This window comes from Artemia sp. Qi Xiang Cuo, chromosome 9, assembly GCF_049724085.1.
Source record: "Artemia sp. Qi Xiang Cuo chromosome 9, ASM4972408v1, whole genome shotgun sequence".
NCBI lineage: Eukaryota > Metazoa > Arthropoda > Branchiopoda > Anostraca > Artemiidae > Artemia > Artemia sp. Qi Xiang Cuo.
This window is the reverse complement of record NC_142802.1, coordinates 70,257,137-70,379,755: the sequence shown is the minus strand read 5'-3', so window position 1 is coordinate 70,379,755 and position 122,619 is coordinate 70,257,137. Positions and strand designations below refer to the sequence as shown.

The 122,619-nt window shown below is 36.5% G+C and overlaps 1 protein-coding gene across 1 annotated transcript; it reads left to right on the top strand.

Moving 5' to 3' along the window:
• The first annotated feature begins 13,475 nt into the window (after positions 1–13,475).
• Positions 13,476–66,814, top strand: LOC148948987 (uncharacterized). Its single transcript, XM_089094165.1, has 5 exons — positions 13,476–13,531; positions 20,801–20,957; positions 47,737–47,820; positions 60,843–60,894; positions 66,723–66,814. The coding sequence occupies exons 2-5, from the start codon at positions 20,803–20,805 to the stop codon at positions 66,747–66,749; spliced, it is 318 nt and encodes a 105-aa protein (XP_088950291.1). The 5' UTR covers positions 13,476–13,531; positions 20,801–20,802; the 3' UTR covers positions 66,750–66,814.
• Positions 66,815–122,619: the final 55,805 nt, after the last annotated feature.

The window sequence follows — 122,619 nt, the reverse complement described above, 5'->3', positions numbered from 1 at the left end:
TGAAATGGTCTTTGAAAAGTATTCCTTTGTGTTGATGTATACAAAATTCTTTTAAATCTTTGTAGGGGTTTAAAAGTTTAGTAATTACAGGTTAAAATTTGTGTTTAGTAGGTATAGACAGAAATAAACGTTATCTGAAATTGAATTTAAATATTATTTATGTTAGTTGATTTAAAATAATAGCTCTCAATTATATTTTTTTTTGAAATATATACGGAATCATTTTTGTAAAATGGGTGTAGGTGTGATATTAAGAAAGTATATGAATCTTAATTGGTATATGAAAAGTCGATATTGTGATTTAGTAATCCATTATGGTTTAAAGTTTAGTTTTGGGTGAAAGAGATAATTACTATAAATTGGAAAATGGGGTTAGAAGTGACCTTAATATAGAAACGTGATCTGAAATAGGCTTTAAAAAGTATTTATTGGAGTTTAGGTATCCAAAAAGCTGTAATGTATTGTTGTGGGTGAAAAAGATAACTAGTTCTAGTTGAAATTTGGGTTTAGGAGCGACGTTAGAATAGTAACGTTCTCTGAAAAGGTCTTTAAAAAGTATTTCCGGGTGATTATGTATACAAATTTCTGTCATAAATATTGGCTGTTGACAGTCTTCATTAAATCCATTTTTAATAGTTGTTGATGATTGACAATAATAAATTAAAGTTATAATTTATTGTATTTTTAAATTTTGTATTTTATATTTTTTAACCTAACGTTTGTGAAGATTTTGTATGTTTGAAAATGATAACTTTGCTTCTTTGTTTAATGGTTGTTTTAGTTAACGTTATACCTAAACATGCTCCGTTATGGACTTATAATAGAATTTATATAGGTTGAGGTATCCAAAAGATGTCCAGTATATCGTAGGTATAAAAAGATAAGGCCTGTATGTTTAATTATGTATTCATTAGTGACTATAAGACAGAAACGAGCTATGACATTTACAATTAAAAGAATTAATTGGAGATTATATAAACACACAGATGTCATGTAAAGTGTATGGTTACCATCAGCCGTAATTACCGTGGGAAAATGGGTGTAGGAAGGACATATAGTACGCAAGTTACTATTAAATTTTCTTTGAACATTAATTCTTTTTTTTTAGGTATCCAAAAAGATTTAATATATAGTTGTGGGTATCAAAGATATGAACTAAAAGTTTGACAATTGGGCGATGATTTATATAAATAAAGTATCTGTATCTGATAGTGTATTTTAAAAGTATTTTTTGTTGTTTTGATGTAAACCATTATGAAAACTCGCGCTTAGTGTGTACTTCAACCTAAGTTAATGTTGAAAACTGGTTGCTGGAGGTATATTATGACTTTATATTGCTCCGAAATGGTGTTTGTAAAGTATTTCTAGGTGATGAGTTAATCAAAAAGTTGTAAAGTACAGTTGTGCGGGAAAAAAGTAATTACTTCATGGCGAAAAATGGATTTATAAGGGACATAAAGAAAGGAACTTGCTCTGGTATATACATTGAAAAAAATTTAGAGTATCTGAGACATCCAAAAAGCTGTAAAGTATAGTTGTGGGTGAAAAAGATAAGTACTTCAAGTTGGAAAATGGGTTTAGGATGGACATTAAGACAGTAAATGGCTCTGAAATGGTCTTTGAAAAGTATTTCTTGGTGTTGAGGCATCCAAAAATCTGTAAAGTATAGTTGTGGGTGAAAAAGATAAGTACTTCAAGTTGGAAAATGGGTTTAGGAGGAACATTAAGAAAGTAACTTGCTCTGAAATGGTCTTTGAAAAGTATTTCTTGGTGTTGAGGTATCCAAAAAGCTGTAAAGTATAGTTGTGGGTGAATAAGATAAGTACTTCAAGTTGGAAACTGGGTTTAGGAGGGACATTAAGAAAGAAACTTGCTCTGAAATGGTCTTTGAAAAGTATTTCTTGGTGTTGAGGTTTCCAAAAAGCTGTAAAGTATAGTTGTGGGTGAAAAAGATAAGTACTTCAAGTTGGAAAATCGGTTTAGGATGGACATTAAGAAAGGAATTTTCTCTGAAATGGTCTTTGAAAAGTATTTCTTGGTGTTGAGGCATTCTAAAAGCTGTAAAGTATAGTTTTGGGTGAAAAAGATAAGTACTTCATGTTGGAAAATGGGTTTATGAGGTACATTAAGAAAGTAACTTGCTCTGAAATGGTCTTTGAAAAGTATTTCTTGGTGTTGAGGTGTCCAAAAAGCTGTAAAGTATTGTTGTGGGTGAAAAAGATAAGTACTTCAAGTTTGAAAATGGGTTTAGGAGGGACATTAAGAAAGTAACTTGCTCTGAAATGGTCTTTGAAAAGTATTTCTTGGTGTTGAGGTATCCAAAAAGCTGTAAAGTATAGTTTTGGGAGAAAAAGATAAGTACTTCAAGTTGGAAAATGGGTTTAGGAGGGACATTAAGAAAGTAACTTGCTCTGAAATGGTCTTTGAAAAGTATTTCTTGGTGTTGAGGTTTCCAAAAAGCTGTCAAGTATAGTTGTGGGTGAAAAAGATAAGTACTTCAAGTTGGAAAATGGGTGTAGGAGGGACATTAAGAAAGTAACTTGCTCTGAAATGGTCTTTGAAAAGTATTTCTTGGTGTTGAGGTTTCCAAAAAGCTGTAAAGTATAGCTGTGGGTGAAAAAGATAAGTACTTAAAGTTGGAAAATGGGTTTAGGATGGACAGTAAGAAAGTAGCTTGCTCTGAAATGGTCTTTGAAAAGTATTTCTTGGTGTTGAGGTATCCAAAAAGCTGTAAAGTATAGTAGTGGATGAAAAAGATAAGTACTTCAAGTCGGAAAATGGGTTTAGGAGGGACATTAAGACAGTAGCTTGCTCTGAAATGGTCTTTGAAAAGTATTTCTTGGTGTTGAGGTATCCAAAAAGCTGTAAAGTATAGTTGTGGGTGAAAAAGATAAGTACTCCAAGTTGGAAAATGGGTTTAGGAGGGACATTAAGAAAGTAACTTGCTCTGAAATGGTCTTTGAACAGTATTTCTTGGTGTTGAGGTATCCAAAAAGCTGTAAAGTATAGTTGTGGGTGAAAAAGATAAGTACTTCAAGTTGGAAAATGGGTTTAGAAGGGACATTAAGGAAGTAACTTGCTCTGAAATGGTCTTTGAAAAGTATTTCTTGGTGTTGAGGTATCCAAAAATCTGTAAAGTATAGTTGTGGGTGAAAAAGATAAGTAGTTCAAGTTGGAAAATTGGTTTAGGAGCGACATTGAGTAAGTAACTTGCTCTTAACTGGTCTTTGAAAAGTATTTCTTGGTGTTGAGGTATCCAAAAAGCTGTAAAGTATAGTTGTGCGTGAAAAAGATCAGTACTTCAAGTTGGAAAATGGGTTTAGGAGGGACATTAAGAAAGTAACTTGCTCTGAAATGGTCTTTGAAAAGTATTTCTTGGTGTTGAGGTATCCAAAAAGCTGTAAAGTATAGTTGTGGGTGAAAAAGATAAGTACTTCAAGTTGGAACATGAGTTTAGGAGGGACATTAAGAAAGTAACTAGCTCTGAAATGGTCTTTGAAAAGTATTTCTTGGTGTTGAGGTATCCCAAAAGCTGTAAAGTATTGTTGTGGGTGAAAAAGATAAGTACTGCAAGTTGGAAAATGGGTTTAGGAGGGACATTAAGAAAGTAACTTGCTCTGAAATGGTCTTTGAACAGTATTTCTTGGTGTTGAGGTTTCCAAAAAGCTGTAAAGTATAGTTGTGGGTGAAAAAGATAAGTACTTCGAGTTGGAAAATGGGTTTAGGAGGGACATTAAGAAAGTAACTTTCTCTGAAATGGTCTTTGAAAAGTATTTCTTGGTGTTGAGGTATCAATAAAGATGTAAAGTATAGTTGTGGATGAAAAAGATTAGTACTACATGTTGGAAAATGGGTTTAGGAGGGACATTAATAAAGTAACTTGCTCTGAAATGGTCTTAGAAAAGTATTTCTTGGTGTTGAGGTATCCAAAAAGCTGTAAAGTATAGCTGTGGGTGAAAAAGATCAGTAGTTCATTTTGGAAAATTGGTTTAGGAGGGACATTAAGAAAGTAACTTGCTCTTAAATGGTCTTTGAAAAGTATTTCTTGGTGTTGAGGTATCCAAAAAGCTGTTAAGAATAGTTGTGGGTGAAAAAGATAAGAACTTCAAGTTGGAGAATTGGTTTAGGAGGGACAGTAAGAAAGTAACTTGCTCTGAAATGGTCTTTGAAAAGTATTTCTTGGTGTTGAGGTATCCAAAAAGCTGTAAAGTATAGTTGTGGGTGAAAAAGATAAGTACTTCATGTTGGACTAGGGGTGTAGGAGGGACATTAAGAAAGTAACTTGCTCTGAAATGGTCTTTGAAAAGTATTTCTTGGTGTTGAGGTATCCAAAAAGCTGTAAAGTATAGTTGTGGGTGACAAAGATAAGTACTTCAAGTTGGAAAATGGGTTTAGGATGGACATTGAGAAAGTAACTTTCTCTGAAATGGTCTTTGAAAAGTATTTATTAGTGTTGAGGTATCCGAAAAGCTGTAGAGTATAGTTGTGGGTGAAAAAGATAAGTACTTCAAGTTGGAAAATGGGTTTAGTAGGGACATTAAGAAAGTAACTTGCTCTGAAATGGTCTTTGAAAAGTATTTCTTGGTGTTGAGGTATCCAAAAAGCTGTAAAGTATAGCTGTGGGTGAAAAAGATAAGTACTTCAAGTTGGAAAATGGGTTTAGGAGGGATATTAAGAAAGTAACTTGCTCTGAAATGGTCTTTGAAAAGTATTTCTTGGTGTTGAGGTATCCAAAAAGCTGTAAAGTATAGTTGTGGGTGAAAAAGATAAGTACTTCAAGTTGGAAAATGGGTTTAGGAGGGACATTAAGAAAGTAACTTGCTCTGAAATGGTCTATGAAAAGTATTTCTTGGTGTTGAGGTATCAAAAAAGGTCTAAAGTATAGTTGTGGGTGAAAAAGATAAGTACTTCAAGTTGGAAAATGAGTTTATGAGAGATAATAAGACTATAAATCGCTCTTTAATGGTCTTTGAAAAGTATTTCTTGGTTTTGAGGTATCCAAAAAGCTGTGATGAATAGTTGTGGGTGAAAAAGGTAAGTACTTCAAGTTGGAAAATGGGTTTAGGAGGGATATTAAGAAAGTAACTTGCTCTGAGATGTTAAATTAGAAGCATGTCTTTGTGAGGATGTATCAAATAATCATTCTTTTCGCTTTTATTTTGTACTAGAAAAGTACTTAAAGTTTAAAATTTGGTGGTGGTGTTACCATTAGAAATGAAGATGCTAAGAAAAGGCCTTTTATAATTATTTCTTGGGGTTGAGATATCCACAACGATGTATAGTACAGTTTTTGGTGAAAAAGATAAGTATTTCAAGTTTGAAAATGGGTTTAGGAGTGACAGTAAGAAATTAGCGTGCTCTGTAATTGCCTTTGAAATGTATCCCTTTGTGTTGAGGTATACAAAATGCTTTACAATATAGTTATGTATGAAAAAGGTTTTCAATCCAAGTTGGATAGTTGGGTTTAATTGGTCAATACGGAATGTAGGTTGCTCTGACAGATTATTTGAATGGTATTTATTGTTTTTGAGGGATCAAAAAAGATGTAAAGAATAGTTGTGGGTGAAAAAGATAAGTAGTTCCAATTGGAAAATGGGTTTAGGAGGGACATTAAGAAAGTAACTTGCTCTGAAATGGTCTTTGAAAAGTATTTCTTGGTGTTGAGGTATCCAAAAATCTTAACTGTATATTGTTTTGTTTAAACGTTAAGTACTTCCTGTTGTAAAATGGGCGGTGATTAGTCTTTGGTTTTGTTACGAGCACTGAAAATTTCTGTGAAAGTGTTTATTGATTTAGAGGTACCCTAAATTCTGAAAAGTCTAGTTGTGGTTTTAATTGATCTTTACTACATGTTGGAAAATAGATGTATGATTGTCCGAAATTCATTCAATTTCTCTGAAAGGGTCTTTGAAAAGTATTTCTTGGTGTTGAGGTATCCAAAAAGCTGTAATGTATAGCTGTGGCAGAAAGAAATAACTACTCCATGTCGGATAATTAGGTGGTGACATAAATAAAGTTTTTGGCTCAGACCTGTTCTTTGAAAACAGTGTCGTTGCGTTAATGTATCAAGAAAATGTCTCAGTAGGGTTGTGATCTACTAAGATTTGTTCTCCAAGTTGGAAATTTTGTGGGGGAGGGACATTCGGTATTTAGCTTGCTACGAAATGCTCTTTCAAGAGTATTTCTGGATGTTAAGGTATCCAAAAAGATGTCAAGTATAGTTGAGGGTCGAAAAAGATATGTACTCAATGTTTTAAAATGTGTGCATGATATACTGTTATATAGTAACTTTATCATATTGTGTCTTTTAATTTTAGTCAGGTTATATTAGGCGAATTTTAAACTGTTAACAAGAGTGTTTGTGTTAAAAGTTATTTAATTCACGGTTGAAAAATTTGGTAGGAACTACAATCAAAACGTTTCTTGCTCTTAAATGTTCTATGAAAAGTATTTCTTGGTGTTTAAGTATCCAAAAAGCTGAAAAGTATAGTTGAGAGTGAAAAAGATAAGGACTTCAAGCTGGAAAATTGGTGTAGGAGGGACATTAAGAAAGTAACTTGCTCTGACATGGTCTTTGAAAAGTATTTCTTGGTTTTCAGATATCCAAAAAGCTGTAAAGTATAGTTTTGAATGAAAAAGATACGTAATTCATATTGAAAAATGGGTTGAGTAGGGACAGTAAGAAAGTAACATGATCTGACATGGTCTTTGAAAAGTATTTCTTGGTGATGAGGTATCCAAAAAGCTTTAAAGTATAGTTGTGGGTGAAAAAGATAAGTACTTCAAGTTGGAGAATGGGTTTAGGAGGGATATTAAGAAAGTAACTTGCTCTGAAATGGTCTTTGAATAGAATTTATTGGTGTTAAGGTATCAAAAAAGCTGTGAAGTAGAGGCTTGTGGTAAAGAGGTGAGTAATTCAATTTGGAAAATGGTTTTGGGTGGGTCATTAAGAATGTATCTTAATCTGTAATGGTCTTTGAAAAATTTCTTGGTGTCGTGGTAACCAAAAAGCTGTATAGTATAGTTTTGGGTGAAAAAGATAAGTACTTCAAGTTGTAAAATTTGATTATGAGGGACGTTAAAAGAGTAACTTGCTCTAAAATGGTTTATGAATATTATTTATTGGTGTTCAGGTATCAAAAAAGCTGTAAAATATTGTTTTGTGTGAAAACGAATAGTAAATAAAGTTCGAAAATTGGTGTAGGAGGGACATTAAGAACGTAACATGTTCTGAAATGGTCATTTATTACTATTTCTTTGTGTTGATGTTAACAAAATGCTTTAATGTATAGTGTTGGGTGTAAGAGGTATGTAATTCAAGTTGAATATGGGTTATATGGTGGTCATTAGGAATGTTACTTTCTCATAAATAGACTTTGTTAAGTGTTACTTTGTGATGAAGCAACCAAAATTCTGTAGAGTATAGTTTTGGGTATAAAAGATAAGAAATTCAAGTTTGAAAATGGGTTGAGCAAGCCCATAATTACAGTATAGAACGCTTACATGGTCCTTGAAAAGTATTTCTTGGTGTTGAGGTATCCAAAAAGCTGTAAAGTATAGTTGTGGGTGAAAAAGATAAGTACTTCAAGTTGGAAAATGGGTTTAGTAGGGACATTAAGAATGTAACTTGCTCTGAAAAGGTCCTTGAAAAGCATTTCTTGGTGTTGAGGTATCCAAAAAGCGGTACAGTATAGGAGTGTGTTACATTGGTATCTAAGTCAAGGTTGTCCCGTGTTGACGAATTGACATGTATTCTTGAACTGTCACTGCACTGATAATCGGAAGGAATGTCAGTATTCTAGGGTAATAACTCCTGTGTGGGCACGATCTTTGGAAGTAACAGATCAGCACTTTAATACGGAAAATGCGCTTAGGAGGGACATTGTGAAAGTAACTTAATCTGAAATGGTCTTTGAAAAGTATATCTAGGTGTTGAGGTTTCCAAAAAGCAGTAAAGTATAGTTGTGGGTGAAAAAGATAAGTGCTTCAAGTTGGAAAATGGGTTTAGGAGGGACATTAAGAACGTAACTTGCTCTGAAATGGTCTTTGAAAAGTATTTATTTGTGTTGAGGTATCCAACAAGCTGTAAAGTATGGTGGTGGGTGAAAAAGATAAGTACTTCAAGTTGGAAAATGGGATTAGGAGGGAACATTAAGAAAGTAACTTTCTCTAAAATGGTCTTATAAAAGTATTTCTTGGGGTTGAGGTATCCAAAAAGCTGTAAAGTATGGTTGTGGGTGAAAAAGATAAGTACTTCAAGTTGGAAATGGGTTTAGGAGGGACAATAAGAAAGTAACTTGCTCTGAAATGATCTTTAAAAAATATTTCTTGGTGCTGAGGTATCGAAAATGCTGTAAAGTATAGTTGTGGGTGAAAAAGATAAGTACTTCAAGTTGGAAAATGGGTTTAGGAGGGACATTAAGAAAATAAATTTTTCTGAAAAGATATAATAATGCCTTAAAAAAGTATTAAAAAATGGAGAGGGGACTATTTTGGGGCCATAGGGGGAGGCATTAGGGGGTCCGGGGGGCCCTCGGGGGCCGTTTGGTCCTTTGGAGACCCAGGAGGGCCTTGGGGGGGGGGGGGGCGGGTGGTCCTTTGGGTGCCCGGGGGACCTTTGGGGACCGGTGGCTTCCTTCGGGGTTGGGTTAGGGAGATCGGAGCCCTTTGGGGTTGGGGTATTCTCTTCTAAAACATCTTCTAAAATCATCTTTTAAAATGTCTCTAACTGTTTCGCCGAAATAATTCCCTATAATGTCCAAAACGATTTCACCCAAATAACCCCTAAACGTAATTTCTGCGTGTTCCTTTTGTTTTTGGCATCCCTGCGCTGTCACATTTGAAATTACTAGGAAACTCTTTCCCGCGTTAATCTCTTCATCTTACAAACAATTCTCCTTTCATGAATCAATAATTGCCCTTAGAACAACAAATTAATTCCCCTTTCGTGACAAATCAATCATCCTTGACATCACCCGTCAGACATTAAAAAACTTCACCCAGAAACAATTTTCCTGGACGAAAATCAAAGACATTAATATACTTCATCCCAGAAACAATTCTGCTGGACGAACTCCAAGGTCGAACTCCAAAGATATTAATAAACTTCGCCCCGGAGACAATTCTCCTTGGAAACAATAAATTAATTCCCCTTTCGTGAATCAATAATTCCCCTTAGAAACAACAAATTAATTCCCCTTTCGTGTCAAATCAATCAACCGTGGCATCATCTGTCACGTGTGATTGATCGACCTTGGAAAAAGAGGTCATTGACCCCATTAGACTCGATCAATAATCCTTGAATAAATTATGTAAAAAGTTGTAGGTGGCAGCAGGGGTGTCGTCCCAGACCTCCTGAGGCCTTTCTACTCTCATTATTTTGTGAATGACTCGAAAAACTATTTATTTTTATCTATAAAAATGCTAGTTTCAATTATATTATTTTAGTAATACTACTGATGGCGGTCGCTGTATATGTGATCGAATATCTGGAGTTTTGTACCTGTTTTTTTTCACTTTATAAATAAATGGATTTATCCCCATTTGAAAATGTATTTGTTCGACGTAGAACAGCAGTGTGGTCCAAGAAAAGAATACCTAGTTTAAGGTGTTACGTCGAAAATAGTTAATAAGTGGCAGCAAGAGTCACAGCAACTCAAAAACAAAAATGATGAAAAAAAATTTCTGCGGTTACAAGACATGTGACAATGAGGATCAGAACGAATCAAAATGAAAATGAAGAGCAGAAAAATGTGTGGCTAGAAGATATACGACCGAGAGAACAAAGAATATGCTGTTAGAAGCTAATCAGCAGTGAGAATTACAAGCAATAGTAAGAATCACAACGTGTCAAAGATGAGAATGAAGAACAAAGAATTGTACAATTAGCAGAAACGCTAAAGCGAGTATCAGAAAGTGTCAAAAATGACAGTGAAGGAACAAGAACTGGGTTGTTAAAGGACAGCGAGAATGAGAACGAGTCAAAAATGAAAGTGCCGAAGAAAAAAAAAATTATGTTAGAAGAACAGCACCATCACAATCTTCGATGCCAATAAATTGCAAATAACACGCAAGTGTTATTTACAAGTCATTGGGATCATTTAACTCCGAATGTATTCACTGTGGAGTCCTTTTCTCGTATATATATATATATATATATATATATATATATATATATATATATATATATATATATATATATATATATATATATATATATATATATATATATATATATATATATATATATATATATATATATATATATATATATATATATATATATATATATATATATATATATATTTATTATATATATATATATATATATATATATATATATATATATATATATATATATATATATATATATATATATATATATATATATATATATATATATATATATATATATATATATATATATATATATATATATATATATATATATATATATATAATTTTAATTTTACTTAAAAATTTAATGCATAGAGGGGGCCCCGGAAAACAAATTTCAATCGGGCCCCGCACCTAGTTGGTCCGGCTGTGGTTATTTGATATACTGATTTCGATGGTCTTATTTCATTAAGATTGTTTGACTATATTGGGATGTTTCTCCCCTTTTTCGAAAATTTGGCAAATTTTCTCTGGCTCGTAGCTTTTGATGGGTAGCATTACACTTAATGAATTTTTATATTTAGAATCAGCATAAAGAGACAAATTTTTCGAAATATTAACTGTTATAAAAATTATTTTATTAGAGGTTCAGCTACTATTAGGCCGAGTGATTCCTTACTTACAGTTCGTTACCACTAAGTGTTTGAAAATACACTTCTTTTTTTTATGCTGATTGTCAATAGCTGAAAGACTCTATTCTGAGAATTGTACAACTGCTAATGATGATGACGCAATGGGTGGGGGAGGACAATTGTTGTGATTTGGCGGGTGTATCGTATCCAGGTAATGCAAATCATCGTGTAATATAACTAGGTGCTGTACAGTATGTTTCTCGGTCTTACCTGAAAAATTGAAGTAAAAGGAATTGGCTTTTATAGTTAGCTGCGTTTCGGATTTTGTACAGTTGAGTAATTAATGAGAGAATGTTTTGTTTAAAAAGGGAATTTTAGGACAAAAGACAACAAGGCTTAAAACACATATTTAGACTAATCCGCTGGCAGTGCTAGTGGTCGTCAAAGGTAAATTTATGGAAACACTTTACTAGTTTTAATGAAGTGACTGAAGACCCTTACTGATATTCCAGGGGAAGAAAGAATGGGGAATTCCTTTTTTGTAGAATTTAGGTTATTATTGGGCCGAGTCACTCCTTACTTACAGTTCGTTACCACGAACTGTTTGATTCAAAATACGCAAAAATCATTAAATTAAAAATCAGAAATCAAAATTTATGGGCCTGACATCCCCTGTAAAAAAGTTTTGTTCGAAAAGCTCCCTTAGAAAATCGTAAAAAAAATTAATCAATAATTCCTTTTGATAATTCAGACCACCTCCCTTTGAGGAGTATTTAAAGGAGTGCACCTTTTCAGGGAGGATTATCATTCAAGAGTAATCGAAGTGTTTTTATGTGAATGTTAACCTTTAAATTTAAAAACATGGGTCAAGGGGGTGCCTCGCCCATTAATAGCTTACTAATTATAGCTTATTGCTTATTATTAAGGGTATACCCCCCCCCATTTCTTTACAAAGGGTGTCTTAGAACCAAAGCTTGGTTCTGGCAGGTGGGGATATTCGATTCTTTTCTGTAGTTTTCAGTTTTATTTGTCTGAATATTTCCTGTTTGCGTGGATTCGAAAGAATTCAAAGAAACGTTTAAGATTACAAAAGCCATGGCGATTTAGAAAATACACAATTTTAAAATGCAAATGCACAAATGCAAATGAACATATTTTAAAGCGCAAAACCCTTAGACAGGGTTTAAAATCCTGTCTAAGGGATTTTTTCTATCTTTGAAAAGTCTCCCAAACCACTATTTGGAGCTTTTGTTTTCCGGAAAAAGTACAGTACTTTCTAGTTGTTGTTTTTGTCTTCTTTTTTTATCCAGTTTTCTTTCTCAGTTCTATATTACTTAACTGGTTGTTATTCAGCTTTTACTTTGTATTTTTACTTTGATCAGATTTCATTATGCAGGCCATATTCAGATTTCACATTGACACAATGTTTTTTTTTTCTTAATGTGATGCTCATTTATGGTCTGCGTTTGTCTGAAAAGTCCAAAAATAATCCCTGGAAATATATAAGATTGTAAAAAGCGTGGGAATTAAACAGATTTGCTGTCTAGGAGAATAAAAAAAAAAAAAAAAAAAAAAAAAAAAATAAATAAAAAAAAAAAAATTGGCAAAAAAAACAAGCTGGAGTAATGATTTTATAGACGCACTAAAGATGAAAGATGATATTTTGCCAAAGATTGCCAGAATAAAAGCAAGTTGTCCCTGAATGGAGTGGAAAGAGGTCATAATGAAGGATTTAAAGGAAAATTGGACTTCTTCGGAGGGGTTAAAAAGTGAACATTTGAATATATCCTGGTTGAAGATGAGCTTCTGCAGCTTTGAAAATACACTTCTTTTTCATTTAAGGATAAACGTGCTACCGCGGGGTAGCATGACCTCTGAAACTAGGAGGCTATGTATGTAGCGTTTAATGGTTTTAAACTGCTTGGCTGCCCCAAAAATTTCGTTCGACAGCATGTTCAGCCTAGTTTGACCACATTAATTCTTTTGTGGCACAAAATGGTAGACATTGGCAATTTTTCTGGCAGGATCTGAAACTGGCAGGCTATGTATTTTCTTTCTGATAGTTTCAGACTGATTGGGTATTTTAGAATTTTCCCTTAATAACATGCTATCCCTAGACGGACAAAATTATCAGGTTGCAGCACAAGATGGCACAATTCAGTACTCTCTGGTGAAAAGATCTGTTATATTTTTAAGATTAATAGGAACAAAGACAAAATAAGCATAATTTATTTAAGACAGTTTTTGTGAAAAATAAAAGGAATCACCTATCACTACTAGTAAAACAATTTTTTGAAGGTGAAAGCATTATTTTAAAACACCAATCAAATAAACTAAAAAGAAACTAAAATGCAAAGACTGATCCCAAATGAACAAATAATTCTAAAAAAGAAAAGCTAGCATATGTATTAATCAACAAATGCTTTTTGTTAATAGTCTTCGGTGGTACCATTAGCACCCCCCTTTAATTGGTGAAAGATTATCCAATCCATCAACCCACTACATGACGAATTGGTGTTTATAATGAGTTACAAAAATAACAGAACTAATTTTCTGTTACACGATACAAGATGGAAATGTCTAAGATAATCTCTTAGTCTTTCATATTTGTAGACAGAGATACTCTTATTGGTGGAAACATTCTTAAGCGGATGGGTAGCTGCGCCGAAGGTGAATGTAGGTTGACTTGAGGAATAAAAATGGACCTGAGACCTTCATTGCCTTGCAGTACCTACCAAGAATTCTTTGTTTACAGAAGGATTTAGTAAGCATAAGCTACTGAAGTAAGTTTAACAAATCATTTTTTTGGCGATACTTGGCGGAACAGAATTTCTCATACCTCATTTTTTATGAAATGTTCTTTTTTTTTATAAGAATACATCCTAAGCTAGGAGGGGCTAAATACAACTATTCATGGTAAAATAGTCAAAACCGAGTTGGAATAGTGGTGTTGCCGACTCTCCGCCAACTTATTTAGAAGTTGTAAGCGCCCTTTCTTCCATCTTGCCCTCCACGCTTCCGCCACGGTAAGCCATTTCCTCTCACGTGCGGCGCACACTTAACGTCAAACTAGGCAAACTTCTGGCACGCGTAGTTCGTGGCACCTGTTGCACACAAAATGGGCAACCTCTAGCTTGGGGCGTAGAAAATAAAAATCATTGGCCAATTACATACTTGTGCCCTATGGCAGAGAAATGACTACAGCGGTGGCAATTCACGAAAATGTAGGGGATGGGTGAGGATTTATTTCAATTTTTTAATAAAGATACAAAAAAAATTTTATTTTTCAAAACCAAGGGGGGATTTTTGTTTTAGATTTTTCTAATTAAGATACTAAAAAGGTATCTCAAATGGTAAACTGTAGGAAAAATGTGGTTCAATCTTGCTTTTTAAGGCTATTAAATTAAAAAAAACAAGTTTTTTAAACTGAAAGTAAGGAGCAACATTAAAACTTAAAACGAAAAGAAATTATTCCGTATAAGGAAGGGGCTGTCCCCTCCTCAGCGCCTCGCTCTTTACGCTAAAGTTTTTATTGTTTTAGAAAATAAAGTTGTGAGGCAAAGTCAAACTTTAGCGTAAAGAGAGAGGCGCTGAGGATGGGACAGCCCCTTACATATACGGAATAATTACTGTTTGTTTTAAGTTTTAATGTCGCTCCTTACTTTCAGTTAAAAAAACTTGTTTTTTTTAATTTAATTTTTGAACGTTTTTGAATTAATGGAGTTTTTGATTTTGGCTCATCGTAGATCAATAATTAAAACAAAATTTGCATATTAATTTTATTTTTATTTGTTTAAATGGCTTTCTCGAAAGTTATTAAATTTTATTTATGAACATGTTATTTTTGTTTTTATTAGTAATAAATATAACTAACTTACGAATTAGCTTGCGTAAAGAACTTCTATATTCATATATTTTTAATATGTATATTAGGGGTTCGCCCCCTAGTTAATACATCGCTCTTTGCGCTAAATTTCAAATTTTGTTCCAATTGTTTAAAAATGACCCCTTAATCACAAAGGCCGTTAATTAGAATAAATAGCTCTTATGAAAGTACAAAAAAAATCTCTGGCTTAAAGAACAAGTTATTGACTAGGGGGCGAACCCAATCATATACGTAATATTTCTGTTCATTTTAAGTTTTTATGTTGCTCCTGACTTTCGGTAGAAAACCTTGTTTTTTTAATTTAATTTCTGATCGTTTTTAAATAATGATGGGAAATCCAGTGCCCCCTTCATGGCAATGTCCCTTCCCCCAGTGAAAACTTTCCTCGTGGAAAGATCCTCCCACATAACCCCAGACCCCCTACTACCAGAAAAAATCCCCCTGAAAATGTCTGTAGACTTCCCAATAACCAATACTATATGTAAACATTGGGTAAAGCTCATAACTTTCAGCCCTCCCCCCAGGGGCTTTGGTGGATCAAGTCATCCTAAAAGACATATTTATCATATTTTTGACCATGCTGAACAAAATGGCTATCTCAAAATTTTGATCGGGTGACTTTGGGGAAAAAATGAGCGTGGGAGGGGGCCTAGTTGCCCTCCATTTTTTGGTGACTTAAAAAGGGCACTAGAAATTTTAATTTCCGTTCTAATGCGCCCTCCCACGATATTCTAGGACCACTGGGTTGATACGATCCTCCCTGAAAAAAAAAAAAACAAACAAAAAACAAATAAACTCGCTTCCGTGATCTTTTTTCTAGCCAAAAATTTAACATTCCACATTATAGCAGATAACAGCTTTAAGTTTCTACAATTGGGTTCTCTGATACCCTGAATCTGACGATGTGGTTTTCATTAAGGTTATTTGGTTCTTAGGGGTGTTTCCCCCTTTTTTCAAAAATCAGGAAAATTTTCTCAGACACGTAACTTTTGATGAGTAAAACTAAACTTGATGAAACTTATATATTTGAAATCATCATTAAAATTTGATTCTTTTGATGTATCTATTGGTATCAAAATTCCGTTTTTTAGTTTCGGTTACAAAATAGAGTTCTTTAGAGAGCCGGGTCGCTCCTTACTTACAGTTCGTTACCACGAACTATTTGATAATGAGAGAAAGGATGAGTTGGCTAGGACTCGTTGTGCGGATGAAGGATGCCAAAATGCCAAAGATTGTCCTTGTCGGCCAACTGTCTGGGGCCAAACAAAAAGCGGGTCGTACCCGAACGGGGTTGGAAGATGTCGGAAGAAATATTTAAAGGAAACGGGAACTTCTCGGGAGGTTGTAAAGAGGGAGGCTTTGATAAGATTTGGACGGAGTAGAAGCGTGCGTAGCTGTGTTGGCCTCAGGTGACTTAGCATCACAATTAGTTGTTAGTAGTAGCAGTAGTAGTAGTATTGTTTCAAAATCTAGCGGTCGTTTGCCCCACCCCCTCTCAATTGGTGCCACTGAATGAATATATATTTTTATTCGAAACCTTGTAGAGATGTCTAAAAATTACATTAAAGTTAAAATAATTTACTATACAACAAAAAGGATATGGGGAGTGCACTTCGGCACTACTAAATTGCGTCTCTCAAAAATTTTCACTGAATTTGAATTAATTTTTGGGTTTTTCATTTCAAGAATCAAATGAACCATTAAAAATTCAATTGGACTATGTTCATTTTTTTTTTCTTAGTGTTTAGTGTCACGCCCCTTAATTGACTATTAACTTTTTCCTTTGATTAAGGCATTTCCAAAACAAAGATTAAGGATTAAAAAAAAATAAAAAAAAACGAAGCCAAAGTATAAAGTGACTATATTGATTTTCTTAGTTATAAGAGCAGAGACATGCACAAGATTAATTTTCTTGCAGGGGTACAAATTTGAAAGAAAACTTCAACAGCGGGATAATCGCATACGAACAAAGACATACGCAGGAAGAAATAGGGACCTCGGTCCCTCAAGCTCATAAATTTTTCCAAATTTGCTGGCACTTATTAATCAAATCATCAATGAGTTTGTTTTTTTGGGGTTTTCCTTTGACTGGACAGATTTTTGTTTTCTTTCTTTTGACACATAATGTCGGCGAAAATATAGACATAGACCTATTGTAAAAAAAAAAACAACATAGACCTATTGTAAAATACCTTAGAATGGGATGAACTGTAATAATAAAAGCCATCCGGAATCTTTTTGAAACACATTTCAAAGACGGTCGGTTAATAGCGTCGCTATATAGCCAACAAATCCAACAGTTCGTGGTAACGAACTGTAAATAAGGAGTGATGGGGCTCAATAATAACGGAAACTCTAAAAAACGGAATATTGATACCAATAGATATATCAAAAGAATTTACTTATTATGCTGATTCCAAAAATATAAGTTTCATTGATTTTAGTGTTACCCGTCATGGGCTACGTGCCTGAAAAAATTTACCCTATTTTGGGAAAAAGGGAGAAACACCCCTTAAAAGTCAAAGAATCTTAATGAAAATCACACCACCGAATTCAGTGTATCAGAGAACTCTACTGTAGAGGTTTCAAGTTACTATCTGCAAAAATGTTGAATTTTGTATTTTTTTGCCAGAAGAAAGATCACGGATGCCCTTTTTTTGCTTTCCCCAGGGGTAATCGTATCAGCCCAGTGCTAGAATATCGAGAGAGGGATCATTAGAACGGAAATTATAAGGGATTTTAGGTGACCAAAAAGATTGGAGGGCAACTATTTTCCCTGCCACGCACCTTTTTTCAAAAATCGTCCGATCGACATTTTGAGATAGCCATTTTGTTCAAAATAGTTCACTGATCCAAAAACTATACCGTTGGAGATAACACAACCCACCACAGCCCCTAGGGAAAAGTCTATAAGTTATAAAATTTGGCCATTGCTTACGTATAGCATTTGTTAGTGGAAGTCTGGAAGTATGCAAAACAAATTTTTTTTTTGGGGAGGGGTGAGTTTTATGCTGGAGGGATTTTCCACGGGGAGAATTTTCCATGGAGAGGGAGGTGTCCAGAGGGTGAACTTTTTAGGGGAAATTTCTTTGCTGGGGGAATTTGCCAGAATTCCTATACGATTTTTTTTTTATTATTATTTTTTTTATAAAAATAGACTATAATATTGAAAAAATACAAAATCATTTTCTAATGCATATTTTAAGTTCTTCTTCTTTTCTTTCTTTTACCCAGCGGTATTTGGTTCTCCTTTCTGCGTTTCCCCTTCTTTTTCGTTTTCTCAATAATAAGTGGTGATACATCACGTAATGGATAGAATCAAACCGGGTATTGTTTCCTTTTCTTACTCCTGAAAGAAAAAAAAATCAATCCTGTTTCTTCCTTCTTTTTTTTTATCTAAGACTCTTTGCTTATTTGTAATCTAATTTATCCCTGTTTCTCTATTATTTCCTTCACTTTACTACCTATCTATCTTACCTCTTACTCGACGTTCCATAGCTTTCCACTTTTATAATTCCTCACATACATAATTTTTTTCTCCTAGTACATTTTATCTACCTTACAATTTCAAAATTCTCATCCTAGCTACCCACGGCGGCAAGGGGCTGCTCCCATTCATTAGGCCTATAACATATAACATTAAAATACAAATTTACAATGGATATACGTTTTTGTACTTTAAAATACATTCACTTGTCTTATAACACTTTAAAACACTTTTCACTATATTTGCATAAATAAAAGATAAAATTAAAAATATAACACCGAATTTTTTTCAATTTTAAGCGTGGAGATGTTAAGGGTAATTGTCCGGGGTAAATTTCACAAAGATTGAATTGTCTAGCGGATATTTTCATGGGGAGGAGGTATTTTTCCATGGAGGTGGAGCCAGATTTCTTGACATTATTAAAAAAAACGATCAGAAATTAAATTAAAAAACAAGTTTTTACAACTGAAAGTAAGGAATAACATTAAAACTTAAAACGTACAGAAATTATTACGTATATGAGGGAGGGTGCTCCCTCCTCAATACCTTGCTCTTTACGGTAAAGTTTGAATTTTGTCCCAATTCTTTAAGAACGATTCCTGATACACATGGGTCGTTTCATTAGAACAATAAGACATTTTTTTCAAAAATTACTTAAAAAAACTAGTGTAAAGAGCGAGATTTTGAGGAGGGAGTAAACTCCTTCACATATAAAATAATTTCTGTTCGTTTTAAGTTTTAACATTTCTCCTTGCTTTCAGTCGAAAAACTTGTTTTTTTTAATTCACTAGCCAAGATTTATCATAAACGATTAGCTTAAAGTATTTCGAACATATTTTTATCCCCAAGATGAACAGCGGCATAGTTCTACGAAACAGTCCCCAAGGACTGTTTGAGACTAAGACCCAGGAAAGACTACAGTAAAATGCCAAGGACCCAGACGAGACTACGGATATTGTATTTGCTTTATAAATTTGACTATTGAGTAGTCAAACTAATGAGCAGTTTGACTAAGTATATATGACTTGGATTGGCTTACCTCGGTGGGGGGTGGTTCAACTTATACACCCCCTCAACAAAATGAGAAGAATCTTCTCAGAACAGATTTCATAGAATTTACCTGCCTAGAAATTTTTTCATATAGAGCTATTTGAACCGTTCTGACCAAAAAAATTTTGGAAGTCAAACTTATCAACTAGAACTCAGACCAATTCCGAGAAAATTCTATATTTTTTTTTTAAATCTAAAAATATATCACGTAGTTTCAGCCCGAAAAAATTATTTCCAGTGGGAAGGACAAGGATAAAAGATTTTTTTTGGGGGGGGGGGGGCATTTGATAAACAGAGAGTTTTTGCAGGTAAAGTGTCGCATTTCACTAGATGAGAAGTAGGCTTATACATTTCTTTTATTTGATTTTACTAATCTTTTCTTGAACTATGAGCCCGGAATTATTATCAGTAAGGTATCGCCGGAAATATAAAGTAGCAGAATATCATCCTTTGCCCCCAAACATCTTTAAAGCGAAAAAGCTTGCCGCTACATAGGAATCCTTGGATGATTTGCCCCAAACCACGCGTTGCCCTCTTGGCTGAAAGCAGAGAATAAGAAGATCAGTTCCTGCGCTACGCAGACCATTGGTCAGCATGCGGAAAAAAAGATTACACGCTACAAGAACTTTTCAGTGACGTTAAGATGACTAGTTTAACTGGATACATCACTGTAAAAAAGAGAATTAAATAAACAAAAAGCTGACCATAAAACATTTATAGACAGACAAATTCACTGGAGGGGAGAAATTCTCAGCTCTATTTGATATACTACTCATCATTCATTTTATTGTTTTTATTCATAGCCAGGAGCGTAATTCGCTATGGGGTTGGGGGCAATTGCACCCCCCCCCCCAGTGGAAATTTAGCGGCTTCAAAACGTGACGTTTTGCCTTTTGTTGTTGTATCTTTTTGCTAAATTAGGTTGGATTTAATTTCATATGACATTAATTTTTTGATCAATAATATCTTGCTAGCTGGTTGGTGGACATTCAGAACCCTGCATTTGATTTTTTGTGAACCAAATTAATTTTTATCAAACAAAACCTTACTTTTCTTAAACAGCTTCGCTAAGTCGAAGTTTGTTATTGAAGTCCATTTCAATCCACCACCTTTTCAAGGGGTTTCAAGGTCTTTTTTGAATTACCGTAAAAAAAAAAAAATTTTGCCTCCTGGACCCAGTTAGGATTATTCAAACGTTAAAAACGCAATTTTCTAAGATTTTTTTCTGGAGTCTTTTCAGTGTTGCCAAGTTGAGCCGCAAAAATAAATAACCAAAAATAACTATCTGAATTTGACAAAGTTTATCGTCCATAAAAATTTAAAATTTAATAATCTATCGATCTCCAAGGATGACAACACCTTCAAAGAAAAGCGACACTTTCTTAGGCAGTTTGGTGAATTTGTTTTTGGCCAATTTTTGCTGAATTTTTACTCGCACTCCTATTGTTTTTTTTTATTTGGTGCTCATTACTACCAAAACTGATTTACTGTATGCTGAATTCGTTTTAATCAAAAATTTATTCGAGATTTTTGCTAATTTGTCAAGGAATATATGGTTGTGCAAGTTCAGACAATCAGATTTCATGTTCAATGTCCTTGGTATTTTATTTAAGTGTATTGTATTTTCAGATATGTCAGTATACATCAATAAGGGCTTATTGGTGATTGTCCTTGCAGTTATTTGCATGTGTTTCTTCGTCCAAACAGCTGTTTCTGATGAAGATCCTGCTTTGACAAAATATCTGCATGAGTTGGACAGGATTTTTGGCTCCAATGCCAGACCAAGGTAATAAACTCCACAATTATTAAACTGACTATTTTAATTTATAGAGTATTTAAAGAATTATGCTTAAAACAAAATATTGATGTGCTTACAAAAAACATTACAAAAAAAAAATTAAATTGGCAATAGAATCATTAAAAAGAAATGATAGTGGAAATTGACGAACTTGAATTTGGGACTCCAGCTGCCCACAGAAGAATTAGGTAAGCACAAATCGTTTTAATACTACTACTAACAACTCACCGCAGCACCAAGACGCCTGATGCTAACACAGCTACGAACGCTCCTCCTCCATCCCAATCTATTCAAAGCCTCCCTTTTACACCCTCCTACGAGGTTCCCATTTCCTTTAAATCTTTCTTTATGACGTCCTCCCACGCCAGACGAGGACGACCTGCATTCCGTTTAGCCCTAGACAGTTGGCCGAAAAAATAATTTCGGCAATCTGTCATCCTTCATCCGCACAGCGTGCCCTAGCCACCTCAACCTTTCTTTCATTATAGACCTAGACAGCGGTATTGAACCACATTTTTCGTACAGCCTATTGTTTGAAATACGGTCAGTCAACCGGGTACCCGTACCCAGGTACCCATTTCTCTGGAAAACATCTAGCAAATCTTCATCCGCTTTTCGGAGTGCCCATGCTTCAGAGCCATATTTGACCACTGTTATCACTGTAGCTTCTAATATTCTAATTTTGGTTTGCAGACTTATCTTCCTATTCTTCCAAACTTTTTTTAACTGTCAAAAAACACCCTGAGCCTTGGCTATTCTACTTTTAACATCTTCACTGCTCCCACCATCTTTACTGATAATACTACCAAGGTAAGTGAAGCTGCCCACCTGATCAATCTTTTCATTACCCAGCGTCACCTCTTTATCTTCATTTATTCCTAGGCTTAGGGACTTAGTCTTCTTAACATTAAATTTTCAAACCCATTCTATCACGCTGAACTCGCAAAACCTCTAGGATGCTTAAATCATCAGCATAATCTAAGTCCAGGAGACTTTTCCCTCCCCATTTGATTCACAATTGTTCCTTCTAATTCTTTCATTTCCATTTTAATTTTTAAGTTCTTTTTCATTATTTTATTCCTGTTTACCACTAAATGTCGTTTGAAAAGTTTAGATACTAAATTTCTGATTTTTTAATGATTTTTTTTTTGTAATGCCTCACAGAGAATTACAAGAGAATGTGGATTCTAAGAAGGAGAATTAAGTTTTTGAATCTAATAGATTTCACCACTGTTACTACAGAATGATTTCAGATATTATCATATACCTGACCATTTTAACCCCCGCCTCCTTTTCAACACTTTTTAAGCGCAAAAACATGGCCATTTTGTATTATTCAGGGAAATATAACATTTTTCTGCCAAAAGACTTTTTTTTTAATCGCAAGAATCACTCCGATGCATTCGTAAAGACATGAATGGTCCGACTTGTGTAGAACTCTACTTGAAAAATTTAGAATCATTTAGGACGTTCGCGACGAGTAAGTTAACATAACTTGAATACATCTAGCGCAACTATTTACGTATTTCTCTAGTATAGTTTCTTTTTTTGAAAGCTTAAATGAGGTCAGTGTTCAAGGAAGTTCAGCAAACCTTAATTCTTGCTTCGTTTCTTTGCCTAAGGATGTCGATTTTATTTCTGATATTGTTGCAAGAGTAGCTGTAACCCAGTAAAGAATGAACCATGTCCCAGCGGTTAGAGTAACAAAAATTAGACAATACGGCAATTTTGTATTATTAAGGAAAATCTGACACTTTTCTGCCAAAAGACTTTTTTTATTCGTAAGAATAACTCCGAGGCATTCGAAATATGTTGGACATCCTTGATGGTAAAATTCCTTGAGTAAAGACATGATTGATCGACTTGAGTATAAATCGCTACTTGAATGATTTGGAATGTTAAAAGTTTAATGAGACGTGGAAGTTAACGTTAAGTAATGGTGAACCTTACTTGCAGACACAGCTAGCACAGTTTTCTTCAACCACTTGTGTATCTATAACAAGGCCGTATCCCGGGTGGGGGGGGTTTGATCCCCCCCCCGCCCCCCCGCAAAAGTTTTGTCCGATCGATCAGTCAATCAATCAATTGGGTTTATTTTAAAAGGAAAACGAAATAAAATAAAATAAAAGACACTGCTATGTCACACATTCAACGTTGAGACCCATAAATATAAATATTCATCACTATAATGCAGAACTGCTCTCACATCACTCCCAAGACAACCACACGCCTCCTCCACAATTACTTGTTATTACCTTAACTATCCGGTTTCTTTCTCCCTCCCCGGAAGCACAATCACCTCACCTAATTAACTATAGAGCAACAAAAATAATCTTAAATACTAAACTTATTTTAATCCAAATTAACTTCTAATTATTTGACCTTTCACTAAGTAATTCTTTAAATTATTTTTTTAAGGATCCGAGTGAGCTCTTACATCTCAGATCTTGCGGCAGCATGTTCTACTCTATAGCGCAAGTCACATCTTGGGGAAAATCCGAGGGCACCGTTAGTGTTCCTCTTACCCGGCTGTCAAAAGCAGATCGGGTGTTTTGATTATGTTGTTCAGTTGTCAACCTAAAGAGATTGTGGAAAGAAGGTGGAAGTGACCCGGAAAAGAACCTAAAAAAACAAACTGAGCATGACAGACGGTAGAATGAACCAAGAGAGAGACAGTCATCTATGCTTACAATTATTTTCAGTGCATGCCTATGGATTGAATCAAGTCTCTTCAAGTGGGATTTGAACATTGACTGCCAAATTTCTGCACAACATTAGAGATGACGTTTCAGAAGTCCGTTGTAAAGTAGACGAAGGGATTTTTGTGGAAATGTGTGCTTCAGTTTTCTAATAATGCCTAGATTGCGGGAGAGCTTCAGTTCCAGAGCCTGGAAGCGGCATAAAAAGTAGAGGTTTTCGTTTAAAAGTACAGCTAGATACCTGGTAAAACCTGTTTCTGGTCGCTGAATCGTTCCTCGAGAAGTCGTAATTCCAGTTATTTCTGGATGAACAGTTCCGATACTTGAAAAGGAGAGGACACACGTATTTTCAGCATTGAATACAAGTCGATTTACATCCATCCATGTGTAAGTTTCCTCCAAGATGACTTGTAGTTCACTCTGGAGTGCTGACATGCTAGTATCACAGGAGCCCATTGTAGTTTCATCTGCGACTGCCACCATTTCATCAAAGTCACTGTCGTCTTTGGAAGTGTCTTCACCACAGCACAGTTTGCAGCACCTTGAAATCGTGAAATTTGGGTTTAGGACGCGACTTAGGTTATTTACATCAACTAGAAATAACAGTGGACCCAGGATTGATCCCTGCGGCACTCCGACGTTTACCACAATATTATTCAAAGGATCTTCTCCTATGTAAATGCACCGGTACCTAAGGTAGGACTGGAATAATTCCAGAGCCTCTTCTCTAACTCTGATGTAATTTAATTTACTTAGTAGAATTCGATGATCCATATTGTCAAACACTTTTTTAATGTCAAGCAAGATAGCAGCTGGCACAAGTCCCAGGTCAAGTCCTTTGTTCACAAATAAGCTCAGTGACGTCAGCGTATATTCTGTGAAATGTCCTTGTCTGAATCTGAATTGCTGTTGGTTTAAGAATCCCTTTACTTCGAGAAACGAATAAAGTTGATTCTTCATAGGCTTATCAAAGACTACGGGTAACACTCAGAGAATTGAGACGGGTCAAAAGTTGGACGGCTTATCTTGAAGGCCTACTTTATGGAATGGGACAATTCGTGTTTTTTTCAGGAGGGATGGAAATTCCCCCGTCTGTAAAGAGATGTTTATCAGGTGTGTTAACGGTTTCAACATGAATGGAAACACTGTCTTCAACACTTTCATGTGAATGCAGTCATAACCAGATGCAAATATACCTTTCCAAGTTTTGATAATCATTGAGACATCCATGGAATTTACAGGAAGGACGGCCATTGACTTGACAAACACTGGGCCCAGAAAATCTTTGTGGGATTTGGCTAGGGTTGTTGCAGTCTTCACTGTTTTCTCTCCAATCCTGCTGAAGAAGGTACAAAATGCTTTTGCAGCTTCCAGTGGTTCAGTCAGGGTTTTCCCATAAACGGTAATTGTTGTTGGAAAATCAGGTTTCTTGTCTTTGGGTCGCAGCACTGTATTGATGGTCATCGGCACTTTCCTTTCATCTTTACCACTTTCAACTAGTTTTTTTTATTAAAGTAGTCTCTTTTGGCTTTTCTTAAAATTGACTGTAGGCACTTCTTGTAAGATTCATAAATTTCCAGGCTAGACTTCTTGTAAGATTCATAGACTCGGCACGTTACGCTATTGGGTCCATAGATTTTGCTTGTTGTTGATACATCTCAGTAAACTTTCAGTAGCCTACGGGTTTATCGGTGCATTTTTCCACTCTTAGCTGGTTTTTCTTAAAACAATGTGCCTTGTATAGAATTGTAAATATATTATGGAATTCTTCGCAACCTTCATTCACGTCTTCATTTCCCATAACACCATCCCATTTCGTTTTCTCCAGTTCATCATTTAATTACCTTAGATTTTCTTAAAATAGGTTAAAAATTGGCACATTCTCTCTAATTTTCAAAAATGACATTGCTGCCTTTGCTGTCTGGAAAACGGTGCATAGGGGGAAATGATCCGACATATCACTGACCATGACTGAAGCTGAGAGTAGTGATAAAGTTTGGAAAATATTTTTTATTAAAGATTGAGGGCATGGCGTTATTAGTAAGAGGATGGCCCAGGTTGATATTGAAATCACCCATAATGATCACATCGTGATTCTGTTTTTCTAGCTGCTGGAGTGTTGCCGATAATATATCCATGCAAAAAGAAACAGAACCTGATGGGGATCGTCAAATTTCTCCAATGATAACCTTTCTTTGTGAAGGGAAAGACACTTCGATAAAAAGGGATTCAAACACACCCTCTATGTTCCTAGTCAGTTGGGTATTTACGAAAACTGGGTATCCGCTCTTTGTATAGATTGCCAACCCTCCAAGTCTTGTATCTTTTCTGTGCATTTCGAAGTGTATCCAGGGATATCCAATAAGCTATCGGTTCTACTGGTCAGGAACGTTTGGCATAGTCCAATAACATCGGGCTGAATTTGCCACCACATGGTCGTTATATCTGTCAGTGACGAACATAATCCTTGACAGTTAGGCTGAATTACATTGAGCTGAGATTCAGAGCATCTTTGGGCCTTACTAATTATTTGAGTTTATTTACTTTGAGGAAACCTACTGCTACTAAACAAAGAATAGTCTGTTTGATTACTTATTAAACGATCAAATTTTTTTCCAGATTCAAAAAAAGATTTTTTTTTTAACTGTTGTAACCTATTTTGGGCTATCGGCAAAGTATTGTATCCCGGGACAAACAGAAGGAACTCAAAACTTACCTAAATCTAGTAGAGAAGCGCGGTGGCGTCCTTAAACGAAGCGATTGAAAACTGGATTGAAATCGATTGAAAGCGATTAAAACGAAGATAATTGAAAACTAGAGCAAACAAACATGAATATATACAAAGCACAAGAAAAATATTAAAATGAAAAATGTTTGGAAAACACAACACTCAATTAGGCAAGCGTAAATAACTTAGTGACCACAATAATATTCTTACCCATTTCCACTGTTATAGCTGTAAAATCTATCATAAATTAATCATACTTTCACACCTTAATTTAAATTTACCCAATCGACCATAAAAGCAGAATAATCAACGAGAAAAAGAAAAAAAAATCAATTCTTGAGCACACGTAAATCGCTAAGAACCAGAATCAGCGTAGGCATATTGTATCGACAGTTTAAGCGGATCAAAGCAGTCATCTGAAAACTTGGTCCGCTGTGAATCTCGAGAATTTTTTCGCTGGATCACACGTGTCTCTGCGAGCTTTTCAGCTGGTGATTTTGATGTTTTCAGTTTGTAACCGAGCGCTAGCAATTCCTTTCTTCTCCTACCGAGCTCAGCTGAAAAGTCTATTGACACACTAGAACCCGTCTTTTTAAGCCTTCCACACTCTTCCATAATGATTGGGTGATCCGTGGTGTCAAGGCTAACAAAAATTGGCTCATCAAATTTTTGTTTTGACGTAGTTCGCCGTAGAGTCGAGCCGGTTCCTGACTGGGAGGGAGCTGTTTTCTTAGATCGGCTCAGGAAATTTTTGTTTTTGCGTAGTTCGCCGCAGAGTCGAGCCGGTTCCTGACTGGGAAGGACCTGTTTTCTTAGATTGTCTCAGCGAATTTTTGTTTTTGCGTAGTTCGACGAAGACTCGAGCCGGCTCCTGACTGGGAGGGAGATATTTTCTTAGAAACACGATACATGGTACCCATACGTAGCTGGTCCGAATCATTAATTCTGAGTTTAAACTGGAGGAAAGTTACTGCAGTATCTCGCAAATTTTCATTTCATTCCGTAGCCTCATTACCATGTACTAGAATAAAGTTTCGTCTGACATACATTTCCGACCGCAGAACCGTAGGTCAGTTTTCATCAGTTTATATTCAGTTTTCAATACTTTATTCTCTGTCTGGAGTTTCAAAATTAACTGCTGCAGCTCGTCCATACGGCGGTCGAAGTGTTCTTTTGTCACTGATATATTAATAACAATTAATACCAACATGCTTATTCAGTAAAGCTAAAAAGCCATAGAGTGAAACTTGTACGCAAGCGCCCGTATTTGTAATAAAACCAGGTCCCTTATTTGTTAAATACAGCTTCTAAAAAAAAACAGCTTCCCTTAATCGTTTTAACCCTTGAAAGGTCACTATAGGACCACATACTAGGAAAAATCTCCAACGCCTCCTATGCAATCTCTAGGTCAGACTATTGACAAAAAAAATATTTTTGCACTATTTATTCAAAATTTTCAATATTAGACTATGTTGTAAAAATACGACATTAGCCTCTCAATTCTATAAAAGTAGGGCATTTTCACTTGTTGTGGAAGGCTTTAAAATAGTTGTTTTTGCAGTAAGGTACAGTGAAAGCTCACATTTTTCGCATTCAAAAGTAGTATATCCTGATTTGCACTGTTTGCAGCGGCTCTGCTTCTCAGTCTTTTTCGGCCAGTGATCAAGTTCATCGGCTTGAACAGATATTCTAGGTCGGATTCAATTGCAGCTTCGAATAGAGCTGGGACTTTCTTCTACATCTGCGGATGGTCTACCACGTTTACGCTGGGGCATCACACGTGCCGAGGCATACAACCCTCCTGCAACTTCAGACCTGAAGGCTCTCAAGATCATCGGTTCGTCTGTCCTTGAAGTGAGCACTTTGACGTTTGACCTGAAAAGAAGCCAACTATTGCAGACTGCTGTGTCAATAAGCCATCAGAAGATTCTTAGATACCATTTTCATGTCCGAAGATGACTTCGGCACATCTCCACCAGCATGTCTGCTAAATCTACGCCATCCATATGACGGTTGTACTCGTAAACAATGGCTGGCCTTGAAACTTCAACCCTGGATTTATCCTTAACGTTCCAGCGTCTGCACGTATCATGTTGCGTTATTCCTGCATACGTTGAAGCCAAGCAAACTGTGCTGTTATCTAACCATCTAACCAAAGAAACCAAAGAAAACATCTGTTTTCAAAAGAAAAATCTGTTATCTAACCAAAGAAAACAAAAATTAGACATATTACACAGCCTGCCTACTCAATGACCCACCATCCCTGAGGGTTCGGCACATGAGTTCGGAGATGTTCGAAGATGAGTTCGGCACATCTCCACCAGCATGTCTGCTAAATCTACGCCATCCATATGAAGGTTGTACTCGTAAACAATGGCTGGCCTTGAAACTTCAACCCTGGATTTATCCTTAACGTTCCAGCGTCTGCACGTATCATGTTGCGTTATTCCTGCATACGTTGAAGCCAAGCAAACTGTGCTGTTATCTAACCATCTAACCAAAGAAACAAAAGAAAACATCTGTTTTCAAAAGAAACATCTGTTATCTAACCAAAGAAAACAAAAATTAGACATATTACACACCCTGCCTACTCAATGACCCACCATCCCTGAGGGTTCGGCACATGAGTTCGGAGATATCCGAAGATGAGTTCGGCACATCTCCACCAGCATGTCTGCTAAATCTACGCCATCCATATGACGGTTGTACTCGTAAACAATGGCTGGCCTTGAAACTTCAACCCTGGATTTATCCTTAACGTTCCAGCGTCTGCACGTATCATGTTGCGTTATTCCTGCATACGTTGAAGCCAAGCAAACTGTGCTGTTATCTAACCATCTAACCAAAGAAACCAAAGAAAACATCTGTTTTCAAAAGAAACATCTGTTATCTAACCAAAGAAAACAAAAATTAGACATATTACACACCCTGCCTACTCAATGACCCACCATCCCTGAGGGTTCGGCACATGAGTTCGGAGATGTTCGAAGATGAGTTCGGCACATCTCCACCAGCATGTCTGCTAAATCTACGCCATCCATATGATGGTTGTACTCTTAAACAACGGCTGGCCTTGGAACTTCAACCCTGGATTTATCCTTAACGTTCCAGCGTCTGCACGTATCATGTTGCGTTATTCCTGCATACGTTGAAGCTAAGCAAACTGTGTTGTTACCTAAATATCTAACCAAAGAAACCAAAGAAAACATCTGTTTTCAAAAGAAACATCTGTTATCTAACCAAAGAAAACAAAAATTAGACATATTACACACCCTGCCTACTCAATGACCCACCATCCCTGAGGGGTGGTGTGAACTAGTATGTAGGAGGGACCCCTCCTACATAATAGCTGATGTAAAATTATACTGTTTTCTTCACTCTTTTTATTTTCTTATTTATTTGTTCCTTTCATAATTCTGAGCCACGATCGTCCAATGTCGTATTTTTGCAACACTGGGAAATATATATTGCTACTGATCCAAATTCTTGCACACATCATGAATTGTATCTACAGTAATTCAAAATTGTATATATTTTATAAACAAAGGGTATGCAAGGAATCTCCCACCTTTTCGTTTTATTTCCAGTTTCTAGCTTAAAAAATACCTACTTTTTCATTCGTTTTTCTTATCCCTTGGTTTGGTGAATCACTGCTTAGGCCATGTGTCACGCAGCAGCTCCCCAAAGGCAAATTGACTCCCATCTTTCTGCACGATCAAAAGATGCTACTATAAGTAATACTTTTTTACGGTGAGATGGCAGTCGAAGCTCGAAAAGTACAGTTTTGTTTTTCTACAGCAATGGCCTCTATAGGGTTAATATAGCTAATCCTCTTAGTTTAGTATAGCGTCTCTGTTTAGCTTTGGCACGGAGCGTGGCATCAGGTTTGCCACCGTCAGTAAGATTTTACTAGATCTAGTAAAAAAAAAATCTAGTAAATTTAGAGGATTTAGTAAATTTCTCAAAATCTATTAAAAACTAGTAAAAAGTTTATAGTAAACAAAACTTTTTTTATTTTCCATGAATTCAGGGAAAAAATTATCGTAAACATATGACAATTTACAATTTTTGCTTGTCTGCTTTACAATTTACAATTTTGCTTGTCTGTCTCAGAGACAGACAAGCAGTCACCTATTTTCATAAACAGACACTTCACTTCCGGCGTCTAAAGGTCGACAAAATCAGCTTTCTGAGTATCAAATCTTACCAACTAAAAATGAAGCTATAATGACTCTTGGGAATCTATTGGAATCAAAACAAAAGCCAACCACCCAAGGTGATTAGGTGAATCTCCTCAGTTTGAAAATTTCTATTGAGAAAAAAGGAGCATGTTGAGAGAAATTAAAAGTTAGCAGAAATGTAACATTATATATATATATATATATATATATATAGACAAACCTCTGCATGAATGCTCGCAGGTAAAACGTAAAAACGTAACAAAAGTGGATATAAACTCATTTTGTATGCGTTTTTTTTTAGTTTTTTTTGTGTTCCCCCTCTCCGAAAAAATACTTGCGTAAAATACCCCCCCCCCCCAAAAAAAAAAAAAATCCTGGATATGGCCCTGATCTATAATCTAGTTTTATGTTGTTTTTTTTTTTTGGAAAGCTAAAATGACGTCAGTACCGAAGAATTTCGAATTCATTTCCGATAGTTTTGCAACACCAGCTGCAACTTGGTAAAGAATAAATCGCGGCCCATAGTAGCCGGAATAAAAAAATATGGGCCTTACAAAATTGTCTAGTGATAAATATTTTCTATATAATACTGTTTTGAAAATAGTTTTAACAACTATCCTTTAATACCCACTCTGAAAATGATGAATCTAAAATTATCTTTTGATATCTCAGAACCCGAGAAATATTTTAGGAGATCCCCTTTTTCAAGGATGATTATTATTTAGTTATGATCGAAGTTTTCTCTCCCTGATCTATAATCTAGTTTTATGTTGTTTTTTTTTTGGAAAGCTAAAATGACGTCAGTACCGAAGAATTTCGAATTCATTTCCGATAGTTTTGCAACACCAGCTGCAACTTGGTAAAGAATAAATCGCGGCCCATAGTAGCCGGAATAAAAAAATATGGGCCTTACAAAATTGTCTAGTGATAAATATTTTCTATATAATACTGTTTTGAAAATAGCAATTTTCATTCAAATTCAAATGAACAATAATTTGCAAGTGCGTGATGAAACATTTGATAATTTCGAGGAGTCTAAGACCCCTCAAAATAACCTCGAAATGAAATAAAAACTAAATCATTTCAATCACCATTACTGAAAACTTTAAGCTGAAAGTTTAAACTTTCCTTTCATCTTGTCTATAGGCGTCTCGTTTGAGTCAGGTTTGCTGAAACAACTATCCTTTAATACCCACTCTGAAAATGATGAATCTAAAATTATCTTTTGATATCTCAGAACCCGAGAAATATTTTAGGAGATCCCCTTTTTCAAGGATGATTATTATTTAGTTATGATCGAAGTTTTCTCTTATACGGATTTTAAACTTGTATTTAAAAAACAAAAAACCAACAAATGTTGAAGGGGAAGTAATCGAAGCCTCCCTCTTTTTTTTATTAAAGCCTCTCCAGCAATTTACCCATGACGACACTGGCGAATTAGTCTGGATTTGTGATTTACGCCTTCTTTCCTTTTGTCCTAGAATTCCCTCTTTTAACAAAAGATTTTCTCATTAATAACTCAACTGTACAAAATCCGAAACGCAACTAACTATAAAAACCAATCCATATCAATTCAATTTTGGAGGTAATACCGGGAAACAAACTTTTAGCACCTAATTACATTACACGATGATTTGCATTACCTGGATACGATGCACCGAATGAATAACAATAATTGTCCCCTCCATTGCCTCATTATCATCAGCGATTATACAATCCACAGAATAGAATCTTTCGGCTATTGACAATCATAATAAAAAAAAATTATTTTCAAACAATTCGTAATAAAGAACTATAAGTAGGGAGCGAATCGGCCGAGTAGTAACCAAAACTCTTAAAAAAACGAATTTTGATAACAATGCTGATTCAAGATGTATAAAATTCAATAAGTTTAATGTTGCCCATCAAAAGCTAAGAGCCTAAGAAAATTTGCCTGATTTTTTGAAAAAGAGGGTAAGCATTCCCCCCCCCCCCCGAAAAAAAACTCGAGGAATCTTATTGAGAATCAAACCACTAGATTCACTGTAAACGATTAATATCAAATAACGAAGTATATTTGTATATTAAGTATATTAATTAAATCAAAGTATATTAAGTATATTAAATAATAAGAAATTAGTAAGACAGTATATTAAATTAATAAGAAGTATATCAAATAACCCTACTGTAAAGGTTTTAGGCTCACATTTGCAAAAATGTGGAATTTGTAATTTTTTTTCCACAAAAATGATCTGGAATGTGTTTTTTTTAATCGTATCGAAGCAATAGTCCTGGAAGATTAGGAGAGGGCTCATTCAAGCGGTTTTGCTGTTGTTTTGCCCTTTTTAAGTTACCAAAAATATTGGACGGCAACTAGACCCCTCGGACGCTTTTGCCCCATAGCGTCCGATCAAAATTTTGCGATAGCCAGTTTGCTCAGCATAGTTGGAAGATCCTGTCCCCACAGTCCCCCGGGACAGGGCTGCAAGTTATGAATTTTGTGCATTGTTTACATATAACATTTATTATTGGGAAGTATAAAGACATTTTTCAGGGAGGGAGGAATTATCTGCGGGGGGTATTTTTCACGGGGAGATTTTGCCATGGCTTCCCATGATAAAATCCAAGGGGGAAGTTTTCGGGGGTTAACTTTCCAGGGGAATATTATACGGAGGAAATTAACCAGAAATTCTATACAAAATTCTTTTTATTTGAAAAAGAAAGAAAAAAATTAAATAAAAACAAGTCTTTCTCAAATGAAAGTAGGAAATTTCCGAGAAGAATTTTCCGTGATGATGGAATTGTCTGAGGGATTTTTTCCGGAGAGTGAGCTTTCACACGCGAGGAATTTTCCATGGAGGAATTTTTCGTCGGAAGCGGGGGGGGGGTGGATTTTACATTGAGGGAGAGGCAGATTTACCGTTTTTTTTAAATGATGAGAAATTAAATTAAAAAAGCAAAAAAAACTTTAGCTTGAACAGCGAAGAATTTAGAAACAGCCAGCCCGCTCATATACGAAATATTTTTTGTTCGTTTTAAGTTAGTTGTTGGTCCTTCTATAGGAATTGTTGTTCCTTGAAATAGGAAGTTTTCTGCTTATGCTTGAATTCCTATACAGTTCTGTTTGTATAGACTGATATAGATTATAGAGTTTGCTATAGACTGATAATATTGCTTGCTGATTGGGCAGCCTTTACTAAATTTAAAAAAAATTGTTGAAATCAAATGAAAAAGTCAGAAAAATTATTTAAAATCTTAAAAACTAAATTAAAACTTAATTAAACTAGTTAGATTTAGTTACGTGAAATTAAGTTAAACTACCTATTAATCAATTTCAATTATATATATAAACTAGTTGAATTAATTAAACAATTAAAATAATTAAAAAACTGAATTTAAATTTATTTTAAAACAGTTGTGAGTCCAGGATCATTTCTGAATCGCAGAACTACCATAGTCTATTGCCTGGACATGATGCGACGAGTTCATTACAATAATTGGTCTTAGATTTCTTCTTCAGTATTTTTACGATTCTCAAAGTAAAATTTTAAAGTTTATGACTCTTGGCAGTTTTTTTTCGGGCCCATTACTAATGAGATATAGATAACGACCAGATAGATATTTCGATGACATATGCAGTCATCATTATCAGTAAAGAAACTAACTTATTTAAAAAAAAAAAAAAAACTATATATACTGAAACAAAATAATAACTTTCGGGTCAAAGCATGTTTCCGGACCATTGATTTTGATGGTTATTTAACTGTCTTGACTTCTTTAACATTGCGTTGAATGTTTAATAAAGGTGGTACAAGCTTCTTTTTTTCTAATTGCAAAATGAAACGTTGCCGTGTTTATCTTCTACTCTTCTAATTACAAAATGAAAGGTTTGTAATTAAAATCATTTTGTAATTAGGAAGAATTGAAGATAAACTCAGCATTTATTACTATTTTGTTTCAGTATATATTGTTTGTTTAATTTTAATACGTTAGTTTCTCTACTGATGATAATGACTGGATATGTCATTGAAATATCTAGACCTGTTGTATGTATTTGTTTCAGTGTCTAATAGCAGGACCTATCCCTGTTAAGAACTCTTATTTGTTCCCGCTTTCTAGGGCTATAATAAGAGAAAGGTTGAGATGGCTGGGACTTGTTCGGCGGATGAAGGATGACAGGTTGGCAAATATCGTCCTTGTCAGCCACCCCATCTAGGGCCAAACAAAATGCAGGTCGTCCCAGAATGGGTGAGAGGGTGTTTTAAGGAAAATAGGAACTTCTTTGGAAGGTATACATAGGGAGACTTTGAAGAGATTGGGATGGAGTTTGAGCATGCGTAGCTGTGTTGACCTCGGGTGACTTATTGCTGTAGTGGGTTGTTAATAATAGTAGTATAGCCCTAAAGCTTTCATCCGTGTACTGGTAATAAAAATATTTAAAAACAAAAGAAGAACGCATGGCCTCATTAAGCAATAGTACTGATGGGCTATAAGAGGGGGACAAAAAAGAAGTAACACTAGAAACAGGAAAATAAATTGAAACATTTAATTTCCTCGCAGATGCTTACTTTCTAGTTGAACTGCTCCTAGCCCACTCTTTCCTCATTATCATTACTAGCTATATAACTATAACCGTTAATTAAAATGACCAGGCATCTCTTTTATTTCTGCCAAAAACTGCAGCAAATGACTTTTATTTACAAAAATTGAATAATCTATCTTTTAAAACAAAGAATTTAAGTTAGAAAATTTGGAAAATTATTGATTATGGTTATGAAATGTAGAGATTGATGCACATTAGTTCACAGGCAGCGTTGGGGCTATCCAGGGTCAACCTAATGCATTTAAGGAAAGACGCTATTCAGTAATGTAAGTACTCAGATTATTTGTAAATAAATAAAGGATAACTTTGTCTTTGAATGCTGCAGGTCTTCAGTGATTCAAACTCTACAGGAATATTTTTAATTCTTTATGCCGGAAGGCCAAATTCCTTTATTATTCCAAAAAATTCTCGGATTGTGGGAAAGATATTTGACAAACTTGGCAAGTGATCAATTCCGTCCTCAAACGTACTTCTCCGGCTCCTTCTATCCCTCCAAGTCTTGTAGTTGGTGATGTGGTTGTTGAGGGTGTTCCATCTGTTCAAGAAGTATTTACATCATATTTAGTCAATATTGGGAAAACCACTGCTTCTTCAGTCTAGTCTTCACAGTCACGACTAGATTACAAATTTTATCTTGATCCGCCTTGTCTCAAATCGATGGTGTTATATCCTGCTTCTGTTGTTTAAGTAGCCAGGATTATAAATAGCTTGAAGGGTTCTTCGTCGTCTGGCCCTGACTGTATTCCAACTATGGTAGTTAAGTTCATTCTTCCTTCAATTATTTCTCCATTGACGAAGCTTATAAATCTTTATTTTGAAAATGGGATTTTCCCCACTTCTCTTAAACAATCTAGAGTAATCGTTTTATATAAAGGTGGACCAAGAAATGATCCAGCCAATTATTGTCCTATATCTTTGTTGTCTTTTTTTAGCAAAATTTTTTAAAAGACCATGCTTTCCCGTCTACTTGCTTTTCTAGAGGCTTAAAGATTTTTTCATGATTTTTAGTTTGGCTTCCGAGCTAAACATTCTACGAAGCATGTGTGTGTAACTCTTTTAAATTTTCTCCACACCGCGCTTGACTCTGGTTTAATTCATGCTGCTATAATCCTAAATGTCCGTAAGGCTTTTGACTCTTTGACTCATGAGATTCTGCTGTATAAGCTATCACACAATGGTGTAAACGGACAGGCTCAAGCTGTGTTTGATTTCTATTCTTCAGGTAGAACTATTTCCGTAGATTCCCTTTCCCGCTTTTCGTCTGAAGTTGAGTTTGGTGTTCCTCAAGGCTGTGTTCTTTGACCGTTTCTGTTTTGATTTATGTTAATGACCTTTTTGTTGCGGTTAAGAAACAAAAACATACAGTTTGATGTCGCCTATGTCATTTTGAATCTTTCAATGCTAAAAAAAATCCATCCTTTTCGCAGGATGTGGACACTCTCGTTGCTTTCGCTGATGACAGTACCATTGGTACTGTAGTAGGAACTGAGTCTGAGATACTTCCTAAATTAGTTGACCTTTTTGATAGAGTCGTTGTTTGGTTTGATTCAAATTTCCTTGCCTTAAATGTTGCTAAGTCAAGTTTTTAATTTTTTCCCGTAGTTCTCTGGCGTGTCCTGAGTTAACTAATATCCAGCTTTCAAGGGGCTCTCTCAGTAGACCTAAGAATCGATATGTCTGATTTCTCGGTATTCTTCGCAATGAAAACCTTTCATTCAAGCATCGTATTGGACTAATCAATATGAAGATTTCAAGGAGTCTTTGAGGATTTTGAGGAAGCTAAAACACAGTTTTCCTGGATCAGTTTTTTAAAATTCTGTTCCATTGTTTAGTTCAGTCCTACGTCTCTTATTGCCCTACAATTCTCTATTCTCAATTCTACAATTCTCTACAATTCTTATTGCCCTACAATTCTCTTATTGCCCTACAATTGCCCTGTCAAATTTCTCTTCTTTTTTGAAACCACTTTCTAAATTATATGATAATACAAGAAGGCTTATACAGGAAACAAATTGTTCTACAACTAACCCAACTAGCCTATTACTTGATTTGCAGTCTCTCTACATTCTTTCGTGCGCGTCTTTCACTTTTGATCAAATTCATGGTAATTTTCCGACGGCCCTTCAAACTACTCCTTCTTTCGTCACTGATAGGTCTTCGCATCATATTCGCAATTTAAGGAATATTAACATTTTATTTACTCCATCGGTGAGGTCTGACTTTAATCCATTAACTGCTTGTCATATCGTTTGGAATAGCCAACCTGAGTCAGCTCAAGAATGTCACTCGTTTGGTAGTTTCAAAAGAGTTTTAAAAAAACTTTTTAATGTCTTGAGTTTTTTGCAAAACTTGTTTGCAAAAGTTGTAAAACCCCTATGCCTTCACAAGGCCAGACCAAAATTTGCACTTTACTGAAAAAATATAAATGTTTTTACTTTTATAACTTTAATAAATCAAATAATACTAACATTTTCATTACTAAATATCAGTGTATGTGTACTAAACTGACAATGCACATTCATTTGTATTTTTTCAGTAAAGTGCAAATTTTGTTCTGGCCTTGGGAAGGCATAGGGGTTTTGCACCCAACTTATGTTAATTTCTGCTCGTTTTGAGTTTGACTCGGTTATTTATTGTAATTTCTGTTCGTTTTGGGTTTCATTTATTTATCGATGCTGATTTGTCGTAGTTTCACGCTTGGTAGATGATTTGATTTTATTTTTGCTCTTTTTTTGTTTAGTTGAGTTCTTTACTTTTCTTTGAAAAACTTATCTTGTAGAAAAAGTTTTTTTAAATTAATTTCTGTTCGTTTTATATTGACACATAATTTTCAGGGAAAAAGAAAATGATACTTTAAATCTTTTTGTTTTTTAAGACTTTATAGTTTGGCCTGCTATTTGTATGCTGGAGAAAAATTTTCAGCAATTTTTAACACCCTACACCCTTTTAAAAATCTGGACACAGATAGTACTTTTTAATTTAGTTTCATACCTCATCTAGTTGACCTGAAATGGAAAACTTGATACCATCGCAAAAAAATCTGTTTACTTTCTTTGATAGCTTGGATACACTTATTCTATTTTGATTTCATTCAATATTTAGAGCAGAAGTAGCCCCGAAAGTTTAAACAAAATACCTATATTCGCTCTTAGGTTGTTGCTGAGATGCGCTTTTGGGACTAAGGATTATCATAATCCTTTCTTATTGAATCTTATGGCGACATTTAGTTTTTAAACATATTGGGCTATTGGGTGGGTGGGTGTGGAAGGGGGACTAGTTGCCCTCCAATCACTTTTGACTATTAAAAAGGGCATCAGCCCTTTCTATTTTCAATCGAATGAGCTCTTTTCGAAGTTCCCACGACAACTCCTTCGATATGAAGTGCCCTGGTCTAAACAACAACAACAAAAAATAATACATTATACCCACATCGATCTTTACTATAATTAAATAAAAACAACAAAATTAAGGAGCAACATTAAAACTTAAAACGAACAGAAATTAGCCCGTATATGAAAGGAGCTGTCCCCTGCTCAATGCCTTGCTCTATGCGCTAAAGTTTTTTATTGTTTAAAAAAATAGTGTTGTGAGACACAGTCAAAATTTTGCGTAAAGAGCGTGGCGGTGAAGAGGGGACAGTCCCTTTCATATACGGACTAATTTATGGTCGTTTTAAGTTTTAATGTCGCTCCTTACTTTCAGTTAAAAAAACTTGTTTTTTTTTTATTTAATTTATGATCGTTTTTTAGTTAATGCAGCTTTTATTTTGGCTCACCGTCATTGAATAAGTAAACAAAATTTGTATAAAAATTTTTCTTTTCTTTTGCTAAATGGCTGTCTCTAAATTTTGTTCTGACGTAATTTACAAATTAACTTACGTAACCCTAGTCAATACCTTGCTCTTTAAGCTAAAGTTCGAATTTCGTTCCAATTTTTTAAAAAGTACCCCTTAATCACAAAGGCCGTCAATTAGAATAAATAGCTCATATGAAAGTGCTAAAAAATCTTTGGCTTAAAGAGCGAGGCATTGACTAGAAGGTGAACCCAATCATATAGCTAATATTTTTTGTTCGTTTTAAGTTTTGATGTTGCTTCTTACTTTCAGTTGAAAAACTGGCTTTTTTATATTTAATTTCTGATTTTTGTTTTAAATAATGATGGGAAATCCGGCGCCCCCTTCATAGCCATGTCCCTTCCCCATGAAAACTTCCTTCATGACAAGATCCTTCCATAAAACACCCGGCCCACCCCCACCCCCCACTACCAGAAAAAATTCCCCCTGAAAACGTCTGTATATTTCCCAATAACCAATACTATATGTTAACATTCGGTAAAGTTCATAACTTTCAGCCCTCCCCCTGGGGGCTTCGAGGGATTAAGTCATCCTAAAAGACATAGTTATAATATTTTCGACCACGCTGAACAAAATGGCTATCTCAAAATTTTGATCGGGTGGCTTTGGCAATAAAATGAGCATGGGAGGGGGCCTAGTTGCCCTCCATTTTTTTTGGTCGCTTAAAAAGGGCAATAGAAATTTTAATTTTAGTTCCAATGAGCCCCCAACGATATTTTATGACCAATGGATCGATACGATCACCCCTGGGAAAAATAAAAAAAATAAAATAAACACGCATCCGTGATCTTTCTTCTGGCAAAAAATGGAAAATTCCACATTTGCAGATAGGAGCTTGAAACCTCTACAGTTGGGTCCTCTGATACTCTCAATATGATGGTGTGATTTTCATTAAGGTTCTATAGCTTTTAGGGGGTCTTTCCCCCTTTTTTCGAAAATCAGCCAAATTTTCTCAGGCGCGTAACTTTTGATGGGTAAGATTAAACTTGATATATATATATTTGAAATCAGAATTAAAATCTGATTCTTTTGATATATCTATTGGTATCAAAGTTCTGTCTTTTAGAGTTTCGGTTACCATTGAGCCGGGTCGCTCCTTACTTACAGTTCGTTACCACGAACTGTTTGAAAATGTCAAGCCTTTGAATCACTTTCGACAATGAAAAAGGGCACTAGGCCTTTCGATTTCCAATCGAACGAGCACTTTTGGAAACGACAACGCTTTCCATAACACCTTATATGCCCCAGGGCATAAATTACACCCCTTACCCTAAGGTCATTCTCAAAGACCTAGTTTCCAGAACTTTCTACTACGTTGAACAAAATGACTATTTAAAATTTTGATTGGATGTGTTTGGAGGAATGGTGGGCGTGAGAGGGAGGTTAGTTATGCTCCAATCATTTTTACAAAGGGCACTAGCCTTCTCAATTTCAAATTGAATGAGCCCCTTTTGAAGTTTTACGACAACTCTATCTATAAAATCTTATATGCCCCCAGGGCATAAACTACAATCTTTGCCCTTGGGGCTCTCGGGGGTTTGTCATCCTAAAATACATAATTTCCAAAACTTTCAACTATGTTGAATAAAATGGTAATCTAAAAATTTTGATTGGATGTGTTTGGAGAAAAGGTGAGCGTGAGAAAAGGGGGGGGGGTAGTTGCCCTCAAATCACTTTCGACTATTAAAAAGGGTACTAGCCCTTTGAATTTCAAATCGAATGAGCCCTTTTTCAAGTTACTACGACAACTATTTCAATAAAAACATTATATGCCCCGAGGGCATAACTTATAATCCTTGCTCTGAGGGTTGTGGGGGAGTGTCTGGGGAAAAGGTGGGCGTGAGAAGGGTGTTAGTAATCCTCAAATAACTTTCGACTATTAAAAAACGTACTAACCGTTTGAATTTAAAATCGAACGAACCCTTTTTCAAGTTTCTACGACAAAGATTTCAGTAAAAAACCTTATCTCTATGTGTATCTATGTTTATTATCTCTATGTGTGTGTCGTCTCTATGTGTAGATCGTCTCTGTATGTGTGTCGTCTCTGTGTGTTTGTCCTCTCTGTGTGTGTGTCGTCTCTGGGTGTGTCGTTTCTGTGTGTGTGTCGTCTGTGTGTGTTTGTAGTCTCTGTGTGTGTGTCGTCTCTGTGTGTGTGTTGTCTGTGTGTGTGTGTCGTCTGTGTGTGTGCGTTGTCTCTGTGTGTATCGTCTCTGTGCATGTGTCGCTTCTGGGTGTGTATCGTCTGTGTGTGTGTGTGTCGTCACTCTGTGTGTGTCGTCTATGTGTGTGTGTCGTCTCTGTGCGTGTGTCGTCTCTGTGCGTGTGTCGTCTCTGATTTATGTTAGGTTAGGTTAGGTTAGGGGGGTTAGGTGCCCTCAAATCATTTTCGACTATTAAAAAGGGTACTAGCCCTATGAATTTCCAATCGAATGAGCTCTTTTCAAGTTTCTACGACAAATATTTTAATACAAACCTTATATACCCCCAGGTCATAACTTATAATCCTTGCCTTGAGGGTTGTGGGGGAGTGTCCTCCTCAAAAATATGTTTTCTATCTGGAAATCAACTACGCTGAACAAAATGACTATCTCAAAATTTTTATTGAATGTGTTTGGGGGAAGGATGGGTGTGGGGGGGCTAATTGCCCTCCAATCACTTTCGACTATTAAAAAGGGCACTAGCCCTTTGAATTTCCAATCGACAGAGCTTTTTTGGAGTTTGTACGACAACAGCTTCTTTAAAAACCTTATATGCCCCCGGGGCCTAACTTAAAACCATTGCCCTGAGGGTTGTGGGGGAGTGTCCTCCTCAAAAATATATTCTCTATCTGGAAATCAACTACGCTGAACAAGATGGCTATCACAAAATTTTGATTGGATGTGTGTTGGGGGAATGATGGGCGTGGGGGGGGGGCTAGTTGCCCTCCATTCACTTTCGACTATTAAAAAGGGCACTAGCCACTCCAATTTCCAATCGAATGAGTCCTTTTCGAAGTTTCTACTTCGAAAAGTAGAAACTTTTCGTAAAGTAGAAAAGTAGAAAAGCAGAAAAAGTAAAAGTAGAGTCCTTTTAGAAGGACAACTCCTTCGATACGAAGTGCCCGGGTATGGAGAACCAAAAAAAAAACACATTGTGCCCACATCGTTCTTTGCCTATGATCAGGCAAATTTTCTCAGGATCGTAGCCTTTGATAGGTAAGACTAAGTTTAATAAAAAAGATTATATATTTGAAGTTGGCATAATGAACCGATTCTTCTGATATATCTATTGGTATCAAAATTCCGTTTTTTAGATTATCTGTTAAAATTTAGCCGGGTCACTCCTTACTTAGAGTTCGTTACCACAAACTGTTTGATTGTCTTTGAAAGTACCACGTAAATGTTAACGTTCTCTTTTGAATAACTTTTTTTTTATATAATTTGAAAAATTGATCAACGTTACAAAATTTTCTACCCCAATTAAATATTTCGAGACTTTTTTGAGACTTTTTGAGAACTCTGCGTACAATTTGTTCTTCACAATAATTTTTTTATGTATTAAATAAAAAAGGACTCACAATGGACTCTATTTTAGGAAACGGCTTGAGTTGTTTCTAGTCTATGTAATTCCCCAAAGTCAAAAGATGTTAACGTTTTTTTAATTAGCAACTTAAATGTTTCAAATATCAAGAAAGACCTATTGTTTTAGTATAAGAAGTTATTGACGGGGGGTGGCTTACAAAATTAAAATGGTGATAAATAACAGTTCAAAATCACCTAAACGAAAATGAATTTTTGTCCCTTAACTCTCGTTCTTAAAAAGAAGAAACAATGACAAATGGTCGTTGCCAAAACCAAGGGGTGAATCCCAGTTTTTGTTGAGCATTTTTAAGAACCAAACACCAAACAAACCAAGTGAGAAAAACCAGATTTTTTGTTGTGGTATTAAAAAGACAGTTTTTCTATTTTTCTTCTTTTTTTTATTAGAAGATTAATTTTCCATTATGTCTGTAAAAGGGCAAAAAAGGGCTCAATAATGTTAGAAAACGAATTACTTTGCTCCATTGTATTACATTTTCTTAGGCAACCAGTAGAGTAAATTAGTTAAAAGCTTGTTTGTATGTTTAATACATGCCTTTGTATTTTTTGTGGAGGATTTGTGATTGCGTTATTGATTTTTTTTTTTTTTTTTAAAGTAGATTTATCCTTTCCAAATAGCCTTTCCAATAATATATACTGGACCCAAGAATGCTTGCCGAATATTTACCGCTCTACCCCTATTATGTATTCTATATATTTATATGCTATTGTAGCCCTGTTTTCAATTATCATTATGCTTTCAGTTCATCTATTTGATTTTCACAGTTATATTTCGTTCATGAAATTTGGAGGAGGCTGGCCCTAACTCGGAAAAAAACTATCCCAGTGCCTCTATCTTAAAGAACGCAAGGCAATCTTCTTGTTGAAAATTTAGTTGCTGTATTTAGCAATGCACAAATGTGTTGTTCCTTACGTCTTTAAAACTAAGAATTTTTCAAGGAATAGCCTCCCTAACGTCATTTTGCTCAATATTAAACTATTAAGTAACTATCTAAAAACCTGTAGAACGACAGGTCCCAAATAAGGCTCCCCTCCCCGCTCCAAAAAAATGTAGAAAATGTTCCATAAAGTTTGAACTGGATCCCCTCCTCCACCGGGAGAAAAAGCAGGATAGACTTACTAAGATATTAAATTTGTTACTTGTAAATAAAACATATTGACTGTATGCAAACTTAATACTAAAAACAATATTCGCTTGCCCCAAGGCTTCAGGTACTTTTTTTTATACGTTACGGACAGTTACCAATTGTATAGAGTAAGATGGACAAATTCGTTGTGTTTGGGTATGATTAAACTATTATTTAAAGCTTGGAACTCGTCACCTTTAAATTAAACCTACTGAATATGTGCAATCCCTATAATGATAAATACTTTCTTGGCTTTCGGCTTCAAGTGTTCGTTTATAATATCACGCTATTGTTTCAAGATTATTAATTTGCTTGAACTTGTATAAAATAAGATAGATATATCTTGTGTATTTGTGTATAAGATATTGATCATTAGAAACTTGGAGCATTACTTGGATTTAGTGTCTAAACATAAATCAATTACGAGGAGGGAGAGCATTTCTACGAATACGACTGGCTTTCTTATGGCTAGGATTGTGCATAAATACATAAAAGTTTCTATAGTATTTCAAATTGTACCATAGAAATAAAATAAAACAACTAAAGTATTATTTTACGAACAATGTTTCCATCTAAACCAAAATCAAGAGAGAAAAAGAAAGCTCATTGAAAAATGACAAAACATACAAACTTAAAAACTGCAGAAACGATTCTAAATGGCAGGAAGTAGCTATAGTCTGAGCTGAACCTGCAAGAATTAACATTTATCTTAAACTTTAGACAAAACAATTTTATGTATATTTTGTTTATAAAACTAAGATGTTTTTCAGTAGGATCATTTATTCTTAATGAATTGTTTTCAGTAAATTGTTTTCATTAAAGTACGGGTTAAATGTTAGCATAAAGAGCGGGGTTCAGTGACGGCAACGGTGGCACATTTTCACTTCTAAAGTTGCTGTGCATCAAGTTCTTACGTATTTTGGGCATTGACATTGTTCTTTACTTTTATGAGAAAACTGCTTATTTTAAGTTAATTTTAGACAATGTACGCTTTGAAAATGCACCCTAAATTCAAAAATAAATTGCAGCTTATTTAAATACCAATAAGGTATTTATACAAGATGTCAGGAAGCGAAGCTAAGATTTTAAAGCGGAAAAATTCTGAACTTTAAATTATTTTCCTTTACATAGAGAAGAAAAAAATTTCGAAAAAATATTATAACAATTTTTGTATTATTGAGGCCCTACTCAAAAAATAATTCATATGTACGGGCCTACATAAAATTATAAATGTCCCTGGTGGTGGAATATCGGATGAAATAAACCATAAGTACCACTTAGGGACTAAATTTTGTTACTTACAAAAAAAAAACACGTAGATACAAAACTCATCTGTCAAATATCCCTTTAAACATCTTGTTATGATATTTCAGTGCCCCACTAGCGGCGAAAATTAGGAAAAAGAACAAAAAAGGAGACATATCAATTTTTCCCCTTTCAAAAAATAATTTTCCTTGTTGCTCAAGATGGGGGGCTTTAACTCTCCTATGTGGGGTTTTGGGCTGTGGAGATTCCAATGATGGAACTTATATTTTGATCCGACGCCATTGCTGTGTTGATTCAGGCTATTTTTAGAAGTTTAAATTAAATAAATTAATAATTAATTTTTAAATAAATTAATTTTCATGATAAGGTTGATCGAAATAACGGTTACCATCCCTGGATCGGCTCTAAACGGTGATTCTTCCTCCCTTGACAGTTTTTTTTCAAAATATTTTTTTAGATTTTTGGTTACTGTGGGCTAGAGTTCGTTCTTTACCAGTTTTCGAGAGATGCCACGACCATGATAAGGGGAGGGGATTTAAACTCAAAACTATAAAACTTTTGGAAGCTACAACCAAAAATATTTCTGAAGATTCGCTATTTATTCAGATTATGGCTAGGATGATCCAGCAGCCAGATATTGCGAAAGGAACAGTTTTCTATTTTAACATGGCTTATTTTTTTTCTTTTAAACTGCTATTATTACTTTTTTTAAACTATTTGTTTTTAAAGTGTTAAAGAAAGTTTATGTAGAAGGTGATTGTTTTACCTTACAGAAGAAAATGACCAGCCTAAATGTCTCGATACACTTTTCTCTAACAAATCTCCAAAAATCTCCTGGAAAATTTTCTGCCAAACGAAATCATTAGATAGCACACATATGGGGATTGATAGTATTCCTAATTTCACTGTGTCCCAAAGCGATCGCATCTGGAGATGTATAATTGCTGATTAGGAGATACTTCTAGGAGATATATAAAACTTTTAAAGTGGAAAATCTGTCATAGCCCATAACATGAAGGTTTCTTTATTCAAAAACGGAAGGAAATAGAAGTCAAGGGAGCGCAAAGGATAAAGGGAATTGCTTTACTTCTTTCCCCCTGGAAGATCAAATAAACATACAAGAGGCAAGGTGTATAGTATTTAAAGTACCAAGGACATCAAAATTAAATAACAATTTTCCCATAGATCAATCTTACTTCTATTAAATACCTGACAAGCACGATTTGCGCTTGTTAATTAAACGAAACACAGACAAGAAGCGATGTTTGTGTTAATCCTAATGAAATAGAACCTTCATATAATCATTAGTTTATATAATAATATAATTTAGGCTATATATTTGCACATTAGGGGTGGGGGTAAAGTGTTTGGACAGCTTCCCTAAGCTGACATAACCTAACCTAAACTAACCCCCACCTCCCTAATGTGCAAATATATAGCCCGAATTATACAAGTCTAATGCATTTTATCACCTGTCACTTGTCTTTGTTGCTATCAAACCGGTTTTCTGAGATCTAACCTAAGCATAATACTTGAGTGTTTCGTTTACTTAAAAAGTACCGCGTGATTTTATAGGAATTGTTTCCCCGTTCCAAAATCATGAAGGTTTTAGGGTAGTATTGTATTTTCGTCAGTGTTAAAATATTAACCGTGGAAATAGAAAAGCAAAATTAATTGGTTAAATTTGGCAACGATTTTCGTCCGTAAAATATTCAACCTTTAAGAATCTATTGACTCTCAGTCTCAGTGCCATCTAAACTTTCAAAGGAATTCAACACCTTCTTAAGCTGTGCTACATGCTTTTAGTTGATTTTTTTCTGTCAGCCTTTTAAATTCAGCGCCCGCTATTACCAAAACGAACATGGAGGTCTTTATCCTTAAAACTGAACTGCTGATTCTTCATAATTTTTATGATATATACTGCTCTCTAAGCTTTTACTAAAGCTAATTCAAACAATCAGAAGCCGTTCTCATTGTCCTTGATACTTTAAGAAAAATAAGACAATGTTTTGGCGCTGGAATTGTTTTTAGCCTTTGCTCCCTATCCGAAGAAAAAAAAATCGTAGGTCTTACTCAGAGGGAGGGGGGGGGGTTAGGGGGTTTGAACACCTCCCGGAATGTTTTTTTTTACTCATAAAAATGTAACAAAAATGGATATAATCAAATTTTGTATGCGTTTTGAGTTTTTTTACCCAACCCCCCTCCCCACCCCCCACCCCCCAAAAAAAAATCTTTGAGTAAAACCCCGTCCAAAAAAATCCTGGGTACGGCCTTGCCTGCAGACACGTTTTTAATTTAGTATTAAGCTTTTTTTGACAACAACAAGTTCAGACATGCCTGAAAATCAAATATTAACAATTTGCTGATTCCCCATTGCCATCTACCCTTTCAACTAAAACCTGCCCTTCCTAAGATGTCCTCTATGTTTTTTGATGATTCATCCATGCTTTTTTATTTGGTGCCATCTAGTACCAAAAACTGCGTAACTGCATATGGAGATCTTTTTCGTTAAAGGATCGAATTTTTGAATTTTAAAATTTTGTAAGCTATATTGGGCTGTGTGATTTTCCCCTTAACCAATCCAAACAATCAGATTTCATTTCACTCTTCCCGATACATTAAGAAAAATGAGGCACTGTTATGGCACAGGAACCGTTTCAGTCTTTGCCCTCCACCCCCAGGAAAAATTTATTTAAGTACCCTTGCAGCTAGCTTTTTAATATAGTCTTAAGCTTCTTTTTTTTCTGAGCTAGACGGACTTCCCTTACACGGCATCGTTTGCAAATCAAGGACTATGTATCAATAGAAAATGCTCTGTCGTATAAAGTTAGACCAAGGTACGAGAAAATTAATTGCTTTAAAAATTGTTTTTTGTGGTATTCTTCCTATTGTACTGTCAACTTATAAAAATGAGAAGGGCCAATTACAGAAATTGAAGTCGGCTACAACCTGGCTCCTCTTTGAGTCGTTTTGTACCTGTAACTTAACAGAGGTTAAAAATTTTATTTTTCTTATTGATATATTTTTTACATTTTTCTAACCTTTAAAAGCATTGCTACATATAAAACAATATAAAATGGATATGAACTTGAGCATGATAGTTTATTTGAAGTACTAAGAATAGTGAAAATGAAGCCCAAATGTTTGGAACTTGGACGGATATTTTTACCGTTAGAATTTAACAAAAAAAGGGGGATTCAGTTTTTAATGAAAAATAGCTCATATTCAGTTGTGCAGTTTGGTAGTAGCGGGTGCCAAATAAAAAAAAGGTAGGTAAAAAATAAAAATGAAGTATGTAAAAATCAGCAAAACATAAGCTAAAAACATATGGCATCAATTAGCTCAAGAAGGTTCAGCTCTGTTTTAGAGGGGCCGTTTTTGGGAATCAACAGGTTGTTAACATCTGAATTTTTACGTACGAAAAGTGTTGTCAGAATTAAACAGTTAGCTTCACTTCTTTATTTTCACAATTCAGCGTGACAACAATGACAAAAATGAGATAATGTCCGAAATTTTCCTAATTTTTGAACAAAAAAAAAAAAATTTAGAATATAGGGGAACTAAGGTATGAATAGAGGTAAGATGGGTTCAGGTGCTAAGTATGCTTTATTTCAACATCGTTGGTGCTTTTAATATCTTACACCAATGACCTGATATCTTTCATACGGTCGTTAGAACTAATGTGGCGACAAAAAAATGTTTTAATATTCATTTTTAAATACAGGAATCGTTTAATTGTTTAAAAAAGATTTCTTTTTGGTTTTTCAATTAACCAAAAGGAACACTTCAAGATGAAAAGTTAAACACAATTTTCTTATCATTCATTTATGCATGCTTATTAAATTTTTTTTCAGTAATTTTTTGCATGTGCATGTAAATTTGGTTAAAATCTGTTTTTTGAAATAAAAAAAAAACAACATAAAATGAATTGGCTAAACTAAACTTTCAATTAATTTGCCTTTAATTTTCTGTAAAGGGGATATACACCAAGGAAGCATCCAGTAGGGGGTAGTTACCGGGTTTGAACCCCCCCCCCCCCCCCATCAAAAAAAACATTTTGTTCGACCCGTACAAAATTAGCAAAATGCATTCGAACAAATTTTGTATGCGTTTTTGAAAATTTATGTGTGCCCCCTTCACAAACAAAAATCCTACATACACCCTTTTTATACTCATTCTAGCTTATTTTAGGGGTGGCAGTGCCATACAAGTTAGAAGAAAAAAATTTCTTGACATAAAATATTTGTCAAAAACATCATTTGACATTTTTCGGCATGAAAGTTTTTTTCACACCCAAGGACTTAAACCCCTTTTCTGCAACTGACTGCAAGCCCTTGCCATTGGAACTGTAACCCTCCTGGGGTTTCAATATCCAGGAGGAATGATCTACTAAAGGCTTGAGAAGAATGTAATTGACTCTACCCAATTTGCTTGACTTTTATAGATCCTTTAAAAAAACACTAAAGTTTTCAAAAACACCATTAAGTTAACGAAGGTCATTTGAGAAGTTTCTTCGCTCTTTTATTCAGTGTAGCAGCCAGCTCATGGGACGTTAAAACGGCAAGAAATTTCAAAGAGGTTCAAGGCCTCACATGTTTAAATAATGAAAATTTTGTAAAGCAGGGAAATGTCTGATTGTCTGATGTCTGATCTTTCTTTCAAGTTTATCAAACAGTCCGTGGTAACGAACTGTATGTAAGGAGCGACCCGGCTCAATAGTAACCAAAACTCTAAAAACCGAAATTTTGATACCAATAGATACATCAATAGAATCAGAATTTTATTCTGATTTCAAATATTTATATTTCATTAAGTTGTGTCTTACCCACCAAAAGTTACGCGCCAGAGAAAATTTGCCTTATTTTCGAAAAAAGAGAAAACACCCTCTAAAAGTCATGGAACCTTAATGAACGCTACTGTAGAGGTATCAAGCTCCTATCTGCAAAAATGTGGTATTTTGTATTTTTTGCCAGAAGAAAGACCACGTATACGTGTTTATTTGTTTTTGTTTTTTTGTTTTTTTATTCCCCAGGGGTAATCGTATCGATCTAGTAGTCATAGAATATCGTTAGAGGGATCATCTGAACGGAAACGGTTACGGGGGAGGATCTTTCCAAGACGGATGTTTTCTAGGGGGAAGGGACAATCCTATCAAGGGGGCACAGGATTTCCCAGCATTATTTAAAAAACGATCAGAAATTAAATAAAAAACGTTTTTCAACTGAAAGTAAGGAGCGACATTAAAACTTAAAACAAACAGAAATTATGACGTATATAAGGGGTTCTCCCCCTATTCAACACCTCGCCCTTTACGCTAAAGTTTTTGTCGTACTTTCAAAAGAGCTATCTATTCTAATTAACCGGCCTTTGTGATTCAGGGGTTTGTGACTTGAACAAAATTCTAACTTTAGCGTAAAGGGCGAGGTATTGACTAGGGCTAAACTCCCTAATATACGTAATAAAAACATACAAATATAGAAGTTCGTTACGTAAATTAATTCGTAAGTACGTCATAACAAAATTTCGAGAAAGCCAATTAATATGCAAATTTCATTTTAATTATTCATGTACGGTGAGCTAAAATCAAAGCTACATTAATTCAAAAACGTTCAGAAATTAAATAAAAAACAAGTTTTTTTTTAACTGAAAGTAAGGAGCGATGTTTAAACTTAAAACGAACAGAAATTATTCCGTATATGGAAGGGGCTGTCCCCTCCTCAAAGCCTTGCTCTTTACGCTAAAGTTTTTTATTGTTTTAAAAAATAGAGTTGTGAGAAAGAGTATAACTTTAGCGTAAAGAGCGAGGCGTTGAGGAGGGGACAGCCCCTTTCATGTACAAACTAATTTCTGTTCGTTTTAAGTTTTATGTCGCTCCTTACTTTCAGTTAAACAAACTTGTTTTTTTTATTTAATTACAATCTGGAACTAACTTGCGTTTTATGCGTGTTGTTTTGTCACTTGTACATTGTGTTGTGTTAGCATATGTGTATTGTTTTATGTCTTGTATTATGTGTTTTCTATGGTATAGTGCATGTTCTATTTGGGCACTGAACGAATTTGACAAAGATAAAAATAACGTTTGTCACGAAAGTATAGTTTCTCTTAGGAATTTCAGAAACCAAAGTCAAATTTTATTTCTTAAAACCAAATCCAAATTTCGAGACCGGAAGCTCAAGTGTGTCATTTGAGGGGGGCACTTGTCTCTCTCTAAATTCTCCCCTGTATTCTAAAAAAAAATCTTAAGCCGAATTTTCATTAAAGAATGCCTGTTTTTTTTTGTGTTTTTTTTTGGCAAAATTAAAAAACTACAAAACTACCTCCCTCTTAATTTTGAAAAATACATTTGGCTTCCTCTCCCCTAAATCTCTGTCCATTGATGCCACTGTGTGACCTAGGAGTAAGAGAAAACAAACAATTGCATTTAGAATATGTGCCACCCGCCAAAGTACTTGAGGGCAAGAGTTATTCAAGAGACTTGTGTCTCCTTGAAAGAAACGGGTTAAGTAGCTTGAACGAGTTAATAGCACTTAAGAAATACTTGACTTTAACATATCTGTATCTTCTTCAATTCATAACCATGAGCTTAGCAGTAGTGGGAGGGAGGCTTAGGAGCAAAGAAAGTAGGATCAGAGGTACCAAGTGATGTACACTGACACTGTCTCTACAATACTTTACTTCTTTTTGGGGTTAAGGCTGTATTTCGGTTAGCCGTAGGTTCTTCGTTCAAGCATAAGCAGGGTTACAAAAAAAAACACTTTTAGTCACCTTTTGACACTTTTTCGCCTTGGGTGAAACCAGGACACTCAAAGGTCTAAAAACGTTATTTCTGAAAAAGTGGCGCCTTTTTTTAAATCATCTTTAATTCTGATTTTTTTTTTCTCTTTTATTGCATGAAACTCTGCATGCACTTTTCTGGTTTGTTATTCTCTGATTAGTTACATTTTTCCCCCATCTCTAAGATGTGCTCGTTTTTTTACTTTTCGTAAAATGGCAATCCTGTAAAAAATCCACTCTTGAAGAAACATGTGACTGGACAGCTGGAAAAAAGTAAGCATGCACCTAGAACTAGAGGTCTTGTATTTAAGTTTGAGTCAAGCCTACCCGCCAGTTTTCTGGAGGGACACTAAAAGTATCCCGATTTGGCTCATTTATTACACCTCAATCCCAAAAGGATTTGGCAATCGTGACCACAAGCCTTTTGATCGTCAAGCTTCCAACTCTGACGGTAAGCATGTTGCAGCATTTGAAAACTTTGACTAAGGACCTAACTTTGAGCTTAAGTCAAGGTCAGCCGCCAGTTTCCTGAAAACAAACACAAAAGTGTCCCCACTCGACTCATTTCTGCCCTTAAATTCCAAAAAGATTTGACAATCCTGATTACAAGTGTTTTGAACGTCAAACTTCCAACCTTGACGAGAAGCACGTTGCAGCGTTTGAAAACCTTGACAAAGCAACTAAACTTAGAGTTTGAGTCAATCCCAGCTGCCAGTTTCCTGGAGAAATACAAAAGTGTCCCTATTTAGCTCATTTCTACACTTCAATCCCAAAAAGATTTGGCAATCGTGACCACAAGCTTTTTGATCGTCAAGCTTCCAACTCTGACGATAAGCATGTTGCACCATTTGAAAACTTTGACTAAGGATCTAACTTGGAGCTTAAGTCAAGGTCAGCCGCCAGTTTCCTGGAAACAAACACAAAAGTGTCCCAATTTGACTCATTTCTGCACGTAAATTCCAAAAAGATTTGACAATCCTGATCACAAGTGTTTTGAACGTCAAACTTCCAACCCTGACGAGAAGCACGTTGCAGCGTTTGAAAACCTCGACAAAGCAACTAAACTTTGAGTTCGAGTTAATCCCAGCTGCCAGTTTCCTGGTGAAACACAAAAGTGTCCCTATTTAGCTCATTTCTACATTTCAATCCCAAAAAGATTTGGCAATCGTGACAACAAGGTTTTTGATCGTCAAGCTTCCAACTCTGACGATAAGCATGTTGTACCATTTGAAAACTTTGACTAAGGATCTAACTTGGAGCTTAAGTCAAGGTCAGCCGCCAGTTTCCTGGAAACAAACACAAAAGTGTCCCAATTTGACTCATTTCTGCACGTAAATTCCAAAAAGATTTGGCAATCCTGATCACAAGTGTTTTGAACGTCAAACTTCCAACCCTGGCGAGAACCACGTTGCAGCGTTTGAAAACCTCGACAAAGCAACTAAACTTTGAGTTGGAGTCAATCCCAAATGCTAGTTTCGTGGAAAAACACAAAAGTGTCCCTATTTAGCTCATTTCTACACTTCAATCCCAAAAAGATTTGCCAATCGTGACCGCAAGCTTTTTGATCGTCAAGCTTCCAACTCTGACGATAAGCATGTTGCACCATTTGAAAACTTTGATTAAGGATCTAACTTGGAGCTTAAGTCAAGGTCAGCCGCCAGTTTCCTGGAAACAAACACAAAAGTGTCCCAATTTGACTCATTTCTGCACATAAATTCCAAAAAGATTTGACAATCCTGATTACAAGTGTTTTGAACGTCAAACTTCCAACCCTGACGAGAAGCACGTTGCGGCGTTTGAAAACCTCGACAAAGCAACTAAACTTTGAGTTTGAGTGAATCCCAGCTGCCAGTTTCCTGGAGAAACACAAAAGTGTCCCTATTTAGCTCATTTCTACACTTCAATCCCAAAAAGATTTGACAATCCTGATGACAAGTGTTTTGAACGTCAAACTTCCAACCCTGACGAGAAGCATGTTGCAGCATTTGAAAACCTCGACAAAGCAACTAAACTTTGAGTTTGGGTCAATCCCAGCTGCCAGTTTCCTGGGGAAACACAAAAGTGTCCATATTTAGCTCATTTCTACACTTCGGTCCTAAAGAAATTTGGCAATCTTGACCACAAGCTTATTGACCGTCAAGCTTCCAATTCTGATGATAAGTATTTTGTAGGATTTGGAAACTTCGACTAAGGACTAAACTTTGATTTTGAGTCAAGCCCAGCCACCAGCTTCCTGGAGGAACATAAAAGTGTCCCTATTTGGCTCATTTCTACACTCCGATGCCAAAAAATTTTGGCAATCCTGACCAAAGCCTGTTGGCAGTTAAGCTTCCGGCCCAGACGAAAGCGTAATTTGAATGCAGCATATTGCAGCATTTGAAAACCTCAACTAAGGTTCGAGTAAGATAAGTCATTCAAATACAAAGTGAAATTATCATGGAAAATCATTTTCAAGTTGAAGTAATAAATATTCTTACGTAATAAAGTTCAGGTAATAAATATTCTGGGTACCTATGGAGAGTTTAGGGATATAGGAGAAGTACAAATACGATATGCTAAAAATACATCGTTTGAACCACGCTTGGATGTTTAACTTCATTTTTTTTCTTGTTTTCCAAAATACGCTAAATTTCAGTTTTCCACTGCCAGAAATTAGTCAACATTCAAGATTTGAAATTAATTTTATATTCGTCCTAACTTTAACACCCAAACGAATCTTCCTTGCACCAACAACTAATGTTTGATGGTCTGAAACTCTGAAATGCGATCCTTGGCAGCACAATAGCGCTGTCTAAGTAAAGAGCGGAATAGGCAAAATGTATTATTTGTTTATTTTGCCCTTTTCTTTATTTTTACTTTTGTTTTCACTAAAGCAATTAGTATGGAATGAGATGCCGTAAAAACTTCAAAAGGGACTCATTCAATTGAAAATTGGGATTTCTAGCACCTTTTTAAGGGCCAAGAGTGATTTGAGGGAGCCAGACCCCCTACCACACACCTTTTCCCCCCAAAGACACACGGCCAAATTTTGAGAGAACCATCTTGTTCATTATATCTGAACGGTCAGACAACTGTGTCATCTTAGCATATTTAATACGGCTTAGCGTATTAAGTTGAAACTTCCTAGACATGTTGAGGGGATGTTCAACTGACCAAAAGGCAATATGTACATACTACTTACTGCTACTACTGTTAGCAGTAGTAATTCTGCTACCAATACAACTACTTCTAAAACAACCATTATGACTCTTACCACTACTAATGTTTAGGGTATGAAAGTGAAAATTTCAAGAAATATTGAGGGGAAAGGTGATGTAAATCTAAACGCTCTCTGCGCATCCAAGTTGTAAAAGGCGTGTCTCAGGAGTTTCTGAGGGTATTAACTTGGACTTTCAAGGAATGATGAAGAGGATGATCAATTGACAAAAAAGCAATATGTGCATACTAGTGCTACTACTATCACTGCTACTTCTAATATTACTACAACTGCTACTTTTATTGTGACTACTACTTAGGCTAGGGTTTTTTGGTAAAACCTTAAGGGATTGTCAAGTTAGGTGATGAACTGAATCTAAGCAAACTTTGTCGATGTAGGTTATTATGTGGGCGCAACAGCTGTATTCCAGGAACAGCTTAGAGTATTAAGTTGAAACTTTTAGTGCAGTTTGAGGGGGATGTCAAACCAACCAAAAGGTACTATGTTCAAAGGATTACTACCATTTCTACCGCTACTAATAATACTACTACTAGGGATAAGGGTATTTAAAAAAATCCGGAAATTTTGTGGAGGATGTAGAATTAAATTGAACGACGATTTGTGTATGGAGGCTATCAAAAGGGCGTATCAGCAGTGTCTAATGGACGGCCTAGAGCAAAACTGACAGGGAATGGTTAAGACAGTGTTGAACTGAATGAAAGCACACTTTGCACACGGGAGTTATCAAATGGGTGAATTAGCAATATCCCAGCAACGTCTTAGGGTATTAAGCTGAAAGTTCCAGGAATATCATACAACTTTTGCTGCTACTTCTACTGCTACTATTACTGCTAATATTGACCTAAGTCAAAATATTTAAGTGCATCCGAGTTGTCAAAATCAACCAGATTGCAAAATATCCAGGCGCAATATCTTTGGACTGGGATAAGGTACAAACTAGAAAGTTTCAAGGTAAGTTTATGTTGCCTTACAACTAAATCAAAGGGCACTCTTTGCATGCTGGTTGTCCACAAGACGTCTCATTAATACCTTAAGAACGACTGGAGGTATTAAGTAAACTTTCAGAGTTACCACAATTATTAATTCAGCTCTTACTATTGAATTAAATCAAACAGAATAGATGCTTTTGAGTTGTCAAAATATCCTGTTTTAGGAACAAAACCATCATCATCATCATCATTTTATTTATAATCCGTCGCAAAAACTGGGTAGGACCCAGAAAAAGACAGGGTAGAAATCAAGAAAAACAAAAAAGAAACGACATAAATAAAAACATACTCTGACAACTACGAACAAGGGACAACCAGAAATGACCAAATATGTGAAGACTTCTGGAATTCAGTAGAGAAATCACAAATACGCTTCTCAATAACCCGAGCTAGGCTTACCAACCGATACTTTCTCTGCAGAAAAGAGTTACTTGTCCATGTTGGCCGTTCCATTAAATACTTCAAAAATTTAAAATAAAGGTGATGAACTCGCTTTCTCATCACACAGTTAAAAAAAGACCAAGCATGAGCAAGAGTAAGTGGGCGAGGAACTGTTAGATTATTCCATAATTGAAGACGGTGAACTCTACTCAGATACGAAACATCTGAAGTCAGGGATGCACACGCGGCCCAAATCTTACTAGTATAATTTTCACTGGCAGGTTTTCAGTTTCTTCCAGATTTGCGCTAATAGGTATACCCAGGCAAGTAAGGTTGCTAGCAGAAGGAACTTCAGAGCCAGATACACTTCTCGAACTTCTATTTCCTTTATAGTTAAAAGGTAAAAACAACTGTTCTATTAGTATTTAAACTAAAATCAATGTGCTCATACTCTTCTTGCAGAAGTTCATAAGCCAAAAAGCATCCTTGGAAAGTGTAGGATCCATTTTAGGTTTGTTCATACCTAAATACCAGGATTCTCTATAATTTTCTTGGTTATTAGGAAACATCTTGTCATGGATTATCTGGTTGTTAAAAAAAATTAAAGGTTAGTTTTCTTGTGGAAATAGCTTCAACAGTGTAATTGAAACGAACCGTGAAAAACAATATATGGAAAGTAATTTGGTGAATTTGACAATGCTTTTCGCACTTAAAAATTCAAAGAGCGTGCAGAAACCGCAGATAAATATTACACAGAAATTTCTTTAGTTTTCTATTGTGCAATATTGCATATCTATCTCCATGCATTAGTCTAATTGTTTATATTGTGTATGCCGCTAGCCAGACTAGCCAAGGGAGGCTTCGATCTGTCTTTGTTACATTGGAATTTGTTAAGTCTTCTTTTCTTTTATTGTTTTCTGAAGCAAAATAATAAATTTAATATTGTACTTTATGTGATACAAGTCAAGGAATAAAAGTGAAACTTTTCGAATAAATATTTGGAAAGGATAAATATGGCAAAACAGGAGGTAAATATCGAGCAGTTCACATAAATGACCTACGAATAAAGTGAACATACTACTCGATGCCTTTTTTATGTTCTTTCCAAATATAATAATTGTTTTTGTACTTATGCGTTATATAGCACACACACTAGAGAACTTGTATCGCGAACATGAGACAATACCCGGTTTTCACGGTGTTTATACTAGACAATTGGCTTCGGGTAGATGGGAAACTACATTTAGCTACATTTTAATTAAATATTTAGTTAGTATTTTGGTTAGGTTAAGTTAGGTTACGTATTTAATATAATACGCTCTGGACGACCCCCATCCATAATTTTTTGTTGTAGTTTTCTCATCAAACAGTTTGTGGTAACGAACTGTAAGTAAGGAGCGACCCGGCTCAATGGTAACCGAAACTCTAGAAAACGGGTTTTTGATACCAATAGATACATCAAAAGAATCAGATTTCAACGCTGATTTCAAATATATAACTTTCATCAAGTTTAGTCCTATCCATCAAAAGTTACGCGCCTGAGTTATTGTTTAGTTTTTTGTTTAATGCTCTTCAGAAACTTCAGCTTCTAATACTAAGAGGCAATTTCACTCGAATCTTGGGAAGTTTAAGATATGCTTAAACCTCTGGAGCTATTTATTCATTGATTTCACTTAACCATTTCCTTTTTAAAATTAACTTCATCTAAGACCAAATATATTTGACCATTTCAAACAGTTCGTGGTAACGAACTGTAAGTAAGGAGCGACCCGGCTCAATGGTAACCGAAACTCTAAAAAACGGAATTTTTGTACCAATAGATACATCAAAAGAATCATATTTAAACGCTGATTTCAACTATATAATTTTCATCAAGTTTAGTCCTACCCATCAAAAGTTACGCGCCTGAGAAAATTTGGCTGATTTTCGAAAAAAGGCGGAAATACCCCCTAAAAGTTATAGAACCTTGATGAAAATCAAACCATCATATTCAGCGTATCAGAGAACCCTACTATAGATGTTTCAAGCTCCTATCTACAAAAATGTAGAATTTTGCATTTTTTGCCAGAAGAAAGATCACGGATGCGTGTGTGTTTTTTGTTTTTTTTTCTCCCAGGGGCGATCGTATCAACCCAGTGGCCCTAGAATATCGTGGGAGGACTCATTGGAACGGAAATTGAAAGTTCTGGTGCCCTTTTTAAGTGACAAAAAAAATGGAGGGCACCTAGGCCCCCTCCCACGCTCATTTTTTCCCAAAGTCACCTGATCAAAACTTTGAGATAATCATTTTGTTCAGCATGGTTGAAAATATGAGAACTATGTCCTTTAGGATGACTTAATCCCCCGAAGTCCCTGGGGGAGGGCTGAAAGTTATGAACTTTGCCCAATGTTAACATATAGTATTGGTTATTAGAAAGTATACAGACGTTTTCAGGTGGGATTTTATTTTTAAAAAATTTGTTTTAATTATTCATGTACGGTGAGCCAAAATCAAAACCTGTATCAATTCAAAAACGTTCAAAAATTAAATTAAAAAAAACAAGTTTTTTCTTAACTGAAAGTAAGGAACGACGTTAAAACTTAAAACGAACGGAAATTATTCCGTATATGAAAGGGACTGTCCCCTCCTCAACGCCTCGCTCTTTACGCTGAAGTTTGACTTTCTCACAACTCTTATTTTTTTTAAACAATAAAAATCTTTAGCGTAAAGAGGGAGGCGTTGACGAGGGGACAGCCCCTTTCATATACGGAATAATTTCTGTTCGTTTTAAGTTTTAACGTCGTTTCTTACTTTCAGTTAAAAAAAACTTTTTTTTTTATTTAATTTTGTTACTAAAGTATTGTATTTTCATCCTATTTTGTTTTATTTCATTAGCATTCACCAAACTTCACTTCTCGAGTGTCTATTATATAACACATAAGTACCCTTGTTTTTGTCGCAAATTTGATTTTAACCTAACATAACCTTTCTAACCTTACCCAAATAAATTGCTCATATTATGTGTTTACCATGTGGTTATTGATTCTTTTTGTCTCGGTCGATTCAATTTATGGGTAAACTGATTTTAACAAGAGTGACGCTACCAGAGGTATATAAGCCGTATCTTAAATAAGAGAAAAGGTATCATCTTTGAGGGCCTGTCTTTGAATTTGCGACAAAAACGATTAGAATTTTCGGAAAGAGCATAAAAAAGGGCAGTGAGTGTTATGTTCACTTTATTCATAGGTCATTTATGTGAACTATTCAATATTTACCAAATAGGATAATTGGTCTTTCTAAAAAGATGCTCTTATAGGTAGGTGAAAAACTAATAATTTTTCACCTACCTATAATTAGCTATTCCATGATACATATACTCTTTTTCCAATACCTATGTGGTAACAAGATGTTAGTGTTAGCCTATATTTACTAATTACTTCAATAAATTTATTTTGATAAATAAATTTACTATATTTACTAATTAGTCTATATTTACTCACCCAATCATCAGATTTTTACTGCCAATTAATGACTGTGTTTTCCTTTTGCTGCATCAATAGAGAAAGTTAAGGTGGTCCTTGTTACTTATTCAGAACACACCCAAGAAGTAAAGTTAGGTTAATCCTAATGAAATATAATACTTTATTAATAAAATTATGGAAACTACCAAAAAAATTATGGAAATAAACCTAACCAAAATACCAACTCTATATATTAAATATTTAATTAAAATATACCTATATCGTACTTTTTCCACTGAGACTAAGCTATTTGTCTCCGTATACAGATAGCTAAACCGGTTTTGTCGGATCTTGCAGATCAAAATTTTTGAGTGTGTTCTGTATAATTAACAAGTAACGTTACGATTTCAAGAGCTACCTGATGATGTATTGTTTCGCCCATGTTTTGTAGATTTTTAACACAACTTTTTTGTTTGTAACATTAGTGGGCGCTTGTAAAAAACAAAATTGAAAATTGAAGATCTTCCTTATTAAAAATTGAAGTCCCGATATTTTTCTAATTTTCTAAAACGTACATGGTTGTTTAAGTTTTCATTTAATCAATTTAAAGAATTAGTTTTCATTTTTAGTGTTCTTGGTACTTTAATGAAATTTTCTGAGAAAAGTTTTAAGTACAAGTTTTCCTCAGGGTGACATTCCCAGGGCCAAATCTTTTTTTTTATTAAAGCTGAAGTATCTCTGTAAGTGATAATTAATCAGTATTTTTTATTTTGAAGAATTATTTTAAGTTGAAATCCAGTCTGAAAAACGTGAGCCTAGGATAGCTAGGTAAAATCATAACATGTTAAGTAGGCTAGTTGACTTTCGAGTGGTGGGCCTACTAGAGAGAAAATTCTGGTTTCCATACTTTCCCTTCATTTTAAAGTACCTGAAAAACAAGCAATATGGGCTCAAACAATTTCACCAAATTCTAGATGGCATTGGTGTCTGTGTCTGTGTTTCAATTTTAGTTGTTCTTGTTTCCCTTCGTTCAATACAACTTGTATACTATTTTTAGATTTGGTAAAAGAGCGAGCTTACTGCAAAAGTTGAGGATCCCGTACAATGTTGTAAGTCAATTTTCCTTCCATTTTTCATTATCTATTTTGTCACTTCTTACAGCGTTCTTCTCTTTCCTTTCTGCTTTCTTGGTTTTACCTCACTGCATTAATCCTCTTTTTCTTGCGTTATAGTTCGTTTGCCAAAAGTTATCATATTGGTAAAACCTATAAAATGTGTGACCTTATTCCGACATATAATCTGTAGTCCACCTCAATCTTTGATTTTTAAAATTGAAGCAAAATTAAATGAAATATCCTTATAATTCAACTCGCACTAATCACTTGAAGAACCGTTTTGTCAGTACTTCACCTCCACTTGGAAGAGTATCTCAGTGGAGGTTATCCCTTAAAACCCATCTAGTTATTCCTTTGAAAGGAAGTTTAATAGACATAAACTTTAGGGAAAATAGCCTAGCCTCCTAGGTGAATGGTTGACTTGTGGCACACTAGGGTATAAGTATTGAGCAGCCTGGCACCACGAAAGAAGCAAAAAAAACCTGTACTCGAGCTTGTGAGGCTTCTTGACAGAACAAGGCCGTACCCAGGATTTTTTTTGGAGGGGGTTTTACTCATTTTTTTTGGGGGGGGGGGGGTTACACAAAAAAACTCAGAAAACGCATACAAAATTTGTTTATATCCGTTTTTGTTACGTTTTTACGAGTCAGACAAACATTTGGGGGGGGAGGGGGTGAAACCCCTAACCCCTGGATACGGCCTTGGGACATATGTTGACTTCCTTCCTCCCCAGATCATCTTCTGTATTTACCTGAATGTAAACAAAAAGCTAAACACTGTTAGCGTAAAGATATGCTTTTGATGCATTAGGCACTTGTCTCTTTCCCCACTGTGTACCAAACCACAGATACTCCTCTATAATTGCTGATGCAATATTTCCCCCCGAAAATTTCCATCTTGACGGAAAATTCCTAACCCCATCTGGAAATCTGCCTGAAAAATTTCTCCTCAGTATACTATAATTAGAAAAAAAGACTTGTTTTTTTTATTTCTAATCTATTTTCAGGTGGGAATTCCTCCTATGCGGAAAAAATTTCCAAAACCCTCCCCCCCCCAAAAAAAAATAAAAGTTTCTCCCGCAGAAAATTTCTACATGGAAAATTTCTCCCTGTTATAGTTTCTCCATGGAACAATTCTCCCGGTAGTAATTCCCCCATGGATAATCCCTTCTCCCCATGGAAAAATCTTCCAGAGGATTCAAACTCAGGTGAAAATTTTCACCGGACAATTCCCCTAGAACATCCCCGCACATAAAATGGAGTCACCAAAGAAAAAGGAGTCACCTATAACGAGCTATGTATGTCAATTCTGGCAAATTTCTCCTCATGTAAAATTTCCTCTGGAAAGTTCACTCCCCAGAACCTTTCCCTCTAACGAAAAGTTTTCCGCGTAGAAAATGCCCCTCCCTCACAAAAAAACCCCCCTTCAAAAAATATTTCTATACTTCCCAATAACCAATACTATATCTAAACAATGGGCAACGTTCATAGCTTGTAGCCCTTTCCCTCGGAGAGGGGGGAGGTCAAGACATCCTCTGACTTTTGACTATGGCTAACTTGACTATGACTATGAACGACTTGGGGCGGGGGACGGGCGTGGGAGGGGGGATAGTTGCCCACCAGCATTTTTGGTCACCTTAAAAGAGCACTAGCGCTTTTGATTTCCGATCAAATGAGCCCTCACTCGATCTTCTAGGATCACTGGTTCAATACGATCACCCCTGGCAAAAAAAAATTTAAAAAATGCAGCCGTTATCTTTCTTCTGGCAAAAAATACAAAATTCCGCATTTTGCTGAATCACTCAAAGGCAGCGTCAGATGATGGCAAAAATTTAAGCTCCCGCTTTCAAGGGTATAAATGTACTCGCAAGACATCAAGAGAGGTAAAGAGGTGATCTTTACCGTATGCGGCGATGATGACTTTTTTGCAAATTTTGCAAATACAAAGAAAACTTTCTTGCACAGAAGGATCGAACTTTGACCTCTTATCTCTTGTCACAAGCAAAGCAATCTGTTCCTGCAGTTCCCATTTCTTGACAGCCTTAGCCACCACTGTTTTTCCTTTAGAGAACATATAACCAACTGTATCACAGCCCGAAAGCGTATGAAGAAGGCAGATTGATAAAACTAGATGGTTTGGCAAATTCCTGCAAAGTTGGTGTATAGGCACTAAATATTCACGGAATCACACAAAAACTTTCCGCTTTTCACAATTTGAGTGGTATCCAAAGAATAGCTTATAATGAAAGAGCGAAAGGACAACAATATCTGTGTCATTCGCATCGACATACACAATATCGATACCCCTCTTCAAACAGTCGAACGTGTGCAACACAACTCTAGTATCCGCCTCTTCATGGGTACAACTCAAACGCTGTTCAAAGTCTGTATCAATACTTCCACTTCTGCTGAGCATCACTACTCTCATCCGGTCTTGAAAGCCTCCAGAGAGGTAGAGAGTTAAACCTGCTTGAAGCACATGGACTAAGTTTTCGAATTCGTCAAATAAAAGTTCAATCAGTTTTGCCTTTGCCTTAGAATTTGATAGTATCGAGTTCCAATCATCTAGCTTTGAGTGTTTACCTAGAGATACTGCAAATTTGTATGGAGACCCTCGCTGCTCGTGGCAACCACCACAGTCCTTCAAGCAGAACATATTGCCTTCTTTGTCACAATATCCAAATATTCCATTATATCTATCTGCAAGGACATGCAGTTCTTTAATGTCACCGTTAAAAGACACAAGAGTAGAAAATGTTCGTTTTCCGTAGCTCTCAATGGTTTCCGATTCAGTTGGCGGGTGGCTTCTCAGGTACGGCATCAAGTCTACCACCCTTGAGTGAGTCAACTCACTGCTAATCTTGACGTTAACGGGCCACTCATTCAAACTACTTTTTGCTTTCAAATACTCCAAAAGAGCTGACTTGGTTCCTGACCGAAGTACAATCTTCCCAGAAATTGCACTTCTCTCAAATATAGAAGGTGCATATGAGATAAGCTCATGAGAAAACAAATTCCTCAGATGGCGAAGTCCTGTGTCACCAGCAATGTCAACACTCACCAATACCCTTTTGACAGTTTGAAGTTCAACATTGATGAGCCTATTTACGGCACTCAAAATCCGGATTTTCTTTTTCTAGTTCGCCTGCTCATTATTCATGACCTTCACTTTGCTAAAAGCAGCTTTATCCCCATCCAAGTAGCGCTCAAGCGCTCTGCTTCCAATAGCTCGCACATCAAGAAGATTGTCAGCAATCTCACTATCGACTGTCTCAACAGTATGAATATTGAGCAAATCGTTATCACTGCATCGAAAAGGATTGAGCCTGGAATCCAGAACAGACTTCACTTTATCAACAGCTATTTGCTGCCGTAGGATGTAAGAAGGGTTATCTTCGTGGTGGGCGGTGTCAAACTCACTTTGAGGTACAATATGTAGCATCTCACTGAATGTAGCTTGAGGCACAAAAAGGAAGAGTTAAAGTCCACTTCACAAGTGCTAACTCATTCATGGTAATCCCTGTCACTCCACCCTCCGTTTTTGAATCCAAATTAATAGTGGATTCTATCGCATGATCAGGGGATATGCAATTGAATTTGGCATTTCGCCTCTTCACATTCTGGCCAGATTCTATCGGTTAGATGGAGTTTTTCTATTGAGCTAAGTCACGGAGATCTACCGCCGGGACAGGCGCATTCGTGTTGAATAGATGCCTATGTTTACCCGAGCTAAAAATTGGGTCACTCCACTTCTTCGCTAATATTTAAAACCTGAAAAAGCTTAGAGAAGTTCCAGATTATTCATTTTATAGAAAAGTCAATACCCTACGGAATCCATTAATAAAAATGTACATTATGCAAGCAAATATCCAAGATGGATCAAGATTATTCCAAAAACGCTATAAATTATGTTATCTTTTTCGTCGATTTTTAGGGATTAAAACTGAACGGCAAAAGATAAAACAATTTTGAAAAAAGAATATTGAGAATTATTCAATTTCCTTTGATTTGAGCTATAGCTAAGCAATTTTGGAGCGGTTTTGAATTTTTTTATTCATTTTAAGGGAATTTTTGTCGGTGGAGATTGATTTTTAGGGAATTTGAAGAAATGGGGATGTTGCACCCACTTGTCGACTATATAACGTCGATTTTCGTATTCGGTATTGTCGATTACATAAGAATGTTTTCTGAAACCTTCTTCTGCTAGCTGATCAGCCAAAGCCTTAAATATCAAAATTTGTCTTGTGTAGCTCCCCGACTATCTTTGATATCCTATATACTTTGTTTGAGATATATCTTTCTTTTCTTTAGACTATAGGTTTCAATAAGAGCACTACAAGGAATAATTTAAAAAAGGAATTTATTGTTCACGCCTAGGAACAAAATTTAAACTGTTTTGGCTAAAGGAGAAAATAGTTTGTTCTGATTTCAAAGTTTCACGCTGAAAGCAAAATGGTAAACTTAAAATTTGTGCAACAGTTTTTGTTTTATTCTAAAAAAATATTCTCAGGAAAAAATTATTTTTTAGGAAGAAACTGTCCCAAAATAAGCCACGGATTTAACAAAAAATCCGAAATATCGTTCTGCAAAAAGTATGAGGCAAAACTGAATTAGAGAACACTTCTAACGACTTATTTTTTTACATCAATGCTAATAACTTAAAAGTGTAATGGGGAACCCCCCCCCTCCATTGCATTTCCTGGCTGAAGGACCAGGAAATGGAGATCAGCACCGCCGGTTTGAACCTTAAGGGTCTAGTGATGTCATATTTACTTATACTTACTAATAACCAAAAATTCACAAACAAATAGTGTTATTACACTGAAAAACTAGATATTTTTGAAGTTCCTATCAATGGGAATATTCTTGAAGTTCTCATCAATTCATTTCACAATAACTAGGATCAATAGAACAATGTTTTCAGTTTTTTAAAAAAATTTAATATGCAATACATAATTCTAAAAAGACCTAAAATTTGAAGAACGGGTTTTCTCACAGAAACAGTGGGCAGTAGAAAAATTATGTCTAAATATTTAGATTTACCGTAAAAAGTTGTTTTCAAAACGGAAAGAAAATATACGGGCCTAACACAGCGTATAATTGCGTTAGAGAGTTGATAATCCCGCCTAAAACTTTGCTAAATGCATCTCCTAATATACCGGAATTAAAAATTTTTGACCTATATAAATTAACCCCTAGTACTATACTGCACTTCAAACGCATAAAGTACCATGGAGTGTAAAAATGAAATTTGATTGGTTGAATTGGATAAGTCGAAATTTACACAGCTGTATATCTTTAAAAATTTAGAAAATGGGAATTAAATTTCTAATCAAAAAGAACTTCATGTACAGCATTGTAATTGTTTGGTACTAATAGGCACCAAATTAAAGAAGAGCGTGGGTTAAAAATGAGCAAAAAAATAAGCAAAAACATATGGTACCAAACAGTTTAGGGGGGGGGGGTTGTTTGCTTTGAAGGTTTTGCTGTCTTTGTGAATCAACAGATTGTCAATGCTTGAATTTTAACAGATGTAGAGCGTTTTCAAATTTAACTAGTTAGTTAAGATTATTTATTGTTACAGTTCAATGTGGCAACACTGACAAAAATGTGGCAATGCCCTAGTATTTCATAATTTTGAAACAATCAAAACAAAAATAGAAAAAAAATTTGTGCTTTTCAGATATGAATAGGCGTAAGATAGGTCCAGGGGCAAAACATGTTTTGATTTTGATGCTCTTGGTACCCTGATAGATAAATATGTATCGTTAAATCAACATAAATCCTACTATTTTGTCATAAATCGTCCTCTTTCTTTTCTAGGCGGAAGAAGAAGGCCTCTGGAGATGATTGATGACTTGCATTCAATTTTTTTGTTGATTAAATTACCGATAAACGTATTTAAAGCTGAAAAATCTTTTGAAATCTTTTGCTCAGGATAGATGCTGGATGTTTGTCTTACTGATGCCTGGCTCTCTGAGTGCAATTAAAGCCAGTACTGGTAAACTTGCAGCTTTCCCAGGTCTAAATCGCCTGAGAACCTTACAGGAAAAACAAAGAAATTATATAAGATGTCCTCTTCCTCAGCCCCTTCTTCTTTAAGTTAAAGCTTTGTAGTGCTTTTAAAATACTTCTTCCTCCAATTCAACGACACAGTGGCGTGACTCTGTAAGGTCAGCCAGAGTCGACCCAGCTTTAAATGGGCACCTGGAGAAATCTGGGGAAGGTAAACAGGATGGGTGTGTGAAAGCAAAGGATGGTTGGCCTCCAGCCCCCCATTATACTTCCTGGTTGAAGGGCAAAGAAACAGAGATTAGCACCGCCGGTAGGGAATGTAAAGTCCCATGCCGTATTCTTTACCTTTAACTTATTAAGGACCTTGGACAAAAAGTCAAGCTTTGGACAAAAAGTCAAGCTTCAGCCTAAGGACCATGGGACTGAAGACTAGGCAGCCACCTAATATATAAAACAATTTCTGTTTATTTTAAGTTTTAATATCTCTCATTACTTTCATTTGGGAAGAAACACTGTTTTGGGAAATTATACAAGATTAAGAATGACTCCGAACAGCTAAAGTAAAAGACATGGAACAAGCGACAGCAAGAATTACATTGAATTGCAAACTAAAATGTTGCAAAACAAATATGCGGTTAGAAAATAAACAGAAAGGAGGAACTGAATTCACGAAAATTTCTCAATTCAATTGAAATTGCTGGTTTGCCAACATGTGACTTAAACTAAAGAGTAATACAATAATTATGCTAAATCATTATCTATATTAGGTGTTTCAGGGAGTATATGTAATGAAACATGGCTGGTTCTTGTTGAATTATAAAAAACGTCATTAAAGCAAAATATAATTACCGGGGGAAAACTGGAAAAGAAGTCTTTTGGCCACTATGACGCCATGCGAAACTATACAAGTGGATGAATATCAGCAAAAAATGTCTGAGGTAATCAAACTGTTTGTTTGATTACCAAACAGTTCGAGGATATATTTACGGGGAAGGATCTTTCCATGGGGGATGCTTCCTTGGGGGAATGGATATTTCTATGAAGGGGGCGCCGGATTTCCCAGCATGCTTTAAAAAACGATCAGACATTAAATAAAAAAAGTTTTTTTTAACTGAAAGTAAGGAGCGACATTAAAACTTAAAGCGAACAGAAATGAATACGTATATGAGGGGATTCGCCCCCTAGTCAGTAGCTCACTCTTTATGCTAAAGTTTTTTTAGTACCTTCAAAAGAGTTATCTATACTAATGAACCGGCCTTTGTGATTAAGGGCTTTGGGAGTTGAAAAAAAATCGAACTTTAGCGTAAAGAGCGAGGTATCGACTAGGGGGCGAACTCCCTTATATACGTAATTAAAACATACCAATATAGAATTTCGTTACGTAAATTAATTCGTAAGTTATGTCAGAACAAAATTTCGAGAAAGCCATTTAGCCCAAAAAAAGTAAAATTAATATACAAATTTCGTTTTAATTATTGATGAACGGTGAGCCAAAATCAAAGCTGCATTAATTCAAAAATATTCAGATATTAGATGAAAAAAAGTCTGTTTTACTTAAAGTAAGGGGCGACATTAAAACTTAAAACGAACAGAAATTATTCCGTATATGAAAGAAAGTTCATAGACCAGGCTAGGTTCTTTTGTTAAATTAAAACAGTGTCCTGTCCTTATGGAAGCCAATTTAGACGAGCCTCACAATCAGAGGGGGTGGGGTATATCATGTTTGGAATTCTTCTGGTAGCCACACCTCTACCCCATCTGAACAAATATCTTGGATACAGCCCTGCTCCCAAGCCACTTGTGCTGGATACTATAGGGAGAGGGGACACATCCAAAAACAATTTAAATTACCTTAAGAAATTGCAGATTGACCATTACATTGTAAAATTTTCAATATTTAGGGGGGGAGTAAAAGGTATCTTCTCCAAAACCTGAAGATTTTTAATTGTTTCCATAGTAATGCATTTTTATCTGCTGTTTTGACGTACAAGCACTACCAATCCAACATAAGGGTCTCTCTTGCGTAAAAATTTAAGTGGTTTGGACCACTATTGCCAATTCACAAAATCCTGGGAGATATAGGGGGTATTTATATTTCAAAATCTAAGGGAAAAGGCAAATTTGCTATTTTCGATATTTTTTTCAACGAAGATACAAAAGAAGTATTTCTTAGTAACAAATACCAAGAAAGAGGGTTTTTGAAATGTAAGGGGAGGTGAAAATCAAAGGGCCCTAACACCCTCCTCCTCAGTTGATATCACTTCTTAGGACTTGCGCAGAGGGAAATTCTGGGCCGATTTTTTCCCTCCAATTGTTAAAATCTTGATGGTTCTCCCATGGTAATACCATAATTCGTTGTTTTTCAGTAGGCCTTGACAACCCTGGGTCTAAAAAGGTTTTGACAGCCCTGAAGCCAAAAATAAGACATTATATACACACCTAAAGTTTTTTTTTTCAGTGATCGTCATTTCGAAGATAGCCCAAGTTTTCAACTTCCTTTTTATTGTATATTAGAAACGCGTATTCTAAAGGAAATAATTACTATGGAAGAAAGATCTGTGGACTGAGGGGGGGGGGACCCAACACCTCCTCCTTTTTAAAGACAAAAAGTACATTGAAAAGCTGCAAGGTTTTTTGTGTTTAGAAAACTATTACAATCTTCTGGGGTTAAGATGAAAGAGTTCCCTTGGAATGGAGTAAAATCGAATGTTATTCTAGCTTGAACCCATGAAAATATAAGCCCCTCATAGCCAAAAGTAAAATTGGGGTGGGGAGGGAAACCTAAAATCTCACAATTTTAAGGATCAAAATTTGTTTATACTAGGTGCAAGGTTTTTCTTTGTTTAGAAGCTATGACGCTCTTTCAGGGACAAATCTAATGACCCTTACCCCCTTCCTCGGTAGAAAATATAATTATGATTGATCCTGTGGAAAAACCATACAAAAACTATCAATCGTTAAAGGGAGAGAATTGCTTATGTAAGCTCAAGTACTCCTGAAATAGGGTCTAAACCAAGAAACGGAGTGGAGTCAGATATTTTTCTAGCTTGGATCGTATGCCCCTCATAGCCAGAAGAAAAATTAACTTTACTCTCCTAGTTCAGAAGGTGGACTTCCTCAGGAGGATGGGCAAATTCTTATAAGAACAGCAGACTATGATGGATAATATAGAAAGTGTGGTATTAACACCGGACCTCAAGAGAACCAGGAATAGTGATTCCTAGGATATAATACCTAAGCATGGGCATAGGCAGCATATTGTCTAGGGGGGGGGCATTCGATAGTGTGATGGAGGGCCTTTTATCAAATGCTTTTCCAACCATCTGCTTTTTCAGCCATATCTAATGTAAATTTCAAGGTCTAGGGGGGGGCAGCTGCCCCCTGCCACCCCATCCCTACGCCCATGCACCTAAGTACATACACAGGAATATAATTCGGAGGGGGGGAGCAAAGAATGAAAAAATACAATCAGCAAAGTGTCTGGAAAATAATACGACCAGAAAAAAGCCGAAAAACACACCATTTTCAAGGATCCAAGGTCCCCTGTAAAATATTTATTCTCATTTTCAAAGTTCATCTGTGCCTCAAATCAGCTAATTCATATTCTTTACGATTAATTATTTCCTTTTTGTTTTAATAATGTCCCAAATGAGCTTCATGACCATTTAATAGGGTTATCTAATTTACATAGTTATTATCAAGAATAGGATTTTAAGTCAGTTTAGTACAAACTAGGCAGTGATCAACATGAACATCAGCAGCAATACTTATACTCTTTATAAAGTGTTTGTCAAACCTCAAATGCAGTGTAAAAATACCTGTTAAAGTATAATAGCAGGTTTTCTTGGCCTGGATATTGAGGAAGGCCATACAGCTCTAATGAAAGATGATGATGAAAGCAAAAAACAACTAGGCCCTTTAACATATAGTGATAACACCACAAAAGAGCCTTCTTGAAATATGTACATTAGTTTATTGGCAGGGCTTTTTGGCCTGGATATTGAGGAAGGCCATACAGGTATACCAAAAAATCCAAATGAAAACACAAAACAAGTGGACCCTTTAACCCCTAGTGAATCAAGTGAAAATACAACAGTAGAACCTTCGCTAAATGTTTGTATTAGCTTAATTAGAGGAATTTTTGGTCTGGATGTCAAAAAAGGCCATATAGACACATTGACAGATACTGATGAAAACAAAAAGCGCATGGCCCCTTTGATATATACTGAAGCAAGTGGAAACACGACAAGAGAATCTTCTCGAAACATTTATCTTAGTTTAGTTAGAGGACTTTTTGGCCTGGATATTGAGGAAGGCCTAGCAGCTATACCAAAAAGTCCTTACGAGAACAAAAAACAAATAGGCCCTTTAACGCATAGTGAGCCCAGCAATTATGCTGAAGAGGGTTCAGCGTTTATGAAGAACTTGAACACAAATGTGAAAGAACAAGACTTGGCTAAACCATCACCAAGTGAGCCAAAAATTGAGCCAAATCACCAGCGTATTAAATTAAGAAGATTGAGGAAATTGAGAAGATTATGAGAAGATGTTTGAATTGGAGGTAAATCTGGATTTAAGGAAGCTGACTCTAGTTAGATGTGCGTTTTATCAATATTTACTACAACAACAGATAAATCAAAACATTCATTTCAGACGAAATTTCCAACTGATTTCGTATTTTTATACAGTTTCTTACTAACAGATATTTTTCAGATAAATATAATTTATAGCTAGAAATATTTGGAACTTTTTTCGTTAGGTAATAAAGGCTATCCTATTTGTTTTGCAGGGATTTGAGCCCTTTTTTCTCATGTAAGATTTCCAGTTCTGAAATTATGATTTTTTTAATCAGTTTTGTTGCCGATCACTATTATTCAGAAACACACTTTCAGATTTTTGCTTAAGTTTTATTGGCAAAAACAAACGAGATTTTGAGTAAATGCTACCACTATTTATTCCTTGAATACCACTTCTACTCACTGCACCACCAAGCCGTACGAGGTCAACACAGCTACGTACGCACCTCTATCCCAATCAATTTCTTGAATGATTCAATATAATTCTTTTTTATGTCGCAGAATAAAAATTTTTAAGATAAATCGTGGCCCCCATTTTGGAATATGTTCCAAAGTTTTCACCTATTCCAATCTTCTGTCATGACTTGGTTTTATATACAACAATGCATATAAAAAGTTTTTGATGAGTTTTTTAAAGTTGCACAATTATCATAAAAATAATGTAATTCAGAGATTTGATATGGCCCGTAACAGATTCAGTCATCCTGGATCTATACTATACTGAACAATAAAAAAGGTTTTTCGTAAAAAAAGTAATGAGTAACCTTAAAATTAAATCGAACAGAATTTATTTCATAAGTGAGAGGGGCAGTCCCCTCCCCAGGCCCCCAATCTTTACGATAAAGCTGTATATTGCCTTAAAGAATACGTCTTATTGCAATTCAAGCATTGTTCCAGTTGTTCTTAAAGGATCAGTCGAACTTTTTACATGGACCGCCACCACGTGGCATAACTGACTCTGAAACTGGAAAGATCAATATATAGTTTCCCAATTATTTTGAACCAATAGCAGCTTGGTTTTCTTCGGGTTAAAATTGTAGTTTTGTGTCTCAGATTGGCCAATAACGTCACTTTTCCCCGGGGCATATGTTTTTGGCCACTTAAAAAGAGAGCTAGAACTTCAGTTTTTGTCCGAATGAGTCTTTTCCAGATTTTCTAGGGTAATTGACTTGATACCATAGCTCCTAAAGAGAAACATACTCTGTATATACAAATTAATGGGAATCTGTGATCTTCCTTCTAAAAAATAAATGCGAAATTCAATATTTTTGCAGATAGATGCTACAATGTTCTCTGATATGCTCAATATGATGGTGTAATTTTCATCAAAGCTGCTTGCCTTTTCTGGGAGAATTTTTCCCCTTTTCAAAAATATTCAGTGTCCTCCTCAAAAACATAATTTCTATGTGGAAATCAACTACGCTGAATAAAATGACTATCTCAAAATTTTGATTGGATGTATTTGGGGAAATAGTGGGCGTGGAAGGGGTGTTTGTTGCCTTTGTCACTTTTGACCCTTAAAAAGGGCACTAGAACTCTCGATTTCCAATCGAATGAGCCCCCTTTGAAGTTTTTACGACGACCCCATCCATATGAAGTGCCTATGAAAAAATAAAAATAATAATTAAACATTGAAGCCGCATGGCCTTTACTATAGGCAACGCTATAGCATTGCCTCTGATGTCACGGGAATGATTATTATCAGAAGATGGTATCTGTAATCTCAGAATTCTATTATCCTTAATATCTCAGGCGTAACTGTAATGTAACAGATAGTGAAATTTGTGCATCCAGATTGTCTAAAAGGCGTCTCTGACATATTTCCGCAATTTCTAGGGGTATTATTTTCAAACTTTCAGTTGCTGAAACTTTCATTAAATTTAAACTAAATCAAAAGACCCTATATTCATTCATATTGACAAAAGGGTACATCAGGAGCAGCTAAGAGTATTAGGTTGAAACCTTAAGAGATGTTGAGCTAAATTCAAAGACACTATAAATGTCATCCAGGCTGACAAAAGAGCATTTGTGCAATACGAGTTATTTCTAAGGATATTAAGTTGGAGCTTTATGGAATGCTGACGTAGAGACTGAATTAAATAAAAAGACACTATCTATATCCAGGTTGTAAAAAGAGTGTATCTGCAATATATCAGCAACGGCTAAGGGTGTTATGTTATAGCTTTCAGGGAATGTTGAGTGGGTTTTGATCAATATCCAATAACTATGTGCATCCAGGATGTAAAAAGGGTATATATTCAATATCTCCGGAACGATTAAGGCTATTGAAATGAAGCTCCCAGGGATCGTTGAGGAGGACGTTGAATTAAGCGAAAGATACAATGACTGGACTTTATTTAAGATAATAAAAAAACATAAGCCATTCCAAATATAGTACACTATTCTAGCAATTTTTTTTTGCTAATATGTAGCTATTATCTAAATAAACATTCCTAAAAACATCCTAAGCTATTAAATAAATTCAAATGAAAGAAAATAAACAAGCACCTTCTCCCACACACCCCCAGTGCAACAACCACCATTAGAATACAACTCCAGCCACCTCCACCCACTCCTCAAGAGACTGTCAATAGGGCGTATCTGTAATATCCCAGCTACGGTTAGGGGTATAAGTTAAATGTTTAAGGGAATCTGCTGAAATTATGAAGGTATATTGGATCGAGGTACCAAGTAGATTAAAAATTTTGACTTGGGGGGGGGGGCAAAGCGCTTATGGAGGAGAAGAAATTTTAGAACAAATGCTTTTGAATTAATTCTAAGTGTGAAATATTCTTTTGTGCATTTTGACCAGCTTAAAACTTCATTCTTAGATGACACCTCAATTAAAATTTCATAGCAAAGGCAATTTTAACCAGAAAAAATTAGGTTACAATTATTCTTGATATTCTGGTTTATTTTAGTAATGGAAAACCATAAACAAGTTGTAAGTGTGTTTATTTAAACAAACAAGCAGTTTAAACAAAACATAAATCAGTGAGAATGTTAAAATAAAATAGTCTATCAATACTCGTCTACATTCAAGGTTATACCGTGAATGGGATGGCAACTTTAACTCCTGTATAAGGTAAAACATTAACCAATACACGAAGTCAATTAAAAACTAACAGAAATTGACTAGTAAAAAATTTCCAAACTTTCTAAGAAATTCAAAAATAAAATCCCGACTTAAAATGAATAGACATTACCCCAAACAGAAGTAGTACTAACACCCCATAGACCTTTTAAAGGTCAAAGTGTCATTTGCGCTTTACTGTAAACAAAATATAGTTGAACTTTTAAAAATTGAATAAAATATTGTTAAAATCTTTTTTTTATAACGTCGATAAATTCAAAGTTGCTTCGAGTTCCAAGAATAAATATTATTATCTGAGCGGCACTTAAAAAATATGTGGAATTTCCTTCAACAAGTTAAGGGCGAACGCTTTCGGGTACTCTAAAGAGGCTGCATTTACCGACTTTTTAAAAGGTCAAAAAGGTGTCCAGGAGAGCTCTGACGTAAAATCAACTCCCATCACAACAGCACTCCAGGACATTCTTTACGCGTTATAAACGAAGCTTTGAGATAATTTTTAATGAGAGTTGCTACCAAATCTACCTTATAGGGTTGAGCTACCCACATCTGGCTTTTTAATGCTCAAAGCTGAAAGAGCAGTTGAAAGGTGGCTAAAGAATCAGCATTTATAGACTTTTTACAAAGTCAAAAAACTTTCAAAGGAGCCTATTATATAGAAGGTCTGAGAAACTGAGAGGACAACACAGTGGCCAAAAAGTGCCCAGGAAAGCTCCAAAGTAAAATCCATTCCAATCACAACAACGCCCCAGAGTATTGTTTACGCGTTGTAAATGAATTTTTTAGATAAGTTTCATGGGAGTTGCTACCAAATCTACCCCATAGCCCAGAACTACCCACATCTGACTTTTGCTCAAAACTCAAAGAACAGTTGAAAGGTGGCTTTTCTAATAAGACTCGTGAAGCAAAACAATCCGGAAACAAGTCCCAGAAACGGGTCGCTGGCTTAGTCAAGTTGATTCCCTATCAGGGAATCACTGCCTAGAGGTGTACGTTGCCTTCGATGGAGGCTATGTTGAAAAATAAGTCGTTTCTACAAGAAAAACTAAAAAGAGTCTCAACATTTTGCATGTTTTCTGAATACTCCTTGAATATTATCTGTCAGTCTACTTTCATCTGTTCTTCTTTATTATTACGGCAATTTTCTTACTGCTTTGTTTTGTTTTAGTTGTTGTTGATGGTTCGACAAGTACTAACCGCAAAACTAAAAATTATTTTTAAAAGAGATATAAAAAAGAAAGGTTGAAATAAAAAATAATTTAGGAAAGTTAATTAGGGAAAGTTAATCCTACTTCTGTCTTTGGCAACATCTGTTCGTTTTAGGTTTGAATTCATTGTTGATTGTAATTTGTGCTCATTCTGGATCTCACTTGTTCATTGATAATGATTTCTGTTCGTTTAAGTTTGGAATAACTTAAAAAACATTATTTCTGCGTGCCTTTGGCTTAATTTAGTTCTTAACGTTTCTTTGAAGGAAGTTTCTTTTCTGCAAAACGCTTTTTTTTAAATTATTTAAATGAATAAATGATTGTTCAATTATTCAAATGACGAATACAGTATACTATTGGATGAATAAATAAGAATTAAAACTTAAAAAAAACAGAAATTATTCCGTATATGAGGGGAGCTGCCGCTTCCTCAAGACCTCACACTTCACGTTCCAGTTTCCTAGTGCATTAAAACAACTTTTTATTTTATTTTTTTCCTCAGAGAACTTTTCAAGATTTTTTCCTCGGTGAGCTTTTATTATGCGATAACAATAACAGTTTATTTCCGCTGTAGGAAGACATTTTCAGATATTTTCATGATAAAAATATGGTTTAAATCCATTGGTTTTTGTTTTCGCAAGACACCCCCCAATGTGATACACCAATTCATACCAATTCACGTCACTGTGGCACACATTGACTGGCACATGGTGCCCTCTGGCACAAACTATCATTCCTAAGGCATTTTTAGACACTTTTTGTCAAAAATCATGCTTTAAATCCATTGGTTCATGTTTTCGCAAGCCAACCATCCGTGATGCCCTCATGGCATTCCTAAAGCATTCTCAGATATTTTCATGATAAAAATAAAAACGGAATTAATTTTTTTCTTTTATTATTCTTTAATTTCAACCTGGGTTGTTTGACTTCTTCCCAAAATAGCAATACCAAAGCAGAATTGCGGGGTTTCTTTTATCGTTCTTATTCAAACAGGGTTGTTCGATTTTTTGCAAAAATAGTAATACCAAACAGGAATTGCTTCGTTTCTTTACTCATTCTTTGGTTTCAACCAGGTTTTTTTTTACTTTTTCCAAAAATAGCGATACTGAAACAGAATTGCTTTATTTCTTTTCTCATTCCTTTGTTTCAACCAGGCTTGTTTGACTTTTTTCCAAAAAATAGCAATACCCAAGCAGATTTGCTTTGTTTTTTTCTAGTTCTTATGTTCCAGCCAAGGTTGTTTGACTTTTTTCTAAACATACCAGTGCCAAAGCAGAATCGCTTTGTTTCTTTTTCTAATTCTTTTTTTTTTAAACAAGAGTTGTTCGAATTTTTTCCAAAAATAGCAATACCAAAGCGGAATTGCTTTGTTTCTTTTCCCATCCATTTGTTTCATCCCGGGTTGTTTGACTTTTCCCCCTAAAAAAAACAATACAAAAGTGGGGACATGCACACCAGACAAAGTCCTACACACAAAGAAAGACAGATAAACAGACGCTAAGACACACAGAAACGGTGACAGAGAGACAAAAACCAACACACAAACACACAGAGCCAGAAACAAAAACACACAACGATAGAGATAGACAAACAGATGCTCAGACACACATACACAGAGAAAGAGAGACAAAACAACATAAAACAACACAGAGTCAGAGACACAAACACACAAAAACAGACACGGAGATAGACAAACAGCCCAAATGGCACGGTGAGAGGGAGACAAAAAACACAGAGATTCAGACATTCAGACGCAGAGACACACACACACAGCGAGAGAGAGAGAGAGAGAGACAGAGAGAGAAAAACACACAGGTTCAGACACACAAACACACAAAAACAGAAACAGACAAATAAACACACAGACACGGTAAGAGAGAGACAAAAAACAAATACAAACACAAAAAATAATAAGCACAAACACAAAACAACAGACAAAGAGACAGGCGCTCAGACACACAGGAAAAGGGAGAAAGGGAGAGAACACACAAACACAGAGTCAGACACACCTAGACACAAAGACAGACAACAAAAGGACAGACAAATCAGATGTTCAGACATACAGACACTGAGAAAAAGGGACAAAAACTAAAAAAAAACATACAGATTCAAACAAACAAAGACAGACAAACAAAAACAGACACGGAGATAGACAGGCAAACACGCAGTCAGACTCACAGGCACGTTGAGAGAGAGAGAGAAAAACACACTCAAACACACAGAGTCAGACACACAATAACACAAAGACAAACAGAGAGACAGGCAAACACACAGTCAGAGACACAGACACGGTGAGAGAGAGAGAGAGAGAGAGAGAGAGAGAGAGAGAAAGAGAGACAAAAACACACACCGTCAGGCGCACAAACACACAAACCCAGACACACAGACAGACACAGATTCAGACACAAAACGCACACAGACAGACAAACACACGCTCAAATACACAGACACAGAGAGAGGGAGAGAGAGAGAGAGAGAGAAATAAATACACAGAGTCAGACACACAGACACAGAGAAAAGCAAACACACTGTCAGACACACAGGCACGGTGAGAGAGAGACAAAAACGCATACAAACACACAGTCACACACACAAACAAAGCGGGGACATACATACACAAACAATGTCAAACACACAAAGACAGACAGATAAACAGACGCTCAGACACACAGAAACGGTGACCGAGACAAAAAACACACACACAAACACACAGCCAGAAAAAAACATACAAAGATTGAGATAGACAAACATCTGCTCAGGCAAACATACACAGAGAAAGAGAGACAAAAACACACAAAAAACACAGAGTCAGAGACACAAACACAAAAAAACAGACACGGAGGCAGACAGGCAAACACAGAGTCAGACACACAGGCACGGTGAGAGAGAGACAAAAAACACACAAACACAAAGAGTCAAACACACAATAACACAGAGACAAACACAGAGACAGGCAAAAACAGAGTCAGACACACAGGCACGGTGAGAGAGAGACAAAAACACACACAAACACACAGTCAGAGACACAAACACACAAAAAACAGGCAAAGAGACAGGCAAACAACCACCCAGAATCACAGGCACGGTGAGAGACAGAGGCAGAAACACAAAAAACACACGGAGTCAGACACACAATAACACAAAGACAAACACAGAGACAGGCAAACACACAGTTAGATACACAGACACGGTGAGAGAGAGAGAGAGAGAGAGAAGAAAACACACACCTTCAGACACACAAACACACAAACCCAGACACACAGACAGACATAGAGTCAGACACATAAACACACAAAGAGAGAAACAGTCACAGTCAGAGAGAGAGAGAGAGAGAGAGAGAGAGAGAGAGAAATACATAGAGTCAGACACACAAACACACACAGACACAGAGAAAAGCAAACACACAGTCATACACACAGGCACGGTGAGAGAGAGACAAAAACACACACATTCACACACACAACAACAGGCAGACACACAGGCAAGGTGAGAGAGAGAAAGAGAGAGAGAAAAATACACACAAACACACAGAGTCAGACACACTAAGACAGACACAGAAACAGGCAAACACACAGTCACATATACAGGGACGTTGAGAGAGAGATAAAAACACAAACAAACACACAGTCAGATACACAAACACGCAAAGACAGACAGAGAGACAGGCAAACAAACAGTTAGACACAGACACGGTGAGATAGATACAAAACCACACACGTATTAAGACACACAAAGACAAGCAAAGTGACGCTCAGACTCACAGGCATGGTGAGAGAGCGACAAAACACACAGAGTCAGACACAAAATAACACAAAGACGAACACAGAAACAGGCAAACACACAGTCAGTCACACAGGCACGGCGAGAAAGAGACAAAAACACAAACAAACACACAGTCAAACACACAACCACCTAAATTCAGACGCATAGACAGGCAAACGCAAAGTCAGACACACAGGCACGGTGTGAGAGAGAGACAAAAACACACACAGTCACACACACAAACACACAAGGACAGGCAAACACACAGGGAGAGAGAGAGAGAGAAACATAAACACAAAGAGTCAGACACACTAAAACAGACACAGAGACAGGCAAACACACAGTCACATACACAGGGACGTTGAGAGAGAGACAAAAACACAGTCAGATACACAAACACACAAAGACAGACAGAGAGACAGGCAACACACACAGTGAGACACAGACACGGTGAGATAGATACAAAAACACACACGTATTAAGACACACAAAGACAAGCAAAGAGACGCTCAGGCTCACAGGCACGGTGAGAGAGAGACGAAAAACACACAGTCAGACACAAAATAACACAGAGACAGGCAAACACACAGTCAGTCACAGAGACACGGCGAGAAAGAGACAAAAGCACAAACAAACACACAGTCAGACACACAACCACCCAAATTCAGACGCATAGACAGGCAAACACAAAGTCAGAAACACAGGCACGGTGTGAGAGAGTCAGACACATAAAACCACAGACAGAGTCAGACACATAAAAACACAAAGACTGACATAGTGAAAGGCAAACACACAGTCAGACATAAATGAACGGTAAGAAAGATAGTAAACTAAACGCAAAGACACAGAGTCAGACACACAAAGACAGAGACATGCAAACACAAAGTCAGACACACAAGTACAAAGGTGAGAGAGAAACCAAAACAAACACAAACACACAGTCACATACACAAACACATAAAGACAAACACAGTTAGACACACAGACACGATGAGAGAGAGAGAGACAAAAGCACACACCGAATACACAGAGTTGGACACACAAAAACACACGAATACACGGTGAGAGAGAGACAAACACACAGACAAAGACAAACAGTCAGACATAAAAAATCTCAAAGACATGCAAACACACCGTAGGACACACAGGCACGGTTAGAGAGTGACAAAAACACACACAAACATACAGAGTCAGAAAAACAAAGACAGGCAAACACAGAGCCAGACACAAAGGCACGGTGAGAGAGAAACAAAAAGAAGCGCACTAAAACACAGAGTCAGACAAACAAACACACAGAGACATATTCAGGAACAGAAACACGCATATTCAGACACCCAGGCACGGTGAGAGAGTGACAGAAAAACAGAGTCAGAAATACAAACATACAAAGACAGACACAAAGACAGGCAAACACACAGTCATGCACACAAGCCAAGTGATTGAGAGAAAAAAACACACAGAGTCAGACACATAAAAATACAAAGTAAGACACAGAGAAAGACAAACACAGAGTCAGACACAAAGGCACGGTAGAGAGAGAGAGAGAGAGAGAGAGACAAAACACAAACACACCGAGTCAGGCACACTAACACACAGAGACAGACAAACACACAGGCACGGTGAGAGAGAGAGAGAGAGAGAGAGAGAGAGAGAGAGAGAGAGAGAGAGAGAGAAACATATTTAATCACACAGTCAGACACACAAAGGCAGACACAGAGACAGACAAACAAACGCTAGACACACAAGCACAGAGAGAGAGAAAAAAACACGCGCAAAGGCACAGAGTCAGGAAAATAGACGCTCAGACACACAAGCACAGAGAGAAAAAGAGACAGAAAACATACACACACACTTATTCAGACACAGAAATACACAAAGGCAGACACAGAGACACACAAACAGACGCTCAGACACGGAGAGAGAGAGAGAGAGAGAGAGAGAGACACACAAAAACACATACAAAGACAAAAGTCAGATACACAAACAAACAAAGACAGACACAGAGACAGGCAAACATACGTTAAGACACACAGGCACGGTGAGAGAGAGAGACAAAAACACACGCAAACGCACAGAGACAGACACACAAACAGACGGAGAGAGAGATAAATAAAGAGACAAAAACACATACAAACACACAGAGTCAGAGAAAAACAACAAAAAAAGACTAACAGACAAAAAGGCTGAATCCTTAAAAAAGACGGTGCGAGTTTGCATGAGAAACCTATACGAATATGTATGAGGTATATTCTTTTAAATAAGCTTGAGATTCTTTGAGGGCCAGGGATCCCTCAGACCCCCTCCCTGATTCTGTGTGTTTTTGTGTGATTTTTCATCTCTCTCTGTGCTCGTGCGTCTGAGCGTCTGTTTGTTTGTATCTAAATTTATCCTTGTCTGTTTGTGTATCTGACTCTCTGTGTTTTTTGGTGTTTTGTCTCTGTCTCTGCGTCTGTCCTTGTGTGTCTGACTCTGTGTGTTTGTTTATGTTTTGTCTCTCTCTCTCTGTCTGTATGCCTGAGTGTCTGTTTGTCTGTCTCTGTGTCCGACTCTGTGTGTCTGTGTGTGTTTTGTCTCTCACTCTCTCTCACCGGCCCTAAGTTTTGGAGGTCTGTTTGTCTGTCTTTGTGTGTTGGTGTCTCTGACCCCGTGTTTTTGTATGTGTTTCGTCTGTCTCTCTCCGTGCCTGAGTGTTTATTCTGTTTTGTCTGATTTGTCTTCTCTGTGTCTTTCTTTTTGTGTTTGTGTATCTGAATCTGTATGTTTGTGTTTTTCTCTCTCTCTCACCATGCCCATGTGTCTGACTGTGTGTTTGCGTGTCTCTCTGTTGTTCTTTCTGTGTTTGTCTGCCTGACTCTGTGTGTTTTTGTGTCTCTCTTTCACCGTGCCTGTTTGCCTGAATGTGTGTTTGCCTGTTTTTGTGTTTGTCTCTGTGTATTTGTTTGGCTGACTCTGTGTGTTTGTGTGTTTTTTGTCTCTCTTACCATGCCTGTGTGTTTGACTGTGTGTTTGCCTGTCTCTGTGCCTGTCTTTGTGTGTTTGTCTGTATGACTCTGTGTGCTTTTTTGTCTCTCTCTCACCACTCCTGTGCGTCTGACTGTATGTTTGCCGGTCTCTGTGTCTGTATTTGTGTGTTTGTGTCTCTGACTCTATGTGCTTGTATGTGTTTTGTCTGTCTCTTTCCGTGCCTGGGTGTCTGAGTGTTTATTCTGTTGTGTCTGATTTGTCTCTCTCTAATCGTGCCTTTGCGTCTGAACGTCTGTTTGCCTGTCTCTCTGTCTGTCTTTGTGTGTTTGTGTGTCTGACTCTGTGTGTTTACGTGTGCTTTTTCTCTCTCTCACCATATCTGTGTCTCTGACTGTGTGTTTGCCTTTCTCCGTTTCTTTCTCTTTGTGCTTGTGTATCTGAATCTGTATTTTTGTGCTTATTTTTCTCTGTCTCTCTCACCGTGCCCCTGTGTCTGACTGTGTGTTCGCGTGTCTCTTTGTTTGTATTTGTGTGTTTGTCTGCCTGACTCTGAGTGTTTTTGTGTCTCTCTCTCTCACCGTGCCTATGTGTCTAACTCTGTGTTTGCCTGTCTCTGTGTCTGATTCAATGTGTGTGTTTGTATCTCTCTCTCTCTCTCTCTATCTCTCTCTCTCTCTCTCTCTCTCTCTCTCTCTCTCTCTCTCTCTCTCTCTCTCTCTCTCTCTCTCTCTCTCTCTCTCTCTCTCTCTCTCTCTCTCTCTCTCTCTCTCTCTCTCTCTTTCTCTCTCTCTCTCCGTTCCTGTTGGTCTGACTCTCTTTACCCGTCTCTTTGTCTGTCCTTGTGTGTTTTTGCGTCTGACTCTGTGTGTGTTTTTTTTCTCTCTTTCTCTCTCTCTCTCTCTCTCTCTCTCTCTCTCTCCCTCTCTCTGTGCCTGTGTGTCTGACTGTGTGTTTGCCTATGTCTGAATCTGTCTTTGTGCGTTTTTATTTCTTACTCTGTGTGTTTGCGCATGTTTTCGTCTCTCTCTCACTGTGTCTGTTTGTCTGACTGTGTGTTTGCCAGTATCTGTGTCTGTCTTTGTGTCTTTTTGTGTCTGATACTGTGTGTGTGTGTTTTTTTTTCTCTCTTTCATCATACCTGTGTGTCTGCCTGTGGGTTTGCCTTTCTCAGTGTCTTTCTTTTTGTGATTGTGTATCTAAATCTGTATGTTTGTATGTATTTTTCTCTTTCTCTTACCGTGCCTATGTGTCTGACTGTGTGTTTGTGTGTTTCTATGTTTGTATATGTGTGTTTGTCTGCCTGACTCTGTATGTTTTTGTATCTCTCTCTCACCATGCCTGTTTGTCTGAGTGTGCGTTTGCCCTTCTCTGTGTCTGTCTTTGCGTGTTTTTTTATGTTTGACTGTGTGTGTTTTTGTCTCTCTCTCATCATACCTGTGTGTCTAACTGCGTCTTCGCCTGTTTCTGTTTTTATGTGTTTGTGTCTAACTCTGTGTGTTTGTTTGTGTTTTTATCTCTCTCTCTCTCACTGTTCCTGTGTGTCTAACTGTTTGTTTGCCTTTCTGTGTGACTATCTTTGTGCGTATATAGGTCTGACTCAGTGTGTTTGTGTGTGTTTTCTCTATCTCTCTCTCATTGTGCTTGTGTATCTTAGGGTTTGTTGTTCCGTTTTTATGTCTCTCTTTGCGTGTTTGTGTGTCTGACTCTGTTCGTTTGTTTTTGTGTTTTGCTCTTTCTCATCGTACTTGTATGTGTGTGTTTGGCTGCCTCTGTGTCTGTCTTTTTGTGGTTGCGTGTTTGACTCTGTGTGATTTTGTGTGTTTTCTCTCTCTCTCTCTCTCATTGTATTTGTGTATCTTAGCTTCTGGTGTTCCGTTTCTGTGTCTGTCTTTGCGTGTTTGTGTGTCTGACTCTGTTCGTTTGTTTCTGTTTTTGGCTCTTTCTCACCGTACTTGTGTATGTGTGTGTGTTTGTCTCTGTGTCTGTCTTTTTGTGGTTGTGTGTTTATGTGTGTGTGTTTTGTCTCTCTTCGTGGCTGTGGCTGTCTGACTGTGTGTTTGCCAGTCTCTGTTTCTGTCTCTGTGTGTGTTTTTATCTCTGTTTTGCCATGCTTATGTGTCTTAACGTCTGCTTGCCTGTGTCTGTGTCTATCTTTTTGTGTTTGTGTATCAGACTCTGTGTCTTTGTATGTGTTTCTCTCTCTCTCTCTCTCTCACTCTCTCTCTACTTTTCTTTTTCTCTGTCTCAATGCTTGTGTATTTGAGCGTCTGTTTGTCTGTCTTTGTGTGTTTCAGTGTGTGCCGCTGGGTGTTTTTATGTCTCTTTCACCTTGCATGTGTGTCTGAGATTCCGTTTGTCTGCCTCTGTTTTTCTGTGTGTCCGACTCTGTGTTTACGTGTGTGTGTTTTTTGTCTTTCTCAACGTTTCTGTGTGTCTCCTGTTCTGTTTGTCTGTCTTTGTGTGTTTCTTTGTCTGAATTTGTGTGTTTGCGAACTCGTGACGTTTTTTAAGGTATCAGCCCTTTTCTTATATGCTACAAATTTGTTTAACCTAACCGCACTAACCTACACACGATAAATTATGTTAGGTTAGATTGCGCACCATCTAATCTAACCTATCGTGTGTAGGTTAGGTCTTTTTGATTAACCTGACCTAGTAGCATGTATGAAAAAGCATAAATATGTTTGTTTGTTTTTGTGTCTGTCCTTGTATGTTTTTGTGTTTGACTCTGTGTGCTTTTAGTTATTTTGTCTCTCTCTCTGTCTCTGTGTCTGTCCTTAAGTTTTTGTGTGCCTGACTCTCTGTGCTTATATATGTTTTTTTTCTTCTGTCTGTCTTTAAGTTTTGGTTTGTCTAACTCTCATAGTTTGTATGTGTTTTTGTCTCTCTCTCTCTTTGTGTCTGTGTGTTTGAGCATCTAATTGTTTGTCTCTGTGTGTTACTCAATGTGTTTGTGTGTGTTTGCCTGTCTCTGCGTCTGTCTTCATGTGTTTGTGTGTCTAATTCCATGTGTTTGTTTGTTTCTATCTCTCTCACCGCACCTGTGTGTCTAACTCTGTGTTTTCCTGTCTCTGTGTCTGTCTTTTTGACTCTGTCTGTCTGTCTGTCTGTCTGTCTGTCTCTCTCTCTCTCTCTCTCTCTCTCTCTCTCTCTCTCTCTCTCTCTCTCTCTCTCTCTCTCTCTCTCTCTCTCTCTCTCTCCCTCTCATTCTCTCACTGTACCTATGTGTCTTAGCGTCTGTTTCCCTGTCTTCGTGTCTGTCTTTGTGCGTTTGTGTCTCTGTGTGTTTGTATTTGTTTTGTCTCTCTCTCCTCTCTCTCTCTCTCTCTCTCTCTCTTTCTGAACCTTTGTTTGTCTATCTCTTTGTCTTTTTTCGTTTGTCTGACTCTGTCTTTGTGTCTGTGTTTATTATCTCTCTTTCATCGTGCCTCTGTGTCTGAGCGTCTGTTTGCCTGTCTCAGAATTATTAACTTACATGCTTAGTTGTACAGCAACGGGTCACTTCAATGACAATAATGGTGTACCATTGAAGAATCGTTTGCAGTAATCGAAAAGATTTGCTCGTGGCGATAGAGATTTCTCCTACAGCGCCACTTATAGCACTGGAGATTGTGTCGGCTAGGCTGGCGCCGCTCTCAATTAATGAGAGAAAATTGAATATGTAGACATACAAATGTGGCTTCTTCTTTCTTGAGCTATCTGGAGATCAGATTCCTTTGGGAGCATTTACCTTCGAGACTGGCGAACTAATTACCCATTATCGGACTAGACTCAGACATATAAGAGAAACAAACACATATAAAAAGACAATAGATTTATTTAACTTACATGCTTAGTTGTACAGCAACGGGTCACTTCAATGACAATAATGGTGACCAAAATACGATAAATTCGTCTGAATCTCTCTAGTTCTAAAGTACTAATTGCTTCAAATCTGGATAGAGATTAAAATTAAAAAGGCACATTTACCCCACTCCCAAACGCAGTTCTTTCGTCCTGCGCTATAGGGACTGCCTGCCATTGGCTTACGTGGCCCAAGGACGCGAACCCTCGTCCAATAATATGTCTTAATTATTTTTGATGATTTAGGCGTTCACACGGTTCTTATCGTTTAAACTTCCTTAAAAATATTGTGCGTAGCACTTTTCTTATTGCTCACTGTCTTAGCGAAATCCAAAGACTGCAGTTTCTTTTCTTTGCTGATTAAGGACTTTTTCATTTTTGAAACTAGGTTTAGCTTAATTATAGGAGTCCGAATTAAAGAAGGAACTTTATTTTGGTATTTCAAATATATCGTGTTTTACTCCCGGTACATCTGACTTCGTGCGTCTGTTTGTATAACTATGTTTGTTTGTGTATGTTTTTGCCTCACTTTCACCGTGCTTGTGTGTCTGAGTGTATGTTTATCTGTCTCCGTGTCTGTATTTAGTGGTTGTGTATTTGTGTCTGTATTTGTGTGTTTGTGTGTGTTTTCTGTCTCTCGCCGTGTGTGTTTGCGTGTCTCTGTGTCTGTCTTTGTGTGTTAGTATCTCTAACACTGTACGTTTGTCTGTGTGTTTCGTCTCTCTCTCTCACCATGTTTGTCTGTCTGACTGTTTTGTCTGTCTCTTTGTCTATGTGTGTCTGAATGTGTAGGTTTGTGTGCGTTCTCTCTCTCTCTCTCTCTCTCTCTCTCTCTCTCTCTCTCTCTCTCTCTCTCTCTCTCTCTCTCATCATGCCTATGTGTCTGACTGTGTGTTTGCCTGTCTCTGCGTCTGTCTTTATGTGTTTGTGTGTCTCATTCTATGTGTTTGTGTATGTTTGTTTTTCTCTATCTCTCACCGTGCCTGTGTTTGTAACTCTGTGTTTGCCTGTCATTGTGTCTGTCTTTGTGTATCTGACTGTGAGTGTTTGTGTGTTTTTGTCTCTCTCTCACCGTGCTTTTGTGTTTTACTGTGTGTTTGCCTGTCTTTGTGTCTCTCTTTGTTTGTGCTTCTGACACTGTGTGTGTGTGTGTGTGTGTTTTCATCTCTCTTCTACCGTGCCTGTGTGTCTGATTGTGTTTTTGTCTGTCTCTTTGTCTGTTTTTGTGTTTTTGCGTCTGACTATATATTTTTGTGTTTTTTTGTCTATCTCTCACCATTCCCGTGTGTCTGACTGTGTGTTTGCCTGTCTCTGCGTCTGTCTTTATGTGTTTGTTTGTCTGATTCTATGTGTTTGTGTGTGTTTGTTTCTATCTCTCTCACCGTGACTTTGTGTCTAACTCTGTGTTTGCCTGTCTCTGTGTCTGATTCTATGTGTTTGTTTGTATTTCTCTCTCTCTCTCTCTCTCTCTCTCTCTCTCTCTCTCTCTCTCTCTCTCGCTCTCTCTCTCTCTCTCTATCTCTCTCTCGTTTGTGTGTCTGATTCTATGTGTTTGTGTGTGTTTGTTTCTATCTCTCTCACCGTGACTCTGTGTTTGCCTGTCTCTGTGTCTGATTCTATGTGTTTGTTTGTATCTCTCCCTCTTCCTCTCTCTCTCTCTGTCTCTCTCCGTTCATGTTGGTCTGACTCTCTTTACCCTTCTCTTTGTCTGTCCTTGTGTGTTTGTGCGTCTGAATCTGTCTGTGTGTTTTTGTCTCTCTCTCTCTTTCTCTCTCTCTCTCTCTCTCTCTCTCTCTCTCTCTCTCTCTCTCTCTCTCTCTCTCTCTCTCTCTCTCTCTGTGTGTTTTTGCTTGTGTATTTGTCTTTCTCTCACCGTTCTTGTGTGTCTGACTGTGTCTTTTTTTGTCTCTGTGTTTGCGTGTTTATGTGTCTGACTCTTTGTTTTTGTCTCTCTCTCTCTCTCTCTCTCTCTCTCTCTCTCTCTCTCTCTCTCTCTCTCTCTCTCTCTCTCTCTCTCTCTCATCATGCTTGTGTGTTTGTGGGTCTCTGCGTCTGTCTTTGTGTATTTTTTTGTCTTTCACTCTCTCACCGTGCCTGAGTGTCTCAGTGTCTGTTTGCCTGTGTCTATGTCTTTTTTTGTGTGTCTGACTCTGTATCGTTTTGCTTTTTTAGTCTCTTTCTCACCGTGCTTGTGTGTTTTAACCTCTGTTTGCCTGTCTTTGTGTGTTTATATGTGTTTCTCTCAGTCTGTCTGTCTCTCTGCTCTCTCTCTCTCTCTCTTCCTCCCTCTCTCTTTCTCTCACTTTCTCTCTCTCTCTCTCTCTCTCTCTCTCTCTCTCTCTCTCTCTCTCTCTCTCTCTCTCTCTCTCTCTCTCTCTCTCTCTCTCTCTCTCTCTCTCTCTCTCTCTCTCCACTGTACTTGTATATCTGAGCTCCTGTTTTCTTGTCTCTGTGTATTTGTGTGTATGACTCAGTGTTTTGTCTTCTCTCACCGTGCCATTGTGTCTTACCGTCTGTTTGCCTGTCTCTGTGTCTGTCTTTGTGTAGTTGTTTGTCTGACTCTTTGTGTTTTTGTCTCTTTTTCTGTGTTTGTCTTTGTGTATTTGCGTGTCCGACTCTGCTTGTTTGTGTGTATTTTTGTCTGTCTCTCACCGTGCCTAAGTATCTGAGCTTCTGTTTGCTTGTCTCTGTGCCTAACTCTGTGTGTTTTTGTCTTCTCTTATCATGCCATTTTTCCTGACCGTGTGTTTGCTTGTCTCTGTGTCTGTCTTTGTGCGGTTTTGTGTCTGGCTCTGTGCGTTTTTTCCCCTCTTTCTGTGTTTGTCTTCGTGTGTTTGTGTTTTCGACTCTGTCTATTTTTATGTGTTTTGTCTCTCTCCCGCTGTGCTTATGTGTCTGACTGTGTGTTTGCTTGTCTCTGTTTCCGTCTTTGTATATTTGTGTGTCTCATTCTGTGTGTTTGTGAGGGTTTTGTCTCTCTCACTCTGTCTGTGCGTCTGAGCGTAAGTTTGTCTGTCTTTGTGTGTTTATGTGTCGGACTATGTGTTTGTATATGCTATTTTGTCTCTTTCTAACCAGGCCTGTATGTATGAGCGTATGTTTGTCTGTCACTGAGTCTGTGTTTGTGTTTCTGACTATGTATTTTTGTTTGTGTTTTTGTCTCTCTCTCTGTCCGTGTGCCTAAGCGTTTGTTTGTCCCTCTCTTTGTTTGTTTTGTGTGTTTGTGAGTCTGACTCTGTTCTTTGGTGTGTGTTTCTCCTATCTCTCTCTCTTTCTCTCTCTCTCTCTCTCTCTCTCTCTTTCTCTGTCTATCTCTCTCTGTGTCTGAACGTCTGTTTGTCTGTCTTTGTGTGTTTATGTGTCTGACTCTTTGTGTTTGTGTGTGTTTTTGTCTCTCTTCCACCGGACCTGTGTGTTTGAGCGTATGTTTGTCTGTCATTGTGTCTGTGTTTGTGTGTCTGATTAGGTTTGTCTGTTTATTTTTTATTCTATCTCTCTCTGTCTGTGTGTCTGGGCGTTTGTTTGTCTCTCCTGCTGTCTGTCTTTGTGTTTTTGTGTTATAACTCTGTTCTTTGGTGTGTCTTTTTGTCTCTTTCTCTTTGCATGTGTGTCTGAGCCTCTGTTTGTCAGTCTTTGTGTATTTAGGTGACTGAATCAGTCTGTTTTGTTGTGTATTTGTTGTCTTTCTTTCACCGTATCTGTGTGTCTGAGCGTCTGTTTGTGTCTCTCTGTGTCTATCTTTGTGTTCATGTTTCTGACTCTATGTGTTTGTGCGTGTTTTGTCTCTCTCTCTCTCTCTCTCTCTCTCTCTCTCTCTCTCTCTCTCTCTCTCTCTCTCTCTCTCTCTCTGCCCCGTGTGTCTGAGCGTATTTTTGTTTGTTTCTATGTCGGTCTTCGCGTGTTTGATTATGTGGGTGTGTGTGTCCCCGCTTTTGCGTATCTTATTTTGGGGAAAAAAGTCAAACAACCCAGATTGAAACAAAACACAGAGTAGCAAAGGTCAGTAATTCCCATGGAGAGTATTACGGTGGGTTGGCTTGCAAAAACACGAACCAATGGATTTAAAACATGATTTTGAACATGATTGATATACTTAAAACATGATTGATATAATTGTGGCGAATTTCTCAGTATTTATGTTGACAATCCTCGATTGAATGACTTTATAGTGGAAAATAATCCTTTCCTAGATGTAAAAAACTTATTTCAGTGCCCTAAGAATAAAGTATTTCAATAACGTTTGTAAGTTTGTTTATTAATAAAACTTGTTTGTACAATTAAAAGTCTTCATCGTTTAGATTTCTTGTTCCAGCGTGAATCTTCAATATGTAATCATTTACGTAATGAAATATATAAAACTAATGCTTCGTAGCATCTCACTGACTTCAATACCTAACGTAACCTGTCTAGCTCACGTCAGAAAATTAAGAACAATGTAACTGCCAGGTGTACGTAATAAATCTATAATCAATAACACTGTTGGATTCTAGCGCGCCCTCGAAGAGAATAGAAATAACACACGATCCATAGCTTTATCTATCTAGTAAAACCTCTGCAGAGAATTCTCCGTGCAGGAAACAGGTTATTTCATAGAATTTGTTTCCCGGAACATAACATTAGGAATAATTTTCTCTTCCACATGTCTAAGGCACCGTTCCATTGGGGAAATCTGTGATCTTACGTTTGATTCCTAAATCGGGAAAAAATCTTTTATGACAGATTATAAAGGTTCCCTGAGGAAAAATCTTGAAGAAAAAGATATCTTAAAACAAAACAAAATCTTGGAGAAAATTAAATCCCGAAGAAAAAAAAATCTTGAGAAAAAAATATCTCGAAGAAAATGTTGTGAAGAAAAAATAAATATCGATGAAAAAGAAATCTGGAAGAAAAAATACATCTCGAAGAAAATATCTTGAAGAAAAAAACACCTTGAAATAAGAAAAACACCTTGAAAGAAAAAAAACCTTGAAGAAAAAATAAACATCTCTTAAAGTATTACGGAACACCCACGCATTCGTCGTCTTCAGTCACAGCCGGGATTTCCCCCCTTGATTAGTGGGCCCTGAGCTTTAGCAAGTCACGCGAGATTACATAACAAACAAAGAAAAAATACTTCATATTACGTAACAAGTAACCGCTATTAGGTAGCAAACACCTGCATCTCGAAAAAGTTTAAAAAAAAGTGTCGGGATTGGGATTCGAAGGGATAGAGACCTCATAAGAACCATATAGGGGATACTACTAACTCCCTGCCAGGAAGGCGGGATTTTCATACAGGAGAGAACTTTCTGGAGAGAATACTCCTTGGAGGAGGAGTTTCCACAAAGGGGGAATTTTTCTTGAATATCAAAACTCCTTGCTCTAGAATTTTGAGCTCTAGAATTTTGAGCTCTAGAATTTAAAGCGTGGGTCGGTGCTTACTTGAAGCTCTTTACTACGAACTGTTTGGTAAAGGTGAGCCAAAATGGTACGCAATCGTATATCATCAAAATTATCCGGAACGTCTCCTTGTGTTGTTTGTTCAGATTTTTAATGGTTTTATCTGATGTTGTGACGAAAAAGCACTACCAACCCAGCATAATGGTCTCTCTTACATAAAAATGTAAGAGACTTTGAATACTATTGCCAATTCACCAAACTGTTGAGAGACGTAAAGGAAGGAGCAATTTTGCAATTTTCGACTTTTTGTCGACGAAGATACAAAAAATTATTTTCTTTAGTAACAAATACCTAGAAAGGGTGTTTTTTAAATGTAAGGTGAGGCAAAAAATCAAAGGGTATAAACGCACCCGCCCCCTCGGCGCCACTGTTTAGGACTTAAGTACGTAGAGGGACAATCTGGCCCGATATTTTCTCTCCAACTGTTAACATTTTGACGATTCTGCCACGGTAATACCATGATTCGTAGGTCTTTGAGATGTTTTGACAACCCTGGATCTAAAGTGGCTTTGCCAGCCCTGAGACAAAAAATAGCATTTTACGTACATACCTAAAATTTATTTTTTCAATGATCGTCATTTGGAAGAGAGCTCAAGGTTTACCTCCCTTTTTATTTTACATTATTTTTTTTAATTTCCGTAGCCTATTCTAAAGGAAATAATCACTATGGAAGAAGGATTTGTCGACTGGGGGAGAAAAACCTAATACCCCCTCCTTTTGAAAGACCAAAAATATGTTCAGAAGGTGCAAGGTTCTTATGTTTAGAAAACCATGACATTCTTCTGGGGTTAAGACAAAACATTTTTCCTTGGAATGGGGTGAAATCGAATGCTTTTCTAGCTTGAACCCACGAAAAGGAATGCCCTTAGTAGCCAAAAGAAAAACTGAGGTGGGGAGGGAAGCCTAAAATCTCCCAATTTTAAGGACGAAAAATATGTTTATACATGGTGCAAGGTTTTTCTTTGTTTAGAAACTATGATGCTCTTTAAGGGGCACATTCTTTTTAATTGTCCTTACCCCCTTCATCGCTAGAAAATATAATTATGATTGACCCTGAGTAAAAACCATGCAGGGAACTATAAATCATTAAACGGAGAAATTTGGTTATGTAAGCTCAAGTACTCGTGAAATAGGGTCTAAAATGGAAGATTTCCCGAAAAACGAGGTCAAATCATATGTTATTCTAGCTTGGACCCTAGAAGAAAATTTTACTTAATTTTCCTAGTCCAAAAGGGGGAATTTTTCAGGGGGCGGGGCAAATTCTTTTAAGAACGGAAAACAGTGATGGATAATCTAGAAAATATGGTATTAGCACCGGACCTCATGGGTGCTGGCAGGGAGAGGGGAAGGGGTTGCCATGCCCCCAGGAAATTTGGGACTATAAAGTAATTATAAGAAAACCAGACGAAAGAGAGCAGAATAGGAAAAACCATGGAAAAAATGTGCGTTGCCTTATTGCTGTCTGCCTGCCAATAGATTTTGACTGTTAATAAGGAAAATAAATTCTAGTTTGTGACTCAGTGACCCCTTTCCAGTTTTCCAGGAACATTTTTTCTATATGATTTGGTTGGAGCAACAAAAAAAAAAATCAAATTATTCATAGTAGTGAACGGTAAGTAAATAACGATCTTTGTCAATAAAGAAAGTGTAAGAGCCTAACTATTGGTAAGATTCAACCAAAGAATCAGCTCTTTATGGTAATCCTAAATATGTATTTGTTTATTAGTAATTAGTCCAGTTATTACTGCACAAGAAATATCGTATAATTATAGAAAACAACTTAATAAGTGGCTATTTCAGTAAAAATATGCCTTCAACATTTGCTTGCATTTCCAGAGTACCCATGAGCTGATACATGAACCCACCATCATCAGAAATGTTTCCCCTGAACGGAATGCTGGGAATTTCTGTATTTTTCCCCCCGAACAGATACGTTTTTTTGTGTTTTATTATCCTTTTGGCCAGGAGTAATTGCATTTATCTAGTTGTGAATTTAAAAGATTTAATTGTTTACAGTTATGAAGTATAAAGATGTCAGATATATTGGTTTTTGGTATTCAAAATTAAATAAAAGATATTGAATAAAGGATTTTATTAAATTTCTTATTCTCAGTTCTTATGTTTTACTTTGAACAAACAACTTAGATAATGCGTTACCTTTTATAAACACTGAGTATTCTAAAGGCATTAAACATTTTGGTGTTTGATAACCAAGTTAAAAACTGTCGATACTGTTAAAAAGCACCCGTCCAACGCTTCAGCATTGTTCAACCGAACTGAATGCTGGGAGTTTATACCTTAGTATTTGAAAGTGTGCTAATGTTTTGTGTATTTTTTGTAATTACTTACTTTTTTCATTTTTATATACTTTTACTTTAATTGACATACTTTTTCCTTGCCTTTAGAAAAATGTTTGTCTCAAAGCTTCATTGAATAAAAAAAACAAGATTTTTCAACTGAAAGTAAGGAGCAACATTAAAACTTACAACAAACAGAAATTATTACGTATATGAGTGGGGTTACCCCCTCTTCAGCATCTCGATCTTCACGCTACAGTTTTTCGGCACTTTAAAAAAGGTTACGTATTGTTCTAATTAAATGACCCTTGTGGTTCAGTAGCCGCTTTTGAAGAATTGGGTCAAAATTTAAACTTTAGCGTAAAGAGCGATATGTTGAGGATGGGGCAACCCCCTTCATATACGTAATAATTTCTCCTTACTTACAGTTCGTTACAGCGGACTGTTTGATTACCCATCAAAATCCAAACAGAGATCATTGAAATGGTGGCCGGCGTTTACCCCCCCCCCACGGCCAATACCCCCCCCCCCCGAAAAATACCCCACCGGAAAATACCCCCCCTCCGCGGAAAATACCACCACAAAAAAATGCCCCCTGTGGAAAATAAGGCTTTCCAAGTTTGAGAATTTTATTTGAGTTTAATTTTTTAATTTCCGTACGGGGGTGGAATTTTGGTACTTGTGTATTATGCGCCACTCACTCAAGTTTACGCTGTGTTAAATTCGTGAACACACCGTTTTTTTATTAGTTGCTTCGTTACTTTAGAAATAAATTTTCGCTATAGATTTGCACATTAGGGGGGGGGGGGTAAGCATAACGGATCTGAATGCAAAATGAGTTTGGTATAATTATTCTGCATATTAGATAGATAGACAAATAAGTGTATTTTAAAGCCAAATATACGGCCATGAACACAGTAAAATAACATAAATGAATATAGTGGCTGGGAGAATTTTAAACAGTTTCCAGGAGATGAAATTTTAAGAAGAAATTTTACGCTGGGTGAATTTGCAAGAATTCATAGACGTAATTTCTTTGTCTTGCTTTCTCTTTGTCGATTTAATTTTACGCGTGGGGGTGTTAAGGGTAATTGTCCGGGGTAAATCTTCCCCAGGATTGAAAAGTCCAGAGGATATTTCTAAGGGAGGGGTATTTTTCGGGGGTTAAACCCCCCCCCCACCATTCACTATATTCATTTTTGTTGTTTTACTGTGTTCGTGGCCGTATATTTATATATGAAGGAGGACGCAGTCCCCTTCATATAACGAATTATCTGTTCAAATAGGTTTCAAATCTGTTCCTTGCTTTCTGATGAAATTTTTTTTTTATCCAATTTCTGTTTGTTTTCCAAATCCTACCCAGGCCTAACCAAGATATAATTTGAGGTACAGGTATGTTAAATCCCTGGTTAATTGCTTTTAAAATGTGTAGATCAATACTGTACGTTGATTAGTGCCGTCCTACGTTTGAATTTGCAATTTCAATTTTGGACAAAAATTTGAATATACTTAAAAAATTGGCGATGAATAGTAATTTTGGTAAAAAGTCCTTGTTAGTATTACTACTGAAGAATTTTGGTTGGATGAAAAGGAGTATTATTGTTTGTATGGATGGAAATTCTGCGAGACTTTTGATTTTCTACATAACTGAAACCATCACAACCTTTACAATAGGATTTTATTATTGATAAATACATTACAAGCATTTATGTAAATACATTGAAGTACTTTATATAAATAGAAAAAGAAAAATATCACCAATTAAAGTTGCTGGAAGCCAGGTTTCTAGCAGCATTTGCCACCCCAAAGAAATATCCTGGCGGGGCTGATGATGGCCTGCCTTGCCTTTTCCACCTCTGTGCTGGTAGATTTGGAAATGTAATATTTTAGTTGTATAGAGAAACAATTTAATTAATTCCTACTTCCCCCTACCTCTTTCAACATATATCGGAAGCCTCATGAAGAATAAGCAGTTTGTCCATTAAAATGTAATTTTGTAAGAATCTACCCTATCCCCACCTATAACAATGACTTACTCCTCCCCCCCCCCCTCATTATAGCTGATACGCAATTACAGATCACTAAACGTGGCCTAATTTCATTACAAATAAAGCATATCCACTTGGTTGAATCTACAATGGTCACCGTGTGGCATTACTTCTTTCGCAACTGGGAAGCCTAAAATATAGTTATTGATACTTTTAAATCAATTAGCTTCTTATAACTTTAAATTGATTGCAAATTCGTCCTCTTTGGGTAAAGTAGTTTGGTGTCGTAGAACGGCAGAAAACAAGACTTACCTCTGGTCCAGCCAGTGTGGTCACTTAAAAAGCAACTTTCAATTTAAATTTCAAGGAGCTCCCTCCCATTTTTCTTAGACCTTCGCTTTGATACAGTCGCCCCCGGGAAAACGCAAAACAAATAAAGATAAACCGATGATGTTTCTTCCGAAAAACAATGCGAAACTCCACATTTTGAATATTGTAGCTTGAAACCTCTACGGTAGGGTTCTCTGATATGGTATATCTAATAAAAGGATTTTCAATAAGATCGCTTGCATTTTTGGGAGTTTTTCTCCTTTTTTTTAAATCAGAACAAATTTTTCAAATTTTTAGTTTTGAGTGGCTAATAATAAACTGAAAGAATTTTATATATTTAGAATCAGCATACAAAGCCAATACTGTCGGCTTAGTAATTGTCATGAGAATTTCATTTTTAGTTTTGGCGAATATTGGCCCTTGCCACTTATTACTTCTAGTTTCTTATCACAAACTATTAGATAAGATTCTCTTGTGACGAATTTTTTTTTTGAACCAGTTCATTTTATTTAGTTGAATAGGCTAATAAAAAGAAAGAGTGTCAAATTGACAGCTGGATAGTAAGTTTAAATTTTGTTTTTCTTTTGCTATTCTGTAATTTTTTTTAGATGTCTGAATATATGAGGGATTTAAGTTCGAGGGTAAGAATTGTCCTGTTGTGAAAGAGGTAAATTTTACATAGCCGGTATAAAATCCAAACATGGTATCTATACAGGCAGGATGATTTTTGAGTATATCTACTCTTTTTGTAAACTATTCTAAGGTGAAAGAAATTGCATAAGGACAAGTCTACATCTGTTATAATCTACGGAAGCAATAAATCTTTCTGTAATTTTTGTTTGAGTCTGATTTCCTTTTAATATTAAATGCTCAGTAATTAAATACATTATTTATTAAATAAATTAATCCCTTTGCCAGGAATCCATGTTGTTTAGCATTTACTGTATTTTGTTTCATTTTGCATGCAATTTAATTGCTCTTTTTATTTGAGAGTTTATTCCTAAAAGTATTCAAAATAAACATATTCTTATAAAAAATCCTGAAGTATATTCCCTGTTACCCAAATCACCACTGCTATTTTGGCGTCTGCCTCCCCCCCCCTGAAAAATTTTCTGACGGCGCCCTTGGCGTATCACAAAGGGACCAGGAACACAGAGTCCTTGGATATCACATATAGGCACGTACAAAGGAATATAATTTGAGCGGGGCAGCAAAAATTGAAAAAATACAATTGGCAAAGTCTATAGAAAAATAATACGATCAGGAAAAAGCAGTAAAATACCACATTTTCAAGGATCCGAGGCCCCCTTGTAAAATAACTATTCTCATTTTCAAAGTTTATCAGTGCCTCAAATCTAGCTAATTCATATCCGTTACGGTTAATTATTTCCTTTTTGTTTTAGTATTGTCCCGAATGAGCTAGGTGACAAACTAATCGGGCTATCTAATTTGCATAGTTTTAGTTATTACCAAGAATAGTTTTTAAGTCAGTTTAATAGGAACTAAGTAGAGATCCAAATCAACATCGATTAGTAGCAGTACTTGTACTGTTTATAAAGTATTTGTCAAACCTCAAATGCAGTGTAAAATTACCTGTTGTAGTATAATAGCAAGTGTTCTTGGCCTGGATATTAAGGAAGGCCATACAGTTCTACCGAAAAATGCTGATGAAAGCAAAAGACAACTGGGCCCTTTAACATATAGTGAACCAAGTGAAAACATCACAAAGGAATCTTTTCGAAATATGTATATTAGTTTATTGGCAGGGCTTTTTGGCCTGGATATTGAGGAAGGCCATAGAGGTATACCAAAAAATCCAAATCAAAACACAAAACAAGTGGGCCCTTTAACACCTAGTGAATCAAGTGATACAGCAGTAGAATCTTCTTTAAATGTTAATATTACCTTAATTACAGGACTTTTTGGTCTGGATGTCAAAAAAGGCCATACAGACATATTGAAAGATACTGATGAAAACAAAAAGCGCATGACCCCTTTGATGTATACTGAAGCAAGTGGAAACACGACAAGAGAATCTTCTCGAAATATTTATCTTAGGACTTTTAGTTAGAGGACTTTTTGGCCTGGATATTGAGGAAGGCCTAGCAGCTATACCAAAAAGTCCTTACGAGAACCAAAAACAAATATGCCCTTTAACGCATAGTGAGCTCAGCAATTATGCTGAAGAGGGTTCAACATTTATAAAGAACTTGAACACAAATGTGAAAGACCAAGACTTGGCTAAACCATCACCAAGTGAGCCAAAAATTGAACCAAATCACCAGTTTATTAAATTCATTAGGCGGAGACGCTTTACAGATAAGCACTTAGTAATAGTGGATAAAAGAAAGAAACTATTAATAAATAGCAATCCATGTGAAGAAAAGATAAATTGGCCTATGGCATTTTATGAGAAGATGTTTGAATTCGAGATAAATCGGGAGTTAAGGAAGCTGACTCTAGTTAGATGCGCGTTTTATCAATATCTACTACAACAACAGACAAATTAATACATTCAGATCAGACAAAGTTTGCAACTGATTTTTATATTTTTATACAGATTTTTACAAATAATTTTTTTTCATATAGATATATATATATTGATAGTAAAATTTGGTACATTTTTCGTTAGGTAATGAAGGCTATTTGTTTTACGGGCAAACTTGTTTTGCTGGAATTGGAGTCCTTTTCTCTACATGAACAATTTTCAGTTCTGAAATTTTGATTTTTTTTTCATCCTATCTTTTTTTGCTGCTGATCAGTATTATTCAGAAGTACATTTTCATTCTTCAAATTTTTGCTTAAGTTTTATTGGCAAAAACAAACGAGGTATTTGGGAAAATATTACCATTATTTATTTTTTGAATACCACTTCAAATTACTGCAGCGCCAAGCCGCACGAGGTCCACACAGCTACGTACGCTCCTCCTCCATCCCAATTAATTTCTTGAATGATTCAATATAATTCTTTTTTTATGTCGTAGAAAATGAATTTATAAGTAAAATATTGTCCCCCATTTGGGAATATGTTCCAAAGTTTTCACAAATTCAAGTTTTTCTTCACAACTTCATTTTATATGCAAAAATGCATAGAAACAAATTTTTGATTTCTTTTTTAAGATTGCACAATTATGATAAAAATAATAAGAATTAAGAGATTTGATATCGCCCGTAACATATTCAGTCATGCTGGATCTATACTATACTGAATATTAAAAACAAGTTGTTTCGTAAGGAAGTAATGAGCAACCGTAAAATTAAATCGGATAAAAATTACTTTACAAATATGACGGGCAGTTCACTCCTCAAACCCCCAGTCTTTACGCTAAAGCCTTATATTGCCTTAGAAAATACGTCTTACTGCAATTCAAGCATTGTTAACGTATAAGTAACTTACGAATGAACTTCCGTAACGAGCTACTACATTCATATATTTCTTATACGTATATTAGGGGGTTCGCACCCTAGTCAATATCACCCCAAGTCGCCCACAATCATAAAACGAACAGAAATTATTCCGTATATGAAAGGGGCTGCCCCCTCCTCAACGCCTCGCTCTTTACGCTAAAGTTTGACTGTTTCTCACAACTCTATTTTTCAAACCAATAAAAAACTTTAGCGTGAAGAGCGAGGCGTTGAGGAGGGGACAGCCCCTTTCATATGCGGAATAATTTCTATTCGTTTTAAATTTCAATGTTGCTCCTTACTTTCAGTTTAAAAAAAACTGCTTTTTTTATTTAATCATACAGAAGGGACAAAACCATGATTGAAAAAAAAATGCCTAAGCAAGAATTGAACGCTTGACATTCTGATTTGAAGCCTAACGAGTAAACTAACTGAACTACGTCTCTATTGGCCCAATTTAATCTATTTGTATAAAATACGACCATTAGTGTGTAAATTACAAAGAAAAATTGTTTGTCTAGAGTTAAGAGTTTTTATACCATAATTATTAGAATGATTCCATTTTATATTTTTTATACTGAAAATACTTTAAACACTTTTATACTATACTTTTTATACTAGTAATATGATCCATATTTGCAGGGGCGAATCTCCAGACTTTTAATTGGGGGGTGGGGGCCAAGAGGGGTCCAGATCTGGATAGTCAAAAGGCATGGGATATATAATATTGTTTTCTCCACTTTATTTGGGGGCCAACTGACCCCCCCCTGCCACCCCCAAACGATGCCCCTGCATATTTTTATGGAACTAGCTGAGTATTCCTGAAAATCCTCAAGTTTACAAAATAAAATTTAATATCCATACTTTACAAAAACAATGCATGTTTGGGCACTGAGAACAGGAATTTAGTATGGAACTAGCTGATTATTCCAACATTGAAAGCGCTATTGGTATGGGTTTAACGTTTTAAATAAGCTTAATGCCATGCAGAGGAGGCAAGTAAAAATGCGCTCTTCTATATTAAAAATAATTTTTAAGATTTTTATCATGCATCAATATCCTTGGCATTCTAGCAGTAATTATTTTCCTAAAGAAGATTTTCATGGTTTTAAAACACAGGCAAAATTTCTTATCTCTTAACTTATTTCACTAAATACCCCCCCCTCTTAAAATCAACAAAAAAAAATTACATATACAGGTTTGGAATAGACATAAACAGAAGAAGTTGGAATGTAACCTGACAACTAAAAAAATGTGACAGAAAAAAAATGCAAATAGGAACTTAGTACTATGATTTCTGTCTATTAAATAGTAAAAATAAGTAAACATAACAATAAGTAATCCCTCTTTAATATACAACTTTGAGTTGTTCCAGAGCCACATGGCTACACTTCTCCGACCCCAAATTGGCAAGGGGCTGTGGAATAATTTAGTGATCTACTAGAATGTAGTTGCAAACCATGAATCTTGATGACCTCTTTTGAATTAAAATGCTTGACATTTTGACTTGAACTCTAACACTCTACTGACTGAACTATGGCTCTGTTAATATGGTTTAACCTATTGGGGTTAATAGGACAATAACTACGTAACTTACTAAGGGTGCTTATAGGGGGAGTACACAGGAGGTGTTCTTGTAAACCTCCAGTAAGGGTTTCGGACCATAACTATTACAATGATAACATTTTATACTTTTAAGCATTTCCACTTAATAATTGGCACCAATAGTGTTTTTTTGTATAGCTATATCGCATTTACTGATGGTAAAGTTGATAAACACATTTGTACATGAGCAATAGATTTAAAATGAGCCATTAAACCTAACTCTAAAAAGTTTTAGTAGCCCATTATCTCCAGCTTTTTACACTTGAGACATCGCACTAAAAGTGCCATTTGGAACTTGCAGATGGTGGAATTTATAAGGTGAACGCAGATACAAGTAAAATTTTTTATATGAGCTATCAAAATTCTGTCTACGATGTTCTGGTAGCCTGCTAGCCCCACCTCTTGAGAAACAGCACAAAAAGTACCATGTTAGTGCCATATTTCACTTCTACATGATGGAATTTATAATAATCACATAGATAGGTGGGGTGGTTGTTCCAGGTTAGGGATTATAGTTTCCCTGTAGAAAGTTTATCCCCATGCTGATTCCAATGGTCACTTTTCATTTTGATCCGACGCCATTTTTGAGGGCTTCAGGGTTTTTTTGAAATTACCATAAAATTTCTTTTCGCTATAAACTTTTACTTTTAAGATGAACCGAAACAATAGTTATCATTCTTGAATTAGTGTCAGGTGGCAATTTTTATCACTGGGCAGTTTCTTTCTAAACACATTTTTTAACTTTTGGTTACTATGGGATATGGTTCGCTGTTTACTAGATTGCAGTTAATGCTGCAACCATGATAATCTATCAAGATAAAACCTCCTAGAAAATACTAGCACCGCGTATTAAAAAACGTTATAAAACTTTGAGTTAATTAAAGTTTATAATGTAAAGAGTGAGTTAAACTATCTTTTATGAAGTTTAACTTTTACGAACAGGAGGAAAAGGAGGGTGGTGCGTCAATGAATAGTCATCGAGAACTTTATAATCCAATTATTTGTTATTATATTAGTTTCCCCCTCTTAAGAGTATTCGATCTCTTAAAAATCATGTTATGTAGCCTCATGGCGGCTGACCGTGTTAAAGACAAAGTGGTCATTGCAAATTCTACCATGTTACTAGTTAACGTTAAAATCTATGAAATATATTAAACGGTAGAATTTGTAAAAGCCTCATAGACATGAGGAATAGCTCTCAAATGAGCCATTAGACATCTCTCTGAAAAGTTCTGGTAGCTCACTAGCCCCAGGTTTTCTACTAAAACATTGAGTTAATTAAAGTTTTTATTATAAGCAGTGAGAGCATTAAACTATTAAACGAGCATTAAACTATGTATCTCTAAAGACTTCTGGTAGCCCACTAGCCCCAGCTTTTCAACTTGAGACATGGCACCAAAAGTGATATCTAACAATTGCAGATGGTGGAATTTAAAGGATAAACATAGATATTAGAAATGGCTTTTATATGAACAATTAAACACCCATATAATATGTTTGGGTAGCGCGCTAGCCCCACCCCTTGAATAACGGCACGAAAAGTGCCATTTTAGTGCCATATAGCACTTGCAGATGGTTGAATTTATAAAAAGCATGTAGATATGAGAAAAAAACCTTTGAACAAGTCATTAAGCATCCCTCTGTAATGTGCTGGTAACCTGCTAGCCCTAGCAAAAAAAAGGAAGAAAGATCAGTGCTACTCATGCAAAAAAGGGATTTTCCTCGTTGTTTAAGTTGAGGGACTGTAATTTCACTGTATAAAGTTTTTGACCGTATTTATTCCAATGACGCACTTTTCATTTTGATCTGGCGCCAGTTTCTATAGGCTTCAAGCTTTTTTTCGAAATTTCCATTCATTTCTTTTCGTAGTAAACTTATACTTATATGATGAGTCAAAATAATAGTTACCATTCCTGAATCAGTGTCAGATGGCAATTTTCTCACTAGGCAGTTTTTTTAAAAACACATTTTTCATCGTTTGTTTACGATGGGATGTAGCTTGCTCTTTACTAGGTTGCAGCTACTGATTCAACCATAATTTTGTGAGAGGAAGATTCTGGTAATCGTGTTATAAAGCTCTTATTAAAGTTTTCTCCAAACCTATATGATTTATATCCCTGTCATTTTTTCTTTTATGCTGTACAAATGACCTATTTTTCAATATAGCCTCCATCAAGATCAAGGTACGTCTCCAGGTGGTGTTTCCCCAATTAGAGGAGATCCAGAGACCAAAACGAAGCAGAGTAGGCACAGCAAGTTGGATTGAATACCTGTTTGACAACATGCTTGTAACTTCTACAAGTGAGGAAGAAGAGTCAGCAGATAATACTGGTCAGGAAATGGAAAGGTGCGTGCATCAAGCTGTCATTGACAGGAAAAAAAGCTGTACGTTAGAGTGGTTACGAAATAACAGAAGTAATTCAAAGAGACTGGCACAACTTGTTCGGAAATATATCTGCTGTCTGCTCTCTCCTTTTCGAAGTGAAAATTTTTTCCAGGACAATTGGGAACATTTATGATGACAAATGAAGGTCTCTGAAACGAGAAAATACCAAAAAGGTATGCTTTATGCATTACAACTTACCCCAGTTGGAATGGACTCATTAAGTACTGTACAGATGTTGCCAACTAATGTCTTCCTATTCCAATAAACTATCCAAAGAGGAAAAATCCCTTCTTTATTCTTAAACAGACAAATCGCAACTAACAAAAATGAATCAAATAAAATTCATTACAGCCCGAGTTCATTTATCTCGGCAATCGCTGACGCAATCATACACACACAAAGACTTCACATGAAAAAGAATTTAGCCACAAGTACAATTTACATAGCCAACTCATGACACCCCTCCTTTCCACAAGAGGATGGCAGAGACATCCTTAGAAACTATCAGCACAATATTGCTTAGAATAGCCTTGAAAACGCATCAGCAATTGCGTTCATGGACCCGGTCGGCTACTATTCGTAAATTTAAAATCTTGCAGAGCCAATGACCAGCGAGCCAACCGATTGTTGCAACTTCAAGCAATATTGAACTACGTAAGAGGGTTATGGTTCGTTTCGAGGAAGAAATGGCATCCATTCAGGCAATACTTGAAGCTTTCAAATCCCCCATTTGAGAGCAAGAGCTTCTTTTTTCACGGTCGAGTAATTTTTTTCTGCCGGAACCTGTTTTTTACTACGGAATGCAATTGGGTGCTCTTCTTCATCCTTTTGGCGAGCCCCACTCTGACGCCTATGTCAGAGGCGTCTGTCTGAAAAATAAAATCCTTACTGGTATCTGGTGTCGCCAAAAGAGGGGCTTCGATGAGTGCTCGTTCCAGATTCTGAAATGTACCAACCTGTATCTTGTTCAGCTTCAACTTGTTTGGAGAACCTTTATTCAGAAGCGAAGTGAGCGACTCAGCAATTTCAGCAAAATTCTTGATAGAGCGTTGATAATATGCTGCTATTCCAATAAAAGAGCGAATTTCCCTTCTGGACAAAGGTAGGGAAAATCTTGACCGGCCTGGACATTGCTTTCCAATTAGGCAAGTTCCGCGTATCCAATGCGGTGACGCAGGTGACGAACTTCGTTCGTCCAATGCAGGTGACGAACTTCGTTCTGAATCATTTTAATCTTTCTAGGGTTGATCTTCAATCCCGCTTCTTACATGCTCCCTAACGGTCTTTGCACATGTACTAGGCACTCCTCCCAAGAGTCACTAAAGATGACAGCATCGTTCAAATAGGCAGGTGCAAATGCCTTACAGGGATCTTAAGCATCATCCATAAGACACCGGAAGGTCGCGGGAGCGCCATGCAAGCCGAATGACATGACCAGAAACTGATAGATCCCGGAAGACGTCTGCAATGCCGTCTTTTACCGCCTACCTTTCTACACCTCGATTTGCCACTACCCTCTAACCCAGTCTAGGACACTAAATATTTTTTTTTTGCTGCCAACCGTCTCTAAGAGCTCGTCTATAGGAGGTAATGGATACACATCAAAACGAGATATATTGTTAAGCCCACGAAAATCAAGACAGAAACGCAGCGATCCATCCCATTTTTTGACCCTGAAGATTGGAGAGCACCCTGGACTAGAAGATGGTTCGATGACGCCCAAGTCGAGCATGCTGTTGACTTCCTGCTCAATGGTGACCTTGCAGCTTTGCGAGATGCGATATAACCTCACCCTCGGAGATTGTGACTCACCGATATTAATCTGATGTTTCACAATCCTAGATCTTTCAGGTGTTCATCAGAAAGTTTCTCGGAAATCCTGGAGTAGACTTAACAGCTCTTCATTTCTCTTTTCGCCCAGGTGAGTTACTGATTCAAGCAGACCATAACAAACTTAGCTGTCACCATCGTTCAGACGTTCAATTTGATGTCAACGTCTGTCATCAAAATTTCTTTCCGTGTTCTCTCGAATCTCTGCAGAAGGTTGATATGAAGTACTCCTTATTTCTTCCTCGCTTCTGGCATTTCTGTTTCGTAATTGACTAATTTTCCGCATGACTTTAAAGGGGCCTTGCCACCTCATTTCCAGCTTGTAGTCACCTGCTGGCAGAAGCCCTAGGACTCTCCCACCTGAAGTTCACGAGGTTTTGAATGACAGCTGTATAGATTGTTTTTTTGTTGGCTTTTCGCGTTTCTCCAGTTTTTTTGGGCTTCCTTCATCAGTTTTTCACTTCGACAATGTACTTCCAACAGTTCAGCAGTTGGTAGATTTTATCTTACAGCCGTTGGTGCTGCCTCCACTGTTCTTTCAGCATATCAAGTGGTCCTCTTGGTCGCCTACCATACAGCAGTTTGTAGGGGCTGAAACCCAGCAAAGACTCAACTATTTTGCGATACACGAACAAAAAGTAGGGGATTTACTGATCCTCTTCTTTTGGAGTGTCCATGAAATATTTCTTAAGCAAGCGGATTAAGGTTCCAATGAGTCTTTACACCAGCCCATCGGTCTGCGGATGATTTCCAACTTGGCAAAAGAATTGTTCAAGGACCTCCACGATTTTTCTTGCATTGGTTTTCCGTAGAGGTAGGGCTTCCGGATATCTGGTGGCATAATACAAAATTACCAGCGGAAACCAATGACCATTCCATGATGTCGTTAACGGCCCAACAATGTTCATAGCCATGTAGTAGAAGGGCTCTTCCACTAGGGGTAAGGAGATCAGGGGTACCTTAACCTTTGCTTTCAGCCTAGAGGTGAGCTGACCCGGCTTACACGTTTAATGTATTTTCCGACATCTCATCTTACTCCTGGCCAGAAGAAACAATGCAAAACCCGATCACAAGTCCGCTGGTTACCAGTATGTCCACTTAACAGTGATCGTGGGACAGCTTCATGATGAAGGATCTACAAGACTGTGGCACAACAAGTTGCAATACCTCCTCGCCCGCTGACGAAGTTCACTTCCTATACAGCAGACCATCAAGGATCTCATAGTTTCCACGTAGTGGATAAAAGATCTAAAGCCATCCATCCATGAGATCGAACTGCCCAGCCATGACAAAAGCGAAGAGAAACAACAAAAATTCAACAAATATTTCGCCCGTATATAGCAAGGCGTTTTTAGCGTACAAAAAAAGAAAGAACAGAAACAAGAAACTAAAACTAAAAAATATGACTAAAAAATATATAAATAACTAAAAAAAAACTATTTAATTTACTTTTGTGGTTTGATGAAGGTAGATGAAAATTGCAAATGTAAGTAATTGTATAGATGGATAGATGTAGATGGATGTATTTCTCACAAAGGCCCCATGGGCCATGGATATTACAAATACAACAAAACAGATAAAACATAATCAATTTAAACTCTTTTGAAAATAACACTACGATAGAAAACTCTCCCTATGTCTCAACCAAAAACTCACAAATTTACCCAAATTTTTAATACACACTTTGCAACTACTTCCTATTTTATTTTCTAAATAACTACTATGCATGACATCCCTCCCAAAAATTTCTTTTCTAAGTAACTTCAGTTCTTCACACTAACACATAAAGTTTTCTAAATCATCAGACTCCCCGCAACTCGGACAAGTGAAGGGACCACTCCGTACCTTAAGCCTCCCTAACATAAAGAAAGAAAAACGAGAAAAATTGGGTTTTTTATAGTCCAAATTACGCTAATTAAAAAACGAAGTGAAAATTTCTAAAGGAAAAATGCCTCTCGTCTTAAGTGCCAAACAAAACGATTTAACAATAAAAACCAAAAATTAAAATAATTAAAACCAACTACCCAACAAACATAAAAGCGAGTTATTCGCCAATATCCGCGATTTGCACAAAATCCAAAAAAACATGAACTGCCATCGACGGATACTAGCGAGCAACTGTTTTCAGTATCGTCATTTGGCCTATAAAAACCCCATTTTTGCTCGTTTTTCTTTCTTTATGTGATGTCAGGCCAATGTGGTTTAAGAAATTATCTAAGCCTCCCTAAATACTTTCTTCTCCCCCAAAAGCGAAAAATATATATATTTTTTAGTTACATTCTTTAGTTTAAGTCTCTTTTTTCTTTTTTTTACACTGAAGACGCCTTGTTATATACGGTTGTTATACTGTTATATATTTGTTGTTTCTCTTCGCTTTCATTTACTGGCCACAGACCCGTTTGTCGTCTTTATATTCATTTCTTTGTTTTGTTCAAGTAATTGGGCTGGATTGAAACAACTTACCAAGCTTTTGCTTGGTAAGTTGTTGTGTCTTGTCCCCAGAATCACTTCCACAGGTAATTCACTTGAGGGAGCAACTGGTAACTACTAAATAACTACTATGCATGACATCCCTCCCAAAAATTTCCTTTCTAAGTAACTTCAGTTCTTCACAATAACACATAAAGTTTTCTAAATCATCAGACTCCCCGCAACTCAGACAAGTGAAGGGACCACTCCGTACCTTAACCCTCCCTAAATACTTTCTTCTCCCCCAAAAGCGGTATAAAATTCCCCCTTACTGATAAAACCCATTAAAAAGTATATTATATATCTTATTTTAGTCTATTTTAATTATATATATATATATATTTTTTAGTTACATTCTTTAGTTTAAGTCTCTTTTTTCTTTTTTTTACGCTGAAGACGCCTTGTTATATACGGTTGTTATATACTGTTATATATTTGTTGTTTCTCTTCGCTTTCATTTACTGGCCACAGACCCGTTTGTCGTCTTTATATTCATTTCTTTGTTTTGTTCAAGTAATTGGGCTGGATTGAAACAACTTACCAAGCTTTTGCCAGCCTTCTTTAGTTGTTTGAGTTCATCCCTAGGCAGCTGATCCAGAATTATTTCCTTATCTATACCTAATGAAACAGGTTTTTACAAATCACCCTCTATGCGCTTCTCCTTTCGCTCTTATCCCGTCTGTCTGGCCTCCAAGAATCCACCTCTATTGTGCAAATGGCCTTTTCCGGAATATTCACTTCCCCATTCTTTTGAGAAGGTGAGTCAGGAACGCTCGGCATTGGAGGCGAGTCAATCATTCTTGGTACGTATTCATCCTGTTTAAGTTCTTCGTGTGAGTAATCCTTTTTTCTTGTGCTGACGAGAACTCTGATAATTATCAGGCTTTTTCTTTCCAAAATGCTGAATGCAAAGTTCATTGAAAAAAGGAAATGATGTCCCCAGAATCACTTCCACAGGTAATTTACTTGAGGGAGCAACGGGTAAGCAGTCACCGAAACCTTCCCCTTGCCTTCCTACCTGGATATGAACGTCTTTAAAAGGATACGATTTGCATTCCCCATGAACGCACCAAACATCTGTATTCTTTGAAGGGGAGCTGTCGTCTTGCATATACTTCTTATGCATTATACACAGGGTATCTCCACTGTCAACCAAGAAAGTTGCTGGTTGCCCTTCAATTTTGCCTTCGAAACAGAAACTTTCCCTTGCATCTTCCAATTGGCTAGGAATTCGAGGTAGAAGAGTTCGTTTCTCTGGCCGTCGGCAATCCTTAGCCATATGCCTTGTCTTCCCGCAGTTATAACAGCTGTCATAATTCTTCTGTGGAGGGTGGTGCAAGCTGCTGTAGGCTGTGCATCTTTCTTCTCTTCTTGATTTCTAGGTTCTCGAGATCTGTTTTCTTTCCGTGGCAAATTCTTCGAATCTAGTTTTTTGGCTCTTTTGGCGAGAAAAAATGCATCTGCTAATCTGTATACTTTCTCCAAAGGCAGCTGGTCGATTATTTGAGACGTGTGCGTACTTGGTCATTTTTCATTTACTGGCCACAGACCCGTTTGTCGTCTTTATATTCATTTCTTTGTTTTGTTCAAGTAATTGGGCTGGATTGAAACAACTTACCAAGCTTTTGCCAGCCTTCTTTAGTTGTTTGAGTTCATCCCTAGGCAGCTGATCCAGAATTATTTCCTTATCTATACCTAATGAAACAGGTTTTTACAAATCACCCTCTATGCGCTTCTCCTTTCGCTCTTATCCCGTCTGTCTGGCCTCCAAGAATCCACCTCTATTGTGCAAATGGCCTTTTCCGGAATATTCACTTCCCCATTCTTTTGAGAAGGTGAGTCAGGAGCACTCGGCATTGGAGGCGAGTCAATCATTCTGTGCACGTATTCATTCTGTTTAAGTTCTTCGTGTGAGTAATCCTTTTTTCTTGTGCCCTTGTCAAAGCTTGGTACCAAGCTTTGACAGAGGCAGCACCAACGGCTGTAAGATAAAATCTACCAACTGTTGAACTGTTGCAAGTACATTCTCGAATTGAAAAAGTGATGAAGGAAGCCCAACGAAACTGGAGAAACGCGAAAAGCCAACAAAAAAAAATCTATACAGCTGTCGTTCAAAACCTCGTGAACTTCAGGTGGGAGAGTCCTAGTGCTTCTGTCAGCAGGTGACTACAAGCTGGAAATGAGGTGGCAAGGCCCCTTTAAATTCATGCGGAAAATTGGTCAATTACGAAACAGAAATGCCAGAAGCGAGGAAGAAATAAGGAGTACTTCATATCAACCTTCTGCAGAGATTCGAGAGAACACGGAAAGAAATTTTGATGACAGACGTTGACATCAAATTGAACGTCTGAACGATGGTGACAGCTAAGTTTGTTATGGTCTGCTTGAATCAGTAACTCACCTGGGCGAAAAGAAATGAAGAGCTGTTAAGTCTACTCCAGGATTTCCGAGAAACTTTCTGATGGATACCTGAAAGATCTAGGATTGTGAAACATCAGATTAATATCGGTGAGTCACAATCTCCGAGGGTGAGGTTATATCGCATCTCGCAAAGCTGCAAGGTCACCATTGAGCAGGAAGTAAACAGCATGCTCGACTTGGGCGTCATCGAACCATCTTCTAGCCCATGATGCTCTTCAGTCGTCAGGGCATAAAATCGGATGGTTCGCTACGTTTTGTCTTGATTTTCGTGGGCTTAACAATATATCTCGTTTTGATGCGTATCCATTACCTCCTATAGACGAGCTCTTAGAGACGGTTGGCAGCAAAAAAAAAAAACATTTAGTGTCCTAGACTGGGTTAGAGGGTAGTGGCTAATCGAGCTGTAGAAAGGTAGGCGGTAAAAGACGGCAACTCTGATAATTATCAGGCTTTTTCTTTCCAAAGTGCTGAATGCAAAGTTCATTGAAACAAGGAAATGATGTCCCCAGAATCACTTCAACAGGTAATTCACTTGAGGCAGCAACGGGTACGCAGTCACCGAAACCTTCCCCTTGCCTCCCTACCTGGATGTGAACATCGTTAACAGGATACGATTTGCATTCCCCATGAACGCACCAAACATCTGTATTCTTTGTAGGGGAGCTGTCGTCTTGCATATACGTCTTATGCATGATACACAGGGTATCTCCACTGTCAACCAAGAAAGTTGCTGGTTGCCCTTCAATTTTGCCTTCGAAACAGAAACTTTCCCTTGCATCTTCCAATTGGCTAGGAATTCGAGGTAGAAGAGTTCGTTTCTTTGGCCGTCGGCAATCCTTAGCCATATGCCTTGTCTTCCCGCAGTTATAACAGCTGTCATAATTCTTCTGTGGAGGGTGGTGCAAGCTGCTGTAGGCTGTGCATTTTTCTTCTCTTCTTGATATCTAGGTTCTCGAGGTCTGTTTTCTTTCCGTGGCAAACTCTTCGAATCTAGTTTTCTGGCTCTTTTGGCGAGAAAAAAATGCATCTGCTAATCTGTATACTTTCTCCAAAGGCAGCTGGTCAATTATTTGAGACGTGTGCGTAGTTGGTCATTTTTTTTTTTATAGAACCTATAAATTGTTCAACCAAAATCAGTCGAAGGATATAACTTTTTTTTCTGTCTGACGATCTCAGCATCTGTTTCTGGATTGTAATCCCAATATTCCAACCATTTGATATATAGTCACTCCAGCCTCCTCCCATAGTCGATGAAAGACTGATTTGCCTCCTTCTGTTCCGATTGGAAAAGAACTCAGTAGGCTTCTAATGTGACCTCAAAACTACATAAACTGCCCGTCTGACCTCATCATAGTTGCCAATTTGGTTTGGTGAGAGTATTAAAGTAGCTTCGGTGGCTTTTCCTGTAACAAACCATGTAGCCTCTCTGCCCCAGATCGATTTATCCCACTGTGTTTGGATAGCTGCACACTCAGAGGTGTTGATGTATGCATCAATGTCCCCATTCTTGCTGAAATTTGCTATTGCACTAGGTGGCATCCCTGCTGTTACGGTTGCACTCTGAATTGCAGATTATCCTGCGTGAATGGCGGGACTAAAGTGCGTGGCAAAAGTAACAAAACGGTAATTCATCGCTTCTGTGGTCAACCTGACGGTCTGTTGTAGCAGGGCTACAATTGCCTCCTGGTCCTTAGTGACGCGTTGATCTATGCCAACGATAATATCGTCTGAAGGAGCTTGGGATCGGGTTGACTCCTTTTCTTCTTCTTTCTCTGAACTTCCTGTCTTGGCTTCTAATGGTAGATGTATGCTAGTTTTCAACTCCGACTCCACCAAGGTAGATATCTCCCACTGGGTCTAGTAGCCACTAAAATAGGAAGAAACAGAAGAACTGGAAAACGTACTGGTCTCAGGCTCAATAGTCAGTCAACAATAATTTTTGAAGCCTCTTGAGCACTGATTCGGTGGCTCCGTCAATAACTTTGGGTTTCCAGTGACTTATGTGGGGTCTGGTAAGGGCTTTTGTCACTTACAAGCTCCTGTCACTTTGGCACTCAGGTGTCAACCAGTACGAGAGTAGTATAAAATTACTACAAAATTTGGTATAGAACCAATACGAGAATAATATAAATTTATTGAATGTTAGGTATAGAACCAATACAACAGTAATATAAAATTACTGGAAAATTTGGTATAGAACCAATACGACAGTAATATAAAATTTCTGCAGAATCTTGTATAGAACCAAGGCGAGAGTAATACTAAATTACTTCAATGTGAGACACTAATATAAAATTACTGCAAAATCTGGTATAAAACTAATGCTAGAGTAAAATAAAATTACTGCAAAAATTTGGCGTTAACAGGAGCCCTCACTACACTGACTGCTATCCTGTAGAGCCAGGACTTGAAATCTCGGCCGCTCTGACAAGTCTAGTGATTACTCGCTTCAGTATAGAATACAGCATAAAGACAGTAAGTCCAACTGTTAGACAAAAAGTAGTATTGCATTAACACGTTTGACGACAGTACTATCCTATCATTCCAGCAACTGTCCTATCTTATCTTTTGGACGACAGCACTATCCTATCATTCTGAGCACACAGGTACCCTATTATTCTGAGAACATAGATACCCTACCATTCTGAGCACACAGGTATCCAGTCATTCTGAGCGCCCAGGTATCCTGTCATTCCAAGTGCACAGTATCACCATATAGCGTTATCTCAACTTCCGGCTGATAAGAACAATTATGGGAATTTCCGGCTGTTGTTTCTCGGTGAAAAGCGCCTTTGGATACATGCGGCCAGGCGCAAAGTACCCTTCATTTGACCATTGATATAAAATTTTGATGGTGAGTTACTTAGCATCACCGTTCCACATAGACATTTGATTAGTTTACATAGTTTCAAGTTGGAAAAACGTTCAAATATTTTAAAAATTAGTGGTTTTAAATTACTGCATCTTGAAGCAGTTGACAGTGATGAATATGCAATAGTTATATTAGTCTATAATTGAAAGTGGGAGTGTCAAGAATAAAAAAAATGATGGATTTGAGAAACAAACAATCTTACGCAATCTTGTAACATTGGGAAAGTGTTTGAATCTAAATGATCAATTTCAGATCTTAACTGTACAAAAGAAAATATTCTCTGAAAAAATGCTTGAAATTACCATGGAAAATGATTCTCCATCTTTGGACTATTGTATGAAACTTTTGCGTTGTAGTCAAAATGCACTTACTCAGATTATTGACGTAGTAATTGAATTAAGACAAAATGATATTTTGGTTTTGCTTTTAACCACTATCTAGAAATTCGTTTAAGACGGTCATTTTTTAAGATAAAAAGAAATAAAACGTATAAGTTTTGTGATGTCACTCGATTACTCCTCCTCCTAGAGCATATTCCTTTTGTTGACCATGAGTCAGTTTCTTTTTGGCAGTACGACAGTCAATATTGAAAACTGTTTTATATATGTCCACTATGTTTATATACATTGGGCATCTGGTCGTTATGTGCGAACTGCACTACAGTTGATGACTATATTGAAACAATAATGACTCTCACTCTCAAGGATACCTATGCTCCACTTGTCACTTTGATAAGTGCGATTAATGGGAAAATACTTACCTTGATATGATTGGAGAAAACCCTAAACGTGATTTCACTTTATTTTTAAGGGATTACTATCGTCATGGATTTAAATTGTTTTGCGAAAAAAGAGTTTGAAGCATATTTCAGTTGTAAGAACATCAAGAGAGTATGATTTCTACGTCATCATTGGGATGACAATGGTAATTATGACTGTATTTATATATAAACCCACTGATTTTTTTTGCTGTTACAGAAAGTTATTCTTCATATGAGAAAATTGTGTGTGACATTACTTCAAGGTTTTATCCTTGTATGGTATACCAGACAAATACATTAAAGTGATTAGTGCTATGTACGAGAATAACACTGCTGCGGTTAAGGTAGGAAATGAGGTTAGCAGCTGGTTTTGTATTAAATCAGGAGTTAAGCAGGGTTGTGTTCTATCCCCCTTTATATGGATTATTTTTGATGGACTTTGTTTTAAGGAGCACAGGAAAGGCAATGGGAGACCACGGAATCAAATGGGGAGGAAAAAGTCTCCTGGACTTGGATTATGCTGATGATTTAAGCATCCTAGATGAAAGTGTGAGCAAAATGAATGAAGTTTTAGAGGTTTTGCGAGTTCAGGGTGCTAGTATTGGTTTGAAAATTAATGTTAGGAAGACTAAGTCACTAAGGCTAGGAATAAGTGAAGATGAAAAGGTGACGTTGGGTAATGAAAAGATTGATCAGGTGGGCAGCTTCACTTACCTTGGTAGTATTATTAGTAAAGATGGTGGGAGCAGTGAAGATGTTAAAAATAGAATAGCCAAGGCTCAGGGTGTTTTTTCACAGTTAAAAAAAGTTTGGAAGAATAGGAAGATTAGTCTGCAAACCAAGACTAGAATATTAGAAGCTACAGGGATGATAGTGGTCAAATATGGCTCTGGAGCATGGACGCTCCGAAAAGCAGATGAAGATTTGCTAGATGTTTTCCAGAGAAATTACTTAAGGATTGTTCTGGGTACCCGGCTGACTGACCGTATTTCAATCAATAGGCTACACGAAAAATGTGGTTCAATACCGCTTTCTAGGTCTATAATGAAAGAAAGGTTGAGGTGGTTAGGGCACGGTGTGCGGATGAAGGATGACAGATTGCCGAAGATTGTTCTGTTCGGCCAACCGTCTAGGGCTAAACGGAAAGCAGGTCGTCCTCGTTTGGGGTGGGAGGACGTCATAAAGAAAGATTTAAAGAAAATGGAAGCTTCGTGGGCGGGTGTAAAAAGGGAGGCTTTGAATAGATTGGGGGGGAGGAGAAGCGTGCGTAGCTGTGTTGGCCTCAGGCGGCTTGGTGCTGCGATGAGTTGTTAGTAGTTAGTAGTAGTAGTATTACTTCAAATAAACAAATTAGAACATGTGAATTTTACAATATTAACCATAATAGTATCATTGACTTCCCAAGCAGATTTAATAAAAATGAAGTTAAATTATATTGTCGAAAATGTGACCCAAACTTTGCACGCGAGGATCAGTGCAACTTGAATCCCAATGATCCACCAACAATAATCATTGTTGACAACGATCACCCCCTAAATGATGAGAAACAAGAATAAATCTAAAAAGATGAAGACGGAGGACTTTTTTATGTACATATATATTTTATTAATAGACAAATTTACATACATTATTAAAATGTTTTATTCTTAGGGCACTGAAATCAATATTATATAGATAGGACAGGATATTTTCTACTATGAAGTCATCCAATCAAGGATTGTCTACATAAATTTTGAGAATTTCACTGTAAGTACAATCACGAAATCAAAAAATAAAATATAGTAATGCATGAAAACCTCAGGTTTTAGTTAATAAATCTTGTACTCGCTTCCGATTTTGAATAATTGATTTCCCACTTCTTTCAAGAACGTTTTTGATATGAGATGTGCAGAATACATATGGTAGACCAAGAGGATCAAAAAATTCTATATTCTTCACTGTTTGAAGGATGCATAGCCAATGCCCCGTCTGCACAGTCGATGGAGTATTATCAACAATGATAATGGTATTGTTAATCCGAGTTCAAGAAATAGGTTCAAGAAAATCCGAGGGTATGCAATAGGATTTGTATTTGGACATGTATTTATCCAAGTTAAATACATAGATTATTTGATTTGTGTTCAGGGTGCCAGGTCTAATAGAACACTACCGTTGTGGGTAATTTCCCAATAGGTTTCAAAATGATTTCGCGAGATTTACGCTACAATCTCCTTCAACGGTTTGGCAAAGGTAAACTCTAAACGTACAGCGACTGCTCGGACAATAATCATATCTTGAGAACCAGAAGAGTCCAAAACAAAAACCGTGAGTTTTTGCGAAAATCTTATTGCTTATATTATTTTCAAACAGGTGTGAATCTCGATCCAGGGATTGTATTGTCAATTCATATAGGGTCTTATAGGATTTATCAAAGAATAATTTATAGAGAGGAATTCAATTTACTTTACATACAAGAGAAGAAAGGCCAAACATTTCAGATTCATGTGAAGAACTTGTCTATGATTCTATGGCACTGGCACTTTTTACAAAAGCCAAAGCTAGTTTTGAAGGAACTTCATCACTGATAAATGAAGAGTCGGTGTAGGTACGTGAACCAGCGGCAATATGGCGTTGATTGGTGATTGTGTGAGGAACAAGCAGTTTGATAATAATTCCAGAGGCTCTTAATGTTCAATTGCCAAAGCAAAAGAACTCATAACCTGTTGTTTTCGCACATGAAGTTTTGCCGAAGTGAGATTGACATTTGCATCGGGTGATGCAGCAAGTGTTTTTATCAGGATGAAATTGGACGGAGCTAGTTGTAACTTTATGTAAAGTTCAACACTAGGGGGCATGCATTGAGGTATATTAAATATTTCATGATTTAGTTTACCAACTAAATGATACTCATTGCTCACCGCCTGAGTGAGTTTACCATCAGTATTGGCATTTGATCTATAATCTTAGCCCATCATCAGACCTCCCAATTTCTTATAGAAATTAGGAGTAATCAACATAAACTGTATGTAGCTTGCATAGTTTGATCGATTGTTGCTATTGATCACCAATGTTCCATTTATGTAGACACATATTAGTCAAAACAAATTGTGTAGTAAGCAATTTTCATAAGATAATCCTTGGGTAGCGGTGGGAGCTTTATTGTCCGACTTTATCCTCACCACAGCTTTCAAATCGATAAATATGGATGATAAATCAATGAAGTAGTCTTCATTGGAATAACTTTGAAAATGTATGTTTTCAGAGAATGGATGTTAAGGGTAGAATTGTTAATAGTATGTATGTTTTACACTGACATCTACACTCTGCATTGAAAAGATTTAGAGATGAGAAGACTGTGAGACGGGATTCCTTGTGGGTTATATATGTCATTTCAGTCTAGGAAAACAAATCCTTTTTTATCTAACAATTGTTTTCTTAGCTTCTTTTTCTTCTTCGACAAGAATCATGTTTTTCGTTTCTGACCTGAATAGAGACTGATGAGTGATGAAGTGTTTCTCGACCTTTATTTTTCACTTTGCTTTGATTTCAATTGTTCACAAAGCGATCGTTCTCTGGACCTGAGATTTTGTAAAAGACTTTCATCAAAATCTTTACCAGCCCCCCTATCGTGTAGTATAGAGGATTCAAAATTCGTGGCTACCAGAGCAATATATTTTTTAGCCAGGGCTAGTGCAGAGAGAAACAACTGAGGAAACAAACTACCACAACCATAGCCCGACAATGACGAACCAGCTTTATAGTAGTCTATCCCATGACTTAATTGTTGTGGTCTGAGAGTAGTAACATAGCAATAAATATCCGGACAAACCAATGTATTTTTTCTATTAACTATCAAGTTGTTGAATGGGTCGAAAAGGATATTTAATCAGAGCCAAACCGGTTGTTATTGCTAGAGGATCAACTAATTCACTTCTCAATTTTAACTGACAGAGTTCCAAACACAAAATGTTTACAAGAACATACTGAAGATACTTTATGCTATAGTGATGAACGTGTTCATGGGTGGTTTTTGTTCAAAAAAACGTAGGATGGGGACATTTTATTTACCAATTCGCGACGACTCCACAAATGAAGCGTAAATAAATATACAACTGTCCGAGGAGAAACTAGGTGCATAGATAACATGATCCTTGCCACTGAAATATTTTGCTTTAATAATACGAATTTTAAAACAAGAACCTCACGTAAATCCTCATTGATGAAAATTTTCTCGTTCTCAAATGTATTGATATTGTAAATTCTCCTCTGTTCTGTGGAATATGAAATGTGAAACCATTCTTTTTTTGACTCGCAATTTTTTTATTCATAGCTCGATACAGCTCATATATATTGTTATGTTCCTTTTAGGGTATGGTGGCAAAGGGGTAATCATTAGAGTCAAAATTTGTGACCAAGCCTTCATCGGAGATGGCAAAAGGTCTTACCTTAATCTCATGCAGCTCCCCCTATCTTTGAACTTTTTGTGTAATTTTGAGAATACAATAGACAAGTGGAACTTCATACTTTTCCTCGTTGAATTTGTTGTCGGGGGAGGGTTTTGTCTAATAAACGCTTGTTTTATTCAAATAATTATAGAGGGGATTGTAGTCATAGGACAGAAATGTCACATAAAAATCATTGGGCATTGTGTACGTATTCAGCGGATATCCACGAATCAAAATCAGAATTTTATCCTAGCCAACAAACAAGCAACTGTCTCTTGTCCGTGCGAGTATGATTCTTTAATATTTTTTTAAACTAAGGCATTCTAGTGTTTTGAACTTTTTGTAATTCATAATCATTAAAACCGCCAATAATCTCTTCATCCTTCACGTCACGTAGACAATACGTTATTGGTGTAGTGTCTAAGATTCTGGAGACTTTAAAAAGTTTAGTGGACCATAAATAGTTACCGTTTTAAAAGAGATTAGTAGTTCTATCGATTCGAACACTATCACCAACATTGAGTTTCTTCTTTTTCATTTCCCTTCCACCACGATTAGAATACTGTTTAAGAAAAGTGTCAAGTGCATTGCCACCACCTCGATGAACGTCCATGGGGGTAGAGTTGGACAAGGAATAACGAGGACATTGATTATAAACTAACATGATTTTTTCCAAATCATGAATAAAACCAGCAGTATTTTTCAATGTAGAATATCTTGAAATTAAAAATGGAATAGTTCTTATGAATCGTTCACCCAAAGCTGCCTTTATTGGACTATTACTATGATAGAGCATTTTATTATGTTCTAATAGAATCTTCTTTAAATGTAGATTAACAAATTCACTACCACGATCAATTTCAAGAGCCTCAGCAATTTCATCTCCTCTCTTTGACTGCAGTGGAATGGATATGCATAGCAACTAAAAGCACTGATTGCAAGTAAAATGTACTTGTATGGCTCATTGTGAAGCCGTTGAATTTCATCTAGAGTCAAAAGATATGTTTGTAATATTTGCAATGGGAAAAATGCTTTAGTTTTCCGATAGTGACTATCACGAACTCAATGATTACGGTTTACGGTGTAACTTGGTTCGTTTTGTAAATATTCTGCCACTAGCTTCTTTTCAAGTCAAGTGACTTAAGCAAGTGGGGTCGGTGGACTTAAACTTCCCACTTCAAGAATATTCTCATAAACATGTTTCAAAGCTTCAACCATTTAGAACATAAACACGTACCGAAGTGTCCACTACCCTTTTCCATAGTAACAGGTGATGGTAATGGTGATGCAGTGATCCGGGATCATTGCTTTTCCTGAGGCGAAAAAAATTTCAATGATTTAAAGAACATGAAAATTGGAACTTGGAATGTTACGACATTAAAAAATTACTATCGTATTGACATTTTCACTGACGAATTCAGGCGCTTTGAACTGGACTTATTCGGAGTTTCAGAAACTCATATCCCAGGGGTAGGAAACATGAAATTAGGTGATTTAGAATTTTTTTTACTCAGGTAGGAAGGATGGGGCTCATAGACAGGGGGTAGGGCTCAGGATGAATAAGGAAGCTGCTAAGTCTTGTTTGTGCTGGGAAGGTATTAATAATAGAGTACAAATTGCTTATTTTATGACTAGAAAGTTCAGGGTATCAGTTATAGTAGTATACACCCCTGTAGAACCGACTGATGGAGATACTAGTGACTCAAATGAATTTTACTTACAGTTACAGGAGCAAAAAGACAAGGTCCCAGGTAGAAATATGATTTTATTGCTGGTAGATTTTAACGCCCAGGTTGGTAGAAATAAGGATAGATGGTATCCCAGCTTAGGTAAATTTGGTGTAGGAAAAGAAAACAGTAATGGATACAGACTTTTGCAATTTTGTAGGTATAACAATCTAGTTATATCCAATACGGTGTTTGGTCATAAAATGGCTCATAAGCTAACATGGTATTCACGTGATGATAAGACAGCAAACCTTACTGATTATGTTATAGTGAACTGAAGACCGACAGGATCAATTCAATATGCTAGGGTACATAGCAGTTCTGATATTGATGTTAAAAGTAAAGACCACCCTCTAGTATTGTCTAGGTTTAATCTAAAGCTGAAATTTCGGACGAGCAACTACCTCCCAGGAAGTTATGATTAAGGAAGACTCCAGGATGAGAATTAGAGAGAAACTTTCCAGGAACAGTTGAATACTAATCTTGAGAGTTTAAAATTTGATAATGTGGAAGATCGTTTGTACTTCATATTTTATAGGAAAAGAGGTTACAGACCTCTGAAGCATACAGAAGGCACATCCACGCCGTTACGAAGAAAGAGGCCCCAAGACGACCTTCAAGGACGGATGGGACTTAAGTAAGTAAGTAATGTGGAAGATGGCTGGAATAATTTTAGAAAAATAATTTGTGAAGTTGCTGAAGGTGTATTAGGGAAGAAAGCTAGAACTGCAGCTAAGAATATTAGTGAAAAAGCTTTATCTTTTACAGAAAGGAGAAAGGACTTGTACAAGAATTATCTGAGTGATAGATCGCATGAAAACAAAAGAAATGTAAAGAAAGTGGAGAAAGTATTGAAATATGAACTAAGGAGGTGTGAAGTGGAGGCCATGGATAAAATTGCCGAGGATTTAGAAGATGCAGCTAGACGGCATAATAGTAAAATATTGTACTGGCACGTTAACAAATTGAGAGGTAGTAGTCAATCCAGACTTGTCTCAGTTAAAGACAGGAATGGGGTGGCAATTAGCGATAAGGAAAAAGCTCAAGCGAGATGGGGCGAACATTTTGAGAACTTGCTTAACCGAGATAGAGTTGCAGGAAAAAATATGGAGGAAAATGGAAAAGATTGTGATACCTTGGACGTGAAGGAAGATTTGTTCTGTGAGGAGAAATTAGCAACAGTGCTAAAAGAATTAAAGAATAATAAGGTTCCAGGTGCTGATAGGGTAGTAAATGGGTCTCTTAAATATGGTGGCTCTGGGGTTAGAAATAAGTTACTGAAGATTATGAATATGATTTTTGAAAAAGGGGAAGTTCCTAACGATTTTAGGAAAACCTTAATTAAGCCACTTTATAAGAAAGGTGATAAAAATGAGTGTGGTAATTATGGAGGCATTAATCTGGTCTCTGTAGGTAGCAAATTACTTAGGAATATGATACTTTTTAGACTTAGAGATGCCGTAGACAAAGTTTTAAGAGACGAGCAGTGCGGTTATAGAAATGGTAGAAGATGTGTTGACCAAATCTTCACTCTTAGGTTAATAATTGATAAGTGCCTAAGTTTTCGAACACCTTTGGTCCTCAGTTTTATAGATTATGAACAAGCGTTCGATTTTGTTGATTGAGGAGCATTAGTAAATGTTTTATCCTTGTATGGTATACAGACAAATACATTAAAGCGATTAGTGCTATGTACGAGAATAACACTGCTGAGGTTAGGGTAGAAAACGAGGTTAGCAGCCGGTTTCGTATTAAATCAGGAATTAAGCAGTGCTGTATTCAATCGCATGTTATATGGATTATTTTGACTGATTTTGTCTTAAGGAGCACGGGAAAGACATTGGTAGACCACGGATTCAAATGGGGAGAGAAAAAATCCCCCTGAATAAGATTATGCTGATAATTTAAGCATCCTAGATGGAAGTTTGAGCAAAATGAAGGAACTTTTAGAGGTTTTGCGAGTTCAGGGTGCTAGAATTGGTTTAAAAATTAATGTTAGGAAGACTAAGTCACTAAGGCTAGGAATAAGTAAAGATGAAAAGGTGACGTTGGGTAATGAAAAGATTGATCAGTTGGGCAGCTTCACTTACCTTGGTAGTATTATTAGTAAAGTTGGTGGGAGCAGTGAAGATGTTAAAAATAGAATAGCCAAGGCTCAGCGTGTTTTTCCACAGTTAAGAAAAGTCTGGAAGAATAGGAAGATAAGTCTGCAAACCAAGATTAGAATATTAGAAGCTAGAGTGATGGCAGTGGTCAAATATGGCTCTGAAGCATGGATGCTCCGAAAAGCGGATGAAGATTTGCTAG

Bases quoted from the DNA above. Each gene is read 5' to 3' on its own strand.
- LOC148948987 (XM_089094165.1), top strand. From the start codon at position 20,803: ATGTCAGTATACATCAATAAGGGCTTATTGGTGATTGTCCTTGCAGTT. The intron at 20,958-47,736 runs GTAATAAACTCC...TTTCTGAGCTAG, and splicing joins GGCTCCAATGCCAGACCAAG to ACGGACTTCCCTTACACGGC. The intron at 60,895-66,722 runs GTAAGTCAATTT...TTTCTTTTCTAG, and splicing joins TGAGGATCCCGTACAATGTT to GCGGAAGAAGAAGGCCTCTG.